Below are 116,564 nucleotides of genomic sequence, written 5' to 3' on the forward strand. Positions count from 1 at the left end.
ATTCTTACTCGTTAAGTGCTTGCCTTGGGTTTAAATCTTTCACAACACAATACCTTTATTGGTGAATTTTTATCAATAGTAAAAGTAATTTACTTTTTTAAACAGTGGTGTATCTAATGATTACGTCTTTCACATAGATGCACTTAATGATAACGTTAGGTGCAACTAACGATAACATTAGTTGCACTTAATATTGATGCTCAATGTACATTATTCATTGCACTTTTAAATACATTTTACTTACATTTAGGTGCATTATATGAATTTGTTACTTGCATGTTAACACAATTTACTTGCACTTCAAAGTTCAATTTTTTACGAAAATGTCATTGTGTTTTTTTTAAACAGTGTTTCTGATCCGTTAGATCTGGTTACGCGAATGGCTGCGATTGGTTCTCAGGTAGTTCTCTTGGGCAGTTGATTCTCACCTGATTCGTCTCCTATACGTGCGTGTGGCAATGTTTTATTAGTTCCTTTTATATTTGATTAATAAGTAATTTCTTATGTGGGTTAATCAATTCCCGCTAACTAATGAATAAAAAGAATTTTATTGTTGGGTTAAGATGTGAGAAGTTGTGAACATAAAATCATAAGAGAAAAATAACATTATTCCAACCAAAAGTATTCCTTTGAAAGTGAAGTTTGAAACTATCCTTATATAAGAATAAATATTTATACTTATCTTGAATTGGTTGGGAAAAAACTTGTTTAGTAACATTTTATGTTTTCTATTTTTCAAAATTTTGCATGCACAAGGAGAAGTTAGAAGGGAAGCAGTAAAAGAAAAAGATGATAAGATCAAAGTGATTCTTTGAAAAGAGAGAGAGATTTGAGAAAAGTAAAACAAAGTATTTACCGGTATATATTTTTCAGTTGTTTTCATATTTTCATAAAAAATTTAAAAACATTTTCTTTTAAGAAAAAAAAAACAAATTAAACATATTATATCTATTTGAAAATGTTTTTTACTTCTCTTAACGTGACTTCCATTTATCGGGTGCTATCGATTACATAATTATTTAAAAAATAAGCTAGTTAATAATTAAATATTGAAAAATTCAAAAGTTAAGTGTCGGACCAACTCAAAAAGATCTTGAGGACGTTTGTGGGATATCAAGGAGAAGGAGCATGGTCACTAGTATTAAGTTTTTTTTTTTTAGTACTATTGACTCCGTTACAATGTAGTAAAAATCTAAAGGTATCCATCTAGCCAACAGTCAACACCTCATGCTTAAGGAACGCACGCCAACCATGTTGGTTCCAATGTAGTATCTGTTCATAGTTACTTTCTCAACCAAATAAAGCACAGAGGGCCAACATCACCTCCACTGAGACTCGAACTCACCCCCTCCCATGTGGGGTACAACCGGGTGCCACTAAATCCCAAGGTCTTTGGCCGCCTTATATGTTGTTAACTTTGGGGTTTCCCATTCCGCCATAAGATGTTTTTTTTTGAACAAGGCCGCCATAAGATGTTAATTTCATTTTTGGTTCTAGATTTTTAAGTATCATTTCACTTTTAGTCATTTTTTTCTTTTTTTAATTTCAAAATATTTCCTGTTGGTCCTAGTATTATTGTAGCATGATTATTTTTTGTTTTTCATCATCAAACCTGTTGACGTTAAATAGCTAGGCACGACCTAATTCATAGCAAGATTCCCATGTCTTCTTCAATTGCAATTTGTACCTCCGCATCAAAGCCTCCACAGCCTGAGTCTTCACAGTAGTGGAATGACACATATAAACCTATGACCAAAAATGAAATTAACACTTAGAGTTGAATAGTATCGTTTAAATATATTTGTTAACGGATGACCAAAAATAGTCATGTCACGATAATGCATGATAAGACCAATAAAATATATTTTGAAGAAAAAAAAAGACTAAAAGTAAAATGTCGTCAGTCGTCACATATAAATGTAAGACAAAAATAGAATTAACTCTAAAAAATATTTTAAAATCCAATTAGCTAGGTAATGCACGTCAAGATTGCATATGAGATATAGAAAGGATATGCAGCATTACTCTGTCTATTTTTCTATTCTATTATATTATATTATATATTATATTATTATTGTTTTCTAAAGAGCCAATAGAAAATTTCCGTGAATAGAATATTTATCCTGAAAACGAATTATCACAAATTTGGTAAAAGCTAGAAAGAGATGGATATTATCGACTCTCGAGTGATGATTCCATTAAAAATGGCTTAAGAAGGAAGCATAGGAATCAACTGTCGACTACCACTATGATTTGGGCGGCAAAAGACCACTCCATTACCATCATATATTATACTAAAACAATTATTTATATTAAAAATTTGTATTAAATATTTTAGGAATAAGGGTCAAATAGGCCACCGAACTACACACGAAACTGCAATTAGGTCATTGAACTCAAAAACAATGCAATTGGGTCCCTGAACTACACAAATCCATGCAAATTAACCCAAAGTGACTTGTTTGACTTGATCTTCCGGTTACCAATTTTAAAAATAATATTTTAAAATAATTTTAAATAAAATAATTAATTAAAATTAAATTTAAAATTTAAAATTTAAAAAAAGTACCCAATTGACTTGTTCATGTTTTTTTAATTTTAATTTTAATTAATTAATTAATTTAAAATTATTTTAAAATATTATTTTTAAAGTTGGTAACCGGAAGATCAAGTCAACAAGTCACTTTGGGTTAATTTGCATGAATTTGTGTAATTTAGGGACCTAATTGCATTGTTTTTGAGTTCGATGGCCTAATTGCAATTTCGTGTGTAGTTAGATGGCTTATTTGACCCTTATTCCAATATTTTATAAAGTAATATATATATATATATATATATATATATATATATATATATATATATATATAATCAAATAAAACAACCTATTTAATACCCTTTTTTTTATGGCTGAGATTATTCCCTTTTTTTTTTTTCTTTTCTTATTTGGTTGACATTAATTACTGAGGGTTTATATGTAACTGACCTTAGATGTTATTTTTTTGAATGGAAGTCTATTCATATATTATGCAAGATTTTATGTGTTTTAATTTTGATAGGATTGCATTTTCTTCTTTGATCATTGGCTTCCGTATTGTCTATCAACTTCAGTCGCCGTTCTTCACCGTTGTCGAAACATGGACTGCGTTACTGGATGTATGCCTTCCTATGTTATTGTATCGCCGTATGATTATGGTGTGTGGCGTGAGTGTGTGCATGTGTGATGAGCCTGTTTTGTTTTGTTCTTTTTTGAGGGGCGGGAGTGTGATTGTTATTGTTTGTAATCTTTTTGTATAAATCATCTTTAATTGTTTTATTATCTTGTCATAAGTTACTACAATAGTTGATAAAATGTGTTATTCATATTCATAGCGTTGTCCATATTATATTGTCTCCCATGCATCCACTCCCTATTTATATGCACACACTTCATATTTTCTGGGAGAAAAAGATCAAATAAGCTCATAAACTTTAATTTAAAAGTCAATTAGCCCCTAAATTTTTAAAAAAAAATTACTCGCTTTAACATGTTATATTGAGGTAATGAAGTCCAAAAACCGATAATAACATGCTATTACAGGTCATTACGATTCCAACATCAATTTTATTCATCTCCGACGAGTGTCGAACTATCACTGATTGCCATCTACTAGAGAAGGCGATCAACTAACCGCTATGAGAAGGCGCTCGAAAGAACCATAGGTTCAAAGAACGAGCCAAGGCCACTTGAAGGGTATCGTTTAATTTATATATAGCCACAAACGGAGTGGCAAAAGGAACCACGGGTGCACCTTGTCTGCCTATATGGCTACCTATGCATGCCTATATGAATTATGAAGCAATACCACTCACTCAATAAATAAGTGATTACCTTAACAATATAAAATTTTTACCTTATCACATTCTTTATATAACTATATTATATATTGAAAATATTTAAAGCAGTATCAGTGTATATATAATAATAATAATAATAATAATAATAATAATAATAATAATAATAATAATAATTATTATTATTATTATTATTATTATTATTATTATTATAGTTGAATACATTTTTAATGGGCGGTGGAGCTCCAAAGAATATTTATCTTAATTAATAATTAATTAGAAATTAAACCCTAATAAAGGTCGTTGTGCCTAGCTATTGTCTCTCCTACTAAAGAGATTGTCCCTTTTGTCTGCTTAAGTCAACGCATTATTATACGTAGATTAATGAATTTTCTATATTAAAATTATCGGGATCGAGAATAATTAATTAATTAATTATTTTAAAAAATTTAAAATTTGCTGGAAAGAAAATATTCCTTTCCTTTTTTCAAGAAAAGAGGGCGTACGTCTGCTGCAAAAAAGATTAAATAATTTAAAATTAATTTTTTTCCGGGTTAATTACACTTTAGTTCTTAAGATAATCAAAAATAAGTTCTTAATTATAAAGGTGAATCAATGTCACTTAAAGAAATAAATAAATAAAAATAAAACCTACGAAACCTAATTGCTATCTCATGTGATAGATTTCGTCAAAGATCAAGTTACATATGTATAGTGTATTTCAATTTAATTTTTTTAATTTTTAAATAAAATTTTAATAAAAAATATTTAAAAATTATTACAAAATAAATTATTAATAAGAAGTAGTATTCAAAAAAATTATTAATAAGAAAATAATAAAGAAAAATAAAAACTTATTATATTTATTACATTACAAATTTGAATAAATTATTATTCTTATTTGTTTAAATTTTAAATATGAAATTTTTTATTAATATAAAAAATTTTATATAGATATTTAATACAAATGTCCATAATTGTTATGTTTTTCTTTTTGAATTTAAAAATTGAGATTTGAATAGGCCCCAAGTTGGTCGCCTCCTCCAAACGCGGCCAGCGACTGTCTGATCGCCGGGTGATTATATCCGAAAAGTGTAGGAAAGGCCGTCGGAATCCTAAATAACTTGTAATTGTAGGTTACCAGCCGGTTCTGTGCTTCAGTGGTTCAAAATAACATGTTTATGGATTTAATTGCAACTTTTGAAGGTTTAAAAGTCTAAATAACTTTTTAAAGTAAAGTTCAGGAGCCTATTTGACCATTTTCCCAATAAACTATAATGGGGCGCTTGGTAGAAGAGAGTGAATTAGGTGGGAAAAGAATTACAATTCCATGGGAGATGAATAATGTGGAATAAAATGGTAATTTAAATGTCAGTGTTTGGTTTGCAGGAATAGAATTACTGACAATTTCAATTCTAATGTTTGGTATACATGAGAATTGAAAGGGAATAAGGAGTATAAAGTCTAAAATGTCGATACTTATTATTATTATTGTTGTTGTTGGTGTTGTTGTTGGTGTTGTTATAAATCCAAAATGACCAAATTCAAATTTTACTTTTGAAATTTTATGTAACATGTAAATAAATCTTAAAATTGCATAATGAAAGCAATAAAATAGATAAGTTTTGAGAAAACATATTTAATTGAGGTGCGCCTACTAATTGACGTTGTGTTGAGAATAGAAGTAGAAAACACGCTATAATCGAAAGAGATAGGTCAAACATCAATTTTTTGTTATAAAAAGAGATGGCTAAATTTGTCTTAAAGTTATTCTTTTTTTTCCCCCCTAAAATCCATTGTATTGAAATAACAAGGGGGGCATCGGATTCTAATCCAATGAAAATGTGGGAATTTCAATTGCGCAGAATTGCAATTTCCTCCAATCAAACAAAGGAATTTGCTTGCCTTCTGAATTATGTGAGAATTAGGTGGGAATGAAATTGTAATTCCCTCCTACCAAACGTACCGTAACTTCTATTTGAGAAAACATGAAGTGTTTAAAATAATAATTTATTTTGAAACGATGGTATATATAGTATTTTAAAAATAAGCTAGCAGCTATTAGATGTTTAATTATCTTTTAAACTTCGAACTTTAAAGTGCTACTTTATAAATTAGATATGTCCAACAGAATAAACGGTTACCACAAATATTAATACTATCATTTATAACTTCCATTCACTTCTATTTGAGGACCCTAACAAACCACTAGCTGTCAATTCACACCTAAATGCGAAAGCTAGTTATGAATGCTTCCATTATGGAAAATACTGTGTACTGCGGCTTTATACTTTCAACTTTTACTCTCATACACAAAATCTTGATATAAGCACTTATATTAAGACCTATATAAAAAAAAATATCAAATCTGCCACATCAGGAAGTAAAATTGATAGAGATCATCAGTTTTTGAGTATTACTTTCTCAACCTACTGAAGCACATAGAGTCGATATCGTCTCCACTGAAACTCAATCCACCCCTTCTATATGAGAATACAACCGGATGTTACTAGACCACGAAGTTTTGGCAGGGACGCACTAAGTTTGGTATTGGAATGGAATATTCTAGCAATAGGGTTACTGTTGGGAGTTTTGACCGGGTGGAGGAAAGTGACTGTTGCGTAGGCTACACTCAATCTTGGCCTTATATCCCATAAAAAATTGTTGTGAAAAAACGAGACCAGAGATTATGGAAGGAGAGCATATATGGGCGTGTCCACTACTAACACTACCTTTTTATAATTTGTACCCATTATAGTTGCTATTTGCTTCCACTCTCCAACAAAATTCTTTGGGTTTTTGATTCCCTTTTGCACTCAGTCTTTGAAATCGACACTAAGAGCCTATATGCCTATCCATTGCTAATAATAGAGGACCCAAAAAAAAAAAAACACAAATAGTTCATATATCCTAGTTTTGAGTCACCATCCTTCTTGATTGCCTCATCTCATCCATTTATTTATTGGCATCTATGGCACCAAATGTAATTCCTATTGCATCCCCTCAGACACGTTAATCATAGTTTGATGACAACTATTTTAATAAAAAAAATATTCTAGTCATGATGATTGAAAGAATAATTTATAATAACATCGATACATTTATTTGCGTCTAGCATATATAAGGAATTTGTTTTGGGATACTAGAAAAAGGAAAATAAGTGATTATAAATATCATAACCAGCCAACAACCTTGTGGTTTAGTGGCACGAAGTGGTCCTCAGCGAAAGTGATATTGACTCTTTGTACTTCGATATGTTAAGAAAATAGTTATGAACAAATATTACATTGATGGTAATACTGTAATAGAATTAGTAATAGTAAAAAAAATACATAACCTTGTCACATCAACACAATTAACCAACAAAAACTGCATTGAAATTCTTCTCAACACATTTAGACAACAAGATAATGATTTGAGTTCTAAACGTAGGGCATGAATCTAGGTGTCAGAACAAAATTAGTGATTAACAAATATTAATTTTAATGATTTTAGTGTGGATTAGATACTAATTTATTGATGATTAAATAAAGATAGAATAAGGCTTATGTGAAACTATTTCATGCTTGATGTGGAAATATATAATACTTTTTCACCAAAATATAATAATTTTCTATAGATGCAATAAAGGTATTAAATTTTAGGTAAAGCGTATTAGATGCCATGAGACAGTTTTACACAAGTTTTATTTAATAAAATACTATTATTACAGTCAAGAATTAAATCCTAAATTAACTCTAATTCAAAGATAAGATATATATGCTGCAATGGCATGCACACAATAATTGTGCAATAAAAGGTGAGTTCTAGAATAACATATAGTGGTAGACGTAGGTCCCATTCAGGTGATACTCGAATTTTATTTCAGTGATGTTTTTAAAATTTGATATTTGAACTAAATTTAATTCGAATATGTTCGGTTTAGGTGAAATTATTTTAGGTTAGTTTAGGTATAGTTAAAATTTTATTTTTATCAATTTTAAATTTTTAATAAATTTATTATTCTATTTTTTTTTTCAATATACCATCAAACTAAAAGTAACACAAAATACTAACAATTAATTAAGAGAAATAACAAAATATTAATTATGAAATATATTTAATAGTTAATATATAATTTATATTATTATATTTAGAATAAATTTATGGTTAATTTGAGTTTCAGGTTGGATATGAATAAAATTCAATTCCCAATATCCTCTATATGAATATATCATAAAAATGTCCTAGATTTATATGTGTTATTCTACTTTTAGTCTTTTTTTCATAATATTCATGTTGTTTTTGTATTATTGTGGCATGCCTAATTTTTTGTTTTTCATCAACAAACCTATTTAAATGACGTTAAATACATTGCATTTCGGTCTTTCTATACATAGTTTGTTGACCAACTATATTTTTATTTTTTTGTTTTTTTTTTTAATAAAAAATTCCTAATTCACGGCTACCTGTCCTTTTCAATTACAATCCATGCTTCTGCAGAAATGAAATGACACATATAAATCTAGGACCAAAAAATGATTTAACACTTAGAACTGAATAAGTTATTGACGCCATTTAAACATGTTTGTTAACAGATGACCAAAATAGTCATGCCCTGATCACATCAAACATTTTTGGGACAATAATTTTCAGGGAAAGAATATGCCATGTAAAGCTTAAATTTTTGAGGTAGGTGCTAGCTAGATTTTTCAGGGGAAGATGAATGTTTTTGCGACACCTATGAATGTAGTGACTAATAATTTTTGAAATGTTTTTTTTTTCTTGCTTAGAGAATAAAGCTTTTTCATGGCTCATATATATCCTCCAAAATATATGCTCAATCACCCATAGGATCACCGATGATATGGGCTTTACATGTAGCCAGTACAATACTAGCTAGGTGAGGTAGATCATCTATAGTAAAGAGTTGATTCACGATTTTTTTTTTTTATAAAGTGAGTGTCGTGTTGATATGACAGAGAGAGAAGACAATCTTCACTCCTGTAAAATAAGGGTTATTTCAGAAAAGTGGGACCCACTGTCCCCAACTCCAGCCACCAACGCAATGCGTCCCTGTCACGTATGCGCCAGCTGGGCGCGTTTCAGGCGCTGAAATTTCTCTGTTTGTTTGTTTGTTTTTTTTTTAAAAAAAAAAAAATCAGATGGGTTTTTGTTTTTCTCTCCATCTTATATTCTCTTTCCTAATTACACTTAAATTCCTCAAAAATCACAAAAGAACTTCATTACTAAGGATACACTGTTTGGAAGAACCTTAACCCTAGCTAGCTGCTGCAGCGTGTATGCTCTTTAGTCTTTTACATAAATACAATGTGTTTTTGCCTGGGTAGAACCTGCTTCGCTAGCATTATTGGTTCCAATATCAATTTTCTCTCTTATTACTTGCCACTTATGGAATCTCAATCTCCAATTTGTACTGATAACAGCTTTAACACTAGCGTCAGCAAACTCCTTTCTTTTTGAGACTACTCTAGGACCACATGTACATGTGGAAAAGATTACGATGCTGATCAACACTATACTTTTTACACAATCTGAGGGTTGTGGTTGAGTAGAAGTGATTCATTCATCCTTAACCAAAGGTCAATGATTCGATCATTGGCTTTGGGTATGGTGTAACCTTAAATCTCCAGGCCAATTGTCCCACCCAATAGAGGTGCCTATAATCTAGCGAGGGAATTAGCCATTGTGTCTGACAATGAAAACCCTAGGCTACACCAAAAAATGTTGACTTTGCGTCATGCACAAACTCAAAACTTTATTATTTACTTTAGGGTACAATGGTACTAGACATATGTATTAGAGTGCTGATTGTAGGAGTACAAGAAATTTGAAAGGAATAGAGATTACACACTATCAAGTAAGGGAATCAATAGAGCTTTGAGCTAGACTTTCATGAATAAAAGTAAAAATTTACCAGTGTGATTTGAATTGACTCTAGATTAGTCTCATATTGATGAAAAAAATAAAGAAATTAATCTCATACTCATGATTAGATTGCGTGTGAAATACTTGAGAAAAAAATGAATATATAGATAGGAAGTGATGGCATATACGATTGACAAAAGTAAAATTTTTGTTACATTTATATAATTAATTAGCTTAGTGTAAATTGTGTTTTAAGCATTTAACTTTTAGTTTATACCATTCTATTAAATTTTGATTTATTAATTTAAATAATTTTTAATTTGACAGCTAAGAAATTCATCAGAGGAATATATTATATATTAATATATTATCACACATACAAGAAAATATCTGGATTTCAAGTTCCTAGAATCGGGAGGGGAATAACTTTGCACGCTTATTATTGGATCTGACAATTCAATTACTTTTTTTTTCCAGAGAAATGTAATAAATAAATAAATATAAATAGTACTCAAATAAATAAAAATTTAAATAAATACACACACCTATATATAATGCATGTAAAAGAACTTTTTGACACTTCAATTTTGTTTTCTTCTTCTCGAAATTTTATTCCAACACTTCATGCAAAATTTGGAGTGTTCTTCTTTGTTGTAGTCTATCAAGAATATGTTTGAGTACCCAAATATTTATGTTATTGTCTATTATAGTTTATATAAGAGAAGTTTATTTCTTCAAAAAATTATTCTCAAATTTTTAGTGAAAAAAAAATAAAAAATTGACCCTTCAATACTTTTAGTACCTTGAAGTGAATCGATTTTAAAGAAAATATGTCTTGAATTATACCGTGAGTCTGTGACTAAAAATTTGAGAATAATATTTTGAAGAAAATTTCCCTTATAAACTATAATATATGTATAAATGTGCACCTTTTTCATTCCAATGCAGCGAACCATCTGGAGTGCAGCTAAAAATGGACAAACGTGTTAACGCATCTTTTATAGACATCATTATATTATAATATAATAGAATATATATAATGTCCATGCATGCATTTTTAATAAGCACAAAGGATGATGTAACATATATAGAATTCGATGTTTTTGCAGGAAACAATATAATATAATACATTAATTAATTGTTAGTATACATTTGATGTGGGGTAACGATGAATGAATAATTATATATGGTGTATGCGTCATGATGCAAAGCACAAACTAACAACACACTTGTTGATTAAGGAAAAATTCCCACTTTTGGGTGTTTATTATGTTAAGGCAAAATGACACACTGCACACAGAGCGGGGAAAAGAGGTTTGGACTGTGGAGAAAAGGTAGGAAAAGAAAGGCTGGGAAAAAGAGAAGATATTCTCTCCCGACATTGATTTGTTATTAAATAGGAGAAGGAGCCTGTACCATCCCACCTACATATTCCCTATTATATACTATTTTTTTTTTATAGCCATATTATCCTTACTCAAATTTATTTTTAACCAGCTAATTAATAATATTATTAATTTTTTTTGCTAAAAAATAATATTATTATAGTATGTGTGTATATATAGGGAGGCACGATCAGATGTGACATTGTGCACTAATTACTTAATTAGAAAGTATAGTATGAACTTTGAAAATGCACCACTTAAAATGTATATAATATTTCAATGTGTAACTAAAAAATTCAAAAAGCAAATATAAAAAATTATAAGAGGTGTTTGGCTTAAATATAAGATAAACATGTTATATTTATTTGGAAATATAAGATTTTCATGTTTGTTTCCGGTTAGGTAATTTTTTAAAAGAATATAACTTAACTTTTACATAAGATTTTTAGTTATGTGAAGGGAATGTGAGATACTCTTTCTTTTCTTAGATATTCTCACATTTCTTTGACTAATTTTGTCATTTTAACTCATTGATTTTTTCTCCCCATCAAGACATACAATATTTTTCAATTAGTTAATTATTTTAAATTGTTTAGTCTTATATTTTACCATTGCCTTATTTACTTATTTTATTTTAAAATTTTTTTGGGAAATACATAAAAATATGTTAAGCATAGTAAAGTAAAATAACCATTATAACAAAAATATATATATAACCTCTTCCAATAAGTCAATGCTATCAACTGATAGAATGAGATTAAACTTAGGGGCGGATTCATAGTAGGGTAGTTGCCCTCCTCCCCCCAACCCCATCCCATCCCTATATATAGTAATATTGTGTGTGGGTGTGTATGTGTGTGTGTGTGTCTATATATATATATATATATACACACACACACACACACACACACATTACATTTTAGATATAAATAAAATATACAGATACGAGTAAAAAATATGAGTTTAGTAAGATGGTAATGGGTAAGTTATGCCTTTAGTGTATTGTAGGAAAGGTAGTCAAAGGGTCATTGTTTCTCCAATTTACAAGGTGAATTATGGTTCAATTTATTAGGGCCTAGCTTAGTTGGTCCTCCAGTGACTCTCGAGTAGGGGGATCTTACAAAAGTTACAAGGTGGGTTATGGTTCATGAGTTGATTTTTGGAGTTTTGAATTAGTCTAGTATAAGCTGAGAAACTTAATGTATATATTAAAAAAATTGCATGGGAAAACAATATTGTGTATCTATAATGCAAATAGAAGCTAGTATAGGTAGCTGAGGAAAGTGGAAGGAAGGGAAAATGCATGGGGGAATATGTGAGGAAGAATTGAAAGGTTTTGTTTGATCCTCCTCTCCTCTCCTATCTTTTCAGTTCCCTTTATTCAGCACAACTACTAGATAGCAGAGCAGAGCAGAGCAGGGGAGGGAGAATGAATGAGATAAACGGAATAAAATGGTGCAGTAGTCGAACACAATGCGAGACAAACACGAGGCCACGTAGTACTCATCATGTTATATATTTGTTTTAATTTAATTTGGTCGTGTGGGCAGATAATAGATATAGTGCAATGGCTTGAGGAGGAAGCTAAATTTTGTACGACGTGCCGTGTTTTGTCTTTTGCTCGCACCTCCTCTTCCTCGTCGTCGTATGTACGACGTCAGTGGTCCTCTACTCTCCTGTCCTTTAATCATATATACCTGAATCGGTGCTTTGGCACTTGGATGCATGGGTCGCCATCGACCCCATTCCCACTTCCACCAGGCAGCCCCGATGGCGAGGCCAGCGGTGCCTATGCAACCTCATTTCATTCGACTTAGCTTTTCCTATATTGCTAGCCAGCCTAGCGTTGCTTAATTAGAGAGCTAAGCTAGCTTGCACAAATTAAAACATCATCGAATCCCATCCCAATTCAATAACCATTGCATGCATATTTTTTGTATTTTCCGTCCTAAGCTAAGATCCACGACTCCTGGGTCGCGTTCGATGAGGAGCCCGGGGATCTCATGGCCATACATAGACACATAGTGTTGGATAATTGGTTGTTAGCTGATAGATTAGTTGGTTTGATCAGCTGATTGTATTAGTTGGTTATATAAATTGTTTTGTAAATTAGTTGTTACTCTTAGCTAATTACATGTAAAATGACATATAAAGAGATGAATATATTGCGTTATTTACTTATTAACTCTTTAAAGTATTTTTATAATTTATGTTGTTGTTGACATCAATAAGCTAAACCAAAATTCTATTTACCAAACACTCATATTAGTGTTTGACCAGTCAAACAAGCTAAAATGGGTAAAACAAGCTAGACTAAGGATCTATTTGGTAACATAGTTAGCTTATCAACCAATTTTGACTTGTTTAACCAATCATTATAAGTGTTTGATTAATTAGCTTTTCGTAATAGCTTCTTGCTCTAAAACGCTAATAAAATTCAAAAAGCTACTCAAAGTGTGCTCGTAGCTCACTTCGGCCGGCCATAGGCTCGGTCAAAGGTATGCTCTTCCGTAGGGTAGTGAGCGAGGTCCGACCCCTACCATCATATCCCTTAAGGAATAGTGTTTTCATAGCTAAGCCTTAATCTTGACCAAGAAAACACCCTTCCATCATGTAGCTAGCGAGATCGGATCCCATGCCGGCCCTAAGGAAATAAAGTGTAGCATTTTCGTAACCAAGCCTTAAGCTTGACCAAGAAAACATCATTCCGTCAGGTAGTTAGGGAGATCGGATCCCGTGCGGGCCCTAAGGGAATAGAGTGTAACAATTTTTTTTATTCAACAAAATTGATTAGGGCGGGCCATGACTAATAGTTACATCGATAATCGTTGGGTCCTCTCTCGCATCCCTTCATCCTCCTACGCGTATGCTCAGGGTACTTGACCTTGACCCACTAGCACCTAATTGAGCTAGAGCCAATGCCGCCTGCTGAATGACCTAGGTCATCGCCTGTAGATCCACAGGTGGCACTTGTGCCTTGGGTTCTTGCTACCCACACTTATGGAGGCGGACGCATGGAGGCAAACACACTTGTGGAGGCAGACACATAGAGGCGAACACACTTATGGACGCTGAACATGGAGGCGAACACACTTATGGAGGCTGACGCATGGATGCGAACACACTTATGGCGGCAGACGCATGAAGGCGAATACACTTATGGAGGCAAACACGCTTATGGAGGCGGACACATGGAGGCAAACACGCTTATGGAGGAGGACGCATGAAGGCGGACACGCTTATGGAGGCGAACACGCTTATGGAGGCGGACGCATGGAGGCGAACACGCTTATGGAGGCGAACGCATGGAGGCGAACACGCTTATGGAGGCGGACACATGAAGGCAAAAACACTTATGGAGGTGGACGCATAGAGGCGAACACACTTATGGAGGCAGACGCATGGAGGCGGACACATGGATGCGAACACACTTATGTAGGCGGACACATGGAGGCAAAAACACTTATGGAGGCGGACGCATGGAAGCAAAAACACTTATGGAGGCGGACGCATGGAGGCGAACACACTTATGCAGGCAGACGGATGGAGGCGAACACACCTGATCGTGCCATTTCCAGCGATAAACTAATTTGTGAAATTTTGCCTGAGATTTGATCTCGGCTCTCAATAAGATCACCAATGACGGTAAAAATTGTTACCGGATAATATTAGAAAAGTAAGTACGATGAACAGAGTTGTATTGTTATGTCTTTTTTGTCTAAGAAACAGAGTCCCCAAACTTGTTACATGAACTCCCCTTTTATACTATACATGATAACAACCACAATAATGAGCACTAACAGCCTCCTAATAAGTGCAACAACTCCTCTCCAAAAGTGTCCGGCAACGACTCCTCTCCGTAAGTGCCCGCCTCCTCAGTAATTGTTTTGTGCTCTTTCGTAACGGTTCTTTGATGAGGCAGACCCGAACCGTTACCTCTTCTTAAGTGATGCCTGCTGCTTTAATGGGCTAGACGTACCGAATCGAATCCCTTGCCCAATTATCCTGTCATACTATTTAATAATAATTTAATTAGAGACTAAAATTACAATATATAAAGACCAAAACCGTGGCATAATGAAATACTCCACTATTTTATTTTTTTTTTGAGAAGTGAAATACTCCACTATTAAATAGTGATTCTAAACTAAAATTATTACCGATCAAACTATAATTTGACATGTAATTTCTAGCTGGTTAGGATTGATTGATATGAATAAAAAGAAAAAAGAAAAAACGTGAACCAGACAAAACATGTTAGTAAAGATAACATGGAAAAAGTGCGTGTGAAGACGGAATGAATTCTTGTCTAGCCGGCCATGTGAATAATAATATATTAAGATTTGAAACTTTATCCTCAAAGCGTACTGTAGATTTGCTATCCAGGAAAAAGCACCAAAATTAAAGCTACTACGTAGCTTAATATACCTTAGCTAATTAGCTTCAATTCAATAATTCTTAATTGTTTTATAAATTTATATCATCCATCAATATATATATATAATGGATTCTATCTATCTATCTATCAACTCATACATGACTGTTAGCTTTCCACAATGAGATGCAGTTTTAAAGGCGAAGGCTACTGGTGTGAATGCTATTTGTGGAACAACATTTGTGTACCAATAGAAATTCAATCAAATATTAAAAAGCATATATTCAAGGCCAGGGCAGCACTGGAATATCATTTCATTTTCCTTCCTTCATGCGATGCCTTTAATTTTCCCACCATTATTTCATACATACATGAGACTGACCTGGAGTTAAGGATAAGGCTGAATCGAGAGTTAGGGTATGTAATTGATATGAGCTGAGTCGGTATATATATATGGTCGAAATTCAAGCACAATTAGTCTTAATTTTTAGAGTTCAAACTCAAACTATGATCATACTCAAAAAATCGGGGCACACAACCAGAATTTTTTTTAAAAGACTAAAATACCCTTACTTAAAATAGAGGTTCACTGGACAAGTGATCGATCAAAAATGTCTAAAATATGATAGTTTGTAGTGCTAAATGACAAAAAATGATTATCTGAGACTGAATTTGAAATTGTCACCAAAGGCAAGGAATCTCTGTCGAAGGAAGCGTCGGCGGAAATTTTGTAATGTTTAGGTTCCAAACGCAAACTAAAACTGATTCTATTTTCAGGATATAGCAACGGAAATTTAAGGATTTAGCGACGGAAAGAGAATCCGTCGCTAGATATACCGACGGATTTCAATTCCCTCGCTAAATCCTACCAAAAAAAAATTTTGGCCACAATAATCTAGCGACGGATATTTGAATCCGTCGCTATATTCTAACAAAAAGTAAAAACCGACCATATTAATCTAGCGACGGATGAAAATCCGTCGCTAATTTATTTAAAAAAATTTCAGTAACGTTGTTGTAGCGACGGATATTTGAATCCGTCGCTATATGTTATTAAAACGGTATTAGCCACATTTTATAATCAGCGACGGATACTCTACTCATCCGTCGCTAGGTAGCAACAGATGCCAATTTCCAAATCGCAATTTCGTCGCTACGTTGTAAAAAAATAAATAAATGCTTTAAATCTTAGTGACGGATATTTTTTCCGTCGCTAATCCGTAGCAATTAAGATAATTTAATCAGCTCGCTAAAAATCCGTCGCTAATTCGTCGCTAACCCGTCTCAATTTTATGCGCGGAAATTTACCACTAAATTTAGCTACGGATTTAACAACAACCTTTTTCCGTCGCACATCCGTCGCTAACTTTCACTTTTTTGAAAATAAGTAAATCCGTCGCTAAACCGTCGCTATTCCGTCGTTAAATTAGCAACGGAATGAATCCGTCGTTATTTTCGCGTTTTTTTTAGTGTAACTAATGTCTAAATGTAACAACTAGAGATTCTGTTATATTAACATGGGTACACTGAGATTCTTTATCAAATATATGTAATTAAAAATAAAAAGATGATACACATTTCGATTGAGACAGTAATGTAAACAAGATCAAGACGCCTCAAGTTTAAACTTCATCATCACATACATATACATTACATGAGTGTAAGCATATGTCAAGATTAAAAGCTCACGATTATAAATGTTAAATGATATAAATAGTAGGAATGCATAACTTGATTATATATGTTAAATGATATAATTAGTAGGATTGCATAACTTTATTTCTTTATAATTGTGTAAATTTGACTTCCAGGCCTCCGTCAAAAAATGTATTGAAGTATTTTTTTATTGAAGTATTTTTTTAGTGGTGTTGTTGGACCTAATTAAATATTTAGTAAATAAATAACTCGTTACTGTATAAGTTTTTCTATTTCTCAACACCATTATTACAGTAATATAGAAAATATTGTAGCAAATAGATGATAATCTTGTTTGACAAGTCACGAAGAATTTCTTTATCAATAGGAAAGGTGACCTTTCCTCACTCTCAATTGATGAATAAAAATAAAACACGTTAAATGAGTTTTCTCCGTTCAAAAGACTTGTAATTGTAAAGAGTCACATATATTAATCCATCAATAATCCATTCAATCATTATTCCATGGATCATGGTCCACACATTTGTATGTACTATAAATAAAAAGTATATTTTTAATAAATTAAAAAAATACATTATTTATATACATAAAGTACATTATTTGAAAGTACATGATTTTTTTTTATATATTATCAAATACTCCGTAATATATATTCAATACACAAATAATATATTTTTAACATATTAAAAATGTATATTGCATTTATATTATATAAACTATACACCCCGTGACCCCAGCCTACACTTCAATTTACCTTTCAATATAAAAATCAAGTGTAATGTTAACTTGTATATTATATTTATTGTGCACTTATAAATACCTTTCCGGTTTTAGTTTACATTTCTTCTTTATTTATAATGTAGTCCATCTATCCCATTTTCATGTTAACAACCTAGTAAGGCACAAGAGTCAGTATTGACTCCACTGAGGCTTGAACCCACCACCTCCCGTATAAAGAGAAGGGTTTGCTGCCACTGGACCACAAGGTCCTTGGCCATGTTTTGCTTACTATTTATTGGTCAATTCAATTCTCTCTTTTATTCTTCGATATTTGTAATTATTTTTAAATTTAATTTTTTGTGTGTTTAATAATCATTTTAATGTAGTTTCTAAAGGAATCACTGAACCAGACATATAAAATTAAAAAGAAAGAATATTTATCATTTTTATTATCGCTTTCTTTTTTATAATTTCACAACTTCTTGTCTCATCAGCTATTATTCAATCACACATCACATTATATATTTGACTAGTAACAAATATTCACGTTATAACTCATTCCCTATACCCCTATACCTATTTGTAGGCATTTGCCTAATCAACGTATCGTGCTCCCATTGGCTCTTTTTGAGGGATGGTATTTAATTATATTATTATTTTTTTCTCTAAATATTAGAAGCCATTGCAAAACCATCAATATTGGAAGAAGTTTATATGTACTAACGTACGGAAAAAAGATATCATGCTATAAGTATATACGATTATATATATATACTCCGTATCATATATGCCTATGATGTCTGGTGCATGACTTTTGGTCTTACAGACATGCACAACCTAGTAGTACATATGACTATATGAGAATGATCTTGTCGATCAGTTAAATTGAGATGCTTTCACATGCACCCCTTGGTTTTCTGTTAATGACACCTCAACCCCTTCATATTCTGTTCATTATACCTAGGCCCCTTGAGTTGTTGTTTTCTATCCCACTTAGTCCTCAAGTTTTTAAGGGAAAATAGAAACCAAAAAAAGAGTTTTTTTTTTTTTTTTAACTTTTTTCTTTTTCTTTTAGTGTTGAAGGCTTGATGAGTGTTTGGGGTAAAAGTATAATATTTTTTTAATTTTCTTTTAAAAAGAGGGTTTCGTATTTTTCCAATTTTTCTTTTAGATTTATTAGTTAATTAAAAAGAAAAAGAAAAAAAATAAAAATGACAATTTTTGTCCCTAAATTATATTAAAATGATATTTTTGTCGCTCAAATTCATCATCATTTTTCATCTATCAATTGTCTACAAATTAGCTTTTTCATCCTTCAAATGTTGCAAAGTGTTTTTTTTTTTTTTCAAAATTTTTCAAGGTTGGGTTAAAAAAATCACTTTATAAACAATTAAGAAATCCAAAAAAAAAAAACCACTTTTCAAATATTTAAGAAATATAAAAGTAATTACAAAATAATTGAGTGATAAAAAGTATTGCTATGTATTTTACTACTCTGTACAATTTAAGGACTGAAAATGTTTTTTTTTTCCTTTTTAAAAACAATCGTATAATCGTCTACTGAAATGCTAATTCAATCTCTACCTTAAAAAAATAAATAAAAATTAATGTACCACTTTCGTTGTTAATGTTTCTAAGAGTTGAGAAATTGTTCTTATTCATTGGAGTTATAATTAATTTTTTTTAGGGCAACAGTAATTATGATCTTTTAGATGTACAAAATCAAGAAGGAACATCATGGTGATTGGTGTGTGGATTGACACATTACTTTCGTTGGATTCAAAAGTGTGCCTAACAATAATGGAATCTTTATCCGACAAAAACTTAAGGGTATGATGAAAAGAGTAAAGATTTGTAAGAATACATCAATCTAGCTACCATTACGCTAGGTAGGTTTATGTCCAAACCGTTACTCTTTTTTTTTTTCATTTTTTTTTAAATACACACATAGGGAAGGGTTCAGGTGCGGGAAATGATTTCTGTGCGGTTGTGTGCTGATCTTTTTTTTTTTTTTTAAATTAAACTGATGCACTTTGAACTTCTAATCTAATCACCTTAAGCTAGATTAACATAAAAAATAACTTCTAATCTAATCACCTTAAGCTAGATTAACATAAAAATGGCTTTGTAGAAAAAAAACTTATAAAGAATATTGTTTGTGCTTTGAAACTGCCCATGCAAAAAAAAAAAAAAAAATCACCTTAAGAAAGAAAACAATGCACCTTAAGAAGGAAAAACACACACCTTAAGTTTCAACAACTGACATACCTTAAGTCCTTAACACAAACCACGCACCTTAAAAAGGAAAAGCACGCACCTTAAAAAGAAAAACCACGCACCTAAAGCTTTAGACCGACGCACTTAAATTTTAACAACTAACGCACCTTAAGCTCAAAACCACGCACCTTAAACACAAAAATCACGCACTTTAAGAAGGAAAATCACGCACCTTAAGTTTGACTCATATGGAAAATGACCAAATTTTCACTGCGTTTTTTTTAAACATTGTTAATCCTGAACGTTGATTTTGACAAGATCAATAGCTTTCCTCTCACCCCACTGCACGACTGCACCTGAGCACCCCAATCACATTTGAATAGTATTCTACATATATATAAATTCTACGAGAACACTTCCATAGGAGAGAAATAAAGACAAATCTCAACTTTACATCTGTAAAATTCAAAGTGAATTACAAAACAGTCATTAAAATGAGATGTAAGCTAACATATTTTAATATAATTATCATTTTCATGTTAGAAAATATATTTAACACACCTTTACTGTTGCTAGTCAAAACATACCCACCAACTTTGTGATGTGAAAACTGAAAACTACCGACCCTCTAAAAAAAAAAAAAAAAAAAAAAAAAAAAAAAAACACACACAAAAAACTTAATACAATACACACACACACACCAAGACCACATGCACCAATCAATCTCACCAACGTACTCAAACCATAATCATTCAATCAAAGAAAATTGTCGAGTCCAGCCAACTACCTTCATAGCCAAATTAAATGTCCCAATCAATACAACTTGGACTAACGACTTTGTCTAGTCAACCTACTCTCACGGTACTAAACCAACTAAGCTAGTCGAGAAAAATTTTGATCACCTCAACTTACCTTGTAAGAGTTAATCAAATTGGCTTAAGTTTAAAGCACTCGTATATATAGACTAGTCACTTTAGTGTAAAGCTTAAAAATTAAAAATTAAAAAAAAAATAAAGAAACAAAAGCTTAAAAAAAACAAAATAAACAAACGAAACAAATAAATAAAATAAATTAAGAAGCGAAACAAAATAAATAAAATAAAAAGAATTTTTAATATAAAGGTACAAAAGCTTTTAGTTTTAGTTGCAACTGTCACTAACTCGATCTCATCAGATCTTGTACTACGTATGACACAAGGGGGAACAAGACTTTTATGTGATGATGTGGGTTAAGATTTTTATGTAGTTACTTACTCCTATATCTCATCAAATCTATCCGTGACGATGGGTTTTTATTTGCTGGGTTTATGGCATACATTTACCATCTCATCATTTTATTGTGCTTTGCCCCTGGCCCCTCCCTACTTTGTCTTCCCTTCAACTAACTTAACTTTGTAACATTCATCATTATACTACCACACTATAAGTTAAAAAGAATTTATTTTTAGTACTGAAAGTGGTGATTGAGTGGTTCGAATGACTCTCATACATAAAGGTCACGAGTTCAGTTCTTGTCAATACTCTCTCAGTCGAATCTGCTGCATAGGACTTTCTTAGTACAATTTACTTATCTTGTATTGTTTGCGAGTTATTACACATGCATGAACAAAGTTTACTCATTCCACATCCTTGGTAGTGAAATCTAATAGTTGGTAAGTGAATTCCTAGCAACTACAAAATGGTTCTCTAATACAAGTTCATTTTTAATATACTATAGATTTATTTTTATTTGCAATATATTAGAAATAAACATGCAATACACTAGAAATGAACTTATAACAAAATATAATGAACTTATTAAAATGAGCATGTAGTATACTAAAAATGAATATGTATCAAGGTCATCTATGTAAGGTAGACCTCAAAGTGCACGATATAATTTTGTATGTAAGGGCTGCACAATATTAAATTTTGTATGTAAGAGCTGCACAATATTAAACAATTCTATAACGGACTTTTCTCTGAATAAGAGTCAAATTTCTGATTACATTTCTAGCAAAATATAGGACGAATTAGTCTTACAGTGACAAAAATATTGAATGATGTTTGCAAAAAACTGATAATTGACTTAGTAATTTAAACAAACAAACAAATCTAGCAATGTAATATGATAAATTTAGGAAGAAAATATAGCAATACAAGGAAAAATATTTACAGTTTTCTTTTAATAAATAAATGTAATAGAAATCAATTTCAAAATATCTTTCAACAAAATTTCACACTTATGTCAATTAATAACTATAAGGTCTTGGGCTTGATGAACCCCATTTAAGTCCATCCTTATACTGTGGACCAGGGCTTATAATGCAATATGGACCTTGGTGCATGTGTATGCGTTTTATGTTGTGAATTTTATTTCTTGTGTTATAAAATTATGTATCTTAAGAGTATGAATTATGCACATAAAACAAATTAGTATTTATGTTTTATGTTATGAATTCACGTGTCTTGTGTTGTAAACTTTTGTACCTAAATCAAATTTGAAAATAAATAAATATATAATATGTGTATGTGTCTTCTGCTGTGATTTTTTGTATCTTGTGTTATGAAATTCTGTATCTTACGAATATGAATTTTGTACCTCGTCGTTTTGATCAAAGATCCACAATACTGGTCCATGATATAAATTGCCCATTTAAGTAGCCTGATGAACAAAGTTTTGGGCCTTGCTAAAAGGTTATTTAGAAATTGGAGTTGGGCTCTCTAGTATATGAGCTATCCATTTCGTTGACGTTTTACGCAAAAAGTCGTAGCTGGAAGGTCATGGTGAATTGGTGACAGATACCTATAGAATGTGTCTTGTTTGGTGGATTATCTATTATTTTCAATAGTTAATGAGTTGTGTTTTATGGATCAATATATTTAATTTTTTAAATGTTTCATTTTCGTTTATTAGTTTAATAGAGGTAATAATCCATTGAGAACCATATTCCAATGAGTACTTAAGAATTAATTTTTCGCGTATGTGATGGGAAAAAATAAGACATCTACATGAGGAGGGCAATTTAGTTAGGAGACTAATGCTTAATTCTAAAACACACATAAATCCAACCCATAATGCATAGACCATCCATTGCCTTTAAAAAAAGAAAAAAAAAAAAAAAAGATAAGCACATGTAAACTCACTCGGTTGCACACATTCCGCTACACATGCTGATGAACGCCACAAAACTATCTATGCACACAAGACGAAACGGAAATGCACACCTCACCCCCAACGTATATTCGCATATACTGATGACCAAACGTTAAATTTAACATATAATATTGGTTGCATTTAAAATGCACATAAATCCAACCCATAATGCATAGACCATCTCCTACCATTAAAAAGAAGAAGAAGAAGAAGAAGATACGCACACGTAAAAGCACTATGCTACACACATTATGCTACACACTCTTATTCACACCACAAAACCGTCTACGCACACAATACGGCACTAAAATGCACACCTCACCCCAAATGTATACTCACATATACTGATCAAACGTTGAATTTAACATATACTATTGGTTACATTTAAAATGCACAAACAACCAACTCAGAATGCACATACCACCCCAGCCATTAAAAAAAACACACACGTAAAAACACGTTGCTACACACATTCTGCTACACACTCTGTTGCACACCACAAAACCACTTACGCACACAAGATGACACTGAAATGCACACCTCACCCCAAATGTATATTCACATATACTGATCAAACGTTAACTTTGACATATTATTGGTTGCATTTAAAATTCACAAACAACTATGAAGAGAAACCAACAAAGCGTAAGTGGCAACAAATAAAAGGGAAGAGTTCACAATCAAATAAAGAATTCCCGTCTAACTAAAATACTAGTCCTAAAATCATGCGAAAGTAGCTATGAACATATACTACATTGTAATATTACTAAAAAAAACTTAATAAGTCACTAACATCCATCCAAATTAGATAAAAGGATGAGATGAGTTCTCATAGACACATGGGAAAGATGGCTCTTATATATTACTTTATATATATGACCCGCTTTCGTTCTCCTATCTTTTATCTCCATCTCTGTTCTTGACGGGATGAGAATTGATTTTCTGTCAAATACGAGTATAATTGACATCCTTAATATATAATAAGTGAATTGTGAGTATTATGATAGAACAATATGATATATTTTTAAAAATAAGATATTACAAGGATAAACAAAGCCCAGGAATTCATATCCATTTCCGCATGATCACCTTATAAATAGTATAATATTTTCAAGATTCTGTTGGATAATTGTCGAGTTAATTCCATTTTTGGTCCTAGATTTATAGGTGACATTCCACTTTTAGTCCTCTTTTATCAAAACATCCACATTTGATCCTAGTATTATTGTGGTATGACTATTTTTGGTCCTCCGTCAACAAAATTGTTGAAATGTCGTTAAATACAAAGGTATTTCGGTCTTCAATTACAGATTTTTTCAAAAAAATAAACATACAAATATAGCGGGGTCAACTTACTTTGTATAAAAATGATTGAAAAATCATTGTATTTAACGACATTTCAACAATTTTGTTGACGGAGGACCAAAAATGGTCATGCCACAATAATACTAGGACCAAATGTAGATGTTTTGATAAAAGAGGACTAAAAGTGGAACGCCACCTATAAATCTAGGACCAAAAATGGAATTAACTCGAAAATTGTCATAGAAAATTTTGTTTGACCTTGTGACTTCTGAACCTCCAACAAATCAAATTCTATTGGTAGTTTGGTACTCTTATCAGATTTTCTATCAAGAACAACTCAGAGTCGGGCTGAACATTTTTGAATGGATTAACAAATTAATTAGAAATGCAAAATAAATTCCAGATAAATAATGAAGTTTACTAATATATGTGCAAAGTAAATTCTAGATGCACTTACATTACCACTCACAAACTTGTCACTCTTTAGATGTGGTAAGTTTTAATATGACGATATTTAAAATAGAAAAGAAAAAAAAAAAAAAAAGAAAAAACAAGCCTACTAAAACTTGACACATGCGAGTTTGTGAGTGGTATTTATAGGAGTGAATAATATTTTTCATAACAAATATTACTTTTAGACTTTTAAGAGAATTCATGGATAAAAAACATATATCATAAAAATTGCACTGAAAATGAGACAATTTTGACAGAGCACTTGATTATTGCGCATAGGGAACCATCTTTACTGTCGTTAATGAGATTCGATCTTAATTTTTTTTTTTCGAATTTCACTCATGTGATTAACTGAACTGCTTGCAATTTTATTTTATTTTTTAATATTGAAAATAAGGGAAGGAATAAAAGTAAAAAAGGAAAGTGGGAGAATATCAATAATTGAATTGGCCACGTGTCTCGAGTGCACCGAGAGGAAGACCCAGCTATGGTGTTCCTTCCCTCCCTCCATTCCTCCTTTGTTGCAACAAAAGCTGTGTGCTTTCAGTCATCGCCACCGCCAAAAAAGTAAAAGATCCAATAAAGTTCAAAGAAACCCTCAAAAACAACAAAAAGAGAACTCCATATACTCTTCCCAATTATCAGTTTCTCATTCTTCCTTCTTTTACCCCTTTAACTCCCTCTTCTCCCATTCTCAATCTTGCTCTCTCTACCCTAATAAACGTTTTTCTGATCGTCCTCTCCTTTCTCGTTGCTTTTGATCTGCACCATTAGATAAAGGTTCGTTTTTTTCTTTTTCTTATATAGTTTTACTGTATGGGTGGTCTGGATTTTTGTTATGTTTTGTTAATTTCAGAACTGCAGTCTGCAGTATCTCCTTTTCCAGCTTCCCTGCCCAATTGTTAAGTGTCTGGGTATTTGTTTCTGAGACTCTTGATGTGGGTTTAATTTTCTGAGTTTGGATTGGCTTGATTCAGTAGCAATTTTTATTTGATTTTTGGGTTTAAAGTACATTAATTTAGTGCCATCTATGAGTTTTGATTCTGAATTTAGAATATCTTCATTCATTGGCAACATTTAGTTTAGTAAGAATTGTTAATTTTTAATGCTATGGCTTTCTGTTGCATTTTGATTCTCGATTATTGGCTTATATTGGTGAAAAGCATAGCTTTTTGTTATGGATTTGTGATGCAAGGTTGAATTTTTTTTATTTAGGAAGTAATCTCATACATTGGATGCTTCTATACTTGGGAAATTAATGTTATTTAAGTTTCATTTCATATCTTTACTTTGAACTATGATTGCCAATTTAAAAATCCTTGATGCCAATTTTAATTTAGAAGTTCAATTTTGAAGGTTTAATTAATCTTCTGATAGATGGAGGGAGGAAAGGTTTCTGAGAGCCATTTGACTTCAGCCGCAGCGTTTGTGGAAGGTGGAGTTCAGGATGCTTGTGATGATGCTTGCAGCATATGCCTTGAAGCGTTTTCTGACAATGATCCATCATCTGTATGTATTAATTTTCTCGTTGTCAGTTATTGTGGATTGAAATTGGTCTGCTCTCATTAGCAATGGTGCCTTTCTATATGCAGGTTACGGTTTGCAAGCATGAATTTCACCTGCAGTGCATCCTTGAATGGTATGATTTGTTTATGCCCTAGAACTCGATTGTCTTGTTTTAATAACCTGCTGCATCTATACTTGTTTCTTGGTTTTTTATACTTGTATAGTAGCATATTTCCTTTACAAGTAATGAAAATATTTGTTTGAAATTATTTGACTAACCAAGAGTATAATTTCATCACGAGTGCCTTAGACTCGTAGAGTTTTGAGTGGTTTACAATTTTGTTTTGCAGGGGCCAGAGAAGCTCACAGTGCCCTATGTGTTGGCAGTCTCTTAGTTTGAAAGACCCCAACAGGTTTCTCTTCTGTTTCTAAGACCATTGAACTTTTTTTTTTTTTTTTTTTTTTTTTTTTTTAAATCGAAGTATCAAATTTCTTCTTGGTTCTTCCTTTGATATGCTGACAATGTTATGCTTTCAGCCAGGAACTGTTTGATGCAGTAGAACATGAGAGGAATATGAGGATGAACCCCCCAAGAAACACCACAATTTTTCGTCACCCAACCTTGGGGGATTTTGAATTGCAGCATGTTTGTACTATTATTATTATTATTATTCTATTTGCATTTAGAGACGTTCCTGCTTGCACAATATTTCCTATATTGATTGACAATCATTTGGCATATTCCCTGTTTCAGTTACCGGTTAGCTCAACTGATTCTGAGCTGGAAGAGCGCATTATTCAACACTTAGCTGCTGCTGCTGCTATGGGCAGGGCACGGCACCTTGCTAGGAGAGGAGGTCAGAGGGGTAGGGCATCGTCTCAAGGTCATCCTCATTTTCTCGTGTTCTCAACGAATCCAAACCCGTCTCCTACGGTCCCTGCCTTCTCTACTCAGAGGACTGGAGGTGAACCCGCATCTCCAGTCCCGGTTAGTGGCTCTACTCCTCTGGTTGTGGTTGGTGAAGGCTCGGGGCAATTCGTTGCACTACCGTCTTCTGCCCAAACTGATTCTATCTCTGGAGCGGGATTAAGCGCTGGTGTTGGTCAACTTGGAACTTCATCAAATAATAACCGGTATCTTTGATTAATGTTACTCCCTTTGTCTCATTTTACTTGTCATGTTTACTATTCACTGATCAAACCAACTCTTTTTTTTGGGCTTATTTTCTTTATTATTTTTAAATTTGATTTGTTGTGTTTAATAGTACTTTTAATTTATTTTCTAAATATATCAAATTTATATACTAATACTAAACTTAATATTGTGAAAAATTGAATTAAAAATAACTTCAGTCAAGCCTCATTAACCGAACCAGACACATAAAATGGGACTGAGAAGTAATAGACAAGTTGTTAGTTGGTAGTAGTTGGGTTAGAAAATTGATCCTCATTTTCTTGTTGCTTGCTTGTGTCTTAGTGCAGTTACTCATAGTTCATTCCGTTTTCTTGAGCTTATTGTTTAAATTTATTGTATTTGACCTTTATAGGGGTTCTCCTTCTCAGTCTTCTCCTCACAATCAAAATAGAGCTGGACCGTCTGATTTTCAGTCTTTCTCAGAATCTATAAAATCACGACTTAGTGCAATGTCAACGAGGTATGGCTACACAAAGCATTTTATGTTAGCTTCTGTTTTCATGATTTCCGAGTTGTGAAAATTGACGGTTGTTTCCTTTTAAGATACAAAGAGTCGATCACCAAGAGCACAAGAGGTTGGAAGGAGAGATTTTTCTCTCGAAATAATTCTATGCAAGATCACGATGGTTCAGAAGCTCAGAATGAGGTCAGTTCAGATCTTGCCACTGTATCACGCCTCATGGAGCATCCCGAAACTAGGGAGACTAGTAGGACTCCCGTTTCTCCTTTATCGAATAGGTTGGAGGAAGATTTGCCGCATTTGCTAGCAGATCGCTCTGAGCCGCAAATCTCGGAGATTGATGGTAACCATTCGTTGAGCGAGGGTAACAGTCAAACTCCTTGCGCTACAAGCTCTTCCCACTGAATTTTGATCAAGTGGTGTATTAAAGTTACGACCTTTTCTCCTAAAGGTAATTCATAATTGGCCATTTTGGTAGTTCTCTAGGTTTTACTTGCTTTCCCTCTTTTGTTATGAGACCCTCCCGATAACTATAACGCCAATCATCGTTTTGTCATCAGATTTTTTCTTTGGTTTCAGATGGATAAGCGCTGTGAAAAAACCGCATTGGCAGTATTTTCCTTCCATCTGTTTCGTAGCCTCGAACAAATGCGTTGCTGATTGTAGCTTCCAAAGTCGATATATGAGGATGGAGCTCTTCATATGCTTTGGACCAGTATATATAACAATTTAGATATGTAATTTGCTCCATATGTTTAAATTTATATATGAATGTATCTTATTTTCTTCTGATTCAAATGGTCTGTTCTGAATGGATGGTTCCTTCAAACTCTGAATTAGACACATTTGCTTCATTAATCTCTCCCCTTTTTCGGTGTTACACTTACACATTAATCAAATCAATTGCATTCTTATTAACATTTGATCTATTCATCTGCATTTCATTCTTTTTTTTTTTTTAATTATTTATATTCCTTGCTTATTTATTACTTATTATTTTTATATCGATTAATTGATCCATGCCCCAGCTCAACAGATTATGTGAGAGAACGTAAATCACAATAACTCAATAAATAGAGTCAAATGCTGGTGCACAGAAAGAATCTGCCCACTTTTGAATCTTAATTTTTTCTCCTAAATGCAGTACTATTTACTGAACTAATTAGCTTAATAAGCTACTAAGAACATAACATTCATAAAGGTAATTGCAATAAAATACTGTGAAACCATACACAATGAACATTTAAAATGAGAGGTACAGTCTAAATATGGCAAACCAACTGAACAAATGGAGAAGGTGCTCTACTCAAATTTCTTTATCAATGACAGGTCATTTAGCATCTTCTCAATTGCCTCATCGTCCAGTGAACGCCCTCTGTTCTTAATGGACGGGACCATGGCAATCGCTTCCTCAACGGTTTCTGGGCAAAGGTTTCCCAGAACACAAAGCTCGAATTCAGCAAGCTGATATCTACTCAGGATTTCTCGAACTTGTCTGACAGCATCAGGGTTCTTGTACCGGCTGAAACGCTTCACGTATTGAAGTGACTTCTCAAACACTCTGAAAGAGAAAAAGCAAGCCATAATGAGACAATTAGGATATACAAACAACATTATATTTAACAATAGCACCAAAATAACATCAGCGCAAGAATCTGAATGCTACAAAAAGCTCATTATTTAATGTTATAATCTAAGTTTGGGTCAATGTCCCTTAACTGGGCTATAATGCACACATAGGCCAAACTACACCAAACGACTGAATCCAATAAATTAGCTAGTCTAACCTGACCTTATAAATTCATATGTTTCTCTCTTATTTTTCAATGTAGGACTCTTAACACTTCCCTTGAATGGACAACCAGGGTGAACACAAAGTGAACCAAAGAAGCTCTAATACCATGTTATAATCTCAGATTGGGCTAATATTACTCAATTGGGCTATAATGCACACAGGCCAAACCACGCCCATATATTTCTCTCATATTTTTCAATATTGTACTCTTAACATTTATCAACAGCCACTGAATATGATAACAGCACTTACTGGGAAACTTGATTTGTTGGATCCTCAGACATCTGCTGAATCTGCTCATACTTGTGTTCAAGAATCAAAGAAACCTCACAGTTCATCAGACACTTTGCCTTGAGAAATTCTGAAACCACGGAAACAGATACAAACATATCAATACAAATTCTACACTAACCCTATATTCTTAAGAACATAAACTCCAGAAATCAATCCTACCAAACTACTATTCGCTACAAGTTTCCTTTAATTTTGAGAAATTAGAATTGAATTTAAGGGTGTGTTTGGTTGGTGGTTTAGGCATAAGGTACATGTATAAAAGTGATGGTTGATAGATTTTTAGAATAATGGGTTTGGAATATCCCATTAATTGAAAACCTATACCCTAATGAAATAAGGTTTCATTTTCCTCTCATCTTTTCTTTGCCAACTATTAATAATCATTCCCATTCCGCACTACTACCAAACATGCAAAATCCTTTCACCAAAACCCATTACCATTCCAAGTATTTGATAGCCAAGAACCAAACACACCCTAAATCATTTCAGGCATACATCAAAACAAAAGAATCAGCCACTCCAATTCGAAAAAGAGAAACTACAGGGAACAACCTGCAACCCTTGACAGTAATACCAAAATCTATGAGAGTTTGATTCTTAAATTCATAAACAAACAATATTAAAAAGAGCCTCAGGTTTCACTTTTAATCCTTAAACTTCAGAATCATTCATTTTTGGAAGAGAAACATCGAATCTTTAACATCAGTGTCATAGATCTCCAGAGAAAATATAACAAAACAATTTATTAATCTTAGGGTTATGTACAAACCATCTCCGATTTTAAGCTCCGCGGCGTTCTCCTCCTCTTCTACTGACATCTTGAGACAAAGCGTTATGTTTGGCACTATCAAGTATTCAAGTATCAACCTACAATTCTGCGAACATGGATCGGACTATCGGAGTATATATAACAGTAAACACGCCTTGTTCTAGGTCAATTGGGAATGGGAATTTACTATTTTCCATATTTTTATTTTATTTTTAAATTGGCGGGGAATTGAGTTGGGCTCGCTTGTTGGCATTAGTTTGGCGGTTTCGGTTTATTTGGGCCGAGTTTGTGTATTGGGTTTTCGTCTTAAACTGGGCTAAGTAAATGACCCACAAATACATAATACACTTGTTATACCATGGACCAGGTCCATCTTACATTGTGGACCCAGTTCTAAAATTATGTGTCACATATTCTGTACCTACAGTTAATAATTTCAGTTGTTATGTCATAGACACGGATCCACCTTGCAAGGTGGACTGTGGTCCAAAACGACGTCGTCTGAATTTAAAAAAAAATAATAATTTTCTTCCTTGTCATTTGTCATCAGAATTCGTTCCTCTATAATCTATATTCATAATTTTTGAACTCTATATTCACAATTTTAAATTTCAATATACAAAATTGCAGAACTCTATATTCACAATTTTTGAACTTTATATTCACAATTACAGAATTCTATATTCACAATTTTATAACTCTATATTTACAATTTTTGAACTCTATATTCATCATTATTCCATATGCGCGTTTTGGACATGGGTCCACCTTGCAAGGTAGACTCGAGTCCATAGCATAAGTTGCCTAATAGTTTATATGTCTGTAAATAAATTGAAGTTACATAATATGTTAACCACAGACACATAACATGGTAACTACAGACACATAATATGTTAACTACAGGTATATAATATTTTAACAATAAATTATGTGTCTGAAGTTCACATAATATGTGTCTGCAATTAATAAATTATGTGTCTGTAATTACCATGTTATTTGCCTGTGGTTAACATGCTATGTGACTTCAATTTATTTATAGGCATATAAATTGTTAATTGCAGGGTACAAAATATGTCAACTACAGACACATAATCTGAAGATTATTTTGAACTAGGATCCATACAAGATATACATTAGTCCATCGCATAATTTACCGACATAATAGACAAATTATATTGTGGACTAGGGTCCATGATTTAACTAGTATACCTAATATACAAGTTATAAATATGTGATTGTTTGTGACTACTCATTTGAAATGATAACATATGTGTCATTATATTACATAATAGTTGATGTTGTTGTTGTTGTAGTTATTGTTGTTGTTGTTGTTGTTGGTTGTTGTTGATTGGGGTAGGAGGCTGACTTCAAAATGGAAATATACGCTATAGGAGATGCCCTTATTTATTTTTATTTTTTTATTTTTTTTTGTTGATTGTCAAATGTCAATCCCTAAAAATCACTCCACCTAACAAATCATTGGTGAAGTTGGTGGAATTATTATTCTTCACATGCTTCATCACCCACATAAATATGTAAACGAGTCTGATTAAATTTGATTTATCTCACTCTTAAATCTTAATCATTAAGCTATGGAATTATTAAGATAAAAGTTTACTTTGCAAGTTAGATTCGCCACAATTTATTGCTTTGAATTCGGTAAATCAATGTTAAGACATTTCCAAATTTAATTTATAACGAGTTTATTTTTTTTTTTTGAAACCACGAGTTTATTTATTTATTTTGCTTAGAGGCAAGTATAAATAAGTTTGATTTTCAAGTCTTCAATCCCCTCATATGGATCCAGGAAAAAATAATACCAAAACACAATCACAAATCACTGGATTCAATATCTATCCGTGATAAAAACTAATAAACCCAAAGTAAGTGACTATATACTCACCATTTTCAAATACGCGTAACCCATCAGCTAGTGATTCAATTATAAGAAGACTTTTATGGTTTATGAATGAAAGTTAGTGGTGTAAATTGGGCAAAGAGACAAAAGGTAGTGGTGTCCAAATTTCAGTACCCATTAAAAGGAGATGAAAGGTGATGGTAGAAAACCGCAATGATGATACATTATTTGTTTGATACATACATAGTGCACAAAGTGAGTGTGTGTCCATACAAATTCAGCTCTTATTACCTTTCGCACTCAGAATTGATGCACTCACGCCACCAAATTTCAACGTGCTGTCTTCACTACCCGCCCGCTAGCTGCTACGGCGTCTCATACCCACATACACTATATAATGCCATTTATATTATGATGATAATGGAAACATCAATTCAGAGGCCTCGCCCTATGATGTACTATCTGCCTGCATTTTTTAGGCAATAAAATTAACTCTTTTTGTTTTCGTTTAGCTGCACTCCACCTCCCTCTTGCTCATTATATCGTGAATCATAATTCACCCTCCATCAGTCTCATTTTATGTGTCATACATACTTACTATTCATTGTCAAGTTAACTTTGACTCACCGGAAAGCTTAATCTCAAGCCATTGGCCTGGTAACTTTGACTAAACTCAGATGTTTAAATGCTACTCTCTTTGTCTTGAGTATAAAAATACTTGAATTGGTATATAAAAAGAATGGAAAAATTGCACTTTTCATACCTAAGTATAGGGTAATTGTAGGTTTTGTCCCAACTTGTTGGTCGTGCTCATTTCTCGTAGTGTCTATAGTATATCTGACATTGCAAATTTTATCCTTTTAATTTTCTAACAAAACATTAGATACGAAATTGTAACGTTGTCAGTTATAGCTTATGAATGAGAATTGAGCACGACTTGTTAGAAAAATGACGAAATTTACAATATTAGTTATAACTTATGGATGAGAAGTGAGCAACACCAACAAACAAGAGACGAATTCTACAATTATTCTATACCTTAAAAGAATGAAAAATGTCATTTTTCCTAAAAATTAAAGAAATACAAGTTTAGTCAACTAAGGGAGTTATGGAACTAACACCTAAATAAACATAAGTTAAGAATCAACTAAAGAGCTTATATTGAGAAAGTAGTTATGAACAGATACGGCATATATTGTAAAGTCAGTAGTATTAGAAAAAAAAAACTAATGAGCTTATATTGACAAGCTAGAACCAAACTCGTGATTATCTAGGTCACCTTTTTTGAAATACAAATTTAAACTTTTAATTGATATAAAAAGCTCTATCTCCATAGTTTAATTAATAATATTTGGTTTGGTTTTGGCTTTTAAAAAAAAAAAAAAAAAAAAAAAAAAAAAAAAAAAAAAAAGAAGCTTCTCTAATTTAAATGTTTTTTACTATCAAACATGAAGAAAAATTATTTTTACACATTTGTTTTGGCCATAAAAAATATGCCGATATAAAACGTCTCCAGTACTCATCTTTTCATATGCAGCTTTTAAAAAGAAACAGAAATGAAAATTCATGTGAATTGCCCCATGAGTCCATGACCTAGCTAGTAATTATCCAATCAAATGTAAGCAACTTGCATGTGGTTCCCTTTGAATGTGTTAAGGCTAATGTACTCGGCTATAAGCCCTATTATCGTCACATATAAATTAACACCATTTAGATATAAAATTTAAGGGCATGTTTGGTTCAAACATTGGAATCAGAATGATAATGAGAATCAAATACTTGGTGATAGTAAGAGTTTGAGTAGAATGAGCCATTTCGATTAGTAGTAAATAAAAATTGGAATCAAAATAAAAATTAATAAAAATAAAAATAAATAAATATATAACAATATATAGTACACACATATATATACATTAAAATTTCATATTTAATGCATGGACAATGGCCTTTTTTCTTTTTTAAACATAGCCTTGCTAGCCAAACAAGACTAGAGGCGGATTACTTCCCCGACTAGCCTAGTAGCTAGGTTACTTAGTGCAAACATCCTAAATCCTCCTTCATTCCTCAAAGCCAACTTAGGAAGTTTCCCTAGCTACGTATGTAGAAGTATCTTGACAGGAAATGACCTTTTAAACACAGGACTGAGAAAGAGAATTGGTAATGGCAGGGGAACATCAATTTGGAATTCACCATGGCTATTAGATGACACCAACCCTCACATCTCTTTTGCTCCCAACCGCAATGGCGCAATGCCACTATAGATTCGCTTTTCCTTCATAACGGGGAGGGTTGGAACTTGGAACTGCTGAGCAACATTATGGAAGACATAGATCTTAACGAGCTTGTGAAAATTCCTTTCAAGTGTGATCTTGAAGACGTTAGTTTGGTATTGAAAAGCAGGCCTGAGAGGTTGTTACTCCACGAAATCAGGGTACCGGTGCTTACAAGAAGGATTTAGGGAAGTACTTGGCACTAAGTAACCTAGCTAGGGCGGCAACTTGGAGAGATTTTAGGAAACCACCGACAAGAGTGATGAGTATGATTGAGGAAGACAGAATAGGTCAATCCTAGGTCCGAAGAGAGTGAGAAGAACCAACACTAGGGCTCCTCAGTCCTTATATCGTGGACCGCGGTCCACAGTGCATTGTGCACCGTAGTCCCAAAACGATGTCGTTTCAGTAAGTGGGAGACGGAGCCCGTAATAGACACTACAGTTCATCTCAAAAGATACTGCCTTACATTTGCTTTGATATTATCGAATGAAACTGTAGTTATATTGAAATGTAACTGTAGTTGTATTGAAATATAACTGTAGTTGTGTTGAAATGTAACTGCAGTGTATATGAACTGATACTGAATAACAGTTTCACATTTGTGTTTTATATTATCGAATGAAACTGTAGTTATATCGAAATGTAACTGTAGTTGTGTTGAAATGTAACTGCAGTGTATATGAACTGATACTAAATAACAGTTTCACATTTGTGTTTTTATATTATCGAATGAAACTGTAGTTCTATCAAAATGTAACTGCAGTTGTGTTGAAATGTAACTGCAGTGTATATAAACTGAAAGTGAGTGGCGCAAATTCATCCATCTGTTTTCATTAATCAAAACGACGTCGTTTTGATTCGCGGTCCACAATGCATTGTGGACCACGGTCCACAATATAATGGGCGTCTATCTCCTCTTTAATTTCTTGATCCCAAAAAAAAAAGAAGAAGATATATAATATATTTATGTATGTATACAAGAATGTGTTTAGAGAAACAAACTTAAGACTTTATCATATCAATGTCACAAAAATACAAATATTAGTACAATATAAAAAAAATACAAAAAAATCAAAACGCCAATATGTGGAAGACGTAAAATTAGAGTGCAGATTGGTGCAGATGGAGGTGCTGATGAGTGGTCCAAATCGGTTGGGAAATTTGAAAACAGTCCATTTGGTTACTACAGTATTGTACACGTACGAGGCGGCCCCTTTTCCATGTACGTTAGTTTTGTTTGTTACATAGAAAACACGGGGAATGTTTTTGAAATTCTGCAACTATATATAAAGCTAAGCACCCCCAAACCTTATTCTTTTGAAAACTACTGTATAATCAACACTTTAATTATCTATACGTTTTCGCATAACTATGCCGCCTAATAACGTTATTGCTCAGTATATGTATGTATATTCCAGATAAACGCATGTAATCTTACATTTATGTTATCTTACATTACCTATCACTTCTCACCCGATGAAGCATGAAACACACTTTCCAGAACTAAATTATTCTCGATTAAAAATTGGAATCAATGAGAACTAATAATCACTCAAATTTATTAATATTTTGATTTGCACCCTGCACATGAGGAAACACCTTCTAAAAGCACAATTCAAACTCGTTAAAAAGTTGAAATGTATACATATTAATGGAAGTCCACATACTTTTCTAATATGTGACAAATGTTACTTTAAAACCTTTCAAAACTTTATTTTTCCCGACTTTATGGGCACACTTATCCATTTTGAATGTATAATTAATTCTCCCAACTAAGAGAATCCAAATCCACATTGACTAAACCCAATTGGCAGTGGAGCCACTCAAAACAAATTTTCAAAATGACCACTTAAGTGTTATTTTCTTTTTGCTAATTTTTCAACAAAAATAGTGGAGAATTGCAAATATTCTAATATGATAGTAGAACCCACTTTACTCATGGTGTTGATTGACACTTTAAAAATTTCCTATATATACATGTATGCATAATAATTTTTAATTTGTACTATTGAAAAAATTGAAATTTTGGCTTATAATAAGTAGTCAATTTGAGACACTATTTTGAGTAAGGTCCACTAAATATTTTAATCAAATTAAGAGATGAATTTTGTATAATTAGATACTTAATTAAAATTACTAATAGGTGAATGAGAAATTAATTTTCAATGTACTCATAATGTTACAAAAATGTTTTACCCACATTGGCTGTGAAATATAAATTAAACTAGCTAGTATATAAATATTTGAACTTTTTAAAAAAAAATGTAAACTGTATTATTAAAAAATTCAAATCCCTAAGACCTTGGATGTAGCAGTGCAAATTAAAGTTAAAAACAAATTAAAGCTCCATCTTGACTCTTAGAAACAAATTAAATATTTTCTTTTTCATTTTATTGTCGAGTTCATTTAATGAGATATGAATTAAATTATTTATAATTAATTTTTTTGTAATATTTAGTTTAATACATATTTAGAAATTATATAAAAATATTATCAAACACAAAAAAATAAATTTAAAAATTATAAGAAAATATTAATAAAATAAGTTAAGAAAAAAGTGAATTAAACTTGAGGGAATGTCACATGATTGAACACGGGTAGTGAGGTATTAACTCTTTGAGCTGCAACAGATAGAGAAAGTATAAAATAGATAGTAGCTTGTAATTGAATCAATAATACTTAAATAAGACATGTAAACTGAGACAAAGGATATAACGTTATATTTTGTTGTATTAATAATTACCCTGAATATAAATTAATTCACTATATATATATATATATATATATAAGTCATTGGCAACATGGTATGTATATAATGCCATTAATTTTCATGGAAAATTTGGGATGACATTACACACTGATGCTGTCAAAAAATGGAGTAACATGTCACATGTGAATGCTGTCATATCGCTACATTTCTTTTGCATGTACGCTGTCATGTCCATACATTTTTTTTCCTTAAAAATTTAATAATTTTTCTTTTTCTCGTATGTATCACTTCACACTAAACATCTGACGTTTTATGGGACAAACGTAAGTTTATCACTCCCCTTTTTGTTTTCAAAGTCAATCATCTCAGACTACAATGAACTTTTGGACTATGCCCACTATACCACTGCACTGATAATGTTTCACTAACAACAAATTAACTTTTTTTTTTCTTTTTAATATATATCAGATTTAAAGGATATTAACTTTTCTGTTTAATTATATGATCCCAATAAAAGGATTATCTCTATATTTATTTATTATTTTTCACGACAAAAAGTGCATGTTCCAATTAAGAGTTGACTATGTTTAACTTTCCAGCAATATTTCAGCCTTCTATTTAACTTGAACAGTAGTAGATGTTGGGGAACATAGTATATGATGCATGTGCAATAATAAAAGTAGACATGTTCACACAATAATATTAACCTTAACTAATATATAGTCTTATATATCCAAATGTTTTTTTTTCCTTTTTGATTTGAGTATACACACAATATGATGCATGTGCAATAATAAAAGTAGACACATGTTGACACAATAATATTAACTTCAACTAGCAGTGTTGTAGTATTAATTAGATAAGATGGTCCAAATGAATTGTTTTTTTCTTTTTTTGATTGAAGTAGTAAAGAAAAAAAAAAGTAATATAATTACTCTACTCCAATCTTCTCCTTTGTTCACTAGAAGAAAAATTCACTAGTAATTTTATCTTTCACAAATTACAAGTGAACCAAACTTATAATCTTCCTTTCCCAATTCTTGGAAACCTTCCCTTATTCCTTTGGGTTCTTGAACTAAACCTCTTGGGATAATATCTCTGTTGTTTGTTGCCTTGTCTCACAACTTCTTCCTTACTTTTCCGAACAGAGTTTTGAGTAGTAAGTCGAGGCTTATAGTCTTATTATATCCCAATCTTGGTTTCACTGTGCTTCTTGACTTGATACAAACTTTACCAATGGGATTCCTTTATTGGTTAAGGGTGCAATGCATTTGGTCAATTTTTCATGGGGTTAAGAGCTTGTGGAGTCATAGCCAAGTCCAATTTTGTCTCTGAGTGATTTATGCATATGTACGATTTTATCTATTATTTTAGATGAATCAGTAAATAATGCTATAACCTCAAACAAGTTGTGCTCTCTAACTTCTATTGATTTTCATTCTTCTCTTAATTGAATATATATTATATTTTATTTTCAGTCTTAAGGTCTCCCATTTTCGAAGTGTATCTTGCAAATTCTTAATAGATTTATGAAGGAGAGTATTTTGAGTGAGTGTTGTGTAAGAGGGTATCCTTCACATCGTATAACGTTCTCGAAGGACTGGCAATAGGAGTTAATTTAATAAGTCTTTTTTTTTCCCTCTCAATTCAAGCGTAAGGTACGTAATACCCCTTCAAATCAAGTATCATCTAATTCAAGATCATACCTCAAAAATCCTAATCTATATATATACCTATCTCCCTCCTAAAAGATCTACTGAAACATATTAAAGATAGAAATGACAAGGAATTCAAGATCAAAAGCACAACCCATAAAAATCACAAGATAATAGATCAAAACAATCAAAGCAACAAGTAGAATTGTAAGAAATGAAATAGAGATGGACTTATCTATATTGAGATGAAAGTAGAAATATTCAATCCTTGATCCAAAGTAGAAATTAAAATTGAATCTAAGTAATGATTGTAATTTGAAATTGAAATTGATAAGAATTGAATCTAAAAGTGTCGGAAATTAAAAATGTGAAAAGTACATAGTCTAAGGATAACCTTGAGGAAAAGTAAAAAGCCCTTCCTAAAATTCTAACTCCTCCATTTTATACTTCTCACATACGCTTGCATTACGAGGTCTATTGCGAGTGTAACATGTCTCGTAACAAGAATAAGTTGTGGATGACTTCCATTATGAACTTGAGTTATGCGTGTATTGCCGCTCGTAGTAACAGAATTGGCTCACGGACGCCTCCCATTACAAACCCCATTACAAGCGTGACACTGCTCGTAACCGCATAATTGACTTTCTGATGCTCCTCGTTATGAATACCCTTGTTACTAGAGATTCTATAAAGAAGAAATTAAATAAGAAATTGTTCAACCTTCAGTGGAGGGGATATTGACTTTTTGTGCTTCATTTGGTTGAGAAAGTAGCTATGAACAGATACTACATTGTAACAGAGTTAATAGTACTCAAAAAAATTATTAAAATACTCACATACAAAGAATCTTTTAGGAAACATGAAAAATATTTTTTGTAAAATAATTTTCAGAAAATGATTCATTTTCTAGAAAACATTTTCATTTTATGGTGTTTGGTGGAAGTCAGAAAATAATATTTTTTTTTTGTTTGGTTGAAATTTAGAAAATTATATTCTTCCTATTTGGTTCATTTTTAAAAACATGAACATAAATCTATTACAAAGTTATTTCTTATAAAATATTAATTATTTAGTGATGATAATAATTATTATTTATATTAAAATAAAATTATAAACTCGTATTTTAATCATACTAGCTAGGTCAATCAAATTTAAAATAGGAATGCAGAAAATAAAAACCTTGAAAGAATTTTTTCATGAAAATAAGTCCGTTTTTCTTTAACAAGAATGGCTATTTTACGTTGATAGCCAAACACTAGAAAATTCAAAACATGACTTTCAGAAGTCATTCTGAATTTCCAAATGGATCCTAAGTAAAACTCTATTGTAGTTTAATGGTTCAATTGCTACAAAGACTAAGACTACAACTTATTTCAAAAGTTATGAAGTTATATTGCAACAACAATAATTGAGGTACTAAAATGATTATCAAGAAATAATCGAGAGACTAAAAATGTAATTTTTCTCTTTAATTCTTTTATACTCCATAATTAATAAATTTAGAATATGAATTAAATTTTAAATATTTAAAAACTCAATTCAATACACAAAATCAAATTTAAAAATTATATGAAAATATTTAAAAATTAAGTAAACAAAAATGTTAAATTTTACTTCAAATAGTATATAAGATAGTAAAATAGGATAGTAAGAATATTCATCTTATTTATTAAAAGTTAAGAAAATGCTAGTTAAGCTAAAATTTAGAAGCTGATTAACTTTATCATAAATTATTAATCATCAAATGTTAAAATGTTGAGTACTTTTAATTTTTTTCATCCATAAAACATTATCCTTAAAATTTAGGGGTGTCCTTGTTACATTTTGGTTTTTACCCAAAAACCCTAAGATGATTTTCCTGGTTCATTTTTGGCACGTTGTCCATTAAATGTCAATGAACACATACACGACATCACTCCAACGCAAACCTGTGGAATTCAAGTTCGCCTCCCTCTCTTTCTGTGTTGTGAGTTTCATGATCAGAGTAATAAGGGGAGAAGGGAGGTGGGGTGGGGAGGGGGAGAGGGGGGGGGGGGCTTCTTTCCCATTAAACATTCCAAGCATTAATAACTCGCCCCCCTCGTCCGCTAGCTACCTCTTTGGTTTTTAGACTTTGGGTGATTTCTGCCCACTCATTCCTCCAATCATCCCACCCCCCACCAAAACCTCCATTTTCTCTTTGGTCCCCCACGTTGTATATATATTATAAATGTGTGTGTATTCATTTTGGTACAACGATGTATTGGTCAATTTAATTGACATTTAAGCTTGAAATTAATTTCTTTTATCAGACCACGAGATGTTCTAAGCAAGCCATAACTGCAGGAGACACTTTTAAGCTCGTACTATACTCAAACTAATATCTGTTCGCACTGGGCCGGCTCAATTAAGTGACAAAGACCATGTTTGGTAAATGGTTGTTAGCTGATAATTGGGTTAAAATGTATGATTAGTTGACAACATTAGCTGATTGTAGAAAGGTGTTGGTAAATTAGATGTTACCTGATAGCTGTTTGGTATAATTTGTTTATTCAAAAAGCTAATTGAAAAAGTTACTTTGAGTAGCCTTTTGAATTTTAGCATTTTGGAGTTACAAAAATCTTATTAACCAAATACTTATATTGATTTTTTAACCAAGTCATACAGGCTAATAGTGATCAAATAAGCCAAAATTAACTGATAGACTAATTATTTACCAAGCAGTGCCAAAGTGCTGGCTAGATTGGTTTTCCATACGAAAAGAGGGGGTTGGAAAAGCTGGTTAGTTAGAAATTAATTTGATTATATTGTAAGTAATAATTTATTGTGAATTGAAATCTTTTAAAATATTATTGTTTGTATGTTTCTAAGTGATTGAATAATGCATTTCAACATTTATGTTCTAATGCCCTTTTAATATATAAGTACTAGAAGAAAATCACAAACGAAATCTATACTCATAAATAAATCTAATCTAGCCAGATAGAGTGGCATCATGCCTTTAGAGAAATAATCAAGTATTTGAAAATCAAGAAAGGAGGATTCATGATAAGTCACATCCAACCTATACAAAAATTTACTTCCCTATAGAGATGTTTGATTGAACAAGACTATTATGTTAAATAGTTTAAAATTAATTATGCAATTAATTATCTTATTGGTAGGATCTATTAAGAAATTAATAATTTGATAGTACGCTATTGGGCGGAGGCTTATTAGAGTGTCATGAGAACGCTAGTACAATATTTTAATACTAAAAATGAAAATCTAAAAAACTTTGAAAAATGCAGATCTTAGTGTTCAAGTTCGCATACTAACTTGCGTCAAAAAAAAAAAAAAAAAAAGTTTGCATACTAACTTTTTGCAAAATACGGCTTTTGGTCAGATTTCCAACACTATCTTGAAACCCAAATTTTAGTCTAATGGCAAATATTTATTATCTAGCAAACGTTTTTATCAATTCAGTTTAGCTTAGCCAACAAATATGAAAATAAATAAATTTAAATTTGAAATAGAGTTAAGTTCAACTCAATTTAGACCATTTATGGCTCTTCACACCATATGTATTATTCACTACTATATATGCATGTGTGCAAAGAAGATTTATAGGGCGTAATGGCTTATATATGGCTTAATTATCTATGCTTTGCGTATTTGTATTTATTCTTTTATATTTGAATTTGATTAGCATAATCAAATCGCGTTTAAAAGTTGTGTGACAATAATATATTATTTAATCTGAACCCTTCCCACGTGATGTGACGAAATCTTAACGAGAAAATCTATTCTTCCCAACATTTCGTTTCATCACTTGCAATTAAGGGCGGCCTCACAATCAAATTATTTCGACAATGATGTTTTCTCTCTCTCCCCTAACATTATTATATATGGCCGTATGAGATTGACATCCCTTCATACAAAAATTAAAAATAATAATAATAATAAAATACCAAAAAAAAAAAGCAGTAAAAGAATTCAAGGGGAAGTGAATAAAAATAATAATCCAAAGAACATGACGTGCAGTGGTATTGGAGGGAATTAAAGATTGATTATGAATTATTGAGAGTTGTACATACTAAGTTTATTATATGATGATGAGACAAAATTACCACTCTTTTTATTTTAACCTAAAATTGATACATGACCTTCCCTTCTAAATTATAGCGTGCCTTCGACCTCCATTTGTGTATGTTTATTTAATTTAAATCTTTATACCCAATAACAATTCAAAATTTGCATTCTTTATAAGCAACAACTCTAACAATTTGGGAATTAAATTGTCAAATAATAATAATAATAATAACAACAACAACAATAATGGGCATTTTGGACTTTATATTACTTAATTCCCTCTCAGTTCTCATGTATACCAAACATTGAAATTGAAATTCCATGTAATTTTATTCCTGCAAACCAAACACTGGAATTTAAACTCACACTTTATTCCCGCATTATTCTTTTCTCATAGAATTACAATTTTTTTCCCACATGATTCATTCTTTCTAACCAAATGTCCCGTGAGGGAATTTCAATAATACTGCAAAATTGCAATTCCCTCCAACCAAACGAAAGAATTTTATTGCTTTCAAAATTATATGAAAATTAGATGGGAATGAAATTATAATCTTCATAATCATATATCTAGAAGTGGAGAAAAAGAAAGTTCATTTATGAACAAGTATGCGTGATACTATGGCTATGTTTGGCAAACCTAGCTGAAAAGTAGCTGAAAGCTGAAAAGTAGCTGAAAACTGAAAAGTTATAAGCTCGAAGCTGAAATCTGAAGAGCTGTTAAACTAGCTGTTATGCTTAAAAGTGTTTGGTAAAATTAGCTTTTTGATAAGTGATAAATGTAAAAAGACTAAAAAGGGCATATTCATACAATTTGAATAATTTTAAATTTAAATAGGTTTGTTTATATATTAAAATATAAAATAGTGAAATCAATATATTTAATAAAATATAAAGTAAGAACATATATTTGAAAACATATAAAGTAAAACAAAATGTTTATAATTCATAAGATTAGTTCATACAAAAATTAATGTTCAAACACAAATGTCAAATTGAAATTACAACCAAACATATTGAAGAGAAAAAGCCAAAAAGGTTTAGCCAAAAAGGTTTTAATTGGAAAGGGTAAAGGATGTCATTTCTTTAAAATAATAAGGTTAAAAATGGAAAAAAAGTTAGGAAGCTACTAGCTTATTTTGAAACGCTACCTTAAGTAGCGTTCAAAAATAAGCTCTTATTTTAAGCTACTAGCTTATTTTAGAAAGATCACCAAACAGAGCTTATAGCTTATTAGTAGCTTAAAATAAGCTATAAGCTCCTAAATAAGCTCTGCCAAACAGAGCCTATAAACGAACAAAAATCATGCTTGTTCAGGTAATAAACAGATGTGTTCATGATTAATATAAACTAATCAAACGACCCTCTATTCGAGATTAACCTTTTATAATCATTTATGTGGATTTCGATCACCAAAAGCGATAAAAAAAAATTATCTAAAAATTTTTACTAATGAAAATTTCTATTTTCTTATATTTGTGTAGGCCAATGCTATACTATTATAGGGCGTTGGACTTAACTCTTTGAACGTCGCACAACAAAATCTTTTTGAAATTGTTTATTTATTTAATATAATTAGACAAACATATACAATTTTAAACTAATTTAATTCATGAAATTAAAATTTTTTATAGACATTAAGTGTTACTAATTCCACCTAACTTATGAAAAAAACAAAATAATAATTAGGTATATACCATACTAAAGAATAATTATCTAACTATGAGATCCTTATTTAAAAGAGTGTATTAAGATGGGAAAAGATCTTTACCCTTCTTCTTCACACCATCAAATGTGGGGTTCCATTCGATCCCCAAAGCCCATATATACCAAGGACACCCACAACCCCACTTTTTTTGTTTCTCACTCTCTCTTTCCATATTTTTCCTTTTCCTTTTTTATTTTTTGTTTATACTTTGTTTTTTTGAACAAAATGAGGTAAGGATTTTTCATTTCTCAATTAACCTTGTGGTTTCACCATGTACAATTTTACAATTCTAAGCAAGTTGTACGTCAACACCGATACAAAACAAAAGTTTACGCACTTCACCTCCCACAATCACCAGGCTTGTAAAAAAATACAAAAAAAATCACATGAAGACTAAGGTCTGACATGTGGTCTGATTGCTTGACTCACAATTTATCTCCACAATAATTTTTGAGGCCAGTTCAATGGGTTTCGCATTAGTCCAACAAAGATGGCATGGAATTACCTTAGTTTTTTTTTTTTAAACACTAAAACTCACAGGCAGTAGTTAACAAGCGAACTGTTGATATAATTATGAAGTTAGAACACTAAAAAATAATGTGAAAATAGCCACGAAAAATTCAGTCACTAAAAAGGGAAAAATCCGTTGCTAAAGCGATTAGAGACGGAATCAAGTGTTTACTGTTACCCAAAAGTAATAACAAGGAAGCCAAACTTTATTTTCATATATATACTTGCTTAATAGTCAGTATTATGTTTCAATAGTGGGATGCTGAATTTGCATTTTTAAGTCACCTATCAACAAAAGTCTGTTCGCATTAAGAGTTAAACTCTGTAAGCTTGATGGGCACCTAAACCGAACTGGGGTTAGTTTGGTGGGGAATATGAGATGTTATACGCAAAAAGAATACGTACATAGGGCAGTATAGTGCCATTATTTCCCTCACCATCAATACGGTATTGCCGACCAGACCAGAGCAGTCCCATCTCATCCATCCATATATTTTGATCCCCTCATCATCATCTTTTTTGTAGACCTTCTCTCTCTCTCTATACATACATCCCATGTTTATAATTACTATTATCTCTCCATCTTATTTAAATTTGCTTTGAATTGCCTTCTTTGTTACCCTACTACTGCTCCATGATTTCCCTTTTGTTTTTGTCATTGAGCTAGATAGCTCTCTCGCTAGCTATAATTTGCTGCACTGCAAAAAGCTTCTTGATTTGGATAATAATCTTTCCTTTTTATTTTTTTTTCTTTCCATATATTTAGCGAAAGCACCACCACTGCCACCACCACCACCTCCGATCCGGAATTCCCGGAAACTATATATTACATAAACAATTTTTTTTAAAAACAAAAAAAAAAAACACACAAGATACCCTTCAATGGATATCTCGTCTTCCTCTTCCTCTTCCACTACCTCGGAACGGGTTTGTTACGTTCACTGCAATTTCTGCACTACCATTCTTGCGGTATACTTCTTTAATTCTCCATTTGTTTTTAGCTGTATAAGTAGTGGGTGTTATATAAGAGAATTCACCATGCATATATATATATATACTAATGATTTTCAAGCCATATATCTCACAAGACTCTTTTAGATTTCTTCTTCTTCTTTTTTTGTTGTGTTCTTGTGAATGATATGAGGAATTAAGGTAGAAATTGTCCTCAAGAAAAAGGGTTTTCTTGGAACCACAAATTTTCTCTGCAAATTTGTTTGCAAGTGAAGTACTTGTTCATCAATCATAACTTGTGTTAATTTAGCGGAATTTGAGGGAGAGGGATTTAGTTGTGTGATATTTTATGCAAATTCTGTGAATTGTTGTTGGTTTCTTCTTATTCCAAATTAAAAAGCTTCAAAATTGTGAGGAAAAGGGTAAAGGGTGGTTTGGTTTAATTTCCAGTTGTGAGAAATTTGTTGTTTTGCAGCTACAATTCAAAAACCTCAATGTGAAAGGGAAAGGAAATCGCGATCCAATAACATGAAAACCCCATGAATCTATAGGATAAGTTCATCAAATTGATTAGTCATACAAGAACTATCTTGAAGCTAAGGGATATATATGATAAAGAACTCATCAATATATATATATATATATATGTATATATATTTGTTTGAATTTATAATTAGGGTTTTATTTTTATTTTTATTTTTTTTAAATCTTGATCAAATGGGTGGAGAAGAGGAGTTTCTTTGTGCACTCCAGGTTGATGAATAGAAGTCTATCTTAAGGGAATTAATTTAATTTAATTAATTAATTGATTACACTTGTTGTTTTATTAAATATATTTGGTTTTTTTCTGATATTTTCGTACTTGTGATCTGCAAGTGATTACAAATAATTGTACTAATTTTGATGCCACTATGGTGGATGGATGGTGGGTATTTCTGTTCACGCCATTAAATTCCATTTCTACATCCAACACCCATTCCAAATCTTTCATCTGTATAACAAATTAAAGTCTGCATCTTTCTCTCTTTCTTTCTTTCATTTAAAATGGCCTGGGTATACTTTATTTTACATATAATTAATAAAATAGTTTTGTTTCTTGAAAAAAGGGAATGATGGGGAGGTGATCTGATCTTAGAGACTGCACAAAGAAAGAGGTGGATTTTTAATTTAGTTTAGAAATAATATAATTAATTATATTATATTATAAATTAAATAGAGTCAAGTCATTTTCGTTTGGCCCTTTCCCCTATCTCTTTCTGTAGTGAGTAGTGACTGAATCACTGAACAAGTTTCAGAGATAAAGTCAGGAGATGAGCACCGAAAGGGTTGGGGGGGAAAAACAGAAAAGGAAAGAGAGATATTGGTGAGATTAGAGGCTCAGCTCTCTTTAAAGGGAACTCCTTATTATAGCTACTTGTTTTCTTTTCTTTTCTTTTCTTTTCTTATGTGCACCAATAATCCTTGGTTTTTGCACTCACAAAAAAACTCAATTTTGAAAACAAAATGCATACCATTAATACATTTATATATATACCTCCTAATAATATATATAATGCCTGCCTTTCTTCAATTCTTCTTTCTCTGATCTGTCTGTATAGAGTACATTCAGTGAATGTTTTTTTTTTCTCTGGTTATTTCCTGATCTCAAGTTTACTAAACCTGGTAATTTAATTAATTTATTTTCCACCCATTCTTGACTGTGCTTTTCTCTTTCTCTTTTTAGGTTGTTGCAGTAAATTTGTAGATCCATCAGTGTTGCTTGTGTTTTTGCAATAATATAATGTGGATATTTTTATTTTATTTATTTTTCTTTTCCCAATTCTTGCCATAAATATACATCTGTATGTGTATGTTTGTTTCCAGCATGAATGTAATGAATTTGAGAAAATTGAGGTTTGAGAATGGATGGGGACATAAAGTTAAGGTTTGATTTGTTGCATATTTTTTTAGGTTAGTGTTCCATGCAGCAGCATGTTCACCATTGTGACAGTCAGATGTGGGCACTGTGCTAATTTGCTTTCTGTTAATATGGGATCTTTGCTTCAGCCTCTCCCTCTTCAAGATATCCAGGTAATTTACACTGTTTCATATTATATAAATGAAATCAATAAATAATTAAACTTTTTTTTTTCTCTCTCTTTAAGAACTTTTTGAATGGTCAAAAAATAAAAAAGGACATGCATATAAACATTAAAGTTTCTGACTACAATATACATACACACATACATACATATATGTGTGTGTGTGTGTATTATAGATCTGCAGTAAATATCATAATGTGAATTATCTGCACCAATGCTTTTACTGGCCTCCCCTTTCATATCCTTTTATGTTACAAAATTTCTCATTATTTTTTTTTATGAATTCGAAAACTTCAATTTATTATCTTCATAATATAAATAGTTGCCTGCCTAGCTAGCTTCTGTTTTTTATGGAAATTAATAAAACTTCTTTTATTAATTTAATTAAGTGATGCATAGATAAAGAAATTAAATCTAATAAAATAAATCATTTTCTTATTTTATTGCTCTAATTTTGCAATGGGGTGGTAATATATAATTGATATGTTCTCACTGTTTTAACATGTATATAATGCTATAATGAGTAAATAATATAAGGAGAAAATGAACATTATTATGCTAAATAATATGAGAACTTTAGCCTATCGTAATGAACATTATTATGTTAAATAATATGAGAACTTTAGCCTATTGTAATGAACATAATTATATTAAATAATATGAGAACTTTAGCCTATTGTAAAGGTATTCTAAGATAATTGAAGTCTGTGTCATATATATATCTCAACTAAAAGGCTAAGCTGATATAGTTGGATTATGTTTATATGTTATATGCTCAGCAAAGATTAAGAAAAAAAACATTTTATTTTGTGTGTTTGTTCTGTGCAATAATGTTTTGTTGTAAGAATGAGCAGAAGCAACAGTCCAACAATGAAGATGGCAGCGGATCATCGTCTTCTTCAAAATGCAACAAATTTGCTCCCTTTGACTCTCCTGAACATGAACAGCAACCCCGACTCGCCCCCATTCGCCGTTAGCTCTCTCTCTACTTTACTTTAAGCATACATTTAACGACATTCCTAATTAAAATGATAAACTTTCTGTATGGGTTTGAACTTGATAATTGTCAAGTAAATGAAATGATAATCGTCAAGTAAATTTTATGTTAGAGTCTATCAGCAACTTGATTTTGAGTTAATTTAAAGTTAATATTGGTGTTGGTATTTTTTATAAGTAAATATAATATATAGTGAGTGGGATCAGAAGATGTTTATAGGTAGGATCGGAGTCCAAAAATTGGATGGGTTATGTTCATTTATGATCTGATATGATTGTGACAAATCATAAAATCCAAGTCAGCAATAAGAGCAGGCCATGCCATTTTCTTGAGAGATGGAGGGAGGGGATTTCTGTACGTGTTCCATTGCTTCATCATATCGCTTTACTCTACCGTCTACCCTCTATTATTGGCCTAAATAGGTTTGGATGAGAACCACTGCCATATCCACACTACCCCAAAACCTCCAATGCATTATATATATATATATATATATATATATATATGTATGCGCTGATTTATCTCCTCCAGCACTCTTGGACAGGGGTTCTAGGAGTTTAAGATTAATCTAGCATAAGCTAGGAAACCTAATATATTTAAAACATAAACAAAAACAAAAATACTATGAAGAATATTCTTTAGCTATGAAAGTATTTGTTCGAGAAAAAAAAAAAAAAGAAATGGGTAGCATTTAAAATTTATGTCCAATTTAATATATAACAATTCAATTGTCATTAATTTAGTCTTTTAATTAAAACAAAACATATCTTTCAATTTGATATTAGATGACATACTTGTGTTTAAGTTGAATATATACTAAAATACATACATGCATGCTTGTATTTTTCGAATTATAAACTTAATATTGCATGTGATACTTTTAAGTAATCATATCATATATATATGCGCCTTACAATGGTGTACAAGATTTATAAAGCATGCGGAGTATATGTAAAATGTAACATTTAGAGTATTAAGATGCATATAATTTTGTATAAACGAGTGTACAAGTTTTATGTAGTATTTTTAATTAGAATAACATAAATAATAATGATGAATATAATGCAGCACCAGAGAAAAGACAACGAGTCCCTTCTGCGTACAACCGATTCATCAAGTAAGTTAGAAAATGATTTAATTTAATTTGTTTATGTAATTAATAATATTATGTTCTAGCTAAGTCAAGCTAGGTTGCTGACAAGCTAGCACACTATTTGGGTACGTTGTTTTTAATTAATGTACTCCCTCCGTCCCTAATTGTTTGTCTCATTTACTTTTTTCACGGTTTTTAATACAACATAACAAATGATACTAACTTTCCAATTTTGCCCTTCAAAAGTAGGTGTTATTTGTACAAAGTACAATTGTACTTACCTCATTAATAGTCTAAAAAGTTGAAAAGTCAAAAGGGTAAATTGGGAAATGTAGAATGATAGTTATGTTCAATTTTAGAAAGAGGACACTATTTTGGGACAAACTAAAAACGAAAGTAAGACAGGTAAAATGGGACGGAAGGAGTATGTAGTAAGTAGGCATGTATGTATTCATCACATGTTGTGTTTGTAGGGAGGAGATCCAAAGGATAAAAGCTAGCAATCCAGATATTAGCCACCGGGAAGCTTTCAGTACTGCTGCCAAAAATGTAAGTCAATTTGGCTTACTAATACTTTTTTTTTTTTTTTTTTAGTATAATCTGAATACTGCATGAGACTAATAAAACGCTGCCTGGTTAATAAGTTCGTTAAAATAATATATTCATATTTAATTTTTTTGAGTTCTACTGACTCGGTTACAAAAATCCACCTTAATTCTCAACTCGACTATCTCTTAAAAATCTAGAGATTTTCATAGTGTCAATCTACACCCTAAAAAACTCCTAAAAATCTAATGTATTTTCATGGTTTAAAAACTAGGGCTTCATTTAATTGAGCAAAGGTACAATTGATGCAACTTCAATTCTAATGTATTTTCTCCATTTTCTATAATTCAGAATTATATCAAAACATTACTATTATATATATTACGAACTTTTAGAGTGTTCTAATTAACTATAACCTAATTAGCTAGTCTGGAATAATTTGTAATGAACTTTTATTATATTCTCACATTTCATTAGCCTTCGGATAAAAACTATGAGAAAAACCACTCCCTACCATTATATTTTTGGTACTCAAAAATGTTATATTAAAATATATTGCAAGCTACAAAGAATCTTTAGGTATATAAGCATTTGATTTCTTTTTAAAGATTTCTTGGGGCAACAATAGAACCGACAACACATGAAACAAATGATACTATTTGGTATCAGTGTGGGTATTACATTTTGGTTTCTTGGATGTCCTCAAACAGTGTATATATATATATATATATATATATATAATATTCTCTCTCTAGACCTCTCATTTAATTAATTTGTTGAATAACTAAAAATGATTTGCAGTGGGCACATTTTCCACACATCCATTTTGGACTAAACCTGGATAACAACAAGCAAGCCAAGATAGATCATGCTGTTGGAGGGGAAGGGCCTCAGAAATCACTTGGTCTCTACTAAGAAATAACATTTCAAGATCTACCAGCTTACTTATATATATCTATATATATGGATAAATAAAAGGCTCATATATATATCTATATATATTTCATATATATTTCTCTCTCTCTATATATATATATATGTATGTGAAGATTTGAATTGAGTGTCCAAACTGAAGAGTTTGGAATTCCCATATGTCCATCTGATGAGGTATATCTTTGTAATATCTATCCCTTTTCGCAGTGTGATGATGATTTTATCCCTTCCTCAGAGGGCCTTGGATTCATTATTAATTTGTGATTTCCATCTTATATATATCATATGATTTGAAGCATCAAATATTGTAAGTTGTAACTAGCTACTTATATATATATGCTCAATAATCTTCATTTCAATAACATGCACTTGTTCTCTCTCTCTCTTTCTCACTCTTTGTCCATATGCTTTATATATATACACATTCCAATGTTATGGTCAAAACCCTAAATTTTTTACCACATTTTTTTGGCAATCAGAAATCTCAAGTTTTGTCAAGATTAAGCAATTACCATTGCGCTAAAAGTCATAGTTAGTAGTGAAGCTAAGGCGTAACTTTAATTTCTTATACTTGTATAGCAGTTAGCACCAAGATGCTAGGCATGATTCTCTAAGCCGATGCCCGTAACCTACTCTGATACCAATTGTCAAGATCGATCAAACACTTACTAATATACCAAAAGATATAGTTACGAAGGCGTAACTTTATTTCTTTATACTTGTGTATCAGTTAGTGCCACATTTCAATGGTAAGATGGTGAATTCGACGCCCAACCAGTTTTCCAAAAGTAATATACAAACTAAGTATGTTTTTTTTTTTGAAAAGAAACTAACTAAGTATTTTTTATGTTAAGGTATTAATATAATCAGAATATTATATTGTGGTATCTAATTTATACCTTATGAAATCCTACATGCATGCATAAAACTTGGAGTGAAATAAGAGGAATAATGTTAGTGTACTAGAGATTGAAATTAGGGTCACACTTGTGTGAGACCGTCTCACGGATCCTTATTCGTGAGACGGGTCGGGTCGGGTCAAAGTACCATGCAAATGTCATACTTATATGTGCAAATCTCACACTTATATGCTCAAATATAACACTAATCAAAAATACAATTTTTGTTACTTATAAGAGAAAAAGTAATACATTTTTCATAATAAGTAATGTTGACAAGTGCCTCTCACTTATAAGGGCAAATATAATACTTTTGAGGAAAAATGTAATACTTTTAAATCGAAATGTAAAAGTATTGTATTTTCTCTTAAAAGTATTACATTTATCCTAATAAGTAACAAAAATTTTATTCCTGATTAGTATTACATTTGAGCATATAAGTATGACATGTGTGCATATAAGTGTTACATTTGCATCTTGACCCGACCCGACTCGTCTCATGGTGAGACGGTCTCGCACAAGTTTTTGCCTTGAAATTAAGGTCGAAAAAAGCCAATATATTATATATTAGAAGAATATATACCTTGCATTATTGACCTCATTCTTGACTAGGGTAACATGTCTTTGTACCCCATCTTCAAGGGCATGCATTGAACCACCAACACCAATTCAAGTTGGTTGATACTGATAGATAATAAGTGTCTATATACACATTTATTGAGCATATTGATACATATGAACTTGATCCAACAAATCTCTCATGCATATTTTTGTTCCAATGTTATTAATTATCACATTACCAACATTATTTATTTCAGATAAAATTTATAAATTTATTATGATTTTTCTTTCCATAAAGCTAAAGATATTATATTCTTAGGATGTGTTCGGTTGACAGGTTTACCTATCAGGAATGGGTATCAAAGTCATTGTTATTGTTTGGTTGACAGGTTTTTAAAACACTATTATGAGTTTTTTTGAGTACACTATTATGAGTTTTGATCACCCCTTAATTGCAAAACTCATTCCTTAATAAAATAAGGGTTTCATCCCTTCCTCTTAGCCCGCTTCCCCAACTATTAATAATCATTCTCATTCCACCCTACTACCAAACATGAAAAATACTTTTACCAAAACCCATTACCATTACCAAGTATTTCATACTCATTCCGATTCTGATTCCGTGCAAACCAAACACACCCTTAGTGTTCTTAGTCATACGTACTCACATAAAGATCAATCAATGTGTGGATTGGACTACCAAAAATACTGTTGTTTTGCCTCTTAGTATGCATGTTCTTGAGTGATCAGAGAAACCCACAACCACTACCTGATGATGTGCACACTGGGTAAAATCCTGTATTGTGATCCTATCTGAGAAAGGACTATAAGAAAATAAAACAGCCTAAGTTGCTCATAGCTAGCTAACCAACTCAAACCAAGATCAGATGATGGTTGAGAATCGAATATGTAATTAACCTTGTAGTTTGCATGTTCTTACTAAGCCACTAAATGGGGTTTCAAAAGTTACACTCTTCTAATTTATTGGTGTAAACTGTAAAGTGGCATATGGTGAGGGTTAGACAAAAGTTTGTAACAATAATGCCAACTGTTTGTGTTGGTGGCCTGGGGTTTATAAAGGATCTAGCAGATATCTTCATATATGTGTAGGCACAGATATAGAACCATATAGATACAGACATATATACACACACATATATGGGTAGAGAGAGAAAGGGTAGAAATTGAGGCAGTGAGTGATTGAGACTAAGGCAGCATGTGAGGAAGGTGGTGTGTGAAGAGGGCTGGATGATGGGAACAGTTCGAGTGATCATATGTCACACTCAACAACGTAAAGGACATTAAATTAACAAATCGAGAAACTCAGACCTAGAGGACACCGAATTTTATGGTACCTCTTTTTTATGAAAAACCAACATTTAATTCTTTTTATTTATTTTTGTAAAAAGAAATTAAAAAAACTACCTACCTGGTGTGTGAATTTGTGAGCTTTAATTGAATGGCATCTCATCTCATTGGGATACCAAACCCCACAACAACTACCATCCACTTATATATGAGGATTCAGGTGAGTAAAAAGTGTGGGCACATCCGCACCCTCCATCTTAAAAAATTAATGGTTAAAATTTTATCATTAACTCATATTTTTTAATTAGTCATCACTTTTTACAAGAGAATCATGTTCTTATTTTATCTTGACCTATATATATATATATATATATATATATATATATATATATATATATATATATATATATATATATTGGGTCAGGTTCCCGTGCTACCGTGCGATTACTTAACATTAGGTACGCATAAATGCACCACAAAGTGTTCGAAAATGCACCATTAAATGTGGTGCATTTTTTTGGTGTGTGGGTGCATTTTATTTTGTCGGTGCGTTTTCAAACACTGTGTGGTGCATTTATACATACGTAATAGTGCAATCCGCACCAATCGCAAAGGAAGAATTCCTCATTTGAACCTATATATATATATATATATATATATATATATATATATATATATATTCCTCATCAGATCCTTTAACAGATCAGGGTTACGCTGGTTACAGTAATTGGGTGCATTCATATCATCATCATGCACTCACCCCACCCCCTCCCACTGCACAAACATTCTCCAGTCATCTTTTATTTTTATTCCATTTTCTTCTGTCTTTTTTACTATTACTATGTCAAGTGTGTCTTTACTTACTACTTTTTACTATGTCCATTTTCTTTACTTTAATTTTTACTGAATATGTAAGTTTTTGTTATGTAAAATTTGAAATTTCAAGTCCATCTATCGAATCATTTTACCATCACAGCGTAGCACTAATTGCTACGTAAATATAAGAAAATAAAACTACACAATCACTATAAGTTATAATTTTTGGCGTGATGATAAGCGTTGCTATTAATACTAAATTAATTAACATAAAAACTCAGTATCTAATTTTTGTTGATCAAATCATCATCGAATACTCTTTCATCTGACTAATTATTTTATTGGTAGATGAAGAGTTGATATTAGTGCATATATATAGAGGCTTTATTATAGGGAGTAAATTAGAATTAGAATATAATAGTGGGTGTGGTAGCTGCTAGGGCAATTGAAATGACAAAACAGTTGAAAAAAAGAGTGTGGGGGGTGGGGCAGGAGTAAAAAGCATACAGAATCTGCAATGTCAAATCATGTAGTTGGTATTTTGGAAGTTTGTGACCTCAGCTCAGCTGCTCTTCTAGCTACTACAGCCCCCAACATACCACTATTAATTATTATACATATATACTCTAATATAATATAATATTATATAATAGGAATATCATATCAACTTAATAAACATGACGGTTTATTACATTTTAATGATAATAATAATAAAAATAAAATTTTAAAGCATAGATTAACAGTTTAACGCTGATACTTCTCCCATACAAAATCAAAATCAACACAAGTGTACACCTTTACAACCCTGGCCTGCACAATACGTAAGTGCACACACAATAGCACATGTGTGGACATATGAATCCAAAGACAAGAATAACATACAACCACTTGACACAAATGATGACATGCACATTAACAAATCGACAGTGCACATGATGCCCGGTTTAGTATACACTACAACCAACATACTTGGACTAAATGTGCACATTGAAATAGAAAATCAGCACACACAACCCTGAAATTCACATAACACTACAATGCAATGCACATACCGCATACCTTAGCCCCATATGCATATACACATTTATAGATGCACATGAATCTATACTAGAGCGCACATTGATCAAATATGAAATGCACATGTATAAAATTGGAAGTACAATATCCTACCAAAAATACAATCCTACTTATTATCACACTAAAATTACTCCGTATAATAGCAACTAACATTTCAAATCCATGTCGTTGAACTTTAACCTAGACTCCATTCAACAACTAAGCATGGAGAAACTTTTAAAACAATGGGAAAATGTTAACTAAGTACTTAAAGTATAAGAATCAGTCATGAAAATAAATGATAACTTTTACATTTTTACCAATGTTCATACGTGTAGGGTGCACATATGATTTTATCGGGTTGGTGGTCGATCAAGGAACTAATAAATAGAAAATTTGAAAATAATGTGGATGTTGACTAGACAATATAATTTTGAAGTTGACTGATAAAACTAACAACCAAAACAAGAAAATATAAGTAACCAAAAACACAAAAAAGCATTGCATATATGATTAATAATGATATCAAATAAGATTTGGCCGACAAGTTGAAAGGATATGATATAGCTAGCCAGGTTCCCAAACCTAAGGGGTGAACTGAAATACTGCAAAGACGGAATCATGTATAATGGACCAAGAGAGAGCGTTCAGAGAACACGGAGCGACATAAGCGGAAGTGTGAAAAGTGGTCCTCAACATTGGGGCCTAATGTACAATGATAACTACTACTCGGAGGGGCCATCTGTATCTTCTGCACATTATATTAACCCTTAAGCTATACATATAAGGTGGTCCAAACTAGGTAATGGAACTCGTTCAATACAGGTTGGCTCAACTCAGCCAAAAATCAAAATAAAAACGTATAGCTTTTATATCGCGAGGTTAAATATCCTAATCTTTAAGAAACTATATTTTTTTTTGTGACGAGAAAAACCTGTAGCACTATTCGAGGGTGTACGTCACTCTAGCCAGCAAAAGACTTTAAAGAGATAAATCAGTCTAGGTTGCCCATGCACATAGCTAACTGGCTCATCAACTATCTAGCCAACCTTCTAACCATCTTTGCTATGGTTGTCCCATAGAAGCTATGCTTAGGTTTTTTTAAGTCATTTATACCAGAACTTGTACAAGTGGGAGTTATATATGACCTTGGAAAGGATGCCATGTGGTAGAAGGCATACTTTGTGTTTTATATTGTGTACATCTAACATTTTTTTGCCTTTTTAACTAGTGCTATATTTTTCAAAGGGACACTCAAAAATATTAGTGAGGTTTAGGGTTTTGTTGTTTGGGATAGAATGGCAGATTATACTTCTCTCCAAACACAACCAAGTGGCAAAACCTGTGGCCCGTATGCAGTAAAGTCAACTGCTTTTCTGGCAGACATGGACAACTCAGTGCTGAATGAAGCTTGTTGCTAGGAAAGGATGGAGTAAAGTTCAATCACCTTCCCACAACATAATGCTACTTCAACAATGGCAAATCTTTGGTTCACTAGGCAATATTTGAAAAAAAGACCCCCAAGGTCCGAAACTCAATAGTAACAGTGTAAAAATTATGCTCAAAGTAGGTAAATCCCTTATTCACACTGACATTTGACTATGTCTGTTGAAGCACTGAATTACCGTGATTTACATCCTCTCAAATGCTTTGTCGAGCCGAAGTGTGAAGAGCCCTTAGGGTCGGGGGTCCAATCTTTGGAGGAAGAACAATGGAAAATCTAAAACTTCTAATAATAGCGCGCAGTACACCCACTTTCACCAAAGATTTGATAGAAACTTTAAAACAGTCATGATGAGAGGAATGCACAACATTCCAGAAATAATGTTGTAATTAGTACAATTGCTATAAAGAATTTTAGAGAATATTTTACATGTGCACTATGCAATCTATTTCAAGCTACCCTTAGCTTCTTCTTTCCTGTTAGGTAATCAACCAAAAAACTTGGGTCTTGTATCACAAAAATTTTGTTATAGATGTAAGACTTTTGCCGCGTCGTATGAACCCTTTCGCCTCATCATCGGTCATTCCCTACTCTCGAGTATTATCCGTTATCCTTATCACCACACTAACATTTCCGCGATGACCCCAAAATTGCCAACTATGCGCCACCAAAGAACAACACAACAGTAGCACTGATGTGATTCTCTACAAGACTTGCGGATAAATGTGAAGCCTTGTTCGGTACCCTAGCACCTAATGATGGTTTTGTTCATCTCTTCTATATGGTTCTCTTCAACTCTTCTATAGAACAGAACATAGGCAGCTGAGGTTTTTATCTTCTCTACGTTGACGGGTGAAACATGGCTGTCGTCAAAGTCATACCATTGTTCCCCACCTTGCTATACCAAAAGGAAAACAAAAGATTAACAGAAAGATACTAAGAGCACTAGAAATGAAAGTATAAATGCAAACATTATACAGAGAGTTCGATATTGTGTCCAAGTATTGGCCTAATCAGGATATGATTATTTTCAAAGTACTAGAGATTGAAGCCTTGAACGTATTGGAAAAATTCCTATTTCTTTTCGCCTGGGGGGATCAGTCAAGGATGCTATCTGTTATAATCTTAATGGCACTCAAACTTTACCAGAGCATGAGTAAACTAAATTCCTATTTCTTTTCGCCTGGGGGGATCAGTCAAGGATGCTATCTGTTATAATCTTAATGGCACTCAAACTTTACCAGAGCATGAGGAAAGAGTAAACTAAATTGAATTATTACATACTACATAATAACTTACGCGAACAAATGCAGTGTAGTGTCCTCCTCCCATGCTTCCATAATGATTACTAATTGCATAAAGCATATAGCGGCAAGAAGATTGTCCATCTTGGTGGGCAATATATGAAGACAATTCAAGATCATGGATGGGGAAATCAACAAATGTCTCTAACTTGTTCTTCAGAAAACGGTTATATGAGAATCTCTTCATATGAATGACCATAATCTCCGGCAACCTCCACAGATCCAACTTCTTAGTAGCTTGGCGATGCTCTTTGCAACCAGGACAGTACCTTACGCAATACAACAGAAAACACATTAAAAAGATTTTGTAGGACAATTCTACTAACACACACAAATGTCTAATAATCCCAGAACATTTCATTAAGCCAATAAAAGCATGTTGATTAAAAAGAATCATTTGCAAAATCAGACTGAAGAAACTACCTTCAAAGATTCTGGAAAGACAACAAAGATCTGTGTGCAAGCTACAACTTAACTGGGGATAGCAGAAGAGAACTTTTCAGTTATAACAAATCAAGACATGAAAACCTTTCCATCCAGCAAAGTTGTTCTTAGTGAAAAAGAAATCAACTTAGTTGCAAAGTAAATTCATTTAATAGTTCAAATTTGATGTTTAAAAACTCAACTTTGAAGTGCTATATAGTGTTCTAAGGATAACAAGTTTTTGCAGGGTTCGGATTATAAAATAGGTAGTATAACATCAAAAGGAGGAAATTAAATCCTTTCAAGAAAATATCTACCCATTCTAAGATGTGTCATACATTAACGGTAGCACAGTAGGCAACACTTCAAACAAAAATTGTGAAAACTAACTTGTATGCTTACCACATGTCTTCTGGTCCTAGAGGCTCCTCCTTCAAAAATGCCTCAAGACATTTATAAAAAGAGACAGACTCTTGAGGCCTTTTTGTGAAAAAGCCAGACTTGAAAACTTCTGGTAATGAGCTAAAAGCACTTCTATTGTATTGTTCAAGCATTTTATCTGGCCAGCACACGAGCACATTAAGCCGTTCAGGCATGTCTGAGAACTTTAGTGGCTCATTCATTACAATCGCAGAGTTGGAGAGCATTCCTTTTTCATCAGTTAAAAGAAACTCAAAATCACTGTCCAATTTTGCATCAATATTTTCAGCATCAGTATTTTCTGAGAGACCAACCAATCTAGGACTAGTGGCTTCCATTTCAGCAAGTACTTCAGTAGCACCATTTTCAACTTTATCACTTTTCCCAACAAAATCTTCATTGTGAACTATGAATGGAAGAAGTAATCTTAAATACAAGTTGCGGAGATCGCATCCATTTTCAACTCTACAACTTGCAACAAATGGAATACCAAACATCTTCCAACCTGGCGTGAGCTTCCCAGAAATATAATGCCTGAGAAATACAAAGATGAGAAAAATTATATCATTTGACAAGAAGCCAAGAGGCATAAAGTGAACTATTTCAACCCAAGAAAGCTCACAAGAATTTGCAAAGGATCCTCATAAGAATGAAGGAAAAATTATTACACAGCTAATAGCAGATACAAGCATGAAGTTACAAATAAAGACGTATAGATAACTAGCAAGCCATTCCACATTAAAGAGAATGTCTCCATTTCGAATTAACAGGTCCCTGCTTAACTAGAAAGTTGAAAACATTTAGATAGGATATCATCCTTCAACATTAGAACTGAATGTGAGGAAGTGCCAACATCAAAATCTCAAAGTCTCTTTCTCTACATGTTTTCAATCGGTAACATCTCCTTAAATCCTCATTATTTCTATTGATTGTCAGCAAATGATAGTTTTCCATCTCAACTGCATTCTGCCACTAATGTGCATAGGTTACATGCTTCTTTGTGCATAACCTCTTAATGAAACCAAGGAGTAGTATGAAAAGAGAGTAGGGTAAAAGTGTAAAACAGGTGAACATTGGAGAAGGGTACTTCTGCAAGATCAGAGAGATATAACATTTATTTGAATTGATTCTTAGCAACAAGAAAACATGTTTCCCTGTGGGTGGGTAGAGACTGTAAGCTTGGGTGACTAATATCTCAAGCTATCTAACCTTGTCTTTTACAACTCATATTCCACATCTCCAGCTTCCATCACCAAGAACTCATATTTCTAGACTTCTTTTCTACTTTTTTGCATTTTTGTCTCCTTTCCCTTCTCTGCATATTTTTCTACCCTCTCACATCTTGTTATTGCCTTGTGAAACAGTTTGACATGGCTTTCATTGCTGCAAAACATCTGGTTTGCTACCATTTTCTCCCTTTTTTAGGGGTGGGGGAGGGTAGGTCTCAGCATATCTCTAATTTTGTTTTTGTTTTTTACAAAATAAAGGCAAAAAAGGCGTGCACTGACATCCAAGAGACCAAGACCTCTCCTTATGCTTCCAAGCAATGCTGAAATAATCTCCCAACAAGGCTCGAAGAGCATGAATGTCCTTGGTCTCACTGCACCAAGGGCACACCAACAGCCTCCAATCTAAAGAATATCTATTTGCAAACAGCTTTGCCATTTAATCCATCCTGGATTAAGCACTGGGAGCAAATACAACCAGCAGAGCTCACAGAGTAATGAAAATATGGTTTAAAGACTAACGTCATCCCCAAAAAAACAAAACAAAACGAAACAAAAACCAGAAAACATTGTCTATCAAGAGGCAAGTGAGAGCTTACTCCTCAGTCTGCTGATGAGTAAACACAACCAAGGGGTCTTCTCCGCTGCTCTTCAGCAAACGATAAGCAACAAGTCGATCACCATCTCTGATTAAGGATAATGAATCAGCTGATCCCCCAAGATACCGTATGATACGACTATTGTAAACCTGTTGATATTAGATGGTCTATGAGCTCAAAATAACATAAACTCTCACAAATTATAACAAGGGAAAAACTTATTAAGGTAATTATTAGTTGCAAAGGAAATGGTGTAGTATAATACCTCAGCCACCAAAAAGGTCTCATCAGCCCCCAAGGAGCATGCAGTGCTCAAACTGCTAATAAGATCACTATATTTCCCATCCTTGGGAACATTAACTGTAACAACAGAAAGCTGGATATCACCATAACTTTTCATAACTGATATAGTCATGGACCGCATCGATGTTGATGGTAGGGGTAGTGATAGATACATGAAGGGATCAAAAGTGATGGAGACCTTCCTGCAAACAGGACAGACTAATTTCGAGCGATATTGACCCTGCAGGAATGTTCATGATGTTTCAATGAACAAGACTGAAAATAAGCTATCAAGATTATAAAAAATAAATAAATAAAAACAGCAGCAGCAGCAAAATACTCATTATGAAAATTGACAACAGTTGTTTGGGCTTACAAACCCTTAACTTGGGTGGGGATAGGAACTATTTTACTTCAAAATATTTATTCTGGCATGTGCTAAGGCATTAGTAGAAAAAGAAGAAATGCCTACAAACCATTTTGGATGTTTCTCACCTGGCATACGTCAACTATAATGGAATCATTACGAGCCCTATGATTCTTCCAATATTCATCTGCTACTTCTTCATCTGGACGACCATCTCCATCCTTAGCTTCAACATATGGTTTGCACTTCACACGGTTCAAATCTTCATGGAGTCCATCCAACAGGAAAGCAAGGAGCTCCTGTGGAGAAAAATACAATTCTTATCCTCTACATGGTTTATAAATACAAATTTACAATTGTTAACGTACATGCACACATTGAGACATAAAACACATGCATGAATATATGTACACAACACAATATTGTTAAAATTTTGACAGAAGTTTAAATCCTGCAAGAAGAAATGACCAACACTAACCTGAGAATCATGTTGACTAAAACCACTGAATTGAGGAGCAAAATGAGAGAGCTTTAATTTGAATGTTCTTGGTGCCACAGGAGTTGCTCCAGGAGCCCATAATTGCTTCAAAAGATCTCCAAATGCTGATGCAATCTCACCCTGCATAGTGGTTGGTAGAGAAACCATTTAAATTAGCTTATGGGAATGTTTTATGTGTGGGAGGAGTGAACATAGAGGGTTAGGGCAAAGAGAGAGAGAAAAATAAAGAATAAGAGATGGTATTAGGTCAATTCATATTGCCACATACATTCATACCCAAGGGGTTGTCATAATTTATTTCCGATTTGTAATCTCCAAGAAAGTAATCAACAAGCTTTGGTGTGTGTGCAAGACATTGGACAGCACTGTTCATGAAACAGGTGTTCCCTAGGTTTTGCAATCCAGTCAAGCCCAATGTGCCAGTTTCACATGGACTTCGTATGAGACTAGCACTACCATTCATCAGATACGAAGTTCCATTAGAATATTGCACACCAATTTCATTTTTCTTTGCTCTGTTTCTGACAGAATCAGATAAGCCATAGACTTGCAACTCAAGGAGCATCTGTTAAATGACAAATATTAAGCATAAGATATTTGTCTAGATCATAATAAGCCAAAAGGCATCACATAAAACTGGGTGTACAGACCAAGCAAATCCCTATTGGAATAATAAGCCACAATCAAGAAATAAAACTACTCAAAGAAAATTTTAAAATATAAAAGAAAGGAGAATCTATAGAAAAGTTTATAATGGGTCCAGTAACAATTTAACCATTTTCCAGAACAGAACAAGATGTAAGGTACCTTCATGCATCCAGGACTCTGTTCACATTTTTAGATTAACAAAGTAAACACTTAAGCACATTCAATTAAGTTAATAAATAAATAAAAGCACTTGACATTGTGTGACAATTAAAATTCAGGACATTGTACTTTCGTGCATTCCAAAATTAAAATTGAATGACAAATGAGCATAACAATTAACGATTCTGGACATTGCATAAAAAAATAATAACCACACACATCTTGCTCCAACTGTCTTGGAGAGTCCTTTAGGTCTTTGTCATTTGACTGATTTGAGATTGAGAAAAAAGAGGCAGTCTGGCCAGAAAAATCCCATATCCGGATCTGTGGAAGAAGAAAGAATCCATCAAAAGAAAAAACTAAGATATCATGTCAAGTGATAGAATCCCATCAAGGCACTTACCGGATCTGTCTCAAAGATGAAAATCTTACAGGCTCTTTTATAGGACTCCACTGCATTATCCTAAAAAACAAATGAAAAATGGAACTTAATATAGCAAGAAAACCATGAAGGAAGTTGTAAATCATATGATAGAAAGGAGCACTGTGAAAATAATGTCTTTAAATCAAATTATTAAATGACAAAAAAAAAATTGAGGAAACATTTTAAACTAAATTGGTTTAAACATTGGGATAAAAAAGTTTATTGCAGGAATGTTGAGGGCATGACTTTGGATGGTAATATGCTGTTACTGAAAACGAGACATGAAAGAAATAGCAAAGTAGTGCATTTTAGGAAAGTGGAAACCATATAGAGAAGGCTCAAAATAGAAACCATGACATTCTAATTGAATGGATGAACATCACTAACAATTTTAAAGTTTTTATTGAAGTGATAGCATTATCAGTCATTCACTTGATCAAATAGAAAACTACTCATAAGAATCTGAAATCCAAAACAGATGGCATAAAATAGAAGTTTCAAAATCACCAGATTGAAACTGCATTGAAGACTGTAAAAGTTAGTCTTTGCTAATATATGTACAAGAAGCCAAAGAACCAACATGACTCAAGTATTTTTGTCTCTTACATTTCAAGTGTATTTTAAATACTAGAAAGCATGATAAGTATATATTTCTTCTTCTGATGGATATAGAGCCATTGACAGTTATTAGTCCATGGATAACACAGAGAACCAAAGTGCAGTCATGACTCATGAAAGGTACAGACACAGCCCAACAGCAGCAATAAGTCTGTTTTTGTAACTCAATAAGTGACATCAAAAGCCATCTGAATCATCGTAGGAGAAAAGGGATTTCAATATCAAACCTCAAGCATCACTGCTTGATATGATAAATGGAAACTATAGGGCATATTTTCATTTCCTATTTTATATCACTGAATTCACCTTAATATGGAAACAAGATAGCAACCTCAAATATCCATCTGTCACTCCCCTCCAATTACCTCACTATTCATTGTGGATGAGTTTTGATGGTCCATTCTCTATTGCTTAGCTACCTATCTAACACCTTTCAGATTGACATACAGGACTTAGAAGCAATTTAAGTATTTTTCCACTTCTTATCTCATTGTCTCCTACAAGTAACTGAGAAAGTTGTTCTCTCCTGACTGGTAAAATTTTTAGGCAATATGGAACTCAGTTCACAAGTCTTCCTTTATTATTCATTTGCAACAAACTTTTGGTGGAGACTGTTTGGAATACTTGTTGGCCTAGTAGAAAATTAGAGATTTACCCCCATTTCAATGATTTATCTATGACAAAGTTTTGGAATTTGGCCATTCTGAGGGAGGAAAAATTTGTGTGCATGTGGCATGCCAAGACTTCTTTGGTATCCCCAGTTAGAGACTTAGAACAACATTTAAGGATATTTAAACACCAAGTTGGTATAGGATAGTCTATATGGTGCAAAGCTCAAGAAATTTCATGGCCACTGATATTCATTTGACAAAGCAATTAGAATGCATTATTTTGCATGCATTTAATAATGTAATTTGAAAAGCAAGAATTTTGTCCCACCCTGGGCTTCCAGCACATTATTCACTGCAACAAATTAGTTATGAACATCAACCTTTGAGTCATTGCATCCAATTCCTCCATGTTCCTTCCTATGAAACTTCAAGGATGTCAAGCACCTTGCCATAACAAGATGCCTTGAATTGAAAGAACCACCAACCTTATGCTTTTTCAGTACTTGAGATAATCTACGGAAGGATTTCACACAATTGTATTGAACAGTGTCATATTGACAACCCCTCAACTTTGCTCCAGTGTTCATCCCCAACAATAAAACCTAATGATATCAATATCTGCAATGCCTCTAGGGGTATGGATATCTCAAATGGTTCAAATGATGAATATTAGTAAAAGTACAGTTCAGTTTACTAACACAAAGACGTGATACAAATAAATTGCAAAACAAACAAAGTGGCGATGATGTGAAACCTATCATGGTTTATCTTGCAAGTAAATACATAGTGTGAAAAAGTAGTGCTCTGTATTAGATCTGGCTATTTGTCCTGTAATGAGCTGTAAATTCAAAATTCACATATAGCATTACTAGGCAATACTGACATGTATCTATCGGATTTTATTACAATATTCCATAGAGAACTGAAGTTAGACAAGGAGGAACTGAAAACATGAAGATCATTTTATTCTTGTACTCAAAGCATTATGTAAGTGTGTAACTCATGGAAACCAGAGATGGAATAAGACTAGATAAGTGAGTGGCAACCTTTTTGCTTATCCTAACTCCCAAGGAGTTGCCTTCTTGCAAACCAGAAAGTCTCAACTGTAAGGGATAAACATCTGTCATATCATCATCTGAGGTTGAAAAGCTTTTGCTATTCTTTGCTGGAGTTTTAGAACCACTGTGCCTACATACAGGTCAGAATGATGTAATACAAGGTCAAATAACTAGAATCTAGAGATAGTTTCAGAAGCATAGCACTTTCTAGAAAATAAATATCTCAGAACTTGCACCCAAAGTGCAGATGTCTCATTTTAAAGATATGTAAAACAGCAGAATGGAAACTTGAAATCAGGTTACCATCCCACAGTTAAAGGTGCCCTTTCTCTTCACTATAAGAGATCTCCTGGAAGAAACTAAAACTTCTTTAGGGTCAGCAAAATTAAATTTGTTTTAGAGGTTGGGTCCAGTTCCTTTCCCTATTGTTTGGATCTTATGAGTAATATCACCACCGATGTACCTACTTCAAGTTGCCAATTAAGGGTCTGCCAAATCACAGGTTGGGGAGGGGTGGTGGAGTGCTTGTTGAAAACAGAAGAAAACAATAATGTTGGTAACAAAGGTAACTCATGCACAATGGGCATCAGATCAAATTCTATCCACCAACAGCAGAAAGATGCTAATGCAAATATAAGAAAAAAGAATACACAAAGATGAATTTCAGGGGTAACAACGAAGATGCCCCAAGATACTAACCACTTGAGTGCCTGAATCCACATGTCACCGGGGACCAAGGCAAAATCACGACCTGATACCCCAACTTCGCCATTGTCACAGGTCTGCAGTGAAGGATCATCCTCCTTCCTTAAATTAAAAGCAACATCTGAACTGAAAATATTGTTTATTATCTTCATTGGCCCTCCATAAGATGGACCAGGTGAGGCTGTGTACAAAGTCCCCTTCTTCCCATCTGCTGATGCTGTGTCTTGTGCCTCTTTCCACCACCTACAATGCACAAACTGTCAAGCTGTGGCATTTGAGAGAATTTAATTCTAACACTTCATGATCATTGCTTCCTTGGAGAACCAGACGGATATGAAAATTGTACTAAGAGTAGTATGAGAAAGATGCTCTTTTGCTCCTTCACAACTCTACCTACAAGCCATACTAGAGATGAATGCACACAGATACCCCTACTCCCTATATATGTATTTCTCAGAACAAAAATCGGTATCAGAACAATATTCCAACAACAACAGACATCAATCACATCATCGACTAGATTGTCACACAAGCACAAAAGCACATCCCTAAGAAAATCCACATGTTCCATTATTTATACTACTTTTTAAAGAGATAACAACATAAATCTAATCAATTCCATGGAAGATACCGACGGAAACCAATACCTAATGTTCGAATTCACAGCGACACACACGAGGAAAAGAAAATGATGTCTCAGAACTAGCCACATTTCGATTAAACAATAAATCAACCACACAGATCAAAGAGAAAAGTAATTTTCAATTCAAAAATCCAAAGACAAGTCAGATTCCATTCTGGTAAATTCAATCTGGCAAACATTTCAAATCAAACGAAGAATATAAATAAGATCACCATTTTCTTATTTATCAATCGTTTCTATTCACAATGTGTTTTGGTTTTCCTAATTGCGAAGAGCAGCTGGAATGCAGATGTTGAATGAGGAATGTGCCGAAGAGAATAGAAATGGAGGTACCTGAAAGGAACGAAGTAGACTTGCTGGTCATCATTCCCATTTGATTCGGTTTGCTGTTGCTGGGTTTGTTCCTCGGAATCCTCGGATGGGTTATCCATTCCTCTGAGATGTAGAGGGAGAAAGATCCGAGTTGTAGAGAGAGAAAGGGAGTTCAGAAATGGCGGAAGAGATTTGCAGCAGAAAAAGTTGCAGACCAGTTTGCTGCCCAGGGAGACAGACAGACAGAGAGAGAGAGGGGAGAGAGAAGAGAGAGAGAGGCGGATTTGCAGAGAAACAAGAGGAGCCTTTGTCTTAACAAACATGAAATTACCATTATAGCATAGCATATGTGCATAATTACATTTCTTTCAATTATTTTTTTTTTAAATATATTTAAACTAAATATAAAAATAATAATATGTTTCATCGAACTAACTCAGTTAGTTCGACTGATTATTTTAAAATATTGTTTCAGTAGTATTGAAAGACCATGACCAAAGTAATGAAGATTGAATATGAACATCTTGTTACAGGTGATAAAAAATAAGAATTATGAAGAACTTAATGTATCAAAAAATAATAATATGTTCTTAATTTTTCTTAATTTTTGTGTTTGGCAGTGTTGTCCTCCTCATTTTATTATAGAAGTACGAGAAGCTGACACAAACACATACAACCGAATTTTCTAGAGAGATAATTTTGAATGGAAAATATGCTATTTACATCAACAAACAATATGGTTGTTAAAAAAAAGTTCATATTGACCCACCAAATTTTGGGTCATTGGAAATATAATTTTTAAAAATCAAGAAAGGACACGGTAATTAAGGCAAATTATACTGTGCACCACGGTGCACATAGCAATGTGCACCACGTACCTAAACTACGTCATTTTGAGCATTGTAAATTAATCGTCCGTTTTTATTAATTGTATTTATGTTAATATTCTGTGTATTCCAGGCAATCATTCTGTGTATTCTAGGCAACCGTTATGTGTATTCATGTTAGTAACACATGTTGTGATTTCATGTTAGTAACACATGTTGTGATGTGTTTGTGCATTCGAATGTTTAGGAGGATGAGTTCTGTGTATTTTGTGTAAATATTATGTGTATTCATGTTATTAACACAAGTTGTGATGTGTTTGTGCATTCAAATGTTAGAAGGATGAGTTCGGTGTATTTTGCGTCAATATTCTGTGTATTATGGGCAAACATTCTGTGTATTATAGGCAAATGTTCTGTGTATTCTATATAATGATTATGTGTATTATAGATAATGAATTCTCTGGAGTCATTCGCGTCCACTAACATATGTGTATTTTGTGTCAATATTCTGTGTATTCTAGGCAAACATTCTGTGTATTATAGGCAAACGTTCTGTGTATTATAGATAATGATTATGTGTATTATAGATAATGAATTCCCTGAGTTATTCGCGTCCGCGTCTACTAACACCAAAAACGACGTCGTTTTATGTACGTGGTGCACATTGCTATGTGCACCGTGGTGCAGGGTATAACGATTGGGTAATTAAAGGGTCAGAATCTTTTTCACAATTAAGTGGGAATCCGTAAAATTAATTCAATTGTTCTATATTTTTTTTTTAGTACTATTGACCCTGTTATAATATAATATCGGTTCATAACTACTTTCTTAAAGTACTGAAGCACAAAGAGTCAACAAAGGTTCGAACTCACTCCTTTCACGTAGGAGTATAAACCGGGTATCACTAGACCACAAAGTCTTTTGCCGAGTTTAGTGATTTATTTGGAGGTTAGTTGAGTTTAATGGCCTAATTGCTTGTTCTCAAATAGTACGATGACTTATTGGTAGTTTATATTATATTATATATATATATTAATAATGAAATGTGTGATTTACAAATTACAATGTAATTGGTTCCATATTTTTTTTATAAAGCTTTGATATATTTTATTTTTAGTCATATCCAGCAATTATTATTTTTTATATATTAATAACGAAATGTGTGATTATAATGTGTTTTCTATTTATCAAAATAATTATGTTTCATGTTTTTTATAAAGTTTTGATGTATTTTATTTTTGGTCAATATCCAACAATATTTATAGTTATGTTTTCTAAGTATTTGATTTTTTTCAAACTATCTCTTTTATTTTAATTAATACCATAATAGATTAAATTTGATATGTATATCATTGTTTATTCTTAAACTTAATTGACACTCAAACACAGAGCCACAGGTGGAGTACAAATATGAAAAAGTGTTTTCATTTTCTTTCAGGGGGAGAAATGATTCTCCTTTTTGAGTGGTGAGATAAAATAAAATAATTAAGACACAACTAGAAAAAAAAAATCAAAAAAGAAAAAAAAATTAAGACAGTACGAAAGACACGACAGATCAGATGGGATCAGAAATTCAGAAGGGCATTGCTGACTTGTTGTTTCATGGCCTTTTTTTCTTTTTTTCTTTTTTTCTTTTTTTCTTTTTATTTTTTTAATTATGGCGATTGTTATTAAATGATTATATAAAAGAAATTGATTTTTTTTTGTGAAGATATAAAAGAAATTGATAAATGATAATGTAGCATTACACACAAATCCACGAAAGTTTATACTTCTATTTGACTATATTATTAAATTTGGATATTGTTAATTGTAATTGTTTCAAATTCTGTTTACATCAATTTGTGTTTTAGGTGACGTTTGACTTACAATGAAATTATAAATAATTTTAAAAACTTTTCATCCTTGAATTAAGAAATACTTTGTACTCCGTAGTATTTTTCGCCTAACTTTTCTAACTCAACCTTCATAGAACATAGATACGGAAAACCATTTTATAGACATTTCAAAAACAAAAAGTTGCAACAAGTATAATTGACGAATGAAAAGTAGTAGGAAAAATTATATTTTTCGTCTTTAAGTTATCAGTTTATCTTAAGATTTGTATTACTTGTTGGGCGCACTCACTTTTCATCCTTAAGTTATAACTTGTGTCGCAAATTTCGTCCTTTAATTTTTCAAACAGGTTGTGTTCACTTCTCATCCTTAAGTTATAACTAACATTTTAAATTTCATCATAATGTTTTGTTAGAAAAATGACGAAATTTGCAGTCTCAATTATAGTTTAGCGACGAAAAATGAGCACTACCAATTAACAAGTAGAGATAATCCTACAATTACCATATAACTTATGGACGAACCGTGTAATTTTCCCAAAGTATTATTGTTCTATAATTTAGAAATGAAAAATATCATTTTTCCTAATAAAAATTATAACAGTGTTATCAAACACAATCACACAACATAAATTTGTTTTAAAAATGAAATAATGCGAGAATAGGAGAATTGATTGAAGTTAGACGTAAGTGTTTTTGTACGAAACATAGTTTGTTACAAGTAAAGGAAAAATGTGATTTTAGTATTTTACCAAAGTGTGGTAGCTTTTAAGACATTTGCAAAAGTATGTGTAGAAGAGTGATTGCACCAAAATCATAACAATTTGCTAAATCAAAGTATATTAGCATATATGAGTAGCTGAGTTAGTTTTTGTGTGGTAAATTATGAGTAAGGACACAGAAGAGTTTCATCCTCTTGTGAGGATCGATGGCTTACCCCTCCACAATTCTATTGAGCAGGGATGTGAGATTCTTGAGGCGAGGGATTTCATACATACAGTGTATATTTTCTAACAAATACAGAGTATTACTGTTGGGACGAAGAATTAGTCTTTTGGTTATCGGTTGGAGAGATACCTTTGGGCAATCTCAGCCCACGCCCCGACGCATTTAAGATGCCAGTCCTAGATTCCTATTTAGTATTTACTTACACCAAAAGCAAAAAGCAAGCTGAAATCACATGGGGGAGAATTGAAGAGCAAGAAGCTCTAAACCATGGAAACTACTTAAAAAGGTCAAGGTCCACTCCATGACAGTCTGGGAAAGAAAAATACATGACTGGAGTATGATTCACTATAAGCATTTTTTTAAGGGGCATAATGGACAAAATTTCAGGCACTGCCAACACAGATACATCAGTAGTACCGCGACCCGGGGTCGTAACCACGGCCCCCGGGGTATTGAGCTCTAGGTTCGTACCCTTGATCTCTTCCGCTTCCAACAAACCGGTTTCGGTCTCTGTATGAATCATAATTATTGGCATTATAGGCTCGTTGTCGCTCTCCAGGCAGGGGAGGTGGTGCAGCATATCCACGAGGATCAATAGGGCCTCCTGCATTAGTGTTTGGATGGTTATCCAATGCAACCTGTTGGTACTGCTGTCGCCTGGCATGGGATTCCCGTCGAAGAACATCCTCTCTGCGACTGGCATGCCGGGCTCTTAGGGCTACTAGCTGTTCTTGGTACTGAGCATTGATTGCATTTATTCGCTGAAAATAATCATTAACAAATAAGGTTGGCTAACAAGTAACAAACAAGATTGGTCTAGTGTTCCAGGTTGAATTCTATCATTCAGGTCAAGCTAAACCACCCCTACCCCACGCCACACACACACACACAAACAAACGAATAAACAAACAAAATAAAATAAAAAAAAAAAAAACAAAAAACAAAAACAAAAACAAAAACGATTTAGCATAATACTTGTCAAGTATAACACAGAAGCAAGTCTATTTTGACACTTCCATAACACAAACCCTCTTTTGTTAAGTTTCTCAGTTTCTGAACAGTATGATATCTAATCTTTATCCTTCAATTAAGGCAGATGCATTTCTCTTTCCACCCCAAAAACAATTAAGTTGTAACCATAATGATAATTCCCTATATCATATAAGTATATAATCATTTAATATTATGGGTGAAAACAGACTACTACTACTTCTAATCATTTAGGGTGTGTTTGGTTGGTGGGTTTAGGCATAAGGAATGTGTATGAAAGTGATTGTTTGTGTTTGGTTGATAGGTTTTGTGAATGCTACTATGGGTTTGGAATAACTCATTAATGACAAAACCCATACCCTTATTAAATAAGGGTTTCATCTCTCTTCCTCTTTTCTTCCTTAACTATTAATAATCATTCCCATTCCACCCAATTACCAAACATGTTAAATACTTTCACCAAAACCCATTACCATTACCAAGTATTTGATACCCATTCCGATTCCGATTCCCATGTGCGAACCAAACGCACCCTTAATCTTATGCATGAATATTGAATTCTCAACTAAACAAAGTACAAACTACTACTAAGCTTCGTTCTTTTTTCTTTCTTTCTTTTTTTAATGAAATAATAAGCTGTTTACTTCCAGGAAAAGGAGGTAATATATAGTCATTACTTTTTTTCTTTTTTTGCTCTTGAGGAGACATAAGAAAACCTAATAATAAAAAGAAAGGAGTGTATGAAGAGAGGTTAGTTAGTCTGTCTTTTGGGAAAAAAAGTGTGGCAAAGCAACCAAAAGATATCTCCAGGAAGTGGAAGAGAGACACTAGAGATCTGATTGAAAGTGGAAATGAGAACATGGAATCCAAAAAAAGAAAAACAAAGAGAGAGAGAGAGAGAAGGGGATGAAACTAGAAACACTGAATGAGCCTCATTGAGATGTATGGGAAGTAGGAAGGAAGGAGGGGGGATCTTATTTATCAATTTTGGTATATAATGACATTTGCAGGTGTATATGATGATGTACAAAAGCAGAACTTAAGCCAGAGTTTGAGCCAAACCAACCTCCCTATGCCTGGCATTTTCAGCATCCTCTGCGTCATTTTGTTCCTTGCTCAGCTTCATGATGTCATCAAGGAACTTCTGTTCAAGGCCCTCCAGAGACTGTGGCATGGGATTATCTTCATAACCAATATCCATATCTTCTTCAACTGGCTGAGATCTGAGATCTTTGCCACCTTGGTTCTCTAATGGCATCCTAGGATCTGTCCTCTGGCCCTGATAATAGGATCTTGATGCTTCGGCTCCCTGACCTATAAAAAAGTCACAGTATAACATGAGTGGCCAGGCAGGCAGCCATTATTAAAAGAACTTAGAATCTCCAATCTTATTGATTGAGCATAGACTTCAAATAATGATATAATATTACCATGCTTGGAAACGATGAGACTACTAAACACAAAATAATTGGAACCCATGGTAGACAAACACTTATATCCAATGAAAGACGTTGGCAAGCTCTTATTTAACACAAAGATTCAGAGCATACATCAATTAAAGTTGAAGAAAACACAAAATAGGACTGCATGATCCATTGCAAGGGTAGATAAACTTAGTTTACAATGAAAGTAGAACCTAACACAAACTTCAAGTATACATTAAGTTCAAACACATACCACTAGTTATAACTTTGGATTACAAGAGTTGAATAGTGAGGATTATTATCATCAGCTTCCATGCAAGTAGTTATTTATCTGCAGGCTGCAGCATAAACTGGATGTTGTTGACAATTTAGTAATCGATATGCTTCAAATTAATAATTTCCAATATTCCATCATCTTCTAAGGACTAATTACATACCATCTTTCAGAAGTTAGACTGCTAATAAGAGAAAACTTGAAACAATATTCATCTAGTTACAACTTTAATGTACTGCATAAGAAACAGCTTAAAAAGCTTTCTAATCTCATCACCCAAAAAAAATAAATAAATAAATAAATTTTTAGCAGTATTAATAACCAACGTAAAGTGGAAACATACATATAAATGAGTCTTATTTGTAAGTACTGCAAGTGGTTGTGGTGCTTTATGCCTTTATCACTAGTAGTGTGTTAAGGAAGCTATAAATGAATGCCCTTAGAAATTACAGGGTAATAACTTTTCCATTTTCAAAAATGCATTTAGTTGAGAAATTAAAATAAATGAAAGCACATATAACATTATGACATTTGATTATGCAATAGGTTTTCGCTTGTTGTAACTTGTGAAAGAAATAAAACAATCAAGCACAAAATTTGGCAGTTGAAGCATAAAGCCATGAACCAAAACATTATCCGTGATACATTACTAGTTCCATTGATTCTTATCAAAAAAGGTAAATAGCATCACTCATGAAATGGTATTCTACATGGAAATATAGAGGTTTATCACATGCTGGTGCGTTGATTCTAGGCTTCCACAGAAAAGCGTAGCACTTCAATTGGACCTTAGATATATAGTTTAGATGCCATGTGCAATATGTAATGGCATTATGGGCAGAGGTGCAAGGAGCAATATAAGATACTTGTGAAGTCCTGTTCTTAAATAGCCGGGTACAAGTCGAAAGCATGCATACTTCCTTCATAACTCCGCCTCATGCAATCTGGTTGGGGCAATAAATTCTATTTCTTCATTCAGCTTTCTTTAAAGCTAAATTGGTCATGACTCATGACTGCTTGTATAAACATATCATTTTTTAACCTCTATTCCACTAAGTGTCAGTTATAACCTTCTCCCAATTATCTCCTATTATTACCACGATCTTGCTACTAATATAAACACTAAACATCATGTGTTTCATCAAGGATACTAGTGCTTTTTGCAGCCTACTTCATATTATCTACAATATATGAAATCTTTTTCCTTTATAAAAAGGATAAATCTATTCGCATCAACAAGAAGGCATAAATTTATTAAAAATAAAAATAAAAAATTGTGAGCAACAAGTTCAGTTTTAGTGCCTTCTTTATTTGGATTTTCATAAACAAGACTGGCAATATGCACAACTTTCTTTCATCATGTTTTCTCTTAATCACATTATTCCAACCACTTGAATAGCTAAAGCTTGGTTTAATACATCCAAATTCCAAAGCATTAGGTTTAATTCAAATTTTTAACCACAATTCTATACTCATTCAATCCAAGGTTTGGCTTCTTTCTAGTGGCGAAGTGCTCGAATTGAAGTAATTGCACATTAACCGAGAATTCCGAGCTAAAAAACATTAAAGTACCACTGTCTACTCTAAGAATTTCACATAACCGGAAAAAAAATTCGAGAAAATAGAAATGAAAACTTGCCTTCAGAGAACATGTGGGGAGACATAGCGTTGGTGGGCAGTTTAGGGCTCTCTCGTTCCCATCTCCATTGCTGCTGCTGCTGCTGATGTTGTTGTTCTTCAGACCTGCCGTGTTGGGGGTGATGTTGAATCTGGGAATATGCGTTATTGGCGGTGGAATCTCCGGCGCCGCCGTAATGCCCCCCTCCCCGTCTCATCCTCCACACAAGCCTATGCACTTCAACACAAATCTCGTCACCGATGGATAGATATAAAATACTGCTGCGAACTATGCTCCACTTGGAGCCTTGCTACGAGAAGAGGGTTCCAAATGTTATGTTATTCTCAGTTTTTTGTTGTATGGTTAAATACTCAAATTAGTGGGCTTTTTGCAGATTATTACAAGTAATTTTATATTAGAACGGTTCGATCCTTACATTAAGTATGGAGCAGTCTTAAATCTTCTCCCACTCAAAGAAGTGTATGCAGTTCAACGAAAGAATTAGTCACTGTATTCGACGGTGAAAACTTTAAGTACACTAAAAAACAAGTAATTTTATATGTGCCTCATTATTAAATTGTCACGTCTTTGATTTATAAACATAAAAAATGGACTATAATTTCTTTTTTTCCTACTAAATTTTAGATAGTGGAAAAAAATTTACTCTATGATAGTTTATTTATGATTTTTCTAAAAGTATTATTATCCACAATTTTGATGTTTATAAATGTTGAATATGTAATAAATTTTGTATTTATGATTTTTCTAAGTATTATTATCCTTTACTACTTAAAAGTTGTATTGTATTAATATTGTTTACTGAATTTATTAAAAATAGATAGATAATTTTATCTAAGGATACATATAATTATATAAATATAAACTTGTCAATAATAACATATAAAATGTTAATAGATATCATGAAAATTTTTAAAATACTTTAAGAGATTGTAATTCAACAATGAATTACTCCGTACTATTTTACTCTTTTATTATTATATTATTATACAAATACATTTTAGTATTTATTTACTTCTTGTCTTCTCTTTCAATCCTCAATAATTCTATATATATGCCTAAACAATGTAATTTAAATCTCACAATTACAACCCCTCCCCAAATTCCCTCATTCCAACCAAACGCTTGCAAAAGTTATAATATAATGTTATCTCAATTGTTATATATACGTCAATTTAGTCAAGTACTCACATTCTCCTTTACTGCATGAATTGTACCAATTTTGTGGTGTGCACAAAGTGAGAATCTACTTCCATCAACATATCCCCCACTGATTTGGTGGGGGTGGGGAAAGAATAAGGACTGAGACAGTAAAAACTATTTCTGCAATATTAGGTGTTATAACAAGAAACTCAGCTATGCGTATAACCGACTGGACTAACCAAAAACCAAATGTTAAGATTCAAAGGGGGTTGGGATTTTAGTACACTGGTGCGTTTAAAACTAATACATTCAATAATGAAGTAAAATGTCTACAATAGTAAGGTTATTTTCTACAATATCCATAACAAAGAATAAAACAATTTCATTGAGTCACAGAAGCTACATCAACCAAAAACACAAGACATTAACAATATGCAGTCTCCAATGCCTCATTTAACACATTCCAGAAATACTGAATTACTGACTGAGATCATTTCAGGTGCCTTCAAAATTCCAACCTAGCCTCTGCCAAGACTCACAAGGTGATGATGCACAACAAAGACGGCCTTAACAAGCCAATTATGTGAGCCTGATGACTGGCACTTCTGCCAGTCTTCGGATTATTGTAGCATGTCAAAACTAATGGCCTATGAAGCCCAGCCAGTGGAGGAGGATGGCCAAGAGCAACATAAGTATTGCCAAGATCATACCAGGCTTTCCCAAAAGCCAATTTTTTGTCTTTTTGGCACCCTCTACTCCTCTTTGAATTCTATCTACCCATTTCATCTGCAATTTTAGACAAATAAATACACTAGGAACGTGGAAGTATCACAGTAACCACTTATAAAAGATATACTGCTATGTGAATTATGAGGAAAAAACTAGGCTAGAAAGATATATTGCTATGTGAATTATGAGGAAAAAACTAGGCTAGAAACGAGGGGTGTCAAAGTGGGCCAAAGCCCGCGGGCCAGCCCTAAACCGCCCCGTGGTGGGCAGTTAAGGCCTAAAAGGCTTTAAAAATTTGCCTGTGAAAATGCGGGTCACGGGCTTGGCCCGCACGGGTTGGCAGGCTACGCAGGCCAGCCCACGGGCTTTCTATATATATATATATATATAAACCATTAAAAAATAGTTTTTAAAGAACTTTTTGAAGTTGGCCCGCAGGGCCTGCCAGCGCACATGAAGGTGGGTTAGGTTTGAAAAATATTAGCCCGCAGGCTTCACGGGTCCGCCCGCAAAAATTTCAACCCACGGTGGGACGGGCCAGCCCGCATTGACACTACTAGACACAAGGAATGTGCAGTCTGAAAGAAACATCCCCATAATACTAAAGGAGTCCAAGGCAAGGCAAGGCAAGAATGAGCATTCATCAGGGTGCATATGACAGCACGAGAAAATGTATCTCCTATCTACATATAATTATAACCTAGTGGAACCTAGGAGTAATTCATTGATGAAAATGTATTACTGTTGTTCTTAAATAAGAATGATAAAAGGCACGTGATTAATTAACATAACTTTTACTAAATATCTTAGGCCAAGAAAGAAATCAGAGGAATAAGAAAAGGGAGACTTCCAATATGATCATATCAGTTTAGCAAGAAAGTACCATTCTTTCCAAGTCATCTGGTGATAAAGATGACATGGCCTGCTGAGCTTTTTCTGCATCCTCCTGAGAAAGATTAAGTCCAAATTGTTTGCTCATGTTAGCCATCATTTCTGGGCTCATGTTTTTAACCATGGAGGAGAACATCTGCGAAATTTTCAAAAAACAGAATGTCAGATGCTTTAACACAAGCTGCTGTCTGCCCAGTGACAGTAGTTTGTTATGTAACAACATTTGAAAATAAACAAGCAAAAGACAAACCAATGGAGAATGAATTGGTGAGGGTAAAGGAGAATATAAATAAAAGGATTTTAACCTATATAGTTGTTTCACTCAATACTTTGAAAAAAGATACAAAAGTACACTCATTGCAAAGTAAAAAAGAGATGGTAAAATAAATGAAATTAGAAGCTCTGCATAAGAATGGATTCAAGCAATTCATGCTACATACCTCCCGCATAGCTGGATCATTCATTTGGTTTCTCATTTGTTCTTGCAGATCAGCAGTTGAGCTTGATAAACCAGAGTTAGAACCATTTCTAGAATTTAAAAGTCCCTGGGATGAGCTACTAGTACCGATATCTTCCACTTTGAAATTTTCACGATTCTCTTGAGCTCTCGACTGTTCATTAGAATTGGATACTGAAGCAGCTGTTGCAGGATTCTTTTCTTTGAAAGAGGATGCCATTTGAAACATCTTTTGGAGATCATCAGGAGACATCTTACCCATAATATCAGTTGCCATTTTCATCATATCAGGACTCATATTTGGAGGCACTGGACCAGGACCAGGACCAAAGCTATCACTAGTTGAGTTTGATGAACCTCTCTTTGTAAATGGGGTTTCTCCTTGGAATGTGGAAGCCATTTGAACCATTCTTTGAAGTTCTTCTGGGGACATCTTGCCAATAATATTGGATGCAGTCTTCACCATATCAGGAGGTATGCCTTCAGCATTTGAACCGCTAAGGGCAGCCAAAGTCGCCGGATCAGCACGAGAAACAAAATTTTGGAAGGATCTATTGTCATACACCAGAAGGAAAAAGACAATGAGGATTAAGCAAGTTGAAGGCTTAGGGCTAAATGCAAGGAAGACAGCAAGAAATACACACACTTTTAGAAAGAGAAGAGGAAAACCCAAAGGTAAAAAGGGGATAAGGAATTCCAAAATGAAAAATAAATGATCTGACCTTTTTTTTTGAAGACTGATATGACCTTATTAAATTTCATTTCTTCACTCATATAACCAATAAAACCATAGCAAAAGCAAAATAATTAAGATGAATAATCGCTAGTAATGAAGTTAGCTCTAGATAAATTCAATATGTTCATAAATATGTGCTGGATGGAATATGAAAATTGCAACCACATTGTGAATTAGCCAATTGGATTGTTTATGAACTAGTAAATAAACTATCTTATAGCGAGAGTAAACCTGATTGATTCAGGATCATCTTTTAAAGCTTGCAAGCACTCAGAACTAGATGAAGGAGGTCCGCCATGTATTGCTTTTTCATGCAAATGCTCTGAACTAGAGGCCTCTTGTTTTGTTCCTTGTGGTTGTAACATAAAACTTTCAGCAGTTGAATTTTCAGGTTTTTTAGATGACACAATTGGCTCCTCTTCAGTTATTTCTTCAATGACTAATTCTGTTAAGTAAAGACAAATAATCACTTTCCACAAGTTTAGAAAATAGCAGTTTCAGACAAACATAAGATTGAGTGCTTGATTCAAGGCAATAAAAGAGACATATAGACCATATTGTTCAATAGCAATATTATGCATGTCTTATATGTAGGAAGTGCATACTTCTTGAAGCATGCCCACTGCCTTGTTTTGCCAACCGTTCTTTAACATCCCTGCAACAGTTTTTAAAAAATGCATACTTAAACCTTGATGTGTAAAGGTTGCTTCAAAAAAAATGTAAGAATAGCCCAAAACTTGATGCAACAATTTTTTTTTGGAAGGGATCAGAAAGGAATAGGGATAGGATGGAATAATGCCATAAATATACATAACAAATATGGAAAAAAAAAAAAAAAAAAAAAAGTTTCTCTGCAGTATCCACAATGAACTGCAATACCTTAGGACATTTTCGATAGTTTCATCATCAGGTGAAACTTCATGTGCCTTAGCCAAGTCAGACACTGCATCCTGACATATAACCAAAAATTAATAAGAATTTGTCAATATGTTAAAAGTGAAAAAGACAAAATGCACTAATGAACACAAAACCTCAGTAAACACTCACTTCTAGATGTCCCAGTTCTTTATAAGCTTGACCCCTCCGGTAAAGAGCTTTAATATTGTTTGCATCATATTCCAAAACCTGCACATTGTAATCAAGGGTGCAATCCATCTCTTACAAATAAAGAAACTATATCCACATTAAGGAGCTTTTCAACTAAAAAGAACACATGAATGAAAAAAACATCACCAAATACACAGGTGCATGAAGGGGAGATGTAATTAGTCATACCTCAGTGCCTTCCCTTATGCAGTCATCATACTGTCCAGTCTTTAAGAAACATGACATCAAATTCAAAGAACATGCCATTAACAAATTTCTGCCTTTCGAGGCAGGAATGTCCTTCAAGTTTTTCTTTGCCTGAGAATAACAAGATAAAGAACATGAAAATTTGCTCAAGCCTACATTAACATGTGCAAGCAAGGAAACTGAAATGCATATCTTTTGACTTACAAGCAAATATTTCTGTGAGGCATCAGTGAACTTTCCCTGGTTGTGAAGATCATTCCCCTGCAATTGTAGACATGAATTCATTAATACTGGGCAATGCAAACATGAAATATTCATAGCATACTCAAAGACACAGTGAAAGCATGGTTAACAAGGAATCAGTTTTTAAAATCAACCAAAGTTGGTAAAAAAATATCTGGACTGATAATGCTAGATTTAAATCAGAAGATGCTCATAGAATTGGCAATTACAGAGTGGAAAGATGTTATTCACAACTATCAAACTCATTACCAGGTGGACAAACTACCTGTTTCTTAAGCATCTCAGCTGCATTTAGTTCATAATTAATCTGTGCATCTAGACGGGATCGCATGGCAGCTAATTCTTCAGGTGATGCATTAGCCATCTTCTCACCAATCTCGGCCATTTCCTCTGGCCGGGTATGCTTCAACTGTTCTGCAGCATTCCTCAGGTCCTCCGGCCTCAAATTTTTCATGCTTTCGGAAGCCATTCTAATCAACTCAGGATTAGACATCATCTGCAGAATCGACGATCAGGTTCAAATGGTCAATCAAAGCAACCGCAAATTGCATCTAGGCGCATTACGAGAACACGGCACAATATTCAACGTAGGTATGAGTATATATAACCTTAATCACCCAAATCAACCAATAACCTAAACAAACCCTATGCTAATTCAGTAAATACACACATAAATAACAATATCCATAAGAACAACATAAAATTTGGGGAAAAGTGCAGGCAGAAACGGGGAACCTGCTGCTGAATCCGAGCCAACTCAGCGGGCGACATACGACTCATCTGCTCTTGAGCGATTCTGAACATCTCCGGATCCATCATCCCGTTCATCATTTTTCAGAATATCGAATTTCTCTACCACAATTCGTTACTATTATCACAGAGATAACACAATAATGAAACACGCCAAACAAAAAATAGGTAATTCTATTCGCCGAATTTATCAAATATCAAAAGGGTTATGTAATCGAATCTGCGTTTCAGAAAGAACGAGACGAAGAAAATATGTTCGGGTATTGTAACCGATCTTGCGGGGGATGATGATCCGTTGTAGATAGAGGAATGAGGAAATGGAAATTTAGCGATAAAATAGTAGTCGTAATTGGTTGGACCGCCTACCAGAAACGAAGAGAAAAATGGAGATTTTCGAATATGCTTAGCTTCGTGGAAACACGCCGCTGGGTGTGGGTGGTGATCTTTTCTGGCATTCAACTTTAATGCACGCAGGTAGGTAAAAGATTGGAAATAGTGTGATACGAATTACGATTTACGAAGGTGTGTCCAATATGGAGCAAAACCACAATTGTGGTGGTAAAAGAATCAAATGTATTCTTGGTGAGAACGTAATTGGCAATTCATAATTTAGATAAGTATAAGATGTCCATCCTAACCATAAAAATAAATAAATTAATATAATCAGTACAAGTTATGAGTGTGACTTTTGGACATGTTTAATGAAGTAAACATTATATAAAATAAATAAAGAAATATATTAAATTACGGAGTACGAATTTCATAGTAATGCATGATAAATTTTACATGAATGCGCAATAACTACTCTAATTTTGAGACTAATACATGAACGCACCATGCGTTCGTGTAATAATTATTTTACATTCATGTAGTAGTTTCAGTGCACACATGTAGTAAATGCAATGCATGTATTTAAGTGCGAACTAGTTTTCCCGTGCGAATCTTCGAACTAAAGAAATGTGCCATAACTACTACATAAATACACAACAACTATTCTAGCTCCGCACCGCACCTACTACAAGAATGCACGGAAAATACTACACGAATGCACCGTATTTGTTTTGCATTCATGTAGCATTTATGGTATTGTGCATTCATGTAAAAATTAAGGTGCATTCCTTTAGAAGTGCACCGTATTGCTATACATTCATGTAGTTCATTTTGAAGTGCACCGTATTGTTGTGCATTCATGTAAAATTTACAGTGCATTTCTTTAGTAGTGTACTGTATTGTTGTGCATTGATATAGTATTTTTTTTTTGAATACTACTAATTCTATTACAATGCAGTATTGTCAAGAGTCAGTATCGACTCCACTGAGACTCCAACCCACCACCTCCCGTATAAAGGGAATGGTTTGATACCACTGGACCACAAGGTCCTTGGTAAATTCATGATTTTCTTAAGAAGGCTGATTCTCATTTGAAGTGTATATATATATAATATAGAGTTTATTACCAAAATGGTCCATCGACTATTTTGAAATTACCAATTTGGTTCTCGACAATTTTTCGTGCACAATTAAGTCCCTCGACTTTGAAAATTTTAACCAATTTGGTCCTCCGTTTATTTTGCCGTTAACATCCGTTAAAATCTGGACCAAATTGGTAATTTTGCTATAGTCAATGGACCATTTCAGTGAAAAATTAATTACCAATTTGGTCCCTTGACTATAGCAAACTTACCAATTTAGTCACTTGACTATAGCAAAATTACCAATTTGGTCTCGATTTAACGGATGTTTAACGGCAAAATAATCGGAGGACCACATTGGTTAAAATTTTCAAAGTCGAGAGACTTAATTGGGCAGAAAAAATTATCGAGGACCAAATTAGTAATTTCACAATAGTCGAGGGACCATTTTAGTAATAAACTCTATAATATATATAGATGCGTCACATATTAGGCCTCTTGCTAATAATTGAAGCATGGCCGGTATCACTTTGGCCCCCCTCCTTGTTACGTTTTTGTCTGTCTTATACAAAGCCACCTTCTTCTAACTTTTTCCGTGTTCTTTAATTTCCACCTTCTTCTATAACTTCTCTCAATTCCTCTCAAGCGTAATACACCGAGGCTGATCCATTGAGATGTCAGATGCCATGGCTGCTTCCGCCTCCATTGCCGCCGCTGATCCACCGCACGAGGTGGAGAATTGCAGAGACGTTCTTTGGGTGTACAGTGACGGGTCCATAGTGCGGTCCAGCAAGCCGAGCTTTGACGTGGCGGTGATCGACGACGGCTCCGTTGTTTGGAAAGATGTTACCTTTGACGCCGTGCACGGCCTTCAGCTCCGGCTATATAAGCCGGCTAAGCCGGCTAAGCTCCCGGTCTTTTACTATATCCACGGTGGCGGTTTTTGCATAAACTCGCGGACGTGGCCCAGCTGTCATAACTACTGTCTGAAGCTCGCTTCCGAGATTCCCGCCGTGATTGTCGCGCCTGATTACCGGCTGGCGCCGGAGAACAGGCTGCCGGCGGCTATCGAGGATGGATTGGCTTCCGTGAAGTGGCTTCAAGCCGAAGCCGCGTCGGAGGAGCCGGATGCGTGGCTCACGGAAGCCGCTGACTTCGACAGAGTGTTTATCTCCGGCGACTCCGCCGGTGGGAATATTGCTCATCATTTGGCGGTTCAACTCGGGGCCGGTTCACCCGATATGAATCCGGTTCGGGTCAGGGGTTATGTTCTTCTAGCCCCCTTCTTCGGTGGCACTGTGAGGACAAAGTTTGAAATGGAAGGTCCAAAAGACGCTTTCCTAAATTTGGAGCTTATAGACAGGTCAGATCAAAGTATCAAACACATAAAAATATCTTTCTTTTTATAACCCACAGTTTCTTAACTACTACTTGAGGGTGTCTGTCAGTCCGTATTTATCCCTAGCATGCAAAGAACATAAATAAACAAATTTAAGTTTTTCATATCTGAATGACAGTCAAACTTGTAATGGTTATTAAGTTCATATGGCCCATAGCTAACTGACAGTCAAACTTGTAAATTGTAATGGAGTTTTTCCCAAAGGATTCCAAAGGTATCTCTCCAAGTCTCCAACTGACAGCTAGAACCGTTCCAACAGTCAGCACACTAAGTGGTAAGGGACTGACCAAATGATTTGCTCCATTCATATGGGTAGGGATCGAACCCCAACCGTGCTGAACTGTCACACCAATAATGTTGGTTATAGCCCATCACTAAATGACAGTCAAATTTGTAATGGCTAACCGTCTAACTAACTTAACTGAGTTTTTTGATAGGTTTTGGATGCTATCAATACCAATAGGGGCAACAACAGATCATCCAATAGTGAACCCATTTGGACCAGATAGCCCAAGTTTGGAAGAGGTGGAAGTAGACCCAATTTTGGTGGTGACAGGGGGAGGTGATCTGCTGAGAGACAGAGGAGAGGAATATGCAAAGAGATTGAAGAGCTTTGGGAAGAAGATTGAGTATGTAGAGTTTGAAGGACAACAACATGGGTTTTTCACTATCAACCCCAAATCTGAACCTGCCAAGGAGTTGATGCTCATCATCAAACGCTTTATTGCAGAGAATTCTGCATAAAACCATAATGTTTCTTCATAGTTTCTGTCAAAATAAAATGATTTATATAAAATCTAATAATTTCATTGTCCTTTAATGCAAATTTGTGGTCAGACTTGACCATTGTATGTTTTGATTAATTAAATAACATAATTTTCAAATCAATTGGAAAAAATATAAAATTAATTTTATAATCTAATGCGACCTACAAAATCTTTGGCAATTATGCATGGAATAGTATTGAAGTTGTATAGAATATTAGAATGATAGCCTTAAAATTTGAGGATGATTTTCGCCTTGTTTGCCTCAAGCTACAATGGAGGCAATGTTGATGCAGGGATTGATAGATAAAAGTATAAGATGTTCGTTATCTATATTTGGTTCAATCCAATTAAAATCTAATTGTTAAAGATGTGTACGTGTTGATGAAAAATTAAGCATGTAAGATTTGTAGGGGTAGTTTGTGAAACCTTGTATTTTCAACATAAATTTTAATGATTTTGATAAGATTGCTTTCATTAATTCACGTATGTTCAAGAATAAATAATAAATTTTTTAAATCGTAACTTAATAGCATTTAATAATAATTATTATTAAATGTCACATAATATTATCATTATTAACATAAAAATTTTATTTAAACAAAATATTATTATCAAAATCATAATCAAAATCATTATGGCAAGATAATAAAAGAACAGAGAGACAACATCCAATTGCCATAATAACATTTTTTTTTCAAAATTTAATATAACACCGCTATCTATAATAATATAAAAAATATTGTGGCAATAATCAAACATAATAATCACATTATATTATAATACTCCATCCGTCTCATTTTACCTGCCTTACTTTTCTTTTCAGTTTGTCCTAAAATAGTATCCTCTTTTCAAAATTGAACATAACTATCATTACATATTTTTTAATTACCCTTTTGACTTTTATACATTTCTATACAATTACTGATGTAATAATAATTGTACGTTAACAAATGACACATACTTTTGAGGGGTAAAATGGAAATTTAGTAACATTTGTTTTGTTGCATTAACAATCGTGTAAAAAATAAATGTGACAAAAAATTAGGGACTGATAGAGTAATTATTACATGACATTAATGAAAAAGTAGCCGTTACACTTTATTTTTGGTTGAATGGTCTAAGAGAACTTTTACGTTACAAATATGGCCTAATGGGGTATGCTAGTTTGGTGAGTTTTGTTAAAGTGAATATTATATGATGAGATTCATGTGATGTTAGCTAATATTGTGGGCGTTGAACCCTAATTTATGTAATTATTTTTTGGTTGGTATTCGAATTTATGTAATTGTTTATGTTTTTTATGCATTAAAAAAAAAAAAAAAAAAAAAAAAAAGATTCCCAACCTCTTAACTCTTACCCACCTTTGTTTGTTTGCTTGCTTTTATTTTTTATTTTTTATTTATTTTTTTTAATGGAAAATGCAATGGTCAAAAGTTGATGAAAATGTTCATTCAAAATTTTTTTTTTTGAGTGATAAGGGAAATAGTAAATGACCACAAAAAGGAGCTAAATTAGTTTATGTTATCTATAACTTGTAATCTTGTACTTATCAAATCAATAATTTAATCAATTTAGTTAGGGTGGCACTTGTCGATTTTCTTGTTAATATGAAAAGTTGGCTAAAAAAATGCATTTTTCTAGTTGCATCACGAATGGTCCAAGAAAACTTGTATGTTAAAAATGTTGCCTAATGAGCTATACTAGTTTGGTGAGTTTTGTTAAAGTAAATATTATATGATGAGATTTGTGTGATGTTTGCTAATATTGTGGGCGTTGAATACCTGATTTATGTAATCACTTTTGCTCGTTATCTTGATTTATGAAATTGTTTTTGCTTTTCAGGCATTAATAACAAAAAAAATTCCCAACCTCTCACCCACTCTTGTTTGCTAATATTGTGGGCCTTGAATACCCTTATTTGTGTAAGCACTTTTGCTTGCTATATCAATTTTTGAAATTGTTTTTACTTTTCATGCATTAATAACGGAGTAAAATGGGTTTCATCAATTACGTTATATAATATTTAATATTATAATTTATAATTTTTTTTATTTCTAATGGAAGGGGACACAATGTTATAATTTATATAATTGTATATAGATCCAAATATTTTTAAAATATTATAACAAATTTATTCTGTGCAACGCATGTGCGAAAAATTCTAAGAGTAAAAGAGAAAAATGCTTAATAAAAGTAATTATTAAACTTTATTATTATTATATTACTATATGACATGATTCATTCATTATATTCGTTTAAAATAAACTTATAGATACATTGAATTTAGACTAAGACTAACTCGGGCGCAGAGCGGGACCCAGTATCACCGTATTCTATTTGGGACACGAAGCGGGACCCACTATTACCGTTATTACATCATTGTAAGACTAATCTGAACGGTGCGGAGTGGAGTGGGACCCACCATTACCTCATTGCTTTAATACTTTAGAAGTAGTATTGCCCATTTTCCTTTCTTTCGTATTCTTGCCAAGGAAAAGATTTTGAGTTGTGACCTGACTGACTCAAACGCACCTCACCATGCCCATTTCAAACATCCCATAGAACGCATACTGGATTCAATTCTCCTTTCGAAAAGGCAACTCAATTTCCAGATTTCAAGTATCATCTGTCCTAACAATCCACTTTCTTCCCCAATCTACTCCTTAAATCAGTCTCTGGAAACCCTAACTCCTCTTTTTCATCAATTTCTTTGTGTGCCTTCCAAACGTTGAACTTCAGGTGTGGGCCTTCTCGGAATTTCTTTTGACTTGAAGAGTTGTGTCCTGCAAGTCAGTCATTCCAAGGAAAACCGATTTCTTCGTTTTACTGCTCATTTTTTTGTCTTCTTCTTTAATTTTCATTGCAACTTGTATGTTTTCAATGGCTATCGGGTTCTGAAGGTTGTTTGTGGGTGTTCTGACTGGAGTTTCTGTTCTGTTAGTTTACCTGCATTGGGGGTTTTCTGTAAACAGGACATCTTCGACTGAGGTTTTAGAATGTCGGACGACTTGATGCTTCATTTCTCCTCAACCTCGTCGAACCAATCCGACAATTCTAAAATGGCGAAGCTCGAGGCGCGGATGGTACGCAAGCCCGCTTCCGCTCCTCAACCCGTTTCCTGGCCTTCTGCTGCTAAATTCGGGGATGCTGAGACCCTGCCGGAGCCTGTGGTGTCTAGTGATTCCGACGATGACGACGTAAGTTCCTGAATTTCTTGTTTCTATCGTTGTCACTTGGTGTATATATATATGCAGTGCACAAGGTGCTCATCTTCTTCATATCGTTGCTCTATGAACTTCTTTAGCTTTCCGCTAAACTTGATTAAACATTTTGATCGAGAAATAAATTAATTGGTGCTCACTTGGTGTATTTTTGATCTTTCAGTAGTTAATAGTTTTCATATGGAGCAGTAATTATACAGTAGCAAGGAAAGATTGCATTAGCTAAATGATAACCTTTCTTACTGGATTCATGACAATATTTTTCCATCTATTAATGTAGTTCTGAATTTGATTCCAAATAAGTGAATTGGCTTGCACTTCAGTCCACTATAGATAAACTCTGCTGTCATATTTTGTGTGAGATCTTTGAGAGTGTCCATGTTCATATTGGAAATTCAGGTTTTGTCTTTGATAAATGAAAGAACCATGTCCAAAGAAGTAGAGATAATTATTCAGTGGAGAGATTTTGGGTTATTGATTTTGTGCGTTTTACATTATACAGTGATTTTTAAAAATTTTTCCGCTTCCATATAACTTATACATTTTTGTTTTCCAATTCCAGAATGGAGGCGAGTTTCTTATACAAGCAAATACTTCAAAGCGCCGTAGACTTGAAGAAGATACCAGCTTAATTGCCTATGGAAATGTTGAGGTGCATTCTTTTTTAGTTTGGGTCATAATTAGCTATTCTTGTAGTATCTGCAACTTAGATACTTATCTTCCATAACTAGAGATGCTTCCTAATAATCCTTTGTAGCTTACCATTTTAAAATACTGAATGCACTAATATTTAAAGAAATATTTTTTAGGCAGTGGCGAATACAGGAAAGAAGAGCATAGAAATTACAGACACCAGCAAAGTAGGTTCAGAAGAAAATAGAAGGAGACAAAGCCGTGGTAGGGGAAGCTCTGCTACAGGTAGAGGGCGTGGTTCCCGAAATGGAGATCAGACAAAAGCCCCAATGCTTTCTCCATCAAATGGTCAACTTGAAAACTCAAACCATATGGTTAGTTCTCCCTGAAGTCATACTTATTGGATGGATTACCTCTATCCACTAATTGTGGGCTACGCACCAATGCATATGTTTGATTATTTTTGCAAGATAAGAGGCTTAACAGTCATAATATTCCGATTTTGATAACTTCTGCAAATTATGGAGACTATTAATCATGTTTTATTAGCATTAAGCTTACTAGAGAGAGTTTAGGGAAAGTGAAAACTCAAATGTTTGACTTCTGCTTGACTGCTTGGTATTCAACCATTGTCTTGTATTAAGATTATACAATAATGTCTACTGTTGTTGTCCAACTATGCAAACATAATATTTTCTTTTTAATGTGAAAAATAATGTCTAGATTTGATTTTTTTATTTAATTTATTGGATATATATTTTATTGTTGCCACCACGAGTGGTGAATATTTTGTGTCCTCCACCTGCCCACCAAATAAAGAAGGGCACACAGAAATCTTGGGTTTGTACTTGATGAACAATTGAGCATACCACTAATTTTGCTTTGAGAAATATATTCAGTCTTTCCTTGTTACAAGGTTTACATCTCTTCTATATCATGAATTACAATTACCCTTGATGTGAATGAAATCAGGATGAGATCAATTCTTTACGAGCTAAAGTAACAGCTTTGGAGGAAGAACTAAAGAAATCCCATAAAGAGGCCTCTGATAATCAACATATGTATCAAGAACTAGAGAAGGCATAGCAATATTCTTTCAATGTTGAGCTTTTCTTTAATGGTTTATGTTTTCAATCACTATAGAAAATGAAGTATTTTGTACTTGTTTGTATGTGCAGGAGCTGAAGACACTTAAAGATAATGAGAAGCAGATGAAGCCAAAGGTTTGTGTACCATTGTTTCTTTTGTTTAAGTTCAAAACAAATCTTTTTCTGTGATTGCAGTAAGTATTCATGTTGACAAAGTTCTCTGACCTTCAGCTTTGTCCATTATATTTCATTTCCTGTGTATCTGTGGAAAACTGATGAACTAAAATGTATGAGTATGTCAGAACTTCTGTAACAAGACAATAAGTTAAAGTTGAGCCCTTTAAAAAGTTTTAAAGGATTTTATGACTGGGGTCTAAATACCTGTTAAACAACATCGATTCTATTGGTTATCTAGTTTGTTGTGGCAGGAATTCTATTGTTTAGCTAAGTGACTAAGTCACAACTCACAAGGTGCTGTTTTTTGTCTTAGAAAATATTACAAATAAGAAAAATTGCTGATACTATGTATCTGTTTTTTCTTCTAAATTAAATCTTATATTATATTTTTATTAATCATTAAATCAGATGATTCACTTGTAACTCTGTGGTGTAGATAACAAAAATAATATCAGAATTGTTGATATCTGTTTCAAAAGCGGAGAGACATGAGGCACGGATGAAAGTGCGCCAAGATTCTCTGAGATTGGGTAATGTAGGAGTAATCAGGTAACTTATCTTTGTCTTACTTCTGAAGCTACAGGTTTCTATTCCATGCATGCATTTATAGAGTAAGGCAGAATTAGTAAGACAATATATGCCAATTTATCTATTGGGATAATGATGCATTTTCTCCTGTTTTTTCATATTAGATGCAGTCATCCAGATTTCTTGTACTTTATTGGTTTTGAGCTTATCTTCAGTAATATTGCAAAGCTGCATCAGAAATATGTAAATATTTTCATGAGTTCCCCCAATCTCTATCTTCTCTCCCATTTGAGCATGGCCAGGGGTTGGGTGGGTGAAGTTATCTCAAAATGTTGGCTATAAATTTGTACATTCTTGATTTCTTGTTGGCTTGTCATTGCTTTAGTATTTGTATTGAGCAAGGTGCATGACATGTAACAAACTGAAAAATCCAAAAGATAGGTCCTTTTTTAAATCCTTATGCTTTTGGTGAAAGATTGATATATTTATTGTAATTTGATTTGGAATGAAAAAGAAGAGTATTAAATTTTCTATTTTCTTGTCTTCCTCATCGTCTTCTACTTCCTATTTCTAGTTATACCATCAATCTCTTTAATTAATGCTTTTGGAGCTTATATTATACTAATCGTTAAATTTGCCCCCTTCTAAAAGAGCTGAATTGGAGCTCACTTAAAAAAGTTAAAATGAAGAAAGCGTAAATTGAAAACAGTAAAATGTTTGTAGTGTTTAAATTAGGAAAATATAGATCATTTTGGAACAGATTAAAGAGGAAAGTATCACAAATTGAGTAGGACGGATGAAATATTTAATTCTGTGACGTCATTTTGTTTTTTAAGTATAAAATCTTTGGAAATTCTAGTTGCAACTGTTTCATTTGTTTATGTTTTAATGATTTGTAGAGCTGGGACAGTGATATCTGAGGCATGGGAAGATTCTGAGCTGGTCAAGGACCTCAATGTGCAACTTGTATACTTCCTATTCTTGTCCTTTTTAATACACACACACACACACACACACACACAGAGTTATTGATGGCACAATATCTTTTTTTCTTAATCTGTTCTTTTGGACTCTAGTCAAAAACCTTAAAAAGCTTCATACTACCATGAAATAATGATAGAATATGGTTGTAGATGTGAAATAAAACATATAAATTATGAAAAAAAATTATAAAAATTTGAGTTAATCTTTTTGGCATATTTTGCTTTCCATTGCTTTGTTTTAATATTCAGTGATTTTAATTTCTGTTAACTTGCTTTACATTTGTCTCTTATTGGCATTGCTTCACAGAGAAGGACTTATTACTATCGTTTTTGTTCTTATTACTATTCCTATTACATTACAGAGAAACTTAGCTGAGAGCAAAGAATCTCTTGAGCGGCAGAGAAAGTCCAAGAAGAAACGACATTTAGGTAAAGTTTCCCATCTGCACTATGAATTTTTATACTTTATATTCTTTTTCAGCAGTAAGGTTGTTTTGCTACTAATGCTTGTATACCCAAGTAGAAAATGGTTGTATACAAATGCTGTAGGGCTTCTTCTCAGTAACTTTAGTCTGCATGAGAAATCTGTTTGTTGATATTGGTGGTTAGTTGGTGACATTGTTATAAGGAGTAGTGAATGTGTATGTGATGTATTACTTACTCTTGTGTGTTTGCCTGCTGGTTTCATAATAATGTTCAACCATCTCAAGATGTACAACTGTCTTTGGCTACTTGACCTATGATTGAGCCATATAATTGTCTCATTGATGTTCAATTAGTCTGTTGTCTACAATGTTTCCAAGTAGAATGGGCTTTGTTATATGCCTAAAGCTAGGATGCCTGATCATAGCTTTTTTTGTTTGTTTGTTTGTTTGTTTCGTTTGATATTCAACCTCCCTTACTATTTTCTTGATTACTTGTCAGTTTGACCAAATTTTATACATGTTCTATTGCAGATAAAAGTGATGTAGTAGACGAAGAAGCTGGTAATCATGAAGAAGATTATTTCTCTCAGGATGAATATTATAGATCACGTTTAGCCAGCATTAAGCGGGTATGCTTATATATTACAGTCTTAACAATTATTTGTGAAATTATTTTTACATGCATTGTGTTGTTGAGCTTGCAATTTGTGTAGGAGGAAGAAATGATGCTGCGTGAAAGAGATCGCCTTGAATTGGAGAAAGTAAGGCTAATACGCGAAATGAAACGCATACGTGATGAGGATGGTTCTCGTTTCAACAGCTTTCAGATTCTGAACCGTCGATATGCGTTGTTAAACCTTCTTGGTAAAGGAGGGTTTAGCGAGGTTTATAAGGTATTTTCTGAACTTAATTGCCACTTTCCTTGTTTAAACTGTTTCCATTTTGCGTAAAATCCCAAAACATCCTAGTTTGTTGAATGAAAATTTAGATTAAAACATAGTGGTAAATGCTGTTTCCTTTATTAATATGTTTATTTTTTAAATTTGAAACCCAAATATTTGGCAGGCTTTTGACTTGATCGAACATAGATATGTTGCGTGTAAGCTACATGGGCTAAATGCTCAATGGAGTGAAGACAAGAAGCAAAGCTATATACGACACGCAATCAGGGAGTACAACATCCACAAAACTTTGGTGCATATTAACATTGTTCGTCTTTGGGACATATTCGAGATAGACCAAAACACATTTTGCACTGTCTTGGAGTACTGTAGTGGTATGTACTCTCTTTTGAAATGCTGGTAGGAGCTAGGAAGAAATAAGTTGCTGAGCTTCATCATCTTGTTATTTATTAATATGAGGATAGTGAAGCATATTTGTCTTTAATTTATTGCTTGTAACCTTTTCTGCAGGAAAAGACCTTGATGCAATTTTGAAAGCAACACCAGTTTTATCAGAATTTGAAGCCAGGTTTATCATTGTTCAGATATTCCGTGGCCTTGTCTACTTGAATAAAAGATCACAGAAGATTATCCATTATGATTTGAAGCCTGGGAATGTTCTATTTGATGAGTCACGTATTGCGAAAATGACTGATTTTGGCCTTAGCAAGATAGTAGAAGATGACGTTGGGTCAAAAGGCATGGAGCTCACGTCCCAGGGAGCTGGAACATATTGGTGAGTTGCACATGGGTATAGGTTCTCAATAAGATATCTAATTTTCTGCATTTGGTCAAGTACACATGGGTATTGGGCACCATCAGTTGTTTAGTAATCTTCATTAGTTTTCATTTTCACATTAATAATATGAATTTGTTATCGTCTTGGTCGTCCTTTGTCCTACCATAGATTCTTTGGGCATAGGCATTCTGTCTGCAGTTGTTATTTCCTGTTTGCTATTGTGGTATGTAGTCACATTTGCTGATTCATTAAGACTTACTGCTTAGTTATTTTCCTCATGCCCATTTCCACAACCCAAAATGAAAGGAGAAAGTAGAATTTTCCTCTTAGTTGTTTCACCTTTTTGGGAAGGATGGTTTCAATCCCACTTTTAACTTTAAAAACTTATTATTGATCTCTGCTTATTGTTTCTGTTGCCACTTCAGGTATCTACCTCCAGAGTGCTTTGAACTAGGCAAGACACCTCTGATATCATCAAAGGTCAGAGATTGTTTCACATCAAACTCTGCATATATATTCCATGTCAGGATAGATAACACTATACCTGTTGACCTGAAATCCATTAAAATTTCCCTAGTTAAATGTTTTTGTTGTTTGTTAAATATCACTTTCTTGCATACTTGAATGTTATGTAATGTTCGGGAACTTTTGGTGCCTTATTATATTGGATAAGGAATACTAGATTTTGTCTAACGATTGGCTTGCTTAGTTCTAGTCTAACCATGATAGATCTGCATGATCCTGTGTGATTTGATAAAGTATGAAGTATGATTTGCAGGTAGTGTTGACATTATTTCTTTGGTGATAGGTTGATGTTTGGTCTGCTGGCATTTTGCTCTATCAAATGCTATTTGGCAAGCGTCCTTTTGGGCATGACCAGACACAAGAACGAATTTTACGAGAAGATACTATAATTAAAGCGCGGAAGGTGGAATTTCCTTCAAGGCCAGCCATCTCTAGTGAGGCAAAGGTTATTTTTTCCGTTTTTGCATATACAGTTTGTTATTATCTTTATTGGTACTTTAAAAGGCAACTGAGGTGTTAGGTGGATGTAATGGACCGGGCAAGGCACATATACCAAATCATCTGCCTTGCAATTTTTTGTTTTCTAATATTTCAGAAATTAGAAAAGAATTTAAAATTATACACAAGTGAAAATTAAAGTTCAAATCATTATTGTATGATAAAATTTGGAACAAAACCTTCATATAACTTGCTGGTTTTAATCCCCATATATTCATAGTATTCTTGGGTTTATGCAGGACTTTATTCGGCGTTGTTTAACATATAATCAAGCAGAGAGGCCAGATGTCTTGGCTATAGCTCAAGATCCATACCTAAATTTCCAAAAGAAGTAATTAGACAAAAATCATCTCCCCATTGGCTGAGGCTCAGGATGGCAGGAAAGTATATCTCTCCATGACTTTTAGGTGAAGGAGATTAACTACAGAATCACAGGGAATTTTGTATAGTAGTTGTAAAGCCTATATCCCTGCATCATTATTCTTATCCGAAAGGTGTTAAAAGTTATAATTCAGTTCTCATGTTCTGGATGGTATGGGTGGGTTGCGAAAATTGTACAATCTGCCAGTCCGGTTTTATGTTCTTTTTTCGTCGCTGGTTTGTATATTTTGTTGTGGAAAGCCTGGTAGAGCAGGCAAAGGAATTTGTAATTCATAGAAAAACAGCAGGAATTGTGAGTTTGCACAATAATTGTTTCATACATCTCAGAAAAATATGCTATGGCATCTGCTTTTGCCTGCTGATTACTGGCCTCGTTAATTTTCAGTCTTTTTTAGTGTTAGTCTGCTATGTTACCAGCCTTAGATATTCAAGCAATCATTATTCCATGAATCATAGTCCATATAGTTGTGTAGATCATGAATAAAAAGTACATTTTTAATATACTAAAGGTAGTTTATGTGTATTAAAGGTGGATTATGTGGGTCGGCACGACACAATCCTATATATGGAGTCATGCTAGGTCACCATTTATGTAATATGAGCTGAGTCCGGTTAGCTTATATCTATATTATACTTTTATTTATTTTAAACTTGTAGGACTTGTAGTATGAAAATGGTGATTTATTATTTATTTTTTTTTTAAAGGAAAAATGATACTTTTGGTCCTTGTTTTAGGTTATACAAAGAAATATTTGATACTTTACAAACCTTACAAACACTCCACGAGTATAACACCTCCTTGTCATTGGTTATACATCACTACTATTTTAAAATGTAAAAAACTTAATCCTATAAACAACACATGCTGAATTGTAATATTTATTGCGACAATCGATCACAATCTACATATAAGAATAATAATTCTGACCCTATATTTATTTAAATATTTTGGACCATCTCGAAGAAATGTCAATCTAATATTATCCACAATATATATGTTCTACCTAGCTATCTATACTATATATAGCCCTCATGAATCTGCAATAAGTTGTACTTGTTCAGTTGTTAAACCAAACCCAAATGGAAACAACGGATCATAGTGCGAATCCCCGATGTTCATAGGGAGTTGGTCTACGGTCTTGAACCAAGTTCGAGGTAACTTTCCGGTGAATTCGTAATCCCCAAACAAAACATCAGCCACGCCTTGTCCTTCACTTCCGGGGAGCCATGCAGCCACTAGAGCGTCCATTTTGGGGAGATAGGGTTCCAATACTAGTGGCCGGCCGGAGATGAGCACCACCACGCACTTGATGTTTTCGCAGACGGTGGTGATGGTGGCGGGGCCGGGCTCCGGGATGGTTAAGTTCATGTTGTCCCCGTTGTACTCGGCATAGGGATGCTCTCCCACCACGACAATGGCGTAGGCAAAATCGTTGGAGTTCATGAAGTTAGGGTTGGGGTTCTCGTTGTACACTACTTCTGTGGTTGGATCAACTGTGTCTGATATAGCTTTCAATATGGTTGTTCCTGGACAACGATGTCATAACATTAGATACAATCATGTATAATATGTTTAATTATACTGAATACTATTGATATTCAGCCATGTTGATATATAGTACTTGATACCATACATGATTATATATGTATCAATATTAGTGTTACATTGGGAGATCGAATTCCTGACAATGGGTTAGTGTTTTCTTTTTTAAGGATTATGAAAGGAATTTGTACCGATAGTGGTGTTGCCACTAAGTCCTTGCCAAGTGATAGTCCATCCACCACATTGATACCCCAAATTGTCAGCATGATTTCCAGCAACTAAGATTCTTGTTGCCTTTTTAGGGAGAGGAAGCAAAGCCTCATTCTTCAATAGAACAAGTGATTTCCTCACTGCTTCTCTTGCCAAATCTCTGTGAGCCTAATCGCACATATCAACGTACCACAACAAGTAAATACATATGCATGCAGAACAACAGGAGAGTACTATATATATTTATACGTTCGGAGAAATTAAGGTATATATATATATATATATAGATTCAAACCTGGCTTCCAAGTTGATCAGACAGGCTAAGATCCAACACCAGCTAAAACCAAGTACGTGTAGTTTGCATGGTCCGGGGTAGTGATCCTATCTATCCCTTCCCAATCAGAGATCACAAAACCCTAAGAAAAAGAATCAAACATCATAAGTCTTTTTTTTTTTTTTTTTTTAAATACGCACTATTGATTATGTTACAATGTGGTACGACATACATAAATGTACCTTAAAGTCGAGAGTGCCTTTGAGAAAGTGGGTGACGAGAGCGCGATTGGCGTGCATCTTCTTGCCGTTCCAGCTGGAGTAGGAGACCATGACGGTGGAGACTCTCTTGAGGATGGATGGGTAATACGCGGGCATGTGAATGCTTAGCAATCCATCCCAATCGATAACTGTGTTGCTTTCATCCACTCCGTACGTTGTACCTCCATCCCCCACAAAATGCTTTGCACAAGCAGCTACTTTGTTCCTATTTTATTCATTTATTATTTATTAGTCCATGGTATAACAATTAAAATTTTACAGGATTATGTGCTTTGTAAAATTGTACATTGTGCTTTAACATAGATACATATAGGGAATACAATTTGAAAAACACACATGTTAGAACTTTATACAAAGCACACAATTATTATAACTCATGATATTATAAAATTTGTAGTTATATTTTGGTGGGTAGTTAGGTTTATTATATTTACTATTTATTTGTAGTTAATTTATAAAAGGGAAATATATATAGGGAATAAAAAGAAAGTAGAGAACATACTTGGCACCAACGTAAGGAAAGCCCTTTGGATAATCCTGGGGAACATCTCCTTGTAAGCCAACTATGGCTTCTGTCATTTCTGTCACTATTTTAGGATCTTCACTGTAGCTTTCATAACACCGTCCCCACCTTGGATCTCTGCATACCTTTTATATAAAATAGAAAAAAAAATATTAATTAATCTTAAAGATTTTCATTAAATTTGACATTGAAGTTTACCAAATGCTTGCATTATTTCATAGGAAATACGTTAAATCAACTATTATCCCTTATCCTCCACTTGAGAAAATGAACAAAAGTAGCTTTCAAACATTAGTCAAATAATTGGTCTCTCCCTTTAGGAGTCATATTCAAATTGGATGGAAACATAAATGACATGATCCGCATTTACTAAATAAACATTTTTTTTAAATAAAAAAACATTATGTGATGATGATATATAATTTCTTTTTAGTGGAAATATAATACTTTTTTTTAAAAAAAAAATGATTTTGGAAAAGTAGTATATTTTTTGTTTTTGAAGAATTAAATGAGACGATTTCATACCAGCCAATCAAAAATTTATATAACTTATTATATGAAGAAAAAAAATACAGAAATCATTTACTTGTACATTTCTAGCTATTTTCTATAATTTGATAAACAAAAAATGAAAATGGAAAATTAGAGAAAGAAAAACTAAAGTAACCACGGTCTTGATTGGGAGAGGAACCAATATGATTTAACTTATATTGTAAAGAAATGTTTGAGATAGTGATTGTGAAAATACCGCGATACAAGGAGCAAAAGCATAAGTTATGCCAGTAGCCCTTGTCTCAAGGGCAGTTGCAGCACCAATTCTCTTTACTAGTTGAGGATCTCTGCAAAATTAATAAATAAATTTTAATAATATTTTGATGGAGGAATATGTAAGACTTGTATAAAATCACATCAAGCACAATAAATTTTAATAATGTTTTGCCAAAATCACATCAAGTATTGTAACGTTTTGAGGAAGAAATAAATAAAATCATAGACAATGATAGTACGAGGAGAAATATGTTTTGATGGAGAAATATGTAAGATTACTAGATTAGTATAAAAGAACACATCAATTCCTATACTGTAATGTTTGGAGGAAGAGATATATGACTAATATAAGATGATAGACAATGTCACCGGTACGAAATCAGATCAAGTATTGTAAATTTTTGAGGAAGAAATGTATAAAATTATAGACAATGACAGTGATATGAAATCACATCAATTATATTGTAATCTTGTACCATTGTTTGACACCTATTAAATGATAGTATTCAATGAAAATCACATCAACTCACATCAATTATTATTGTAATCTTGTACCATTGTTTAACATAATGAAAATCACATAAATTATTGATATCTTGTACCGTTGTTTAACACCTATTTATTGATATTATTTAATGAAATCATGCACATCATTTTTGTTTACTTCTCCCAAACTCATTTAATGAAATCATTCACATCAGTTTTCAAAAAAAAATAAAAAATCATTCACATCATTTTTGTTTACTTTCTCCCTGAGATATAGCTCAAAAAGTCAATATTCCACCATTAAAAATTCGTTCATGTGACCTTCTCAACCTCAAGGAGAGAGACAAAGGTGTCAATTGAGCACAAGATATTTAATTTGACAATATTTATTTATTTACTCATTATTGAGTAATTATAAATAGAGTGATGTTACATCAGCAATATATGATTGATTCTTTTTATATTTAATAAAAATTAAGATAAAAATAATAGTATTACTATGTTTTTTTTTTAATTATATTATTTATAAATATAAGTATGCATGGCAACTTTAAGATAAATTTTTCCAAAATGACCTAAACCTATCCAAATAAAGGAGATCATGGGTTGCGTGTATATGATTTTAATACAACTCTTAGTTTTGCTTTATTATTGGATACATCTGAATTTATTGCTTAACCATAAAGGTACTCACATATATATATGTAACAATTTTAACTGTTACTAGAAATTTCTTAGCTCACATAGCTATACTAGCTAGGTCATGACTTTTTTATTAGTTAGATAAGCATGCTTTTTAAGTGACAACAACCTTTGAGTCATTGAGTGTAATTATTAGTATTCAATAATATCAATCCTAATCATTTATGCCAATTAATATATAAAATTGTTTTAATAATAAGAAAATTGTTATTGTATATAATATCTTGTATTTTATAAAGTTGTATATTTTATTTTATAAATTGTATTGATCAGATAAATTAGCATGCACTATTTGAAGGTGTGTACTAGTTAGTAAAATATTACAAGGAAGTAATTAAACCAATTTAGATTGCTTATAGCTTAGAGATTGAAACAAACAAATTAAAAATTGAGAAGGTACAAATGAAAAAGAGCTTACCTTGTTGCACCCAATCCAATATTGTGGGGGAAAATAGTAGCCTTGTAGACATTATTGTTCCCATGAACAGCATCAATCCCATATATCATCGGAATCCCTAGCCGGCTCGACATCGAACCGTTTTGGAACCGGTTCACCATCTCCACCCATTCCGCCGCCGTGGCTTTCTCCCTCGGCACGCTTCCGCCGTCGCTCAACACACTGCCGATGGAGTAATCCCTCATGATCTCCGGCGTGAGGCCGTCGAGATCGAGCTGCGCCATTTGTCCAATCTTCTCCTCCAAACTCATCCGCCCAATCAAGTCTCGAATCCTTGCCGAGATCGGCTTCGTCGGATCCTTTTTTCACGTATTCCGGCGGCAGACGCGCCGCCGTGGCGCAGGAACACAGTAGCAGTAACAGAAGCCCCAACAATGGCGGCCGCAGAGCTCTTTGAACATTTTTCATGGCTGTGTTCTGATCAGAGAAAGCTTAGCTTTAATCGTGTTGTGGAGGGAAGGAGAAACCGTTGGTTGACGCATATAAATAATCACAGGATTGTTTGATTAGTCCCAGACTATTGTTTTTGTATTATTTTCCGTTGCTATTATATGAAAACGACATCACAGAGTGCATAACCAAATTGAAATCTCTTCCGAGATGATTAATCAGTTTTTTATAACTTCAAAAACACTAAAATTCAAAAAGTTGTTTAAATCAATTTTTTAAAATAAAAAAAAACCAAATAGGCAAATAGGTATCAACTAATAACTCATTTATCAAACACTTTTTTACAATTAATGTTATTAATTAGTCATACTCTCTAACCCAATTAACTAATAGCTATCAGCTATATATCATTGACCAAACACGGTCATAGTAAGTAGAATCTTGACCTGGGGATGAAGCAGTCAAGCAGCAATTTTTGTGTCCCAATTAACTCCAATTTGGTTATACATCACTACTATTTTTAAATGTAAAAAACTTTAAATCTTATAAACAACACATGCTGAATTTTAATATAAATAATTATTAGAGCATAGAGCTTGGACTCAACATCGATTGACTATATATGCATTATTTATTGCGACAATTGATCACAATCTACATATAAGAATAATAATTCTAACCCTATAATTGTTTAAATAGTTTGGATCATCCCGAAAAAATATCGATCTAATCTACGATATATATATATATATATATATATATATATGTTCTACCTAGTGTTCTAATCCACAATATATATGTTTCTACCTAGCTATCTATACTATATATAGCACTCATGAATCTGCAATCAGTTGTACTTGTTCAGTTGTTAAACCAAACCCAAAGGGAAACAACGGATCATAGTGCGAATCCCCGATGTTCATAGGGAGTTGGTCTACGGTCTTGAACCAAGTTCGAGGTAACTTTCCGGTGAATTCGTAATCCCCAAACAAAACATCAGCCACGCCTTGTCCTTCACTTCCGGGGAGCCATGCAGCCACTAGAGCGTCCATTTTGGGGAGATAGGGTTCCAATACTAGCGGGCGGCCGGAAATGAGCACCACCACGCACTTGATGTTTTCGCAGACGGTGGTGATGGTGGCGGGGCCGGGGTCGGGGATGGTTAAGTTCATGTTGTCCCCGTCGTACTCGGCATAGGGATGCTCTCCCACCACGACGATGGCATAGGAGAAATCGTTGGAGTTCATGAAGTCGGAGTTAGGGTTCTCGTTGTACACTACTTCTGTGGTTGGATCAACTGTGTCTGATATAGCTTTCAATATAGTTGTTCCTAAACACGGATGACAAAGCATTAGATACATTTAATTATATTGAATTAATACTATTGATACCCAACCATGTTGATAGTATTTGATGTCATACATGATTATATATGGTACTATCAATATTAGTGGTGGCAGAATTTCTGACAATAGGTTAGTATTTTCTTTTTTTAAGGATGATATATATGAAAGGAATTTGTACCGAGAGTGATGTTGTTGCCACTATGGCCTTGCCAAGTGATAGTCCATCCACCACATTGATAGCCCAAATTGTCAGCATGGCTTCCAGTAACTAAGATTCTTGTTGCCTTTTTAGGGAGAGGAAGCAAAGCCTCATCATCACCATTCTTTCCTCCATTCTTCAATAGAACAAGTGATTTCCTCACTGCTTCTCTTGCTAAATCTCTGTGAGCCTAATCGCACATATCAAACCGTACAACAAGTAAATACAATGCAGACAACACTTATTACAAATGCATGCATGCAGAACACGTTTGGGGAAATTAAGGTATAGATTCAAATTAAACCTGGCTTCCAAGATGATCAGCCAGGCTAAGATCAGCGAGTGGATTCTCGAAGAGACCCATGATAAATTTGACTCTCAAGATCCGCGTAACGGCATCATCGATCCGGCTCATTGGGATAAACTTGTTCTTCACCAAGTAAGTTAAAGTGTCAATGAACTCTGTGTAGTTATAAGCCACCATGATCATGTCAATACCAGCTCCAACACCAGCTAAAACCGAGTACGTGTAGTTTGCATGGAACGGGGTAGTGATCCTATCTAAAGCTTCCCAATCCGAGATCACAAAACCCTAAGAATTTAAAAAAGAATCAAATATAGTCGAGTATTTTTTTTTTAATACTATTGATTCTGTTAGAATGTAGTACGATATGAATGTACCTTAAAGTCAAGAGTGCCTTTGAGAAAGTCATTAACGAGAGCGCGATTGGCGTGCATCTTCTTGTCGTTCCAGCTGGAGTAGGAGACCATGACGGTGGAGACGCCTTTGAGGATGGAGGGGTAATACGCCGGCATGTGAATGCTTAGCAATCCTTCCCAGTCGATAACTGTGTTGCCTTCGTCCACTCCGTACGTTGTACCTCCATCCCCCACGAAATGCTTTGCACAAGCAACTACTTTGCTCCTATTTCAATTCATTTATTAGTATTATTATTATTTACTACAAGATGTCATGTTACATAATTCAATTTCTTTTCTTTCTTTTATTATTATTATTATTTATTTTTAGTTAATTTATAAAAGGGAAATATATATAGGGAATAAAAAGAAAGTAGAGAACATACTTGCCACCAACGTAAGGAAAGCCCTTGGGATAATCTTTGGGAACATCTCCTTGTAAGCCATCTATGATTTCTGTCATTTCTTTCACTACTTTAGGATCTTCACTATAGCTTTCATAACACCGTCCCCACCTTGGATCTCTGCATACCTTTTATATAAAAAAAATATTATGTGATGATGTATAATTCTTTTTTTTTTTTTTGGAAATATAATACTTTTAAAAAAAAAAAAGTAGTTTAAAAAAGTATTATATTTTTATTTAAGAATTAAATGTGACAGTGACCAACCAAAAATTTATAAAGCCTATTATATGGAGAAATAAAAATACAGAAACCAATTTGAGAAACAGAAAGTGAAAGTAAAAAATTAGAGAAAGAAGAACTGATTAAAGTAAACATGGTCTTGAGAGAGAAACCGATATGATTTAATTTATATTGTGAAGAAATATTTAAGATAGTAATTGTGAAAATACCGCAATGCATGGAGAAAAAGCATAAGTTATGCCAGTAGCCCTAGTCTCAAGGGCAGTTGCAGCACCAATTCTCTTCACTAGTTGAGGATCTCTGCAAAATTAAATAAATAAATTCTAATAATGTTTTGATGGAGAAATAGGTAAGACAAATTAAAGATGGAAGAGAGCTTGCCTTGTTGCACCCAATCCAATATTGTGGGGAAAAATAGTAGCCTTGTAGACATTATTGTTCCCATGAACAGCATCAATCCCATATATCATCGGAATCCCTAGCCGGCTCGACAGCGAACCGTTTTGGAACCGGTTCACCATCTCCACCCATTCCGCCGCCGTAGCCTTCTCCCTCGGCACGCTTCCGCCGCCGCTCAACACGCTGCCAATAGAGTAATCCCTCATGATCTCCGGCGTGAGGCCTTTGCGATCGATCTGCGCCATTTGCCCGATCTTCTCCTCCAAACTCATCCGCCCAATCAAATCTCGAATCCTGGCCGAGATCGGCTTCGTCGGATCCTTGTATTTCACGTATCCCGCCGGCCAACGCGCCGCCGTGGCGCATGAACATAGAAGCAGTAACAGAAGCCCCAACAATGGCGGCCGCAGAGCTATTTGAACAGTTTTCATGGCTGTGTTCTGATCAGAGAAAACTTAGCTTTATTCAAGTGTTGTGGAGGGAAAGAGAAGCCATCGCTCGATGCATATAAATAATCACAGGATTGGACGTAATTCAGTTGTAGTTGTAATTGAATTGTAATTATTATTATTATTGAAAACGAATTCTAATTACAACCAATCAAACAGTTCATAAGATTGTAGAAGTAGTAATTTGGACAAGTAATTACTCCTAATAAACACACACAAATGTCTTGCCTGACAAGACTCGTATACTACTAGTTGTGATTGTAGAACCCTAAACACATTAAAATTCGTATACATAATATTGTGCTTATCACACGTGATAAAATATCAAAATTTTTATACAAATTAAATAAAAATTAACTAATCGCAAATTAATAGATGTGATGTCAGATAACATTATTAAATGAAATATTATTACCTAATCTATTTTTTAAAATCGAAAATTTTAAGATTTTCTCATATATATGGCAAAAAATGACACACTCAAGCCATACAATACCGATTATTTATTGATTTTTTTTTAATTTTTTAAATAAAAAACTAGTGTTTGAATATACACGTATATTATCCAACAGTACGTACAATAGCCAAGCCTACTTTTGTGTTCTAATTAATAATTTAGATATATTATTAGTCGTCTTTCCCATTAATTGAGTTTATTTTAGAGTTTATAACTTATTTTAAACTACAAATAATGCTATAAGTTCTGTTTAGTAAAACATGAAAAGTTTAAAAGAAAATTGTAATTTATGTCACTGCATAATATGTCAATTATGTCACTCCATAATATGTCAATTATCAATGTCACCGCTTAATTATTAGTGATGTAAATGTTGCCTCTCAATTTTTAAAACGATACATATATATATATATTGCCCCTTACTTTGAAGGGCAATAAATTTTAGTCTCAAGGGCACTGTAATTTCAAGGGTCGCACCACTCTTCCACTCTTACTTTGAAGTTTGAGTGGAAGAGGTAAATCATAAAATGTGCATTGCTTAACAGCCTATTTGTAATATAATTAATCTAAGCGTTTAGAGTGAGATTGAATTTGAAACATCAACTTCCAACTAGGCTCTGATTAATGGACGAAATACTTGTACACTGTGTTTAGTTTTTTGTACTTTTTTTAAAATTTTACATTCCATCTTTTTCTTTTTTTTTTTTTATAAATTATTTCTATTGTTTCCTTTTTTTTTTTTTTTTTTAAATTTTTTCTTTTTTTTTTTTTTAAATTTTTTCTTTTTTTTTTTTTTAAATTTTTTCTTTTTTTTTTTTTTAAATTTTTTCTTTTTTTTTTTTTATAAATTTTTTTTTTTTTTTCCCTTTTTTTTTTTTTTTTTTTTTGGGTTCAATTTTACTATTTCTTTAATTACGCATTAATTTGATTAGTTTCATAACAAAGTCGAACAAATACAATCAAAATTGTAAAGAACAATTGAATTCATGCATCAACAGAATATAAATAATTATTAGAGCATAGCTTGGACACTACATTGATTGACTATATATGCATTATTTATTGCGACAATCTATTACAATCTACACATAAGAATAATAATTCTGACCCTATATTTATTTAAATATTTTGGATCATCTCGAAAAAATGTCGATCTGATCCACAATATATATACTCTACCTAGATATCTATTATACTATATATAGCCCTCATGAATCCGCAATAGGTTGTACTTGTTCAGTTGTTAGTCCAAACCCAAAGGGAAACAACGGATCATAGTGTGAATCCCCGATGTTCATAGGGAGTTGGTCTACGGTCTTGAACCAAGTCCGAGGTAACTTTCCGGTGAATTCATAATCTCCAAACAAAACATCAGCCACGCCTTGTCCTTCACTTCCGGGGAGCCATGCAGCCACTAGAGCGTCCATTTTGGGGAGATAGGGTTCCAACACTAGCGGTCGGCCGGAGATGAGCACCACCACGCACTTGATGTTTTCGCAGACGGTGGTGATGGTGGCGGGGCCGGGCTCCGGGATAGTTAAGTCCATGTTGTCCCCGTCGTACTCGGCATAGGGATGCTCTCCCACCACGACGATGGCATAGGCGAAATCATTGGAGTTGATGAAGTTGGGGTCGGGGTTCTCGTTGTACACTACTTCTGTGGTTGGATCAACTGTGTCTGATATAGCTTTCAATATGGTTGTTCCTATACAAAAGAATAGACATAGTATTAGATACAATCATGTATAATATATTTAATTATACTGAATACTATTGATATTCATGTTTGTAGTACTTGATACCATACATGATATATCAGGTGCTATTGATAATATTAGTATTGGGAGAATTTCTGATAATGGGGATAGTGTTTTCTTTTCTTAAAGATTATGAAAGGAATTTGTACCGATAGTGGTGTTGCCACTAAGTCCTTGCCAAGTGATAGTCCATCCACCACATTGGTAGCCCAAATTGTCAGCATGACTTCCAGCAACTAAGATTCTTGTTGCCTTTTTAGGGAGAGGAAGCAAAGCCTCATTCTTCAATAGAACAAGTGATTTCCTCACTGCTTCGCTTGCCAAATCTCTGTGAGCCTAATCGCACATATCAACGCACAACAAGTAAATACAATGCAGACAACACTTACTATATATATATAACGTTCGGAGAAATTAAGGTATAGATTCAAACCTGGTTTCCAAGTTGATCAGTCAGGCTAAGATCAGCGAGTGGATTCTCGAAGAGACCCAAGGCAAATTTGACTCTCAAGATCCGCGTAACGGCATCGTCGATCCGGCTCATGGGGATAAACTTGTTCTTCACCAGGTAAGTTAAAATGTCGATGAACTCTGTGTAGTTATAAGGGACCATGATCATGTCAATCCCAGCTCCAACACCAGCTAAAACTGAGTACGTGTAGTTTGCATGGTCCGGGATAGTGATCCTATCTATCCCTTGCCAATCTGAGATCACAAAACCCTGATAAAAAAGAATCAAACATCGTTAGCAATTTTTTTAAATACTATTAACTCTGTTACAATGTAGTACGGCATAAATATAATGTACCTTAAAGTCAAGAGTGCCTTTGAGAAAGTCGGTGATGAGAGCGCGATTGGCGTGCATCTTCTTGCCGTTCCAGCTGGAGTAGGAGACCATGACGGTGGAGACTCCCTTGAGGATGGAAGGGTAATACGCCGCCATATGAATGCTTAGCAATCCATCCCAATCGATAACTGTGTTGCTTTCATCCACTCCGTACGTTGTACCTCCATCCCCCACGAAATGCTTTGCACATGCAGCTACCTTGCTCCTATTTTATTCATTCATTATTATGTCATGCTATATAATTCAATTTCTTTTTTTTTTTTTTTGGAGATAATGAGAGAAATTTACAATCGGGTGAACATTAACTAAATCTCATTTCTAAAGAACACAGGAGAGACAAATTACACTAAAAAGACTTATGTTATGAGATTGACTATCAAAACAACTTATTCAAAGAAAAGTTCTACAGACAATTATAGAATGGACTACTGTCCATATTGCAATATGGAATATACATAAATGTTTATTTTTAATATATTGAAGGTTCATTGTTTATGTACTGAAGGTTCATTATTTGGTATAAGAACTAGGTAGTATACTGAATAATAGACATTCCGTACAAAAAAACATTAAATAATTAAAAATAAACCTTATATCAATAGTCCACCTTACAAGTTGAACCATGATCCATGGTATAAAGATTGGAATTTTACAGTATTATGTGTTTTGTAAAATTGTACATCGTACTTTTAACATAAATACATATAGTGAGTACAATTTTTAAAACATATCACACGGTTATTATAACTCATGATATTATAAAATTTGTAGTTATATTTTGTTGGGTAGTTAGGTTTATTATATTTATTTTATTTGTAGTTATATTAATTTATAAATGGGAATAAAAAGAAAGTAGAGAACATACTTGCCACCAACGTAAGGAAAGCCCTTGGGATAATCCTGGGGAAGATCTCCTTGTAAACCAAGTATGATTTCTGTCATTTCTTTCACTACTTCAGGATTTTCACTATAGCTTTCATAACACCGTCCCCACCTTGGATCTCTGCATACCTTTTATTTAAAAAATAAATAAAATAAAAAATCAATCTTAAAAATTTTCATTAAATTTGACATTGAAGTTTCAACAAAAGCTTGCATTTCATAGGATATACGTTCAATCAACTATTCGCCCTTCTGTTTTCAAACATTAGTCAAATAATTGGCCTCTCCCTTTAGGATTCAATTCATACTCAAATTGGATGGAAACATAAATGATCTGCATTTACTAAATAAAGATTTTAAAAAATTATGTTATGATGTGTAATTTATTTTTAGTGGAAATAAAATTTTTTAAATATGATTTTAGAAAAGTATTATATTTTTATTGAAGAATTAAATGATACGATTTCACATCAGACCAACCAAAAATTTATAAAACTTATTATATGGAGAAAAAAAATACAAAAACCATTTACTTGTACATTTCTATAATTTGGAAAACAGAAAATGAAAATGAAAAATTAGGAAAGAAAAATTAAAGTAACCACGGTCTTGATTGAGAGAGGAACCAATATGATTTAACTTATATTATGAAGAAATGTTCGAGATAGTGATTGTGAAAATACCGCGATACATGGAGCAAAAGCATAAGTTATGCCAGTAGCCCTAGTCTCAAGGGCAGTTGCAGCACCAATTCTCTTCACTAGTTGAGGATCTCTGCAAAATTAAATAAATTTTAATAATGTTTTGATGGAGAAATATTAATAATGTTTCGATGGAGAAATAGTATAAAATCACATCAAGCACAATAAATTTTAATAATGTTTTATCGAAATCACATCAAGCATTGTAACGTTTTGAAGAAGAAATATATAAAATCATAGACAATGACAGTGGTATGAAATCACATCAATTATTGTGATGTTGTACCATGCATTATTTAACACCTATTTAATGAAGTTGTTTTACTTGTGATATTATTTAATGAAATCATGGACACATGCACTATCGACTCTTGTAGGTAGTATCTGTTAAATATATTTTCTCCATATGTTATAGCTCAAAGAGCCATTACTCTACAACTGGAGATTTGATCCAGTGACCTTCCCTCAACAGGTGCCAACTAAGCACAATATTTTTTTAAATTATTTATAATAATATAAGTATGGCAACTTTAAGATAAATTTGTCCAAAATAACCAAGTCATATCCAAATAAAGGAGACCATGGGTTGCGTGTATATGAGTTTAATACAAGTCCTAGTTTTGCTTTATTATTGGATATCTGAATTTATTGCTTAACCATAAAGGGACTTAGATATATATGTAACAGTTTTAACTGTTACTAGCAACTTTTTAGCTCACATAGCTATACAAGGACATGACTTTTTCGTTTAGTTAGATAAGTATGTTTTTGAAGTGAAAAGCATGGCCGTTAAAAAAAAAAATTGGGGCCCCAAACCGGTGGCCCTAGTGACAACAACCTTCAGTCATTGAGTGTACGCATTAATATAAAAACTTGTTTTAATAATTAGAAAAATGTTACATGTATTTTATAAAGTTGTACATTTTGTTTTATAAATTTTATTGACGAGATAAATCCGTAGACATACACTATTTAAAGGTATGTATTAGCTAGATAGGTAAAACATGCATTGTGACGTTAGTCAGTAAATACCTAATTTAGGTTACTCATAATAGAGGGACTCAAATCAAAAAAATTAATAAGTCACACCCGGTCCAATTTTTGACCTCTGCATGCAATTAAGCCCCTCTTTCTATCCTGCCTAAAACTCATCAGTTTATTTTTACTCAAACCACGCACCACCATTGAAGACAAAATTCTTTCTTCTTCCATTAATTTTACTATTTTGAAATCACCTTATTTATTTACAAGAACGGGATACAAAAATCCATAAGACAATCCTATCTATTAGGAATTAAACTTGTAACTTTATGATTATCAAGTCAAATAATCTAACCAACTTTGATAAGGTTTATAAAGTGCATGGTATTGGACCTAGTGTACTTTTTTTTTTTTTATAATTAATAATAAGAATTATAGGTAAGACAAAAATTGAGAAGGTATGTAAAGATGGAAAAAGCTTACCTTGTTGCACCTAATCCAATATTGTGGGGAAAAATAGTAGCCTTGTAGACATTATTGTTCCCATGAACAGCATCAATCCCATATATCATCGGAATCCCTAGCCGGCTCGACAGCGAACCGTTTTGGAACCGGTTCACCATCTCCACCCATTCCGCCGCCGTGGCTTTCTCCCTCGGCACGCTTCCGCCGCCGCTCAACACACTGCCAATAGAGTAATCCCTCATGATCTCCGGCGTGAGGCCTTCGCGATCGAGCTGCGCCATTTGCCCGATCTTCTCCTCCAAACTCATCCGCCCAATCAAATCTCGAATCCTGGCCGAGATCGGCCTCGTCGGATCCTTGTATTTCATGTATCCCGCCGGCCGACGCGCCGCCGTGGCGAATGAGCATAGTAGCAGTAACAGAAGCCCCAACAATGGCGGCCGCAGAGATCTTTGAACATTTTTCATGGCTGTGATTTGATCGGATAAAACTTAGCTTTAATCAAGTTTTGTGGAGGGAAGGAGAAGCCATTGCTCGAAGCATATAAATAATCACAGGATCTGAGTGGTGATTAGGACGTGTTTGGTCATACAGATCATTTTATTGACTTCTATTTTTATTTTTAAATTTTTAAATAAAAATCTATTGTTTGAAATTTGAATATACACGTATTATCCAATAATAGAATTGCCAAACGGGCCGAACCTACTTTTGTGTTCTACTTAATTATTGATATAATTAATTAGTCATTACAATGTGAAGTGGAGACATATTAAGAATTGTTTTTTTTTTTTTGGTTTAATATACTACTACCTTATTATTGAAAAAAATTCTAATTACAACCAACCAAACAGTTCATAAGATTGTAGGAGTAGTAATTTGGAAAATTAATTACTCCTAATAAAACCCACAAATGTCCTGCCTGGCAAGACTCGTATACTACTAGTTGTGATTGTTGAACCCTAAACACATTAAAATTCATATACATAATATTGTGCTTATCACACGTGATAACATTATCAAATGAAATATTATTACCTAATCTTTTTTTTAATAAAAAATTTTAAGATATTTTTTTTTGAAAACATTTTAAGATTTTATCATATGGCAAAAAAATGGCACACTCAAGCCATCAAATACAGATTATTTATTGAATTTTCTTTATTTTTTTAAATAAAAAGCTAGTGTTTGAATATCCATATATTATCAACAGTACGTACAATTATCAAACGGGCCAAACCTACTTTTGTGTTCTAATTAATTATTTAGATATATTATTAGTGTTGAGTTCTTGTACTCTCTCATTAATAGAGTTTATTTTAGAGTTTATAGTTTATTTTAAACTACAAATAAGCTATAAGTTCTATTTGGTAAAACATGAAAAGTTTAAAATAATAACTTATTTTCAAACGCTACTCCAAGTTTGAAAATAAGTTCCTCGCTTTTAAATTTTTTTTTATTTTATCTTTACTAATTACAAAAATGACACTATTTACCCTTCATTAATCAAAATCATAATATTTTAGTTTATCATTTAATGTCTTTTTACACTTAATTCAACAATTAATTTTACCAAACACTTTAATTTCAATTAGTTAGCTTATTAGCTACTAGGTTTTTTGTTTTCAGCTTCCAGCTAGCTTATCAATTAGGCTTTCCAAACAGAGTCGTTAGTATCATGTTAAGAATTGTTTATTATTATTATTATTATTATACTCTGTCTCTTTCTCTTTATTTTTTTCCTAATAGCAAGTGAAAACGTATGAGCAATTAAGCATGTAATTATTTACAAAGTGTAATTTATTTAGTTAAAATCAATGCACAACCCAAAGACCATTATGAATGACTACAAATGAGTATGAGTGAGTGATGAAATTAAATTGAAATGATTATAACAATTAATGACAATAAAATTATAGAAGTAGTAATTTGGACAATAAATAACTCCCAACAAAATTCACAAATGTCTTGCGTTGCAAGACTCGCATAGTACTAGTTGTGATACATGCACTGCATAACCTAACCACATTTAAATCCGTATGCGTGAGATATACGTGTTTATCACACGTTATAAATATCATAAATGTTTATACAAATTAAATAAAAATTAATTAATTGAAAATTAATCGAATTAATGCCAAATAGCATTATCAAATGAAATATTGTTACCGTACCCAATCTAATACTCTCAAAAACTTTAAATACCCACATGGCTACAACTTCAATTCCTAGTATCAGCAACCTATTGGTCTTCTTAGTTTGAGCCGATCAGCTAGGGAAACCTCTCGGATAAAGGTCACAAAGCGATGTTTACTCAGTGCACACTCCTCAGATAGTGGCCGCAAATTTTCTCGTCAAAAAAAAAAAAAAAAAACCTTGAAATATAAAGCATATATTTAAAAAAAATTGTGGTAGTGACTACCTTGTTTGCTTATAGTCAGATTTAATATAACATCATATGTAAACAAAAGTTTTTTTAGAAGAAAAGGTGACGTGTTTTAATGATTTATGTTATGAAAGCAAAACTTCCTGATATAAAGGCAATTAATTAGCAACTTGTTTTGCTTGCATTTGACTCCAATGTCTCACCAAATGTATATATCAAATATAAGATTTTGATTTGATAGGGAATCTCGATCTTTCTCTTATCTACACGCAAATTAAATTATTAGCATTTTTTTTTGACAGATTAATTTATTAGCATAAGAAATTGGAAAGTGGTAAATGCATGTAGTCTTAGCGAGTATCATATTCACCACGTAATGTCGTGAATCGTGATTCACATTAATTAGTTGGTTATTTTTTTTAATTAATTAGTTGAGTATACGTTAAAGAGAAAAGGAAAGAAAATAATGGGTGAAATTAATAATTAATTAACACATAAAATATATAAAATGAAAAAATGGCCATATAGTATAACGCTTTAAAAAATTTCTACAACAAATTTATGCCATCAAAAATCCATCATAAGTAACATAAAATGGGGAAAAAACATTAGTCCCGTATATTTTTAATGTTTAAAGTGTAAAATTTTATGATTTATGACAATTATATACCGATCTCTATAATTTGATAAATTACTAAAAAAAAAAGTATATTATGATAATTATAAATAATCACACATTACCCAATTGATTGATTTTTTATATATATATATAAACTACTTTCTAAAAAATTATATCGTAACATTAATTTTTGAAACTATCAAAATGTCAACTTGTATAACTAAATATTTTAAATTAAAATTTTTAAAAGTTTTCATTCCTAAAATCAATTTTAAACATTTTAGCAGTTAACTAATAATCATTAAGATGGTCGAAACTTTTTAGTACCAAATAATACAATTGAATATAATTGACACAGAATAACTATGTTGTATTAATTAATTTATTAAGTTCAAAAAATTTAAATATAACTGTCACAAAATAAAAAATAAATATTTGATTTTTGTCACCAATAAGGTTTTTTTTTTTTTTTTTTTTGGAATTGCAATAAAATATACGGAGTATCAAACTTCTTTAACAAGTAACAATAAAGACTATTAAAAGATCATACTAAAGCCAAGCACCTTGTGCTCAAATGACATGTAGTAACTCTCTCATATGGGAGGTCATGAGATTGAGCCTCAAATCGGACTACAATATAATAGAGTCAGTAGTATTATTCAAAAAAAAGGAGAAGGTCATACTAAAAAAAGGACAAGGGACAAAATTACCTACTCTTCCCACTTAAGTTTAAACATTATATTAATGAAACACAATCGTTAAAGAATTGCCTTCAAATAATGTTTAAAATAATAATAGGGAAGGACGGTGTGTGTATTGCATAAAAAATGTAGAGTAGGCACTAGAAAGTTGGAAGGAGCAGCAACAAACAAATAAAAAAGTAATCAACAATGGCATCAGTGGCTGGTTAGTACTACACAACCAAATACCAAAGTTTTGGTGTGTTGTTCATTTTGGTTAATCAGAGTTCATTAATGTTATTTCAAACAAAATAAAAAATAGAAAAAGAGTTCATCAATCTAATTTGTAGTGTATAAAATTTATGTACGGTTATTATATTAAAATACAAAAAGTTAAAATTTGAAAAGTACATGAAAATTTCAAAGAAAATATGAAACAAAAAGTTGGTTTAATTGAATATGACAAATAACCAAATTATATAGTGTGATCACAAGACCGAACCCGAGGGTGAGAGTATTGATTCTTTCAACTGAAAATAATTGAAAAAGTATAGAACATATAATATCCCATGTAAATAAAACATGAATCCGATAATCTTATATTCAAACCTTGAACTGGAGTTGTCGGCCGGTACGTATGCAATTATCTACTCTCTATGGTTTTGATAAAGATGAAATACGTTGCCTATAAACTAGGAAGATTGTACGTAGTAGTTTCTAGAAAGACGGAAGAACACGCAAAGAAACCACAACAAGAAAAGGACCACCGTTATTATTTCAATATTTTATTTTGAAAACATTCATTAACGTTG

General features: G+C 33.1%; 10 protein-coding genes and 1 pseudogene across 21 annotated transcripts; 4 read left to right on the forward strand and 7 right to left on the reverse strand.

The window, feature by feature from the left end:
* Positions 1-25,421: 25,421 nt before the first annotated feature.
* Positions 25,422-29,035, forward strand: LOC116016723 (E3 ubiquitin-protein ligase RHF2A-like). 3 transcript variants are annotated; one of them, XM_031257101.1, is made up of 9 exons: positions 25,422-25,725; positions 26,302-26,454; positions 26,538-26,584; positions 26,802-26,864; positions 26,989-27,097; positions 27,206-27,585; positions 27,999-28,106; positions 28,190-28,557; positions 28,667-29,035. In XM_031257101.1, the coding sequence occupies exons 2-8, from the start codon at positions 26,323-26,325 to the stop codon at positions 28,509-28,511; spliced, it is 1,161 nt and encodes a 386-aa protein (XP_031112961.1). In that variant the 5' UTR covers positions 25,422-25,725; positions 26,302-26,322; the 3' UTR covers positions 28,512-28,557; positions 28,667-29,035. The 3 variants fall into 3 exon arrangements, with proteins under 3 accessions (XP_031112961.1, XP_031112962.1, XP_031112960.1); XM_031257102.1 differs by having other exon boundaries at positions 26,323-26,454; positions 28,686-29,035; XM_031257100.1 differs by having other exon boundaries at positions 25,424-25,725; positions 28,686-29,035.
* Positions 29,036-29,180: 145 nt separating this feature from the next.
* LOC116016724 (DNA-directed RNA polymerase II subunit 4) lies at positions 29,181-31,116 on the reverse strand. Its single transcript, XM_031257103.1, has 3 exons — positions 30,965-31,116; positions 30,154-30,262; positions 29,181-29,667 (listed from the first exon to the last, which is right to left on the reverse strand). Exons 1-3 carry the CDS (start codon positions 31,011-31,013, stop codon positions 29,409-29,411), a joined length of 417 nt encoding a protein of 138 aa, XP_031112963.1. The 5' UTR covers positions 31,014-31,116; the 3' UTR covers positions 29,181-29,408.
* A 15,084-nt stretch (positions 31,117-46,200) lies between these two features.
* Positions 46,201-52,709, forward strand: LOC116014704 (axial regulator YABBY 5-like). 2 transcript variants are annotated; one of them, XM_031254646.1, is made up of 6 exons: positions 46,201-46,697; positions 48,630-48,749; positions 49,606-49,732; positions 50,826-50,874; positions 51,324-51,399; positions 52,198-52,709. In XM_031254646.1, exons 1-6 carry the CDS (start codon positions 46,611-46,613, stop codon positions 52,309-52,311), a joined length of 573 nt encoding a protein of 190 aa, XP_031110506.1. In that variant the 5' UTR covers positions 46,201-46,610; the 3' UTR covers positions 52,312-52,709. The 2 variants fall into 2 exon arrangements, with proteins under 2 accessions (XP_031110506.1, XP_031110507.1); XM_031254647.1 differs by having other exon boundaries at positions 46,215-46,697; positions 49,615-49,732.
* A 6,015-nt stretch (positions 52,710-58,724) lies between these two features.
* LOC116016567 (ubiquitin carboxyl-terminal hydrolase 8) lies at positions 58,725-69,005 on the reverse strand. 4 transcript variants are annotated; one of them, XM_031256895.1, is made up of 13 exons: positions 68,733-69,005; positions 67,751-67,999; positions 67,040-67,181; positions 64,744-64,803; positions 64,560-64,664; positions 63,802-64,098; positions 63,513-63,653; positions 63,163-63,333; positions 62,651-62,908; positions 62,386-62,534; positions 60,543-61,094; positions 59,713-59,986; positions 58,725-59,311 (listed from the first exon to the last, which is right to left on the reverse strand). In XM_031256895.1, the coding sequence occupies exons 1-13, from the start codon at positions 68,828-68,830 to the stop codon at positions 59,159-59,161; spliced, it is 2,649 nt and encodes an 882-aa protein (XP_031112755.1). In that variant the 5' UTR covers positions 68,831-69,005; the 3' UTR covers positions 58,725-59,158. The 4 variants fall into 4 exon arrangements, with proteins under 4 accessions (XP_031112755.1, XP_031112758.1, XP_031112757.1 ...); XM_031256896.1 differs by lacking the exon at positions 58,725-59,311 and adding an exon at positions 60,141-60,192 and having other exon boundaries at positions 59,850-59,986; XM_031256898.1 differs by lacking the exons at positions 67,040-67,181; positions 67,751-67,999; positions 68,733-69,005 and adding exons at positions 66,322-66,410; positions 66,479-67,033.
* A 3,395-nt stretch (positions 69,006-72,400) lies between these two features.
* On the reverse strand, positions 72,401-77,079 carry LOC116014994 (basic-leucine zipper transcription factor A). 2 transcript variants are annotated; one of them, XM_031254974.1, is made up of 4 exons: positions 77,064-77,079; positions 76,649-76,864; positions 74,378-74,625; positions 72,401-73,082 (listed from the first exon to the last, which is right to left on the reverse strand). In XM_031254974.1, exons 2-4 carry the CDS (start codon positions 76,842-76,844, stop codon positions 72,729-72,731), a joined length of 798 nt encoding a protein of 265 aa, XP_031110834.1. In that variant the 5' UTR covers positions 76,845-76,864; positions 77,064-77,079; the 3' UTR covers positions 72,401-72,728. The 2 variants fall into 2 exon arrangements, with proteins under 2 accessions (XP_031110834.1, XP_031110833.1); XM_031254973.1 differs by lacking the exon at positions 77,064-77,079 and having other exon boundaries at positions 76,649-76,967.
* A 961-nt stretch (positions 77,080-78,040) lies between these two features.
* Positions 78,041-83,422, reverse strand: LOC116014993 (outer envelope protein 61). Of its 2 annotated transcripts, XM_031254971.1 has the most exons (12): positions 83,254-83,422; positions 82,873-83,005; positions 82,403-82,633; positions 82,099-82,155; positions 81,877-82,005; positions 81,649-81,726; positions 81,481-81,551; positions 81,207-81,256; positions 80,833-81,046; positions 79,849-80,416; positions 79,401-79,544; positions 78,428-78,574 (listed from the first exon to the last, which is right to left on the reverse strand). In XM_031254971.1, exons 2-12 carry the CDS (start codon positions 82,966-82,968, stop codon positions 78,428-78,430), a joined length of 1,785 nt encoding a protein of 594 aa, XP_031110831.1. In that variant the 5' UTR covers positions 82,969-83,005; positions 83,254-83,422. The 2 variants fall into 2 exon arrangements, with proteins under 2 accessions (XP_031110832.1, XP_031110831.1); XM_031254972.1 differs by having other exon boundaries at positions 78,041-78,574; positions 82,873-83,420.
* Positions 83,423-84,808: 1,386 nt separating this feature from the next.
* On the forward strand, positions 84,809-86,586 carry LOC116015269 (probable carboxylesterase 15). Its single transcript, XM_031255300.1, has 2 exons — positions 84,809-85,662; positions 86,136-86,586. Exons 1-2 carry the CDS (start codon positions 84,974-84,976, stop codon positions 86,440-86,442), a joined length of 996 nt encoding a protein of 331 aa, XP_031111160.1. The 5' UTR covers positions 84,809-84,973; the 3' UTR covers positions 86,443-86,586.
* A 2,374-nt stretch (positions 86,587-88,960) lies between these two features.
* On the forward strand, positions 88,961-96,976 carry LOC116017039 (serine/threonine-protein kinase TOUSLED). 4 transcript variants are annotated; one of them, XM_031257546.1, is made up of 16 exons: positions 88,961-89,269; positions 89,438-89,662; positions 90,249-90,338; positions 90,496-90,693; positions 91,292-91,399; positions 91,498-91,542; positions 92,021-92,133; positions 93,012-93,078; positions 93,458-93,524; positions 94,052-94,149; positions 94,234-94,413; positions 94,586-94,796; positions 94,933-95,197; positions 95,626-95,680; positions 96,009-96,170; positions 96,463-96,976. In XM_031257546.1, exons 2-16 carry the CDS (start codon positions 89,462-89,464, stop codon positions 96,556-96,558), a joined length of 1,956 nt encoding a protein of 651 aa, XP_031113406.1. In that variant the 5' UTR covers positions 88,961-89,269; positions 89,438-89,461; the 3' UTR covers positions 96,559-96,976. The 4 variants fall into 4 exon arrangements, with proteins under 4 accessions (XP_031113406.1, XP_031113407.1, XP_031113408.1 ...); XM_031257547.1 differs by having other exon boundaries at positions 88,961-89,254; XM_031257548.1 differs by having other exon boundaries at positions 88,961-89,204; positions 89,407-89,662.
* Positions 96,977-97,550: 574 nt separating this feature from the next.
* LOC116016854 lies at positions 97,551-102,121 on the reverse strand (annotated as a pseudogene).
* Positions 102,122-103,071: 950 nt separating this feature from the next.
* Positions 103,072-105,930, reverse strand: LOC116016213 (beta-glucosidase BoGH3B-like). The gene is made up of 7 exons (XM_031256372.1): positions 105,511-105,930; positions 105,339-105,429; positions 104,869-105,014; positions 104,465-104,708; positions 104,088-104,375; positions 103,763-103,973; positions 103,072-103,568 (listed from the first exon to the last, which is right to left on the reverse strand). The coding sequence occupies exons 1-7, from the start codon at positions 105,798-105,800 to the stop codon at positions 103,072-103,074; spliced, it is 1,767 nt and encodes a 588-aa protein (XP_031112232.1). The 5' UTR covers positions 105,801-105,930.
* A 1,487-nt stretch (positions 105,931-107,417) lies between these two features.
* LOC116016853 (beta-glucosidase BoGH3B-like) lies at positions 107,418-112,598 on the reverse strand. The gene is made up of 7 exons (XM_031257288.1): positions 112,086-112,598; positions 110,604-110,694; positions 109,904-110,049; positions 109,000-109,243; positions 108,625-108,912; positions 108,341-108,527; positions 107,418-108,139 (listed from the first exon to the last, which is right to left on the reverse strand). Exons 1-7 carry the CDS (start codon positions 112,532-112,534, stop codon positions 107,643-107,645), a joined length of 1,902 nt encoding a protein of 633 aa, XP_031113148.1. The 5' UTR covers positions 112,535-112,598; the 3' UTR covers positions 107,418-107,642.
* Positions 112,599-116,564: the final 3,966 nt, after the last annotated feature.

The sequence above is a fragment of the Ipomoea triloba genome, chromosome 4, assembly GCF_003576645.1.
Source record: "Ipomoea triloba cultivar NCNSP0323 chromosome 4, ASM357664v1".
Lineage (NCBI taxonomy): Eukaryota > Viridiplantae > Streptophyta > Magnoliopsida > Solanales > Convolvulaceae > Ipomoea > Ipomoea triloba.

What these genes read in the sequence shown, in the direction of transcription:
- LOC116016723 (XM_031257101.1), top strand. Translation starts at nt 26,323, where the DNA reads ATGGAGGGAGGAAAGGTTTCTGAGAGCCATTTGACTTCAGCCGCAGCG. An exon ending in ACTTCATCAAATAATAACCG is followed by an intron (nt 27,586 to 27,998) that starts GTATCTTTGATT and finishes TGACCTTTATAG; the next exon opens with GGGTTCTCCTTCTCAGTCTT. An exon ending in CTTAGTGCAATGTCAACGAG is followed by an intron (nt 28,107 to 28,189) that starts GTATGGCTACAC and finishes TTTCCTTTTAAG; the next exon opens with ATACAAAGAGTCGATCACCA.
- LOC116016724 (XM_031257103.1), bottom strand. Translation starts at nt 31,013, where the DNA reads ATGTCAGTAGAAGAGGAGGAGAACGCCGCGGAGCTTAAAATCGGAGAT. An exon ending in GGAGCTTAAAATCGGAGATG is followed by an intron (nt 30,263 to 30,964) that starts GTTTGTACATAA and finishes CCGTGGTTTCAG; the next exon opens with AATTTCTCAAGGCAAAGTGT. An exon ending in CCAACAAATCAAGTTTCCCA is followed by an intron (nt 29,668 to 30,153) that starts GTAAGTGCTGTT and finishes TTTCTCTTTCAG; the next exon opens with AGTGTTTGAGAAGTCACTTC.
- LOC116014704 (XM_031254646.1), top strand. Translation starts at nt 46,611, where the DNA reads ATGGATATCTCGTCTTCCTCTTCCTCTTCCACTACCTCGGAACGGGTT. An exon ending in CCGACTCGCCCCCATTCGCC is followed by an intron (nt 49,733 to 50,825) that starts GTTAGCTCTCTC and finishes AATATAATGCAG; the next exon opens with CACCAGAGAAAAGACAACGA. An exon ending in TCAGTACTGCTGCCAAAAAT is followed by an intron (nt 51,400 to 52,197) that starts GTAAGTCAATTT and finishes AATGATTTGCAG; the next exon opens with TGGGCACATTTTCCACACAT.
- LOC116016567 (XM_031256895.1), bottom strand. Translation starts at nt 68,830, where the DNA reads ATGGATAACCCATCCGAGGATTCCGAGGAACAAACCCAGCAACAGCAA. An exon ending in TTAGTCAACATGATTCTCAG is followed by an intron (nt 63,334 to 63,512) that starts GTTAGTGTTGGT and finishes TTTTCTCCACAG; the next exon opens with GAGCTCCTTGCTTTCCTGTT. An exon ending in CTAGGACCAGAAGACATGTG is followed by an intron (nt 59,987 to 60,542) that starts GTAAGCATACAA and finishes GTATTGCGTAAG; the next exon opens with GTACTGTCCTGGTTGCAAAG.
- LOC116014994 (XM_031254974.1), bottom strand. Translation starts at nt 76,844, where the DNA reads ATGAGACGGGGAGGGGGGCATTACGGCGGCGCCGGAGATTCCACCGCC. An exon ending in TCCCCACATGTTCTCTGAAG is followed by an intron (nt 74,626 to 76,648) that starts GCAAGTTTTCAT and finishes ACTTTTTTATAG; the next exon opens with GTCAGGGAGCCGAAGCATCA. An exon ending in AAAATGCCAGGCATAGGGAG is followed by an intron (nt 73,083 to 74,377) that starts GTTGGTTTGGCT and finishes GATTATTTTCAG; the next exon opens with CGAATAAATGCAATCAATGC.
- LOC116014993 (XM_031254972.1), bottom strand. Translation starts at nt 82,968, where the DNA reads ATGATGAACGGGATGATGGATCCGGAGATGTTCAGAATCGCTCAAGAG. An exon ending in AAGAACTGGGACATCTAGAA is followed by an intron (nt 81,552 to 81,648) that starts GTGAGTGTTTAC and finishes GTTATATGTCAG; the next exon opens with GATGCAGTGTCTGACTTGGC. An exon ending in GATGATCCTGAATCAATCAG is followed by an intron (nt 80,417 to 80,832) that starts GTTTACTCTCGC and finishes GTATGACAATAG; the next exon opens with ATCCTTCCAAAATTTTGTTT.
- LOC116015269 (XM_031255300.1), top strand. Translation starts at nt 84,974, where the DNA reads ATGTCAGATGCCATGGCTGCTTCCGCCTCCATTGCCGCCGCTGATCCA. An exon ending in AATTTGGAGCTTATAGACAG is followed by an intron (nt 85,663 to 86,135) that starts GTCAGATCAAAG and finishes GTTTTTTGATAG; the next exon opens with GTTTTGGATGCTATCAATAC.
- LOC116017039 (XM_031257546.1), top strand. Translation starts at nt 89,462, where the DNA reads ATGTCGGACGACTTGATGCTTCATTTCTCCTCAACCTCGTCGAACCAA. An exon ending in GGTAATGTAGGAGTAATCAG is followed by an intron (nt 92,134 to 93,011) that starts GTAACTTATCTT and finishes AATGATTTGTAG; the next exon opens with AGCTGGGACAGTGATATCTG. An exon ending in CCATCTCTAGTGAGGCAAAG is followed by an intron (nt 96,171 to 96,462) that starts GTTATTTTTTCC and finishes GGGTTTATGCAG; the next exon opens with GACTTTATTCGGCGTTGTTT.
- LOC116016213 (XM_031256372.1), bottom strand. Translation starts at nt 105,800, where the DNA reads ATGAGTTTGGAGGAGAAGATCGGGCAAATGGCGCAGATCGATCGCAAA. An exon ending in TTTCCTTACGTTGGTGGCAA is followed by an intron (nt 104,709 to 104,868) that starts GTATGTTCTCTA and finishes GAATTGAAATAG; the next exon opens with GAGCAAAGTAGTTGCTTGTG. An exon ending in TGGCAACAACATCACTCTCG is followed by an intron (nt 103,569 to 103,762) that starts GTACAAATTCCT and finishes ATCCGTGTTTAG; the next exon opens with GAACAACTATATTGAAAGCT.
- LOC116016853 (XM_031257288.1), bottom strand. Translation starts at nt 112,534, where the DNA reads ATGAAAAATGTTCAAAGATCTCTGCGGCCGCCATTGTTGGGGCTTCTG. An exon ending in ATTGGATTAGGTGCAACAAG is followed by an intron (nt 110,695 to 112,085) that starts GTAAGCTTTTTC and finishes TTAATTTTGCAG; the next exon opens with AGATCCTCAACTAGTGAAGA. An exon ending in AAGGCACTCTTGACTTTAAG is followed by an intron (nt 108,913 to 108,999) that starts GTACATTATATT and finishes CTTTTTTATCAG; the next exon opens with GGTTTTGTGATCTCAGATTG.